This window comes from Lissotriton helveticus, chromosome 1_1, assembly GCF_964261635.1.
Source record: "Lissotriton helveticus chromosome 1_1, aLisHel1.1, whole genome shotgun sequence".
NCBI classification, from domain to species: domain Eukaryota; kingdom Metazoa; phylum Chordata; class Amphibia; order Caudata; family Salamandridae; genus Lissotriton; species Lissotriton helveticus.
Genome location: NC_136057.1, coordinates 1062134571 through 1062278749, shown reverse-complemented (window position 1 = coordinate 1062278749; position 144179 = coordinate 1062134571).

Here is a 144179-nt window from a genome sequence, read left to right as displayed (position 1 = left end):
AAATGGGTTATTTTAAAACTGCACATAGGCTGCCATGGCAGGCCTGAGACATGTTTTAAAGAGCTGCAGGCCCACTTGTAGCTTTACATTTACAGACCATGTTTACATGCATAAGTAAATGAATTATGCCAATTGGGTGGAAGCTAGTTTTACCATGTTTAAAGGAAAGAGCACACTCACTTTAGCACTGGTTAGCAGCAGTAAAGTGCGCAGAATCATAAAAGCTAACACAAATTGATCCAGAACCCAGGACTGGGGGGGGCTGGTAGTTTGAGGGTGACCCTGCAGAGAGGGCCATGTCCAACAGACTTCCTGGCCATTAGGGCATACTGCTATGGCATGGAGGTGGGTTTGGTATAATGGTGAGCATTATTGGAATATTACAGAGATCCTTGATTATGTGCGGAGTATCCATGGCCTATAATTGTAATACCTGGACATTTGAAGCATATGCTGACAATGTGAGGAATTTGTCTATGTGAGCACTTGAGAAAAATGAAAACTGATACCTTGGACGCAAAATTTAAAAAAAATCAAAAAAGGCTTTTCCTTTTTACAAAATTACGTTTGCTGGTTCAAAATGGAAAGTTGTACATGTGGATTTTTAGTAACTGATATGCTGATGAAGACAAAAGTTTGCAATTTCAAAACACACTTAAAAATGATTGTCGAATAATAATTCAAGCTGAGTTGGGGAGACCTTTTTGCTGTAGCTATGTCTTTTGTGCCAGAGGGCATGTGATTGCTGGACTGTTATTTCATTAGGCAGGTGAAAGCACATAATAATAATATGCTTTTTCATGATATTGATTGCTTCAGTGCTTTTTACCGATTCTCCTGCTTAGGGTGGTCCTAGTGTAATGTTAACATATGTAGTGACTATTTTAAAGAGGCTAAATTTGCTGGTAGCTACGAAGGACTTTTCCTTGAATAAAAGTTAGTTTCACTACAGAATATGTTGGATTTTCCTGCTCTAGGTTATGCAATCAATCCTGTAGTGTGTTTGCTCTTCTTTGTCTGCAAAGTACACAGTCCAGTGAGGATGAAATAAGTCAGCATGTTTACAAGTCAGAGGGACAAAGTAGCATTTTCCTGTTCCAAACCAAATTCAAGTAAAACATGCAGACAGTGAATAAACATTGAGTAAGGCAGAACAGTACACAATATCTCTACAAACATATTATGAAACTGATGTCTTTGGCACTGAACCACTCTTATGGCTCCATTGCCATGAGTGCTACATCAGTATTCCCTCGCCTGGAATTAACATTAAAACAGGCATTGGTAATTGTGGATGTGGGATTACTGCAGTATTTTAAGTGAGATCTTGTCAGTGCCCCTGAAAATGGCTAAGTGGAGTAACCATATGCAGTTCCAGTTGTAACGCATCATTTTTAGCTATTTCCCATCCAGAAATAGAAGCAGAATTGTTTGAGATAATAAACTCCAGAAGTAAGGAATTCCTACATCCCTTTTTACTCCTAAATTGGCTTCTCCTGCCATTTCCAGCCAAATTAGGAATGAATTCAAACTTAGAATGCCAGACATTGGTTCTTATTTACAGTTTGCAAATGAGATACTCCATCACAAATGTAGGGATGCCTCATCCACTGTATTACAAGTGAATTATAGCTAATGGCATTTGCAATACATCAAACGAGATATCAGCCGCATTTTGACAGAATAGCCTGTCTGTACCTTTATGACTGTACTACCATTTTTCTTTATTAAGACACAAATATGTGCCATACTTAGAAAAGGAAAACCTTCCCAAAACATCAATTTTTAAACATTTCACAGATGAGAAACGTGCAGATAGCTTTAAGTACTGAAATTGTTTATCACGTGCTAAATTTACAATGCACCATTTTACAGTAATTGTGCTCGATTCCCTGATACACATTTCTGGTAAGTATGAATGCTAATATCTTCAAAGAGGATGCCTGCTCCTTCTCTCATGGCTATGCCAACACAAGGGTGCGGTTTTATGGCAAAGATGCGTCTGCCTCAATATTTAATGAGGCTGTATTTGTAATGTCCATTTCCTGTCTTGGCAGAATGACCAGTATGATAGGTCTGGTATGTATAGTAGGTCTCTTTGCCATATGATAACTTTCTGCATCTTCAGGCCTTTTCCAGACCAGGAGATATGTCATGTTCATTTGTAAAGTGTCTGTGTTGCCCAGAGGGCACTTCAAAACATTTCTGCAGTGGAAATGGAACATAGAGCAGGGAAAGACGCATGAAGCTGATTTCCATATTACCATAGGAAAAGCAAAAAAAAGATAGTGTTCTCAAGTTGAAATGTATTTTTAGCTATTGAAGCCTTGATTAAGAGCTGTGCACTTCTATATTTTATATGTGTTAATGAAAATGATGAATGTAAATTATATATTTCCCAACAAGGTGATTTGAATACTGACTCACAGTCTGACTGGATGTTTAAGTGCCTGAGTGATATTCTACTTTGTAGTTATATATTTGCATGTGTACGTAACTTTGTTTGGAAATGAGTGCATTTCTTTGTGACATTTATGCTTCTCTAAATGTGTGTATAAGTGATTGCATGGATTGTCTCCTGTGTGTGTTAGTGAGTATTGGCGTTTTTATGTGTGTGTGCTACTGCCTCCAATAGCACTAAATACATATCAGTTCTACCTTTCTGTCTGAGTAAATGTTTAGATGCTTCGGTCACAGTCTCTATTGGTGTTTTAGTATCTGTGTGCTTGTCTAGTTAGGTATGTCAGATTGAAGTCTGGGTGGGATGCTGGATATATAATTGTGTACATTGTCCTGTAGGAGTGCATATAGATCAGTCAATCTACACATTGCATGTGTTACTTTATAACCTCTTAGTACCCTGCCCTTTGGCATAGTTGTAGCCTACATCAGTTGTCAGTTATATGTGGTAGAAGAGCACTTTATGCCTTGCCTAGGAGTTTAAAATGTGAACGTTAGCCTAGGAGTAAAACTGCATGCACTGACTTAAGTGTATTGAGCCCAGCACACGATAGAAGCAGTAGTTCTCTGCATGTCAGAATTTAAAGTGTGACTTATTTAGCGGACATTTCAATAAGTGTCATAGGGGCACATGCATTAAACCATTTTCAATCGCAAATACTGCAAATTGAAAATGCAGCCTTTCGTGATTGCAAAATGGGCTTTTGAGATGCATGCACCTTTTTTGCAATTCGCAATTAAGGAACTCAAATATTTTGCGATTCCCTTAGTTGCAAATGCAGTTATGGAATCGCAAATTGCGATTCCCTAAATCCGATTTATTAGGCAATCGCAAATTGCGTTTTTGCAATTTAGAACTTCAAGTTGATGGTGATTTGCAATTCCTTTGAAAAATGCAAAAAATTAATTTTTCAAAGTGCATTGTGGGGAATACACATGCCCTCAGGGCATGTGTGTGCACCACATGTACATACTTACCTTTTGTGGGGGTGCATCAGTGTGGCTTTTTGGCACCCTTGAAATTGCATGCACAATTTGTGAGTACCTATTTGGTACTCACAAATTGTGCATGCAATCCCATTCATTCCTATGGGCCTCTAGGCCAAAAGGAATGAATGGGAAGCCGCTCCTTAATAGCGAATCGCAAATTGCGATTCGCAATTAAGGAATATGTAGGAATAGAAAAAAAATGCGAAACCTACATGCATGTATGAAAGTTTGTTAAAAAATGAGTGCCTCTCTTTGTGATATGTAAAGTTCTCTAAATGTGTTTGTAAGGGGCTACATGCATTCCTTCCTGGGTGTGTTAGTATGTATTGGGTTACTCAACTGTGCTTTCAACTGTCTACATTAGCGCTATATACTCATCTGTTGTGCTTGTCTGAGTGAGTGTATCTTTAAGTGCTCTTCTTTCAGTGTTACTGCATGTTTCAGTGTCTGTCTGACTTTCTACTTATGTATGTCAGTGTGAAGTCTGGGTGGGAGGATTTATCTATAATTGCGCACATTGGCCCCTAAAACGGATTATAGCTCAATCAACCTTCAGAATTGATGTCCTATCTTTTCACCTGTTAGCACCCTGCTCTAAGGCCTGGCTGTAGTGTACCTCAGTAGTCAGTTGTATATGGTAGTAGAGGAGTTTATGCCATGTCTAGGAGTTTTACATGGAAACGTTGACCTAGCAGTAAACTGCATGTACAGGCTTGAGTGTAGTAGGTTTAAGACATAGGAAAAGGAGTTCCTGTCTGCATCTCAGAATTTAAGGTGTCCACTCTTTAGCAGAGATTTAAATATGTGTGTTAGTCCCTACCTTTGGCTGTGATTGCAAATGTAGGTACATTATTTATAACAAGTGGCTCTCTTTGTAACACGTATCGTGCTCTAAAGGTGTCTGTAAGGGGGTATATGCATTCTCCCCGAGTGTGCTAGTGAGTATTTGATCATTTAACTGTGTGTGCAACTATCTCCATTAGCACTACACATATATCAATTCTGCTTGTCTGTGCGAATGAATCTTTAGGTGCTCTTCTTACAGCCTAACTGGATGATTCAGAGCCTGTTCAATTTTTTTAGTTACGTATGTCAGACTGAAGTCGTGGTGGGAAGGTGGATGTAATATTGTGTACATAGGTCTCCAGGAGTGCATATCGCTTGGCGAATCTTCACAATATCTGTGTTAACCTTTAACCTCTTAGCACTCTGCTCTATGGCCTACCTGTAGCCTACTTAAGTTGTGAGTTATATGTGGAAGAAAAAAAGCTATTTCCCCTTGTCTAGGAGTTATAGATGTGATGATTCGTCTAGCAGTAAAAATGCATGGAGTGGTCAAGTATAATAGGACCAACACATGATGTAAGGAGTACGTCTCTGCATGTCAGAATTGAAAGGGATAGTTCTTTAGCACACATTTCGAAAAGTGTCTTATCCCTACCTTGGGCTGTGATTGCAAATATATATAAGTTTGTTGGAAAATGAGTACCTCTCTTTCTGATATGTATACTTCTTTATATGTGTCTGTAAGGGGCTGAAAGAATTCCTTCCTGTGTGTGTTAGTGAGTAATGGGTTATATAACTATGCATGCAACTGTCTGCATTACCGCTACATATATACCAGTTGTGATTGTCTTTGTGAGTGATTCTTTGGGGGCTTTACTTACAATGTCACTGCATGTTTCACTGTCTTTTGAATTTTTTTACTTATGTATGTCAGATTGAAGTCTGTGTGGTAGGAAGCATGTATAATTGTACACATGGGCCTCTACGAATGGATATAACTCAGCCAACCTTCAGTATACATGTGTTGCCTTTTAACCTGTTAGTACCCTGCTCTATGGTGAAGGTGTAGCCTACCTCAGTGGTCTGTTACATGTGGAATAAGAGCAGTTTATGCTGTGCTTAGAAGTTTTTCATGTGGTAATTGGCCTAGGAGTAAAACTGCATGCAGGCACTAAAAACACTAGTAGGTCCAACACATGATGGAAGGAGTACCTCTCTGCATGTCATGAATTGAAAGATCAGTTCTTTAGCAGACATTTGAAAACATGTCTTAGTCCCTTTATTGGCCTGTGATTGCAAATGGGTGAAAGTTTGTTTGAAAATGAGTGTCTCTCTTTGTAACATATACCATTCTCTAAATGTGTCTCTAAAGGGCTGCAAGCATTAGTTGATGGGTAGACTAGTCAGTATTGGGTTACTTAACTGTGCATGCAACTGCCTCAATTCACACTACATATATATCAGTTGTGACCGTCTGCTCACCTCAAATGCCTACTTTTCTATCAAAGTATTTAAACATAGGATTAGCACAGGGTATTATTTTGATATATATTTATATATATATATATATATATTCACTGAAAAAACCATAGGTTTCAGATCATATATAGTTAGGTATTAGCATTTGAAAAACCGTGCAAATTCACTGAAAAAACCATACGTTTCGGGTCAGTATATAGTTAGGAATTAGCATTTAAAAAACCATTGAAATTGCTCCTATATAGTTAGTTGTACTAACTATATTTCGTGCACCCGTAAACCACTGCTGATGATGTCACATATTACATCATTCATGACATGGTCAGTGAAATCATTGATGACATCACTGATGACATCTCAAATGACATCACTGATGACATCACTGATGACATCTCAATTGACATCACTGATCACATCACTGATGATATCATTCATGTGATAATACGATGCACTTCTTCACACTCTAATATAACCTTTGATACACCCAGTGTTAAACACAGACTACATTCTTGAAACCATTGACACACCAATACCAGTTACTACATAAGCACACACTGATTGCTAGGTCTATACACACATCCAATCATTTACCCATACAATCACTGATACATACAGTCACTCATCAATACAACACTATCATCTGCACTCAAACACCTATACAGACACTCACACTCTGCCACTCATCCATGGAGTTACTCACACATCTAGTCAGTCATGCAAAGAATCAATCACACTTTCATTTCCTCAACTATACAGTTATACACACAACATCTTACTTATTCAAACATATACTAACACATACTTACTTTGTAATACAATTACTGATACAAGTACACAATGATCCATACAGCCACTCGCACAATCAGTGGCTCTTATGTATAGTCATTTATATATGCCAGCCACCCACACACACAGTCTCCCATACAAATACTCGGGCAACCAATCAATAACACATATAGCCACTCATATAGCTACTGATCAACACATGCAGTTGCTTACACAACAACAAACATACTGATGCACACATTCTGATTCTATGTATATATACCTTCTCACACAGGTTGCCCAAATGAGGATGCCACATATACCGGGGTTACTGCCCTCGACGAAGCAGACAGCCGTGGATTGAGTGGGCTGCCTATACCTTTTCAATCGCCAAACGCGTTTTGGGCTCCCATGAGCACTTGGTCACTGGCAGAGAGGAAGCAGGAAGCGGAATGCTGGAAATTGCTTTATTTACTTCTCAAGTCCCGCCCATGTGGGCGCAAGGTATGCTTAATAAGATAGTCTGTTATAATACCCCTGGACTCACATTCCTTCAACCAAGTGGCTACCACTACTGCGCCTCTTTAAAATGTATATTCCTGGTCAGGTGAAAAAAGATTCTGGCAGCACCCCTTCCAACTGCTACAATGTCACTGTGGCTCAAGCCCCCGATATCCTGGCAGCACCTGTAATAACAAGTGCCTGGGATCCGCTACACGCGTCAGGGCATCCTCGCGACCGGACATGGCCTGCGGTTTGGTGTGTTTATACTGCGTGTGTGGCTTCTCTCAAGGCAACTTGTGTCTGGTGATTTGGAGCGGCTAGCCTGGCCGCGAGAAGCCCCGACGCCTTGTGCGGACCCTGAGTGTTAGGATGTGCCAGCGCTCGTACAGGACGCAGCGTGTCTCGACCGCAGAGAAATTGGCATGATCTAGCGGCATTTGTTACGCCTTCCATCTTATCATAGATTGTTATATACACATTTTGGTGGCAAAACTAGAGACCACTTGGTAAAAGAACCTGGGGAGACCTTCGATGGCAACACACAAGGGACTACAATAACCAGCATGCCATCAGACACGCCCATTGGGGCGGGACTCCGCTTTTCATCAAATAAAAGGGTGTTCTTTGCTACTCTGGTTTTTGCCTCTCATTGGCAGTGAACAAGGGCTCCAATAGCCCGAAGCGCGTATGGCTGTTGAAAGTGCGCTCCTCTGCCGCTTCCCTTTGCCATCTGCGGTTTGGTGTGTTTACACTGCGTGCGTGGCTTCTCTCAAGGCAACTTGTGTTTGGTGATACATATATATATATATATAAATATATTACCTACTGGCGTTCGCCAGTAGGAAGGTATAGTTAGGACCTATTTTCCATAGGAAATCCGCAACATTCTATCTGGAATACCTTTGGCGGCGGTTGACGAATGTTCACGACATTTTCTAAACTTACGGTCAGCTCCGGTCCGAGCGTGATGATCCCCTGGGCCATATATATATATATATATATATATATATACTGGCGGTCGCCAGTAGGAAGTTATAGTTAGGACCTATTTTCCATAGGAAGTCTGCAACATTCTATCTGGAATAACTTTGGCGCCGGTTGACACATCTTCATGAAATTTTCAAAACTTACGGTCAGCTCCGGTCCGCTCCATCCCTGGAAGTTTTGTGGTGATTCGTTAAGCGGGGGCTGAGAAAAAAGCGGGGTCCCAAAACATGTTTTTGGCATGTAGTTTCCCAAAGGATCTTTAGCCACAGCTACAGCCCGAACTGATGAACGGAATTACACCAAATTTGGCAAAGATGTAGTCCTTGGTTCAGACTTGTGCCTTCTTCTTAAATGGTGTCAAACTATTCAGTAGTTCCTGAGAAAATTACAGTTAAAAGCATTTATATATTTATGGGCGCAGTGGATCCGCGGACTATGAGCGCACCGTGAGTGTATCATAAGCGTACCCTTCCGATCATGCGCTGAATGCTAATTGGCTGTCAATTGGTTGTCAACATTCGAAACCAGGAACTGTTGGCAGCCATTTTGTGCCTCCGTAGAAGCAAGGCTGAAGAAGTCAGTGGAATATGTGGGCAAAACGTAGAAAGGGGGCAGGGTAAAAAATACTTTTACCCTCTAGACCTGCTTAGGGGGTCCCAGAAGGACCCCCAGGGTACACAAAATTTTATTTTATTTTAAAAAAGACCCAGCAGGTGCATGTAGGGTGTGCGGACTCTGGCGTAAAAAAAATAAAATAAAATAAAACTGAGCTTTTTTTATAATTAGCCCCCGGGGGGGCTAAATACCGGGGGCAAAATTATTACATTTTATATGGGGCCCAGAGGGGCACCCCGGGGATCGTCACCCCCCGGGGCCACCCCCCGGGGCTAAAAAAACTGGTGGGGGAAGGAGTCCAAGGTCCTCAAAGCCGCGGGTACCACCAGCCCCCGGGGCTTTATGTATTGTGGGAGGGGGACTGCGTGATCCCCCTCCTGGAACACTCGAGGGCCCATCACCCCTCGGGGCTACAAAAAAAATGGTTGGGGGGCAGCAAGGTCCCAAAGCCCCGGGGACCACCACTCTCTGGGGCTTTATGTATTGTGGGAGTGCCGGCTCCTGCAGTGTCCCGGGGTGTCCATCCCGCCGTCCCATAGCAAGGAAATCTGTTCTCTCTTTCAAAATCCTAATCAGATTGCTTTTTTACATGGGGAGCTGCATGTTAGTAGCTCCCCATGTGAAAAAGCAATGCCGGCTCCCAAACGCATAGAAGTTGTGCACCAAAGGCGCTCGAGTCGTGCACCCTACAGATTATGAGTCGTGCATCCAGCACGTGTACACCAGGGGGCTGCACTGAGCACTGCGCTGGGTGCCCGACTTCTAATTTTACCGTAAAAAATATACCCTATCAGTAATTTTTAATATCCCCGGGGACCCTATACCCTGGATCTTATAAAAAATGTTGGGGACCGTGGGGGGAGCCACAATGTCCCCACAGTCCCGCCAGCTCCCCGCATCCTTCAGGAGCCGGCATTGCTTTTCCACATGGGGAGATGCTAACTTGCTTGTGGAAAAGCAATCTGGTTTAGATTTTGAAAGTGAGAACAGATTTCACTGCTCTGTCTTTCAAAATCCAAACCAAGTTTGCTATGGGAAACAGCAGTGTCCCAAGGGTAGGCACACCGGGACATTGCAGGAGCCAGCCCTGGAGCGTGGTGATTCCCAGGGCCCTTGAGGGCTCCAGGCGGAGGGCCGCGCAGCCTGCCTCCCACAATACACGAATCCCCGGGGGTGGTGGTTCCCGGGGCTTGAGGGGGGTCGTTGAGGTCCACACACTTCTAATTTTGCAGGGGGGCTTGGACACGAAAGTGGCACAAGGGGATTGTAAATCTGATACACAGTGTTCCGTTTTACTTTGCTTTCCTTTCTGTCATGTAGAGGATCCTGGGTAAATATAACAGTTTCTGTACAGCCAGTACCTTTCAACCCTACCCCCAAACTCCTTACTGCCTGTTACCATAGTAAGAGTTCATGGAACACTTAAGTGTGTACAGAGGTTAGGAGTTCACCACACAATGTTGCTAATCGCAACAGTTACTGTGCTGGGTTTTAAAAAGTTTTCCATAGGAACCATTAGTCGTAGCTATAGACTGTGGTAAAGAGCTCGTAAAGAGTTAGCCTCAGTATTATACTTCTAGTTATAAATATCATTTCTATTTTTAAATGTTTTATAACTATATGATTATCACACTAAATAATAGTGAAATGTTGTCAGAAGAAGAAGACGTATATACTTTAAAAAAACTTTTACTAAAACAACAATAAATAACTGGAAACATAACTTAAAAATAACAATTTAATAAATAACTAGAAACATAACTTTAAAAAAATAATTAAACAAAATGTGATATGGACTCCAATAGAAGTAGGGTAGGTAATCTGCAAAACAAAAATGAAAATAAGTGTTCAAAATTAGATCGATGTGACTAAATGAGGACAGACATTACAAGTTAAGGTAATACTTGGCGATATTTTTTAATTTGCACGTGCCTGATACATTCCACCTCTCTTATAGGCACGCGTTCAAGAGGTGTCCGTAGGGAAGTGCTTACTGCGTCAGATTTACCGTATGGATCAACAGGTCTTTAAAATGATTAGGAGATGAGACAGAATTAGGTGAGAGATCAAGTCATTATGCAGGACAATATTCTTTGGGGCTTATTTACAAGTCCCTTGCGCCCATTTTGCGCCACTTTTCCCATGTTAAAAGTGACGCAAAAGTGGCGCAACGGGCTTGCAAATAAGCCCTTTTATTTCTAACAGATTAATTGGAGGCAATGTATATTTATGCCGCTCTGCTTACATTGTGTAAACACTGTGACCAACAGAGTTCACAACTTGAACTCAGCTTTGGTTGTACATGTCAGAGTGGACAGCAGTATCCATAACTTTGAAAGAGAAAGAGAGAAAAAACTACATTAAAACGTGAGAGGGAGAAAGTTATAGATGGAGCAGTTAATACTGGAGAAAATCTTCATAGCTCACCTTTTGCCTTCATTGTGTGTACAAGCACATGCTGGTTCATAGTGCACCCTGCAGTTTAGTGATCTAAAAGATAGTATATAGAGTTAGTAATAGCATACTACATACAACTGCACAAGTATATTTTTGGTTTATTTATTTGTACACTCAGGATAATGTATTTAATCAACTTCCACTGTAAGGAGGTGTCTGTGCACTGTTTTTCTTCCAAAGTACTATATCCCATGCACTCCCACTGCATAGCGGTGAGTCCACAATATTGCGTAACTAGACTGTTGCACCCCATTGACTCTCGGAGTCCGGAGGTAAGTGCTTTTTCTTGCGAACTCAGAGGCAGTTTTACAACCTTCTTGCGCCACTTTTCCCATGTTAAAAGTGACGCAAAAGTGGCACAAGGGGCTTGTAAATAAGCCCTTTTATTTCGAACACATTTAATCGGAGGCATTGTATATTTAGGCCGCTCTGCTTACATTGTGTAAACACTGTGACCAACAGAGTTCACAACTTCAACTCAGCTTTGGTTGTACACGGCAGAGTGGACAGCAGTGTCTGTAACTTTGAAAGAGAAAGAGAAACGATGTGAGGGAAAGAGAGAAAAAACGACATTGAAAGGTGAGAGAGAGAAAGTTATAGATGGAGCAGTTAATACTGGAGAAAATCTTCGTAGCTCACCTTTTGCCTTCGTTGTGTGTCCAAGCACATGCTGGTTCATAGTGCACCCTCCAGTTTAGTGATCTGAAAGTTAGTATACAGAGATAGTATTAGCATAGTGCATACAACTGCACAAGTATATTTTTGGTTTATTTATTTGTGCACTCAGGATAATGGATTTCATGAACTTCCACTGAAAGGATGTATCTGTGCACTGTTTTTCTTCCAAAGTACTATATCCCATGCACTCCCACTGCATAGCGGTGAGTTCTCAATATTGCGTACCTAGATTGTTGCACCCCATTGACTCGCAGAGTCCCGAAGTGAGAGTTTTATCTTGTAAACTCAGAGGCAGTTTTACAAGCTCCTTACGCCACTTTTCCCTTGTTAAAAGTGACACAAAAGTGGAGCAAGGGGCTTGTAAATCTGCCGCTCAGACTGTTGTAACCTATCTATTCTCACTGCTCGGAGTTAATTGTACATTCCTACGCAGTGAAGCTGCTGCACACTACCTACTCTCTTCTTTCACAGATGACTTGTCGTTATTTCGGAAACAAGTTTCTTTGCTCACCTTGTGCCATTGGCGTATTTCAAAGAGGGTGCACCACGTGTCGAAGCGGCTTTCTCAGACGTTGTTACGATGGCCATGCATTATCGCAGAATCCACAAACGTAGAGCTTTGGAGGTGTTTGGGGGGATGACGGCAATTTGTGAAAAAAACTGTAAGATAAAAAGGAAGATAAGATTGTGCTTCATTTGTTTATGAAAGGAGAGTGGGGGTGAGAGAGTGACTGAAAAGAATATTCGCAGCTCACCTTTCTGTCACCGGTGTGTTTTTCACCACGTGCCGGGACATAATGCACCCTGAAGCTCTACATCTAAAAGACAGTAAAAGAAAGATGTAATGATCGGTATTTGTTACTATCTTAATGTGGATCAGAATTACATCGCCCTTTCAAGCACCTTCCCTCCCACATTTAAAAACAACTATTTGTACAGTTTATATACTGGACATTTGATCGATTATAAAAAACGTTCCTGCTATTGGAAAAAAAATATATAAATGCAATAAGATACGGTATATAGGACTGGGTACACCTAAATCGCTGCGTCGCTAATTTGTATCCAGTCTGCTGCACACCATCAACTCCCTTCGATGTGCACCCAAGCCCCACTGCTCACCTTTTCGTGGACAGGACACCTTCTACATCATGCAGTCCCGCTCTGCCACCAAGAAATCTGATATATGGTGGTGAGTCTTGATATCGGTATGGCTAACGACATACTTGTGCTCCCATCATTATCGCAGGTTCCTCGCCCGCTCAGTCCTTCCGATACCACTAACTCAGTGACCAAAGAGGCCACGCACATAGTGGTGGGCCCTTGTACTCGGTGGTTCGGGTCTACATCAGGCGTCTGAACCACCAGGACTTGACCATCACAGCACTTGGGATGGGAGCAACTCTAAAATGGCGTAGAGCATGGGTGCTCCGTCTTTTTTATTGGTAGGGTCACATGTGTAGTGACGGATGTGCTGGGTGGGTGTGGTGTGGGTGTATACCAGCCATGAGGGAGTGTGTGTGTGCCGTTCTGACAACTAGACCTGGAAATAAGAAATCAGTACAATGGAAATCTGGGCAATGTTTCGTTTTTGTTTTTTCCTGGTAGTGTAAGTGGAGTGGGCTGGCCTGACGTATGCCAGTGCTGCGCAAGGATGTGAACCTTGATTCCTGAGCTATGGGCGTGATTCCGTCGTGAGCTATATGAGAAATCAAGTGATTCGGCTGTCCGTTTTGTAGTGCTGACGTTACCCGGGTCTTAAACGCAAATGTGTCATTATATGTGTAAAGTTCCACAACATGGCCAACATGGAAGGTACGGGGTATCACTGACTCTATATTCATTCATAGTTGCATACATAAAAGATGGTGGACATGACGCATTTCCGCGATTATGAATGTTTGTTGTATATTCAGTGGAGTGTTGTAGCTGTAGTAATACAGGGCTGTGAAAGGTTTACGTAGAAGTTTTTGGCACATTAAGGGCAGCTAATATATATATATACGTATGTGGTTATTCGGGTATAATGCCGAACGTGGTGCTGTAAATCAGTTCTCGAGCCTCGGAGTTGCGTACCCCTCCTGTTATTGTAGAGAAATGACGTAATCTACGCATGCCTGAAAATGGACTGTGAATACGGTGCTCATGTAAATTGCTGATATACTTTTGGGTTGATTTGCGCTATATAAATATACTTAATTTTTTTTGTTTTAAAGGAGGAATAGCCAACACTTACTGTCAGAGGTAAGATGGTTGTATAAGCTATTTATATCACAATTTTATGTAGTAGGGCACGGGAGCAGCATTTTACAAACATAATAAATACACAGACACAGATAGATAGTTGAAGTGTGTATGGGCACGTGTGCTCGATTCCATTTTATTACGTTGCCGTTGGTGTCAAGTGGAATAGTAATTATGATATCATACATAGATATTCAATCGTAAATGGTTTATGTTTTCTGCTGTACAAAGGTAAGAGCCCTACATGTAAAAAAAACCAGAAGATTCTATTGTAAAGTGTTCATGAGTTGTGGTGCACTGAGGTAGGGTCGGTTTGTGTGGAACCTGCGATGATGTGTGGTTCAGGCAGACTGCACTGCTAACAATGTCTTTTGCTACTGAATTTTGCCTTGATAAGGCAGCGTAGTGATTATTAATGGTGCACTGATTTAGTGGTACGTCTGGTAGTCAGCGTGTTGCCTACTGGAATGCATAATCTGTAATCACGATTGAAGTAAAAGATGAAACATGTATGGAATACATTGTCGCATTTTGTATGTTGCAGGGACATTATAGTTCAAGTTGTGACCTGTGCTGTCCACAGTGTAGACTGCCATTGACTGTGCCTTTCCAATTGCAGCGTGAATTTTATTTTTCAACTAAACCTAGAACTGATATAAAAGAAGTTTTTGAAAGAAGACTACTAAAGGGATATTGTATAGGGTTTGATAGACATTTAATTTAGGTTGGTACTGCACTCTGCAAATAATGAATAAAGAGTCAGTTGAATTCTGCCTGAATACGGCCACGTGGTGATGAATTATGGTGCACTGAGTTAGAAGTACCTTTGGGACTGAGCGTGTATGTAACCTGCGATGATGTGTGGTCCGGACAGGCCGCACTGGGTGTAATGTTTTTTAACTTCTGAATTTTGCCTTAATAAAGCCTCGGGCGATTATTTATGGTGTACTGAGTTAGTGGTACGTCTGGTGTTTAGCCTGTGCTCACCGTGCGATGATGCATGGTCTGAATGGGCTGCACTCAAAGCATTGAATGTTGCATATTAGATTGCATGTGCTTTGAGGGGGAAAAAAACTACCATCGATGGTTATCAATTGTTCTGCAAACTAGGTCTACTGATTGCTCCCCATAGCAAATGAGGCAATTGCACTTCATGCAGTGCATTCTAACTTTCTCGATATGGAGACGTATGTCTGGTGGCGATGTTGCAGTTTGGGAGCATTTGGTTTTCTTAACCAATTATAGTCAAGTTGTAAACCCTGCAGTTCGCAATGTAGTTGTTAGGGTGGACTGCCTCATCTGTAATCATGGATGAAGTGGAAGATAAAACATATAGAGAATACATTAATAAATATGAATATTTCCGGGACATTTAAAAGAGACAGTATGTCGCACTGAGATATAAAACCCTTCACTCTTCTTTGCGATAATTTATGGTGTGCTGAGTTATTATTATCTTTGGCGTTGAGCTTGTACGTATCCTCCGATAATGCGTAGTGCAGGGGGGCCGAACTGGGAGCAATGTTTTTTTGCCTAGTGAATTTTGCTTTAATAAGGCTATGGAGAGATGACTTGTGGCGCAGTGTTTTAGTGGTACTGAAAGAACTCCGTGCGTGCGTACTCTGCGATAATTCGTGGTTCGGGGGGTCACAGTGGTATAATATCTCTTGTCTACTGGAATGCGTCATGTACAATCGTCTTTCTACCTGAATGATGAGCCCTCACAATGTAGATTGAAGGCAGTAGTTATCACTAACATCAAGAATTTCTTTATGTTGTATCTTTTCACAAAATCTGAGGACATAAAGTACAATTAACTCTACCATAAAATAAACAAGGCTAAATGTCATGCTGTTCGTAGTATAGATTGAAAGCTGAATTCAAAATGTGAACCCTGCTGCCCATACTGTAGATCGAAGGCAGAAGTATTAACAAATGATTTTGTCACTTATTTTAACAAAATCAGAACACATACAGTACAACTGTTTCTGCATTAAATAAATCAAGGTTGAATTCCCTATTGTTGACTTCAAGTTGTGAACCCTGCTGTCCGCAGTGTAAATTTAAGGCAGTAGTTGACACAAACATTGAGGAATGCTTTTTTGTCACAGTTAACAAAATCTGAGGTCACAGTACAATAGTCTCTTCCTTAAATAATTTGAGAATTAATTTAATGTTGTCTGTAGTGCTTAAGCGCTTCTGGTATCCAGTAGTGAACTCTGTTGATCGCAGTGTACATTTTAAAACAGTACTCAGTACACTCATTGAGGAATGTTTTTTGTGGCATCCTTTAACAAAATTGTCTCTGCCTTACATAAATCAAGGATAACTTGAATGCTGTCCGTAGTGTAGATGAAAAGCTGAGTTCAAGTTGTGAACCCTGCTGTTCGCAATGTACATCTTAGGTTGCACTGCATTATCTGTAATGTACTCCATACATTGACTTTTGCATGCGGGACTCATGAACTGGTATCAAGTGGTCAACTCTGTTGATTGTATTGTACATTTGAAGGCAGTACTCACTGCAGTCATTGAGTAATGTTTTTTGTTGCATCGTTTAACAAAATTGTCTCTGCATTTTATATAAATCAAGGCTAACTTGAATGCTGTTGGTAGTGTAGATGGAAAGCTGAATTCAAGTTGTGAACCCTGTTGTACGCAGTGTGGATTGAAGGCAGTAGTTGACACAGACATCGAGGAATGCTTTTTGTCACTTATTTTAACAAATTCTGAAGACATATAGTCCAATTGTCTCTGCATTAAATAAATGAAGGCTGAATTTCCTACTGTTCATAGTTTAACAAAATATGAGGTTGAGACTGAATTCAATATTGTCTGTAGTGCTTCTGCACCACTGATATCAAATTGTAAACTCTACTTACCCCTCTGTAGATCATTTCCTCTCTTGCGAAGTTTCCCGGATGTTTTGTCTGAAGATGTCTCCTCATACTTGCTGTTCCACAAGACTATTTTTTTGTAGGGTCACCCCTGCACAGCACCGCCTTGCAGATTTTGCAAGTGACTTTGGTAGCATTAACCTTCTTCTGCCTCGGAGGAAAAGTTAAAAACTTCCAGGCAATTGATGTATACTTCTTCGGAGGGGGAGGTTGAGGCACAAGTTCTTCATTTCAAGAGTGTTCTGAATCAGAAGATGCTTCATTAGAAGCCTTTTCTCCAAGTTTGCCCTCACAATGTAGATTAAAGGCAGTTGTCAGCACAGATATCGACGAATGATTTTTGTGACTTGTGTAAAAAAATTTAAACACATACTGTAGAATTGTGTCTGTATTACATAAATCAAGGCTGAATTCCCTACTGTCCGTAGTGTAGGTGGAAAGCTAAATTGAAGTTGTGAACCCTGCTGTCCGCAATGTAGATTGAAGGCAGTTGTTGACACAGACATGGAGAAATGCTTTTTGTCACTTATTTAAACAAAATCTGAAGACATATAGTACAATTGTCTCTGCATTAGAAAAAATGAAGGTGGAAATTCCTACTGTTCATACTTTAACAAAATCTGAGGACATAGTACAATTGTCTCTGCTTTAAATAAATTGAGACTGAATTCAATGTTTTTCTTTAGTCCTGATGCGCATGGTATCAAGTTGTCAATTCTACTGACCGCAGTGTAGATTGAAAGCAGTACTCAGCACAGATACCAACGACAAATTTAGATCCAGAGCTTAATTCAAGTTGTGTACCCTGCTGCCCGCAGTATAGATCCCTAAAGACAGAAGTCATTACAGACTTAAGTCTGCGGTGCTGTGGTGCTGAGTTCTCAATGGGCCTGTATCGAGGAGGCACATGGTCATGGCGGCAGCCACGTGGCAGGGTGTGGACCTTCGCTGTGGCGCAGTCTCTTCTCTTTACAGAAGTGAACCACGCCCAAGGCGTAGCCTAATTATTTATAGTCTTATGTTGACATTGTGTACGTTGGACCAGCCCACTCTGCTTCTGTTTCAAAAGGGGGAGGACACAGCTACATGACGGAAAAATTCACCAGTGTCTGAGATAATATGGTTGCGTCCACTATGCAATACACTATATGTATCAATGGTATATCTACACATGGAAAAGTTTTTGGTTTGAATAGTGAATTGTGTACAGTATTTCACTGGTAGTGTTAGCGTTGTGTACATTATTGTTGAGGTTCGAGTTTTTTCCCTTATACATACTTGGTTGTCACATCTCTGTACATTTAGCTAGTGTGCTGTTGAGAGAACATATTATTTTGGAAAGGTCCTTTGTCCTGTTTTGCCCTGTCTCTGAGGTAGTGGGGGGAGGGGTACAAGGGGGGTGGTTGTGGTGGCGCTGGGTATTGTGATTTATTTGGGTGTTGGAAGTGTATAATTAGAACCTCTATCACATATTGCTCTTTAAATATGGGTGTGAGTTGGATGTAATTCACGCAGTACATATTCAACGTTCTTACACTAGTTAAATGTTGATGTTAATTTGTTAGTGGTAAGTGGAACTATTGCCTGATTTTTTAGGTAGCATTGCAGATTTGGTTTCTTGTTGAAAATATGGGGAAGTGGTGAACATTATAAGTAGGAATTTCATTTAAAAAACCTTTCAAATTCATTGAAAAAAACATAGGTTTCAGGCACGTTATAGTTAGAAATTATCATTGATGTAATATGTGACATCATCAGCAGTGGATTGCAGGCATGCAAATTATACTTAGTACAACTTAATATAATGGAGGAATTTCAATGGTTTTGTACGAGTGAAATGTCCAGCTAACTATAACACCCCTAAAAACTATGTTTTTTTCAGTGAATTTCTAAGGTTTTTTAAATGCTAACTCCTAACTATAACATGTCAGAAACCTATGTTTTTTTCCGTGAATTTCAAAGGTTTTTTAAATGCTAATTCCTAACTATAACATATCTGAAACCTATGTTTTTTTCAGTAAATTTCAAAGGTTTTGTAAATGACAATTTTTAAATGTATTAATTGTTATATTTATTTTCTTGATACTGATTTACTAATTTTTTTAAAACTAATTACAATATAATTACATTATACATTACATTAAAAAATATACTTTCTCAGAATGAATTACTTTAGTTTAAATACTTTGCAAATAGGCAATAGACTTTTAAGTACAGTAGTTACAGTTGTTGCAATGGGCAACTCAATTTCAAAGACAATGCAACATTGAGCTCAATGTGAATTTCTAGTTAAATGCAATTAGTTACTTTATGGATTACTTTTCTAACCACAGGACTGGATCCTAGATTCAGTTCTGGAACATCTCCTGTAAACAATTGAGTAAAAGCGTTTTGGTAATAGTAGTGATTTTTAAGGAATATTATTGTATTTTAAAAATTGACACAGAAAATTATTTTCACATATAGTCACCAATGTTATCCTATGGGATGATTCTTACTTAGCAGGTAAGTAGTGTTATCGTTACTTTTTCTTACCCAGTGGTGGATCCTGGATACAGCACTGGTGTATCTCCTGTAAACAGTTGAACGAATGCGTTTAAGTCATACAGGCGATTTTTATTGAGTGAAAATAGACACTTCAATACTTTTCTGGTGAAAACCAGACAATGGATACCTATGGAAAGAAATACAAGTTACTGGTAAGTACGGTTAGAACTACTTTTCAGGGTCAGTGCTGGGCTAAAAGATGCAGCACTGGGTTCTCTCCTGATAACAGGTGAGTAAATTGGAATTCATTGTTCGGATGAATTTAGGTGAATATTTTAAAGTTCCAAAACTCCACACTTTCCAAGTAAAACCAGTCAATGTTAGCCTATAGAAGGAAATTCAAGTTACTGGTAAGTATGGTTAGAATTACTTTTTAGGATCAGTACTGGGCTCAAAGATGCAGCACTAAGGTCTCTCCTGATAACAGGTGAGTAAATCGGAATTCATAGTACATCCAGTAAGTGCCACAGAGCTGCGTAGCAGAGAGATGTAAAAAGGGACACGGCCTGCACCACCTCTCTGCAACGCTGCGCAGTGGCGCTTCCTGGAAGCATCTGGTGGGCTACTTGGCCCCCATGGTCCCTCAGGTTTGAAGTGGAATTTGTTCCCCAACTTAAAACGCGTCACAGGGCGTGTTTGCACACATAACATCAGGCCCTGTCCCATCCCTTCACCACTGTGTAAACGTGCCCTGTCATCGTTCTAAGTTGAGAGATTAAGTCCCCTTCAATGCTAAGGGTCCCTAGGGTCAAACTAGCCCACTAGGTACCTTTAGTAAGCGCCACAGAGCTGCGTTGCAGAGAGGTGTAAAAAGGGCTGTGGCCTTTGAACACCTGTCGGCAACGCAGCTCCCTGGCGCATACTGGAGATACCTGTTAAGCTATTTGGCCCTCAGGTTCCCTCAGTATTGAAAGAGAATTATTTCCCCAACTTAAAACAGTTGTGAAGGAAAGGGCGTGGCCTGAGGTGATATGCCTGCAAACATGCCCTGTGGCGCATTTTAAGTTAGAGAAATAATTCCTCCTCAATCCTGTGGGTCCCTGGGGGACACCTAGCCCACCAGGTACCTCCAGTATGCGTTGCAGAGAGGTGTTCAGAGGCCATGCCCCTTTTTACAACACTCTGCAACGCAGCTCCGTGGCGCTTACTGGAGGTACCTTGTGGGCTAGTTGGCCCCCAGGGACCCTCAGTATTGACAAGGAATTAATTCCCCAACTTAAACCGTGCCACAGGGCGGGTTTGCTAACATGCTGCTCCCCATGTGGAAAAGGAATCTGCTTTGCTATTTGGAAGAGAGAGCAGGTTTCCTGCTCTCTCTTCCAAATAGCAAGGCAGTTTGCAATGACAGGGTGGGACCTGCAAGGCTCCCGCCCTGTCATTGAAAACGGCAGTGTCCCGGGGGTGGGCACCCCGGGACACTGCAGGAGCCGGCCCTGGGGGGTGGCGGTCCCCAGGGCCATTAAGGGCTCCAGGAGGGGGGCCGCACGGCAGTCTCCATTCGTAAAGAAAGCCCGGCGAGGTGGGGGTACTTGCAGCTTGAGGGGGCATGTGCCCCCAGGCGTGATAAATGAAGCCCTGGGGAGGTGGTGGTCCCTGGGGTTGCGGGGGCCCACGAGGCCCCCTCCCATTAACGATTTAAAAAATATAGGTTTGAACTGATTCATGCAACCAGCGCAAATTCGTCCGAAAACATTTTTTTTTAATTCCTTTTTTGGCTCTGAGGTCCTTGTGGGACCCCCTGAGCAGCTGTAGCCGTGTCTAAAGTACCTATGGAAATTAACATAGGGAAACGCATTTTGGGACCCCTCTTTTTTCTCTCCCCCTCCTTGATGAATCACCCCGAAACTTTCAAAATAGGAGCTGACCCAAGTGAACCATTAGTTTGGAAAATTTTGCGAAGATTCGTCAAATGGTACAAAAGATATTTTCATAAGAAAAACACTTTTTGAATAGAAACAAGGTCCTAATTATAACTACCTACTGGTGACTGCCATTAGGTAATATATATATATATACGTGTTATGTCATGTTATATGAATTTATTAGAGCAAGGCTACTCCTGAGGCTCCCGACGCAATACCAAAGGAAATAGAGCAGTGGACATCAGATGAATAGATGTTTTCTTTTTTTTCTTGAATACAACTGGGTCCTGGATAGTACACAGGACCAGAGGTAAAGCATTCCATGCAGCCACCACTTTCACTGCAAAAGAGCTGCCTCCTATCCTCTGAAGCTTGAAATGTTGGACCTGGGCATAGCATAAGGACGAAGAGCGCAGGGAGCGCACAAGGACATAAAAGGCTAGACGCCTCTGCAGGTATAGAGGGCCACATCCTTGGAGAGCAGGGTGGGCCAAAGTCAAATGTTTAAATTTCACTCTAAACGTAATTGGCAGCGAATGGAGAGAGTGCAACTGCTGATGCACACTGTCCCTTCACGAGAGACTGAATAGGAGTCTGGCTGCAGTGTTTTTAACCAGATGGAGCTTCTTCAGCAGGTTGCCCGGTATGCCAGCAAAGAGGGCATTGGCGTAATCCAGCCGAGACAAGTGAGGGATAAAAAGTTAGATTTCCCCTACACGGGGAGTATCAGACATATATATATATATATATTGTTAGCATGATGTATCCATATATCCTCTTATGTTTAATATTCACATTGCATAACCTCTATCTGTTTTAGCTAGTAGGAAAAGGTTTATTCTGTCCGTTTGTTCTATATTAATAGAATAGGCCGAGAATCATACAGACACCATCTTTTCTTTGCCTGTGTCAGACATGAGCTGTGATCACATGTTACTCTGCAGTACTTGTCCGGTACTAGTTCATTTGAGTTACTGAGAGCAGCTGAACGTAAACTGTTCTCCCTCTGTCCTGAGACTCAAGGTCGCATCTGGCTTTGGGTGCGATAAGCGCATTCCTGGAGGCGCCGTGCCTACTCTCCCAGGCACCAAGACGAAAGGGAGTCACCCCTCCTGACCTCCCCAGTAATAACTTAGCAAGGCTTTGAACTAATCATGTGTGCCATATAGGGTCCTTCCTCGGGTCCCAAGAGCCAAGTGGTGTTTTTTCCATTTACGGTGACTTCATGTGTTAAACTGAAAGCATATATGTGTAGTTTTGAATGTGAGCCAGCAGTCGTCTCCTCGCACCTGATGAGTGAAGGTTGGAGAGGCTGCTCTATAGAGTATTTTGCATAATAATCGATTGAACTTTCTTCACTGCCAACTGACTGGTTATTTGGTAATGGTATTGGGGCTATTGGTAGGTATAGCTCCTTATGTTATTTTTATGGTACGTCAGTTGGTGACTCTGGTGAGACTCCGCGATAGGGTCGTCCTCCTGTAACCGGGTAGAAAGGACAAAGAAAGGGGAGCTCTGGTCGAAAGGGTGGACTGACCGAAAATTCTGACTTACTCCGCTCTCGTGATCAGGGAGCCCCAGCTGCTAGTGACCCTTCCTCGGAGTCCTATGGGCGTAACCGGGGAGCTGACCTTGTTGGTCTTCAGGAGTTGGCAGTGGAGGATACGCAATTGTACCTGCGTGCAACAGGTGAGTGAATTGTTTTTCTGTGGAACGCGCTGTTGAGCAGTGCTTTTTGAAACAGTTAACTGCATTGGATTTGGTGGTCAGTGTACCACGGAGAACATTGGGGGTCTGATGGGGCAGCATTGTGGCTGCACGGTAGATGCTCCACGGACTTGTTTTGTGAACAATAGAGACATCAATTGGACGCCTTGGTGTGGCTTGTGTGGTGCGCACCCGGCAGGACTGGTCTCGGAAAGGCCCGCGGTAGAACCTGGGTAGCCTTTGGGACATATCTGAAGCAATGCTAAGGCAGCGGGCTTAGTCAGAATAGTCCTGAGGGTAAACCAGGAAGGCTTTGGGATGGTCTGTAGGACAGTCTGTGGTTAATACCTGTCCAACGGTCTCTTGGTAGTCGTTGGACTGCTTGATTTTGGTATCTATTGATCTGGAATCTGAATTGATTAGTTCTCCACGAACGGGAGCCGACAGGCTCCGTTCCTTTGTTTGGAAAAGACATGTCATTTTGAAAACTCTCTCTTGGTGTATCTATGTATGTATTGTTCCGCCCGCATTTGATTGGGAGAGTGAGTGAAAATGTTAAGAATGTATGAACTGCCGTCTCCTACTGTGTCCATGGTTGTTTTGTCTCCCCCAACTTTCGCTTGGGCTTCCCAGTCCTCGAGCACGACCCCAAATCTAGCTGACCCTACTCCCTCCCGTGATCTAGGGGATCTTGATGCACGAAGGTTATTTACTCGTTCAGCGGTAGGACTAGAAGAAAAACAGACGATTGCGCATCAGTCATCCCAGTGGATGCGCAATCCTATCTATACTTAGCTGATGTATGGAGTTCACTTCGAGATTATGAGCCCGTCATGCAGCAGCATGCCCTAGAGCACATGGCCATATGTCTTATTTCTCTATGGGAGCACTGTTTTCCGGGAGGGAAGGCCCCACAAGTGATGTATGATATACGAGACCGGGCTCATAAATCTGAATTAGGACTAGAGGAAGTGTACAGGAACGTCGAGGTTTTATTAAATTATCGAGGACGGATGCACTCGAAATGTCCAACCTGTAACTCCCTGCACCCTATGCGGGAAGTCCATCCTATCTTCCATCCTGAAATACCGGAATTAAGAAACGATCAGAATGTAGTAACTAGACCTCGTGTGGAGGCATGATTTCAAGAACAATGGGTTTCTACCCCTTGGAAAAGGAGCGAAGTCCTTTCCCTAAAATCACAACTGCCGGAACCCCAGAAAACCCCTACTGCTTACTACAAAGAGCTTACAGAAGCTTACAGAAGCGGCCTCCTCAGCTGTTATGACCCTAGCTGACATAGAGCTATTTTTTGGGTTACTAGTCCCTGTTGACGTGTGGCGTCAGGTGCATGACCAGGATCATGCCGCAGAGTTGGGCAGGACTTCAGATTAAAGATTGGGATAAGGATCAAAAGCCTGGTGATAAACCGAAACCAGAACTATTGGCTTAACCGGGTCGCATTATTACCTACATGCATTTCTTAATTCCACCCTGTAAGGTAGATTGGGACAAATTGACAGCATGTAAGCAGAAGAAGGACAAAAGTGTTTCGGATTTCTTCACTAGATTTGAGGGTGTATTCATTGACTTTAGTGGGCAAGATTTGTCAGTGGAGACTGGTATACGATTATTTGGTATTCGTTTCGTGACAAATCTGTTGCCAGAAGTCTCCGCGCGGCTACAAGCCGCTGAGAGTACTTGGACTACTTCTACACCTTCGGTCATACTGAGTATGGCTCAGTATTACGAACATAGGGAAAATGAGAGCAAGGATAAGACGGAAAAGAAAGCAAAGGATCTTAAGACATGAGTGTTGTTACAGCAAGTCATCAGGGGATGCGGAAGAGAGAGAGCCGGTAGAGGGTTCGTCCCGAGGGGGGCGGGGACTGGACGAGGCAGAGGACCAGCTGTGGCTTTGGGAATAAACCAATGCGCTTACTGTAAACAGGAAGGGCATTGGCGATCTCAGTGTCCACTATTGTTGGCTTAAAATGGAACAGTAAGAGGGAGAGGAAGAGGTCAAGGTGGTGTGGATCGAAGTGATATGCGGATAGAGGAGGCAACGCACGGCAAATCTGAGAAGAATTATTTTGATAATCCGAGAGGTAGGCAGTACTATAACGAAGACTGTGTGATTAATGGGACCGAAGGGTATGCTTACACATAGGACAGCCAAGGACAGAATGGGGGCCAGGTGTCTGTGCCCGTTGATCAGCAGGGCCCTTAAGTGCGAGGGCGATTGATGGGGACATCTGTACATTTTCTAGTTGATACGGGTGTGATGAATAGTTCTATTTCTCGTTCACTGGTCCCAGGGGCTGCTCTGTCTGGGCAGAATAATGTTTCAGTGGAATTTTCTTGGAATTCCGGTGGTGAGCCCCATTTCTAAACCTATGCCGTTTACAATTGGTCCAGTCACTGTGGACTCTCCATTTTTGTTGACTTCACATTGCGGGGAAAATCTATTAGGGTTGGATTTGTTAAAGAAGTTGCATGCAAAGGTTCATTGTTTCCCTGACGGTGTTTATCTTACTAAACAATCCCCTGGTAAACACACGTTGCAGTGTTTTTCTAAAAATGAACCCCTCCCTCCTGAGCTTGCTGCTATCCCAGCGACACTGTGGGCCTGCCTGCACATGCGCATTCCTCGCCAGGAATGCGCATGTTCCCGCACATGCGCAGTTTTAAAGAAGAAGCCGCGATGGGGAAGTTTGCAGGTAAATAAGGTACGTTTTTTAAAACTTTATTTGTAGCCTGTAAAACTAATTTAATAGGGCGGGCAGGAGATGGGTGGGAGGCGGGCGGGAGGTGGGCAGGAGGCGGGCAGGGGGCCAACTTCTGTTCCGCCCGAGAATGTGCGATAATTTGCCCCATTTTCTGCCTTCTTTGCGGAAGGCCTTAGGTGCAAATTATCGTACATTCTGTGGGCGGAACGGAAATGGCCACCCACCCTTAGCAAAATCAATGCAGCCCTCCCGCTGGCGTCCTTACACTCCCGGTTGGCCTCCACCACCTCAACCAACACCGTTTCAGTGCTGTGTGATGCCTGTAACCCAGACTGAGCTGGATGAAGGAGAGCCTCCATTTCCACAAAATCGTTGAGCTGTTTATTTACTGCCTTCTCGCACACCTTCGCCAATGCAGGAAGGAGGGAGATAGGCCGGTAATTCCCTGGACAGAGGGGGTCAAATTACTGCTTTTTCAGAAGAGGCAGGATCTTGGCCTCCTTCCACGCTAGTGGAACCACCGCTTTCTGGAGGGAAAGAATAATAATGGGTTTCACTACTACAGTGGTGACCTCAGCAACTGCTGCCAGTATCCTGGCCACATAGGGGACGGAAGGTGAACCAGACTTCAGACCTTTAACAATTTTGAGACATTCCAAGGGTTGACTGGTCTAAACTCTGACAGAACGTGGCCTGTGTCAACCGGATGCCACTCCTGAATTGTCTCTGTATTGATACTACAGGGGGTAAAAGCTGCTTGAATAGCCAGGATCTGATCCCTGAAGTAGCAGGAGAGAACGTTACACCAAGAAGGAGAAGATGATGACACACTAGCTTGGACTACAGGAGACATTAAATTCTGAACAATTGCAAAAATGTCCTTAGAGTTATTGTTGGCAGATTCGATGCTGGCTGAGTAGGATTGCCCTTTGGCCAGCTTGATAGCTGCATAATATGTCTTCTGCTTATCTCTGAGCTTTCTCTTATCTGCTAAGCAGTGGCCACCCCTCCTCCAGGCCCGCTCAAGGGTTTTACAAGCGTGCTTCAAAGCTTTAAGAGAAGGATTAAACCAAGGTTTGGACGGGGATTCTCTAGCCACCCTGGTGGAGCGAGGTTGGGCCACCCTAGCAACTGCGTTCGAGACCCAGCTAGCAAAGCCCACAACACATTTCTCAAGGTCTCCTGCCAGTCTAGGCTTTGTGGCTGCCAAGGCCATATTTAGTTCGCAGGGATCAATTGTGCCAAAAGCTGATTTGTAGCGTAGGTGTACTAAGGGCTCAGTATTGGGCACTTTCCATGAGAAGTGGGTTAAGAAATGGTCCAACGGGGGAGGAGCCTAACTCGCGACCGAGATGGCCGCGTTTTAGCTCGGCTCCGTTCAACCACCTGTTTTCTTCGATTATCCTGTATTTCTCCTGCCCCGGGAAGCCCTCCTTGCGGTGTTTCGGTACTGCGGGCACTTTGCGGACACTTACCCGTTGCTCCGGTGATCCTGGGTGCTGTCGATCCTGTGCGGTGGTCCCGCTCGGAGCCTTCGGGGCGGACTGGCCTGGACCTCCTTGCAGCGACGGGACGTGACGGAGCGCGATGGTCGGCCTTTGCTGGCGCTGTGGATCTGGTTGCGGAGGCTGATGTGCGAATAGGCCGGCTGTGCCCGTTGGCGGACCCGACTGACCTGGGCCTCGGGGTGCGGACGCTGCCTCCTGCGGGAGAGCCTCCTCATTTGTCCGGCTTGGTCCCCCCTTTGTTCCCCGGCCCGGCCATTTTGGATTTTCCGCCCGGGCTCGGAGAACGGGGCCGGCGGCACGAGGGGGCCGCCGAACATCCTTCTTCTGGTGGGTCTCCTTCCTGCCTTGGGGCGCCCCGCCGCAGTTCGGCTGACCTCCTTTTGCTTTGGTGTTGCTCCGGCCGGGGCCCCCGACGACCGAGGGCTTGCTGGGCTCCTAAGATGGCGGCCGACCCTGGGAGTCTCTGCCGGGCCTGGGCGAGCACTGGGGGCCCGCCACACGGCCCGGATGTCGGATCTTGTGAAGGGTTTCCTGCACTTCAAGTTGTCCTGGATGCACTATACTCCTGGCGGACTTCCGTGGCTGCGCCTGTTTCCCCTGTGGAGGCGGACCCACTTTACGATTTATGCGGGCCCCCATCGTTGGATTTTGCTTCCTTGTTGCAGGGTACGGCTGGTGTGCTCCTGGTCTCTGTGCCTCCGGCGGAGACCGCATCCTTGGATTGGAGACTCTCCGACGCCCCTCGTCGTCCTGCTTTGTTGCCTCGGCCGCTGGTCTGCGGTCCGTTTGTATCCTGTCCAGGCCTCGATGATCCTTTCTGTTTCTCATCGCGTCGGCTCCCCGGCCGGGGCGCCTGTGCCGACCCAGCTGGGCTTGCCTCGTTGGACTTGTCCATAGAACTGTGCCTGCGGTGCGAAGGTTGTACCGTAACTCTTTTGTATCCTCCGTACTTTCTTTCACGTTTCTCCTCAGGACTGCCGCTGGATTTCCTCCTGAACCCTGTGTCCCTCGTCGTTTGGACTTTGTTTGTTTGGATGATTACAACCTTGGACAAAAGCGGACAGGGCTGAAATGACTTATTATGTGCGGTAGTCTTGTTTTTTGATCTATGACCGACATGTGCTGTTGTGATGTTGCGTAACTTCGTGGGACTCCTGAAACTTATCCTGATATCGTTTAACTTCCCGTGGGCTCTGCCTCTCTCCCCTTTTCACAGGTGGTGGGATGGTCGCAGATAATACTGTTTTTTGCCCTCTCCCGTGTGTAATGTTCCTTCCTTTCCCTGGCCCTTCTTTATTGCCTTTGTTTCTACCTTGTTTCTTTCTCCTATATTTCGGGTTCTAATTAGGGCGACAGGCACGCTGCTGGGGGGTTGGCCGTAGCCTTCTGCAGGGGTGTAGGGTGGGCTTGTGGGGTGGGTGGGGGGGTCTGTTGCTGTTTTTGGGGGATCTTTTTCCTCCTTTCTTCTCCCTTTTTGGTTCTATGGCCCTTGTGTATCCCTTCTTTCGGGGCTCTGTCTCGTCGTCTGTCCCCCTGGTGTCTTTCTGGGGTATTTTTCCGGTATCACGATGATTCTGACTTGCTGGGTGTGTTTTCTGTATTTTTAAGGTCTATTTTGTACCGGGTTATTGTTTTCCTGTTTCGTCGCCCGGGGGCGGGTGTTTGGATAAGAGTCCCTTCCTTTCCTTCTTCCCAATTCCTTTCCCCCCCCCCCCTTATGCGGGGTTCTTTTCTTTTATTGGGGGTCTGTTTCGTATTGTTTTTGTATTTGGGTCCTTTTCTGTGCTGTTCGGTGGGACAGGTGGTAGCTGCGGTGGGCGGGCATTGGACGATGTGTGCGGTGGCCTTTCCTCATGTCTCTTGTTTTGACCGGTGCTTATTGGTATGCCTATTTCGTATTTGTTTCTCCTGTGTTTTTTACGATCATTGTATTGCTGCCCGCCGCGGCCCCACCCCTTTGGTTTGTCTCTCGGCCCGCCATACTCCTGTACTCCCTAACCCGTCCTTTAAAAAATACGAAAACTACCTTTCTAATTCTTATCTCCTGTGCTTGCTCTGAGATGCTTGTTATTTCTCCTGTTTCTTTGCCTTTGTATACTGTGATACTCTGTGCATTGCTCCTTACACTCGGCTCTGTGGTGGCCAGCCCGGTGGGTTGTAGGCCCGTATTTGTGAGCTCTTTCTGTACAATAAAGGTTTTCAAAAAAAAAAAAAAGAAATGGTCCAACCAGGTGACAAGGATCCATACTTGAACCCGGAAGTTGGTACAGATGGGATCAAGTAGGTGGCCAGCTTGATGTGTAGGAAGACTGACGTGCTGGTTGAGCTGTGCCAATTGTAGCACATCCAGCAGGTCTCGCGCATCCTTGCTATCGGCCTGATCCAAGTGAATATTAAGGTCACCCAGAACCATGTAGTGGGCAAATCTGACTGCCCTAGTGGGAACAACTTCCCCGCAAGCCTAGGGAAAAGGCCCCACTGGCCCGAAGGCCTATAGATCAATGAGCCGCCTAGTGTAAAATGAGCTGAGAGGTGAATACTGAAGTCTAAGGCTTCACAGCTCCCCCAAAAAGTAGCCTCTTCCCTACGGAGATCCTACTTATCTTTATAGATAATCGCAACCCCACCCCCTGGCCCCACTGGGCGATCCACTCTGGAAATGTTATAGCCCACTGGTGTTGCGAGTGAAACAATCGGGTCTGAAGAGGGATCTAACCAGGTTTCAGTTAAAAATAATAAATGCAGTGAGTTATCCTCCAACAGCTCAAATACATCAACATGGTGTTTTCTAATGGAGCACACATTGATGGAGGCAGCCCGAATAATGGGAGCGTTGGACGGTTGCCCAGATGAGTTGTCGGTGTTGTCTAAGGAGGCATGACCCAATGACATATATGTATATATATATATATATATATATATATATATATATATATATATATATATATATATATATATATATATATATATATATATATATATATGTATTACCTACTGGCGGTTGCCAGTAGGTAGTTATAGTCACAACCTAGTTTCCATAGGAAAAGCATTTTTTGATTTGCTAATAACTTTGGCATCGTTTGATGAATTTTTGCGAATTTACCCCCCAAAAAAGTCTATTCAGGTCAGCCCCTATCCCAAAAGTTTGTGGGTGATTCGTCAAGCAGGGGCTGAGAAAAAAGGGGGGCCCAAAATGCATTTTCTCCATGTTAATTTCTTTAGGAAATTTTGCGACGTGCAACAGCCCGAACTGCTTAATGGAATGAGCCCAAATTTGGCAGAAAGGTAGAACTTGGTTCAGAAAGCAACCTTTGTTTTAAATGGTGTAAATCCGTTCAGTAGTTTTTGAGAAATTCACAAAATAAGAGTCAAAAAATCAATTTCCCATAAGAAAATTTGTGCAAGGCTACAGCTGAAACTACTGAACGGAATTACCCCAAATTTGGCAAAAAGGTAATGCTTGGATCAGAAAACTACCTTTTTTAAATTCTGTAAGTCCGTTCAGTAGTTGTTGAGAAATTAGAAAAATAAAAGTTTTGATATCTGGGCGGAGCCTACGCCCCATGTACGAGCTTCACTGTGATTGGATGTCAACACTCCAAACCAGGAAGTGCTGGCAGCCATCTTGTGCCTCTCTAGAAGAGAGTCACCATAAAACAGAGAAACAAAAGTATAAAACAACAGAAGGGGGCAGGGTAGAAACACCCTGATCCCCTAGGCCTGCTCAGGGACCCAAAAAAGATTAATATTTTTTTTATTTCGGCACGTTTGCACAGTGGTACAGGGAGGGGGTGGGGCCTGACATAGCAAGTGTTTAAATGCACCTCCCGGTGCATTGTAAATTGGGGGATTAAGTTCCCTTCAATCCTGAGGATCTCTGGGGGTGAACTAGCCCATGAGGTACTTCCAGTATACGCCAGGGAGCTGCATTGTATAAAGGTGTTGAGAGGCCAGGCCCCTTTTTACACCTCTCTGCAACGCAGCTCTTTGGTGCTTACTGGAGGTAGCTGGTGGGCTAGTTGGCCCCCAGGGGCCCTCAGGACTCAAGGGAATTTAATCCCCCAATTTACAATGCTCCAGGGGGAGGTGGCGTGCAATGCTGGCGGAGAAACCAGCAATTCAGTCCACACTATGCAAGCAAGTATACACGCACTAAGAAAGCAGCCAGGCAGGTTCCGATACCATATACGATTTATTACATCATAAATACATTTGTGACACATTTTGCCAGTCCTGCTGCCTTGATCACAACAAATTAATGCAGAAAACTACTGTGTGATTTAAAGCATTACATGGAAATTAAGGTAGGACTATTGTCTAAGAACCTAGCAAACAATTTGTATGGCGGCCATTTTGACGCTGTAAATTATACATCAAAATTAGGACTGCACGACAGCAATTGAGTGACTCCAGATTTTACACTAAGAGTAGTTATAGTTAGGATCTATTTTCCATAGGAAAAGTGTTTTTTAATTTGCCAATATCTTTGGTGCCGTTTGAACATTCTTCACAAAACTAATGGGGCACTCCGGTCAGCTCCTACTTTAAAAGTTTGGGGGCGATTTGTCAAGCAGGGGCCGAGAAACAAGGGGGGTCCCAAAATGCGTTTTGTCCATGGTAATTTCCATAGGAATTTTGAAAAAGGCTACAGCTCGAACTGCAGAACGGAAATACACCAAATTTGGCAAAAAGGTAGGTCTTGGTCCAGAAAGCGTGCTTTTTTTAAAATGGTGTAAATCGTGAAATTCCAAAAATTTAAATTTATTTATTTAAGCACCGAGGAGGAGTTGCGACTCCTCCTGAGCACAAGCTGACTTCTGATTGGCTGCCAACACTCCAAACCAGGAAGTGTTGGCACCCATCTTGTGACTCGGTAACCGTGTTGAAATATAAGAAAAGGGGATGGGGTAGAAACACCCTGAACCCTTAGGCCTGTTTAGAGGGTCCCACAAGGACACCCAGGCAACAACAAAGCATATTTTTTTTACGGCCAAATTTGCGCTGGGTGCGCGAATCTGGCCAAGAAAAAAAAAAAAAAGAACAAAGCGTGGAAGCTATAAGCCCTCAGGTGGGCCAGGGCCTAGGGCGAATCACTAATTAATTGGTGGAGGCCTACGGGGGCTCCCGCAGCCCCGGGGACCAGTACTTCGCCGGGGCTTAGTTAATTGAATGCGCAGAGCATGCAGCCACCCACAGCCCCTCGGACTGCCACCTTCCTGGGACTTGATGGATAAATGTGTGGGGGGCCTCTATGGCACCACTGCAGACTTAGGGACCGCCACCTCCCCGGGGCTTGATGAATAAATGTGTGGGGGACCTCCCCTGGACTTATAATAATTATAAGCAGGGGCCTCTCCTGCAATGTCCTGGGGTGCCCACCCCGGGACATTGCTGTTTGCTATGGCAGGGTGAGAGCACGACTCCCCCCTGTCATAGCAAATGCTGCTTTGCGGACACGAGAGTAGGAAACCTGCTCTTGCTTCCAAAAAGCAAAGCAGATTGCTTTTAGGTAAGGGGAGTTGGTTGATAGCAGCTCCCCTTGCCCAAAATCAATGCTGGCTCCGGCAAAAAAAAAGTGGAAGGCCCGGCCCCAGGGATGGGGTCCCCGGGGCCAAAAGTGGCCCAGGGACGGGGGACTATGTGACCCCACTCCCCTATAACTTAACATTTTTAAAAGAAGGCCATCCCCCGATTATGGGGTCCCTGGGGCGAAATCGGACTCAGGAGAGGGGCCCGTTGCCCCCTTCCTGTTTTTTCTTTAATAAAAATAAATGTGGCAGGCCCTTGGGTATTGCAGGGATTCTGCACATACACAGAACTATGCACAGGAAACCAGGACCTCGGTGTGTAGTTGTGTACCAGAAAACCCACCTCAGTACCCAGAACCCAAATTCGACTAGCCATAGTGTCTCATTCGTTCTCTGTACTACAGCAAAGCTACAAATTATTAGACATCCTAGAACATGTCACTCCGTCCCTCTCAGGAATCGCGGGAAGAAGAACACTTTTTCGTTAAAACACTCATACTTGTCCACAACGTGAGTAAACAGAGACACGGTATAGTTTAAAATGTTTATTTTAACTAACATGCTCTATAATGCAGTACACTAGCCAACACTAGCAGCAAAATGCATAAGAATAATATAATCAGCATGGTTACAATTCCATAAAGCACAAAAGGGGAAATCATATTATAATGATTGTGGAAACAGGGCTACAACACCTTACCACCCTCCCTGTGCTATAATCTAGTTTATTATAAGTATAGAAGACCTCTAGGCTTTGTCAAAGGAGCCCATACCTCCAAGTCTAGATCCCAGCAATCACATCTCAGGACAAGCACAGCTCTTCTTCGGAGGAATGAATCTCTCCAAGTGCCTTTTCTTGCATGCAATGCCATATTAAAAGGATCCGCATTTCAGTAGTGCAGCTGTGTTCTATGTTGTGTCTATGGGCGCGGGACATACCAAAGTGAATCAACAGCATACATTGTTTTTAGGCCTTGAACACGCTGTGCAGACTAGGAGCACAGTGTACAGCTAAATTTGTGAAGGGTAGACACTTCTCATGCACAAATGCACCAGCAGTTTATCCACGAGAATAAAGCCATATAGTAACGTGTACAAAAGTGGCAAAATGATTGCCAAGTATATACGAACTAACACTAACTTAGCAATGTCTGCAGTTAATTCCATGACCTCGCGACACCCTCCCGTGGTCAGTCCATCGGACAGAGGTGTATGGAGAACACAGAGTTCAAGAAGTTTGAGCATGAAGTTAGAGCATTGATCATTCAGTGGTTTGAGAATGTGGCAGAAAAAGTCAATTTGGAATTCAGCCTGTCAATTTTGGGAAGGCAGAAAAATTATCTTTTGTCTTTTAAAATGGTTGACATATACAAAATGTCAATAAAAAAGGAAAGAGAGAAAAGAAACAACAAAAAGAATTCCCTCATATGATCGATGCCAGTCAGGTTAATCCATCAAAGTGTATGAGCAGTAAGTTGCAACAGCCTCCAAGAGCAAGTTATTGTTATCGCCAGAAAAAAAAGAAGCCATCAACTCAAGCAACCTGAAAGAACTAACATGTTCCTCAATAAGAGCGGACAACTTGCGTGATACTCTATGTAACTTTGTTGTAGGAAATCCTGTGCTGCTGCACGGATATCCCAATGTGTCAAAACTCCAAGCGCAGCTGCACAGGCCATAATCTCAATACCGGAACACTCTTGTTCATGGGACACTAAGGGACTCATCAGCAGATCAAAATCAGACCCCCCAGGATATTGCGCCATGGATTAGCAAATTTAGCGGCACAAATATGGAAATTCAGCGGCACAAATTTGGAAATTTAGCGGCATTTTTGCGGCACTTTATTTCACTCATAATCATCCATTTTCAGCCTGAAATCAATGGAAACTGTTTTAGCAGAGTATCGGACTTTGCAATAGGCATGTTTAAAGTATCTGCAGCCCTAAAAAAGCACAACTCCTTGTGGGAGGGAGCTGTATTTCTACCGGGGATGTTCTAGTGCCCATGTATGCACCACTACCTGGGCACTGCTGCCTCCCGGATCTGTGAGGCAGGACACCTCTTCCTCAAGCACCCTAGGGCGCCGGATTGTAGTGGCTGATCAAAATAAGTGAGAGAGACTGCATAGGGAAGTCACCTCCTGCTTACCTGGTCCAGTCCTCATAGGTTGAGTTGAGCATACACCTAACACCCTGGTACTGTTCCTTGTGCCTAATACACAGAGGTATCTTAAAACCCAAGAGGATGTTGTCAGTGTTAAGCAGAATACCAAATTGCAATCAATTATAGTGTCTTGACTGTGTAGAAAGAATTAAAATCTACCCATTTACTGCGCGAGATGCAGTGCAAGAAATTGGGACACAGGTCATATGGTCGGAGGTCCACAGGCACAGTTGTTTGAGCTGTTTCTGATTTATTTTGTTTCAGCAGCTTACATATTACACAGGAAACATGTACCCCTCTTTAGGATCCTAATACTGAAGGTAAGGTGGGTCCAGGTTTTCAAATTCCGAGCTTTGTCACCTCATGATCAGTCAAATGTTGTCAGTAGATTCACAGCCCACCTAAAAAAATGGGTGGTTATTTTTGGGCCATCACTTCCTAAGAACTGGATAGCAATGGGTATCAATTATTTTTAGCTCTTATGTTTCATTGCAACAGAGAAACGGCAATATGCAAATCTGTCTTGGCCATGTCCCAAAAAGGATCCTGTCACGAACATAAGTAATGTCCCCACAGCACGGGAACACAGGCAACCTTATAAATTCCTGCTGGATAAGAAGTGTATGCTAAAGCATTTCCATTCAATACTATTTCGATTTAATCCAGAGACAGAATCACTATTCCTGTCGGAATTGTGGGTTATTATAGGTGATCTGTTCTTTCCACAAATATTCCCATTAAAGTGTATATTATGTGGGTTTAATTAGTAAATGTAGCTGACTGAAATCTCCTTACTAGTAACCATGTTTACACAACTTCTATAGATTTGAAACCTCTTCCTCCATGCAAATTACTACAATAATATAGCGGTTTCTTTTTGCCCATAGTACTAAGACACCAACAAAGAGTCTGACTGCGGCCAAGAATGGCCTGGCCCACCGGTCTGCTCGTTTACTGTCTACACGTTGCAGACTGGACGTTTATGCTTTCCAGCGCCACCCATGTTAACCTGCCCATTGCAAGCACCAGTGACAACCACATGGGTCGAATAACAGTTTGAAGCAGCCTATGACACTCAGCGGAGCATCTTCTGGCGGAGGGAGCTCGGCTCAATGTGTTTGTACCATGCAATTGGCAGGGCACATGTAGCATACAACATTACACATGTTTATCTTTAGCGAGTCAGCTTTGTGAAATAATGGCTCACGCATAAAATGGGCTTTATTATATCAGACATTATTTAAATTTCATTACTGAAATGTAGGTGTGGATGGTTATTTTTTTAATCGGTACGGACTGTATTCCAGGAGCAAGTTGGAGGATTGTGCCTCACAGATGGGAAACCCCTTCAGAGAAATGCATCACAGGGAAAATACTGAACGCAAAACAACATACTTTGCTTGCCATTGATTTTGGGTGCAAGCTCTCGTAAATTCATCCAGGAGATAGAAATCAGTGATTGCTCTGCTGAAATCGCAAGCAGGGGAAAAAAAAAAGCGGCATGTGGTATGGAGGCAAGTACTAGGAGAAATCTCCCTCAAAATGATTAATTACAGCACTAAATAGGCAATTTCCCGTTTCGATGAAATAACATGCAAGGAGCACCAACGTTTTTGTATGTGAAATTATCACACAGAGACAGGCTGACTGGCCCTGCGTCTGGTGTGCTTGCTAATACACGCCTTGCCGAGTGCATGCTGCTCTCGATGCCTTTTCCTTACCTCCTTTTGTCTTCGAGTCTAACTTCAGCAGTTTTCTCTTTGCTCCTGGGACCTGTTCTCTCTCAGGCTAGTGAAAGTTCCTGTTGTGACTCTATCCTCTGTGGTTAGCAGGGAAAAAAAGATTGAATTTTCCGAATTTCGCGGGCAGTTCTGTAAAAATCGCGGCCTTTTAACAAAACTGCTGATTTCGCGATTTTTTTGCAAATCGCGAAATCCTGGAGGGTTGGCAAAATGCAGGGCAGGAGAGACTGTATTGGAGAGGCAAAGGTCCAATGGCCATTCAAATGAACATTCCAAGCAGGTGAAGACAGGTTGCACACAAGTGTAATATGAAAAACGAAAGGATAATCCATAAGCCACACTGAGTGTGGCAAGGGGTAGAGTACCATAGCAGTCAAGCATACGGCTATGAAGCATCTGCAGTTGGTCTTGGTTGTGTAGTGCCACAGGATAAGCAGCCATTGCGCAGAGGGCAAATTAATAGCAGTACTCCAGCAGCTAAGGCAAGTAATAGTGGCAACCCACAGAAGACGTTGGAAAAAAATAGAATGAATAAATGCCGGTATTACACCAAAAATAGTTTGGAAAAAAGACACAAGGCCAGAGCCCACAACTTTAAAAAAAATGGGCCAAGCCAGCAGTGTGAGAGGCATTGATAATGGTATAAATCAAAGCCCCGAAATGCAGAGGGAGATCAGTATTAATCGGATATTGGCCACATGAAGGAACAATGTCTCACGTGGAGATGTGAGAGAAACTTCTTTTTGGGATAACAATGCTCTAATTATGCTCAACTTATTGAAGTCTGCTCTCAAGTTCAGAATAGAAGGCCAGACCGAGTTATCGAGTCTCCCATGTGGGTGTAGAAACACTATATTTTTACAGCAAACCACACGTTGCGAGACTGTCACAATGTAAGGGATGCCAGCAAGCATACCAAAGCATTCCTCATTATTTAAAAGCAGATAACTACCGATTGCAAGCAGAGTGAAAGATGGTGTAATATTGGGCACTGGAATACCTTTCAGAATGGATGCGAGATTCGGGGCCGTTAGGTTATAGGCTCCATGCAACTGCATATTTTGTCAGACCAGTGAATGGCTTATGGTTGAAACGCATGATTCCCCAGTTAGGAAAACTTCTTTATCATCCCGCAAGCATCTGTAAGCGAATGACAATGACCACACGTCATGAAGGAATTAACTGCCTAAGGGTTGATAGCGGCCTAGGGGGTAATGCTTCATACAGGAGCTAAATTTACACAAGGAAAATGGTAAGGTTATTACCCGATGGATGAGCCAGACAGCAGCTTCAGTTTCGTCCACAGAAAAAGGCAAAGGTTCTGATTTTTCAATGTGTAAAAGTGTGTATGTAGCATCTTTCCTGGACATAAATCGTTGTTTGTCTGTTAAGTTAAACGGTATAAACAAAGATGTAGCGTTCAAATAATCCAAAGGAACTTTCCCATCTGAAGAGTTTGTAATGTCCATGCAAACTACATTACTGAACGCAATTGATTCTGTCCATGATACAAAAACGACACATCATCTTGCAAAATATCAACAACAGATGAAACAATACTGTCCAAGGTGTAAAAAAATGCTTGAAGAAAGTGTGTTAATACTAGTATCAACGACAGCAAGGACTTTTTCTAAATTAGCCTGGTCTATGACCCTTAACCTGGAAGCAGCCTCAATTTGAGACAGCCATATTTCATTATTAGTTGCATAAATAAATCATTTTGTTCTAGCACCAGCCGGGCCCTTTATAAAATCTGTCAAATCAATGTCACATGATAATAACGACAAAAGTTGTTTCACAGATGACAGTGTCCAGTGTTTTAACCAGTTTTGACATAATTTACTAATCGAGTAAGTGGTGACCGAATGGGAGTTAGAAAAACATGGATCAGGCCGGTATAGCCAGGGCCTTATCATGGAAACGGAGTTGGCAAGCTTCGGAGCTGGTCTGCCAAACCAACCAACATTGGGGGTCTAAAGCAGAAATATTAAAAGTAACATTCTGGAATAAGGACTGTAAGTCATCAATGGGATAATCAGTATGAATGGTTCAGTTCAGATATGCAGCCAGAGCAGGAATGGCAGGGGCATTCATTTGCTTTGAAGTAGCCAATCCAAAACACGTAGTCTGACAGACCGAATCATTCAAAAATAAAATTTGAGTCGGAATGAGGGATGAGCAATGTAAAGCTTCTGTGCCTCGCACCTGCCAGGGTCTGGAACCCCACACAGATTTAAGATCTATTGTGGCCTTCCACTGATCATAGCCACCCACTGACAAATCATTTAAAAAGGATTGGGAATACACTAATTTGGTGTGGGCGAGCATCACTTTAGGATTGGACGAAACATTCAATTTAAAATAAAAGGATTCCGGTTTGAATTTATCAAAGTCTGTAAAATATGCACATTTTTTCATAAACTTTTTGAGCTACCTTCCAATGGAGCTGGGCAAGGTTCCCACTGTGTATAATTAAAAACATTTCTAAATGTATTATCTTTATGCAGGTAATGATGGCCATAATGCTGGTAGCAAAACAAATCAGCATAATTTGCAGTATTCAAATACAAATCTTCAGCATCAAATGCAGCATAATACTTCCAATCTGAAAACAAAGATTATATGACATACATCCCAATCCTCAGACCGTTTATGGTGTTTCACTTTATCACCCATGGAAACACGAAGTACATTTGGTACGTTAATTATCTCTGTAGGGCCATGAATCTGGAAATCCACTGCATCCCAAACTATGCCATCCACAACTGGCCAGGCGGATATGTTGACAGAAGTCAGGTCCCTCTTCATGATGTGAGAAGACAAATGCGGGGCCAAAGTTTCATTGACCAGTTTTACAGGAGAGTGTTCAGGTATGTGGTGACCATTTATGAGAATGTCACAAATCCAACTGACAAGAAAAGAAAAATGGTAAAGAGGACCATCCAGATGTATGTATAAGGCGGAACCAAAAAAATCTTTTAAAACCAGGCCATAAAAAAGAAAATTTGGAAGGGGTCAATGATAATGTCGAGTTCGAGTCAAAAGAGAAACGTGACTGGCCTAGGGTATCAGGTTGCAAACCAAATGACTCGGTAGGGGATAAACATACTCTGTTTATTCAGTGAGACTCGAAGTAGGGAGGTTTAGTAAAGGGTGAATGACAGAGTCCATCTCTATTACAGTGTCAGGCTAAGTGGCGTCAGAGGCGGCCAACACTGGATTCCTGGAAATCATTTGACAAGAAGATGCTGGTGTTATACTATTCAGGATCGGACAGATGTTGTAACTTGAGATTGTCCATGGACATATTTCTGTTGTCTTTTCTACCAGTAAGTGGTGGTAAAATAACTGTGCGAGTTCCCTTAACCCTAAGCACTGGGACAGGTGCACAATAAGAGGAACCAAACTATTTTTTGTTCTCTACCTTCTCTCGACCAGGTCTCCAACTTTGAGTAGCCAGCTGACTACCAAAATCTGTAGTGCTGCATCAGTGGCTGAGGGCAAGTGTTCCTTTGCCAGATTGTCTATGGTCTCTTGTAGCTTCTGTAATACAGCAGAAAGGTTATCTACGTCAAAGGATGCGACTGTTGCCGCCATGTTTAGACCATCAAGGTCTGGCACAACCATTGTCATGCCAAAGAGCAATTTGTACGGGGTCTGCCCACCCAGAGATCTTCTGGGAGACTATTTAGTGCATGTTGTATGCTATACAAATGGGCTAACCAGTTCCTGCCAGTACCTAGGACCCTAGCTGTCAAGGATTGCTTTAGGTCACGGTTCATTTGCTCCACAACTGAAATACCCTCAGGCCTGTATGGAGCCAAACATTTTACCTGCACTCCCAAAGACCTCATGGCCTCCTTGTACGCCTTTGAGGCAAACGCTGGACCCTGTCCGAATGGAAAGTGTCACATGCAAAAATTCCCATTAAGACACGCAAATCCCTGATGACAGTTTGAGCGTCAGCACTGCGTAGTGGCCACACCCAAAGAAAACGTGTGCATGAATCAAATGCAACTGAGATGAATTTATAAGCAGTATCTGAAGAAAATGGACTGCAGTGATCCAAATAAACACATCCAAAAAGGTCTTTTAGATATACACAGTGGTGTTTGTGGAGGACATGTTACCGTAGATGGCATAATCAGTTGGCAAATGTCACACGAAAGCACATAATTATGTGTTTGTTTATATAAACCATGCCACCAGTAACGCTGGTGTAAGATAGAAACAGTCACAGACACTTCAGCATGGGCTGAAGCCAAGCCTTCGTGTGTGGCTGTAATCAGTGAAAGTCTGCGTCCACGTTGCGAATCAACCTGTCATCTACGTCGTTAATCCTCACATAAGGAACTTTATTGGGACTTAAGCGATAAGAGGATTTCGAAGGGAAACCCTGCGGGTAATTGCCACCCTTCTCTGTAGCTACAGCAAACAAATAATGGACGGAAAACATCTGGGTTAAATCCATCATTCTTTAGCCGATGGACTAAAATGATGGATTTAGTCCCAGATCTTTGTACTTGGGTGAATGTCTGACATTGTTCTGCATTCTGTCCATCAATTGTTCTTTTTACATTTGTCCTGGGTCCGTGCTCTCCATGCCACTGGAGTCAAACTATCCTGGCTGATGAGGGCTGAAAGCCCAAACTGGTCCTGGGATGCTTGTTTCCAGTCCAGGGAGGACCAGGCCAGGCAGTTCGGGCTGGATTGTTCCCCTTGGGGGCGGGGTCAAGAACGATTGGCATATGGCTGGGTCCAAACTGGAATGGCATGGTGAGCAAAAAAACAATGGATTTAGGCCCAGATATTTGTACTGGGGTGAATGTATGATATTGTTCTGCATTCTGTCCATCAATTGTTCTTTTTCCATTTGTCCCCCCAAGTGGATCGGGTATGCCAAGATGTGGGATCCGTGCTCTCCATGCCACTGGTGTCAAGCTATCAGGCTGAAAGCCCAAAACCGGTCCTAGGATGCTTGTTTCCAGTCCACGGAGGACCTGGCCTGGCAGTTCTGGCTGGACTGTTCCCATTGGGGGCAGGGTCAAGACTGATTTGCATATGGCTGGGTCGAAACTGGAATGGCATGGTGAGCAAAAAAATGGTGGATTTAGGTCCAGATCTTTGTACTGGGGTGAATGTATGACATTGTTCTGCATTCTGTCCATCAATTTTTCTTTTTGCCTTTGTCACCCCGAGTGGGACGGGTATACCAAGACTTCGGTCATGTGCTCTCCATGCCACTGGAGTCAAGCTATTGTGGCTGATGAGGGCTGAAAGCCCAAAACTGGTCCTGGGATGCTGGTTTCCAGTCCAGGGAGGACCTGGCCTGGCAGTTTGGGCTGGGCTGTTCCCCTTGGGGGCAGGGTCAAGACTGATTTGCATATGGCTGGGTCCAAACTGGAAAGGCATGGTGAGCAAAAAACAATGGATTTAGGCCCAGATATTTGTACTGGGGTGAATGTATGATATTGTTCTACATTCTGTCCCTCAATTGTTCTTTTTGCATTTGTCACCCCGAGTGGGACGGGCAAGCCCAGACGTGGGTCCCGTGCTCTCCATGCCACTGGAGTCAAGCTATCCTGGATTATGAGGATTGAAAGCTCGAAACCGGACCTAGGATGATTGTTTTCAGTCCAGGGAGGACCTGGCCTGCCAGTTCTGGCTGGACTGTTTCGATTGGGGGCAGGGTCAAGAATGATTTGCATATGGCTGGGTCCAAACTTGAATGGCAGTGTGAGGAGCAAAAAAACAATGGATCTAGGCCCAGATCTTTGTACTGGGGGAATGTATGACATTGTTCTGCATTCTGTCCATCAATTGTTTTTTTTCCATTTGTCCCCACAAATGGAACGGGAATGCCAAGACGTGGGTCCCGTGCTCTCCATGCCGCTGGAGTCAAGCTATCAGGCTGAAAGCCCAAAACCGGTCCTAGGATGCTTGTTTCCAGTCCAGGGAGGACCTGACCTGGCATTTCAGGCTGTACTGTTCCTATTGGGCTCAGGGTCAAGTCTGATTTGCATATGGCTGAGTCTAAACTGGAATGGCATGGTGAGCAAAAAAATTATGGATATAGGCCCACATCACCGTACTGTGGTGAATGTATGGCATTGTTCTGCATTCTGTCCATCAATTGTTCTTTTTGCATTTGTCATCCGGAGTGGGACGGTATGCCCAGACGTGGGTCCCATGCTCTCCATGCCACTGGAGTTAAGCTATCCTGGCTTATGAGGGCTGAAAGTTTGAAACTGGTCCTAGTATTCTTGTTTCCAGTCCAGGGAGGACCTGGACTGGCAGTTCGGGCTGGACCGTTCCCATTGGGTGCGGGGTCAAGATTGATTTGCATTTGGCTGGGTCCAAATTGGAATGTCATGGTGAGCAAAAAAAACATGGATTTAGGGCTAGATCACTGTACTGTGGTGAATGTATGACATTGTTCTGCATTCTTTCCATCAATTGTTCTTATTGCATTTGTCACCCTAGTGGGAGGGTTTGCCCAGACGTGGGTCAAGCTATCCTGGCTGATGAGGGCTGAAAGCCCAAAACCAGTCCTAGGATGCTTGTTTCCAGTCCAGGGAGGACCTGCCCATGCCACTTTCTGCATCGCTCTTGCCTCTTTGAACACCTCTTTTGCTTATTTCTGCACTTCTATTGCCTCTTTCCATACCTCTCTTGCTTCTATCTGCGCCTCACTTGCCTCTTTCAGCACCTCTGTTGTTTTGTATGTAGATCTCTTGCCTCTTTCTGTGCCTCATTTGTGTTTGTCAGCACATCTGTTGCTTTTTTCTGCCTATCTCTTGCCCCCTTCTGCACCCCTTTTTTCTCTTTCTGCACCTCTCTTGCCTGTTTCTGCACCTATGTTCCCTGTTTCTGCACCTTTCCTGCCTCTTTCTGCACTTCTCTTACTCTTTCTGCACCCTTTGTGCCTCTTTCAGCACTTCTGTTGTTTCTTTCTGCACTGCTTTTGCTTTTTTTCTGCACCTCACTTGCTTCTTTCTGCACTTCTCTTGCCTCTTTCCGCAAATCTCTTTTACTTCCTGTACCTCTCTTCCCTCTTTCTGCACGTCTGTTGCCACTTTCTCACCTCATTTGCTTCTTTCTGTACCTCTTTTGTGTCTTTCTGTACCCTTCTTCCCTCTATCTGCACATCTCTTGCCTTTTTCTGTACCACTCTTACATCTTTCGGCACCCTTTTTTTCTCTTTCTGTACCTCTATTACTTCTTTCTGCACTCTCTTCCTTCTTTCAGCACCTCTCTTGCTTCTTTCTGCACCTCACTTGCCTCTTTCACCACCTCTGTTGCTGTTTCTACAGGTCTCTTGCCTCTTTCTGCACCTCACTTGCCTCTTTCAGCAACTCTGTTGGTTCTTTCTGAACTGCTCTTGCTTCTTTCAGTACCTTACTTGCCTCTTTCTGTACTTCTCTTGCTTCTTTCTACACCTCTGTTGCTTCTTTATCACCTCTCTTCCCTCTTTCTGCACGTCTGTTCTTTCTGCACCCTTCTTCCCTCTATCTGCACCTCTCTTGCCTTTTTCTGTACCCCTCTTACATCTTTCGGCACCTTTTTGTCTCTTTCTGTAACTCTGTTACTTCTTTCTGCACTTCTCTTCCTTCTTTCTGCACCTATCTTGCTTCTTTCTGCACCTCACTTGCCTCTTTCAGCACCTCTGTTGCTGTTTCCGCAGATCTCTTGCCTCTTTCTGCACCTCACTTGTCTCTTTCAGCAACTCTGTGCAACTCCTGCCTATTTCTTCACCTCTCTTCCCTCTTTCTGCACCACTCTTGCCTCTTTCTGTACCTCTGTTGCGTCTTTCTCCACTTGTCATGCCTCTTTCTGCACCCTTTGCGCCTTTTTCAGCACCTCTGTTGCTTTTTCTGCACTTCTTTTGGAACTTTCTGCACTGTTCTTGCTTCTTTCTGTACCTCACTTGCACCTCTGTTTTTTTTTTCTGTAGACCTCTTGCCTCTTTCTGCACCTCACTTGAGTCTTTCAGCACGTCTGTTGATTTTATGCAGATCTCTTGCCCCTAACTGCACCCTGTTTTCTCTTTCTGCCCCTCTCTTGCCTTTTTCTACATCTTTGTTCCTGCGCCTTTCCTACCTGTTTCTGCACATTTTGTGCTTCTTTCTGTACCTCTGTTGCCTCTTTCTGTTCTTCTCTTGCTCTCTCTGCACACTTTACACCTCTTTCAGCACATCTGTTGGTTCTTTGAGCACTGCTCCTGTTTTTTTCTGTACCTCACTTGCCTCTTTCTGCACTTCTCTTGCTTCTTTCTACACCTCTGTTGCTTCTTTCAGTATCTCTCGTGCCTCTTTCTGCACTTCTCTTTCTTCTTTCTGTACCCTTCCTGCATCTTTCTGTACCTCTCTTGCCTCTTTGTGCACCTCTCCTACCTCTTTCTACACCCCTTTGGCCTCTTTTTGTACCTCTGTTGATTCTTTATGCACTGCTCTTGCTTCTTTCTGCACCTCACTTGCTTGTTTTTACACCTCTCTTGTGTCTTTCTGCACCTCTTTTAACTCTTTTGGCACCCGGTAATCCTTTCTGCTCCACTCCTGTCTATTTCTGCACCCCTCTTCCCTATTTTTCTACCACTCTTGCCTCTTTCTGTACCTCTGTTGCTTCTTTCTTCACTTCTCTTGCCCCTTTCTACACCCTTAGTGCCTCTTTCTGCACCTCTGTTGCTTCTTTCTGCACTTCTCTTCCTTTTTCTGCACCCCTTGTGCCTCTTTCAGTACCTCTGTTGTTTCTTTCTACACTCCTCTTCCTTCTTTCTGCACCCCTTGTGCATCCTTCTGCACTTTTGTTGCCTCTGTCAGCACCTCTGTTGGTTCTTTCGGCACTGCTCTTGCTTCTTTTGACACCTCACTAGCCTCTTTCTGCACTTCTCTTGCTTCTTTCTAAACTTCTGTTGCTTCTTTAGGCACTTCTTTTGCCTCCTTCTGCACTTCTCTTGCTTATTTCTGCATCTCCCTTGCATCTTCTGGTGCCTCTTTCTACACTTCAATTGCTTCTTTCTGCACCTCTCTTGACTCTTTCAGCACCTCCATTGCTTCTTTCTGCACCGCTCCTGCCTTTTTCTGCACCCCTATTCTCTATTTCCTATTTGCCAACTCTCTTGCCTCTTTCTACACCTCTCTTCTCTCTTTCTGCACTACTCTTGCCCATTTCTGTACCTCTGTTGCTTCTTTCTGCACTTCTTTTCCTTCTTTCTGCACCCCTCATGCCTCCTTCTGTATCTCTATTGCATCCCTCTGCACTTCTCTTGGTTCTTTCTGCACTTCTCTTGCCTCTTTCTGAACCCTTCGTGCCTTATTCAGCACCTCTGTTGCGTCTTTCTGCACTCCTCTTCCTTCTTTCTGCATGCCTTTTGTCTCATTCTGCACCTCAGTAGTTTCTTTTTGCACTTCTATTGTCTCTTTCTGCAACTCTTTTGCCTCTTTCAGCACCTCTGTTGGGGTTTCTGCAGAAGTATTGCCTCTTTCTGCACCCCTCTTTTCTCTTTCTGCACCTCTTTTGCCTCTTTCTGCATCCCTGTTCTCTGTTTCTGCACTTTCATGCCTGTTTCTGCACCTCTCTTGCCTCTTTCTGTATGCCTGTTGCCTCTTTCTGCACTTCTCTTGCTCTTTCTGCACCCTTCACACCTCTTTCAACACCTCTGTTGGTTCTTTCTGCGCTGCTCTTGCTTTTTTCTGCACCTCACTTGCCTCTTTCTGCACTTCTCTTCCCTCTTTCTACACAGCTGTTGCTTTTCTCATAAATTCTCTTGCCTCTGTTTGTACTTCTGTACATTCTTTCTGCACCCCTCCTGCCTCTTTCTGCACCTCTCCTAACTCTTTCTGTACTCCTCTTCTTCTTTTTTGCACCTCTGTTGGTTCATTCTGTACTCCTTTTGCTTCTTTTGTTGTAATTTGGCAGCGATTAGGTTAGCATTAGCAGAAGCCATCCTGTATTTAGAGACTATCTTGTCCGCTTTGTGGAATCCATTTTGTATTTTCTGTCAGCCATTTTGTTTGCCATGTGCTACCATGTGCTCGCATTGTGCTCTGTCCTACCTTTCTGTTAACTGCTCTTGAAATTTGCCTAGTGACAAGGTATATTTAGCCTCTTCTGCTTCGCACATGAACAGTTGAGCTTGCAGCTGTCCATGCAGCTGCTGTTAGTCTGTAACTGTTAGGATGTGTTCACCAGAATTAGCAACTGTTAGCTCCTCCCACTTGTTGACTGTTCATTTTCTGTATGACCCACCTTATATGTACCTAAAACCAGCATTTTGTACTTGTACCACCTTCTTTTGAGCCCCTGTGTGGGTATAAAAGACCAAGCTCCTTTCATTCAGGGTGCTACTTCATGCATTACCGAAGGGTGCTGTGTGAATGTAGTTCCACCTAATGAGGTTTAATAAATCTTCTATTTTCTATTCCAGTTTATGTGCCAATTTCTTCCTATTTGTCTGAGGACTCTGTGCAGAAAAGGGAGAACCCCTTGCACTGGTAGGCCTTGCTGAGGCTCACCACCACAGTTTCTGTACCCCTCTTTCTCTTTCTGCACCTCTCTTCCTCTTTCTGCACCCCTGTTCCCTCTTTATGCACCTTTCCTGCCTGTTTCTGCACCTCTCTCACATCTTTCTACACCTCTGATGCCTCTTTCTGCACTTCACTTGCTTCTTTCTGTACCTCTCTTGCCTCTTTCAGCACCTCTGTTGCTTCTTTCTGCATCCCTCCTGCCTCTTTCTGCACCCCTCTTCCCTATTTGTGCAACTCTCTTGCCTCTTTCTACACCTCTCTTCCTTTTTTCTGCACCACGGTTGCCTCTTTCTGTACCTCTGTTGCTTTTTCTGCAATTCTCTTGCCTCTTTCTGTACTCTTTGTGCCTCTTTCAGTTTCTCTGTTGCTTCTTTCAGCAATTCTCTCCCTTCTTTCTTCAACCCTTGTGCTTCCTTCTGCGCCTCTGTTGTTTCTTTGAGCACTGCTCTTGCCTCTTTCTACATCCCTCTTGCCTCTTTGAGCAACTCTTTGCTTCTTTATGCACTTCTCTCTCCTCTTTCTGCACCTCCTAGCCTCTTTCTGCACCTCTGTTCCTTCTTTCTATAATTTGATTGCCTCTTTCGAAACCTTTGTTGCTTCTTTCTGAACCTCAATTGCCTCTTTCAGTACCTCTGTTGGTTTTTTTCTGCAGATCTCCTACCTTTCTGCACCTCACTTGTGTCTTTCAGCACGTCTGTTGCTTTTTTCTGCAGATCTCTTGCCCCTTTCTGCACCCCTCTTTTCTCTTTCTGTACCCTTTTTCCGTGTTTCTGCACCTTTCCTGGCTGTTTCTGCACATCTCTTGTCTCTCTCTGTACCTCTGTTGCCTCTTTCGGCACTTTTCTTGCTCTTTCTGTGCCCTGCATGCCTCTTTCAGCACCTCTGTTGGTTCTTTCTGTACTGCTCTTGCTTTTTTCTGCAACTCACTTGCCTCTTTCTGCACTTCTCCTGCTTCTTTCTACACCTCTGTTGCTTCTTTCAGCAATTCTCTTGCTTCTTTCTGCACTTCTCCTCCTGCTTTCTGCACCCCTCTTGCCTCATTCTGTACCTCTGTTGGTTCATTCTGCACTGCTCTTGCTTCTTTCTGTACCTCACTTGCCTCTTTCTGCACTTCTCTTGCTTTGTCCTACACCTCTGTTGCTTCTTTCAGCAATTCTCTTGCCTCTTTCTGGACTCCTCTTCCTTCTTTCTGCACCTCTCTGGCCTCCTTATGTACCTCTCTTGCCTCTTTGTGCACCCCTCCTACATTTTGCTGAGCCCCTCTTGCTTTTATTTGCACCTCTGTTGGTTCCTTCTGAACTGTTCTTGCTTCTTTCTGCACCCCACTTGCCTTTTTCTAAACTTCTCTTGTTTCTTTCCACACCTCTGTTGCTTCCTTCAGTAATTCTCTTACCTCTTTCTGCACTTCTCTTGCTTGTTTCTGTACTTTGTGCAAATTTATGTAAACCTCTTGCCTCTTTCTGCACCCTATTCCCTATTTCTCCTCCTCTCTTGCTTCTTTCTGCAATTTTCTTGCTACCTTCTGCACTGCTCTTGCTTACTTCTGTACCTCTCTTGCAAATGTATGTATCCCTCCTGCCTCTTTCTGCACCCCTGTCCCCTCTTTCTGCACCTTTCTTGCCTGTTTCTGCACCTCTCATTCCTTTTTTGGCACCTCCGTTGCTTCTTTCTGCACTTCTCTTGCCCCTTTCTGCATCTCTGACTTAGAGGTAGTTTTAATCCCCCCTGCCCGATTATGTACTAGGGCCTTACAGGGGATCTCATGCCAATGTCACTGTACCCCAACCAAAAGTGTACCCTAGTGTATGTAGGTGTTTTCACTGTATTCTAAGTGTCTTCCAGGATAGCACTAGCTCTGGGCCGGGTTAGTCAGAGTCAGTTACCACCAGTACCAGTCAGCAAAAAGTTGGGGGCACAGGATGACTTTGCAACAAGGCCTCTTTCTGCACCTCTGTTGGTTCTTTCTGCGTATCTCTTGCTTCTTTCTGTACCTTTCTTCGTCTAGCTGGACTTCTGTTGCCTCTTTCTGCATTTGTCTTGCTTCTTTCTACATTTTCTTCCTCTTTCTTCACATGTCCTACCTCTGTAGGAATAGTTAGAAATTAGCATTTAAAAAACCTTTGAAATACACTGAAAAAAACAAATGTTTCAGGGATGTTATAGTTAGAAATAATCATTTTAGAAAACTATGAAATTCACTGAAAAAAACCCATAGGTTTCAGGGACGTTATAGTTAGAAATAAGCATTTAAAAGAAACCTAGAAAATCACTGAAAAAACCACCGGTTTCAGGGACGTTATAGTTAGTTGTACATTTTACTCGTATAAAACCAGAGAAATTCAGCCATTACAGTTAGTTTAGATAACTATAACTCGTCCCCCAGCAATGCACTGCTGATGACCGCACATATTACATCACTCCTGACATTGTCAGTGACATCACTGATGACATCTCAAATGACATCACTGATGACATCATCCATGTGATAACCTGATGCACCTCCTCACACCCTAATGTAACCTTTGATACAACCACTCCACAATTGAAACTATCATTTGCATAACCATAGACACACCAATACCAGTTACTACATACCCACTCACTGATTCCTAGGTCTACACGCACACATCCACTTAATCATCCAAACAGTAACTCATACATGCAGTCACTCCTCAATACAGCACTATCATATGCACTCATACGCCTAAACAGACAATCACACACCACCACTCATCCATAGAGTTGCTCACACACGTAGTCAGTCATGCACAAAATCAATTACACTCCCATTTACTCACCTATACAGTTATACACATACCACCTCACTTATTTATACAGTTATTAGCACATACTTACTCTCTTATGCAATCACTGATACAAGCACACACTCATCCATACAGCTACTCTCACAATCACTCACTCTCACAAATAGTCGTTTATATACTCCAGTACTCACATATACTGCCTTTCACAAATGCAGTTACTCACTCATGTACCACTGAGACATCCATTCACTCACCAACACACCCATATACACACTTACCCACCCATACAGCTCTTCACAGATACACTATTGAACCCATACACCCAGTAAATTCCCACACACATATCTATGCACAGAGTCAAACACCCCTCACCCATCCACACAGACACTCAGGCACCCATACAAACACTCAAAAAACCAATTGCCCATATAGACATTCATTTCACTACTCACCAACACATGCAGAAGCTTACACACCAACTAAGAGACTGATACAGGCATTCACACACATTAGTCACTAACCCATGCATTCAGTAAGACATGTTTAATCACTCACTTGTACAGTCATTGACGCACCTACTAAATCTTCAATTCAGACACTTATACATCCACTAATTCTTCAATACACCTTGGCATATATATATATATATATATATATATATATATATATATATATATATATATATATATATATATATATATATATATATATATATATATATATATATATATATATATATTACCTACTGGCGGTCGCCAGTAGGTATATATAGTTAGGATTTTTTCTCTATGGGATTTTTGAAAATTCTATGTCTAATAACTTTGGCGTTTGTGGACGGAATTGGCTGAAATTTTCAGGAAAATGGAACATTTTGTTTCTGAGTAGCCCCTGAAAATTTGGGGGGGTTTCGTCAAGGGGGGGCCGAGAAAAAAGGGGGGTCCCAAAACGTGTTTTTAACATTGAGTTTTCCATAGGGCGGTTGGCCTCACTTTTAGCCCGAACGGCTGAATAGATTTGCACGAAACTTGGCAAAATTGTAGGGACTGGTAGCCCGATGTGCCTTTGCTAGGTCTCAATATATGTGCTCCAGTGGATTTTGAGAAATTAACGTTCAAAAAAAGATATATATCTGTAACAGCGGACCGGGCAGCGCTCCAGTTCGCGTACTTTTCGGGTTATGGAGCTTTGTGAAGCGAAGCTGATTGGTTCTCCGGCGTCTGTAAACATTCCAAACAGTCCATAGCGGCCGCCATCTTGTCTCTCGGTAGGATCGAGAGACAAGAGGAGGCCAAAGCGAAGGGGAAAATGACCATAAGGGGGCATAGTAGATCCTCCCTGACCCCCTAGGTTTGATGTGGAGGTTTTAAAAGGGCCTCGCGGGGCAAAAAAAAAAAAAATAATAATAATCGAACGGCTGAATGGATTTGCACGAAACTTGGCAAAATTGTAGGGACTGGTAGCCCGATGTGCCTTTGCTAGGTCTCAATATATGTGCTCCAGTGGATTTTGAGAAATTAACGTTCAAAAAAAGATATATATCTGTAACAGCGGAACGGGCAGCGCTCCAGTTCGCGTACTTTTCGCGTTACGGAGCTTTGTGAAGCGAAGCTGATTGGTTCTCCGGCGTCTGTAAACATTCCAAACAGTCCGTAGCGGCCGCCATCTTGTCTCTCGGTAGGATCGAGAGACAAGAGGAGGCCAAAGCGAAGGGGCAAATGACCATAAGGGGGCATAGTAGATCCTCCCTGACCCCATAGGTTTGATGTGGAGGCTTTTTTTGGTGGGGTGCGCCCGGTTAGCGTAACGGGAAGCGGACTGGGGAGCGTACTACAAGGAATGACGAATGATTGACTTTTAACTTATATGTTTATAGACTTTTTTTAAACTTTTTTTTCTGCTGAGTGACGTCTCGGCCTATCTTCACGGGATGCAGTCCCTACCATCTCGGCGTTTAAGCCCAGGGGGACCGGTAGTGTGGGAGAGATAACGGGGCATATTATCAAGGGGGTTTATCTCCGCTTTTTTGGCTTTAAAAGCCAAGAAAGCGGAGATAAAATTATCTCCGTATTACCTAGCTGTCGCTAACACCAGTTAGCGACCGCTAGTAGGAGATAGCGACTATCTTGGGCCCCACTTTGCATGTCAGTGATATTTATCACTAATGACATGCAAAGTGGGCATGCCAAGATGTTAGCGACTGGAAACAGTCGCTAACATCGCTATCTCCTATTACCAACTATTACCAACTTTTGGAGATATTCGCGCTAAGCGCGAATATCTCCAAAAAGTAACACCTGCCCTGAGCAGTTCTTAGCCATGTTATCCAATGGGAGGTGGATAACATGGCTAAGAGTATTAGCTCGGTAATGCATGAATATCGCTGACTTTTCAGCGATATTAATACATTGCGGCCATTTTTTATCGCATTTGCGATAAACCTTGATAATAGCAAGGTTTATCTGCGATAATTTCTGACGATGCTTAGCGGTAAAAAATTTGTTGCTAAGCATCGTTAGGGTAAATATCGCTTAACTTTGGTAATATGCCGCAACGTCTGTTAACGTTCGATTCGAAGGAAATCAGGAAGTGTTGAAAAACATTGTCTGCGCCATCTTGCCTTTTTTCAAATGCCACACTTTTGTCGTGCACGGCAGCCATTTTAGATGACTTGACCAGACCCACTCTCTGCACGCTGTCGATCCTTAGCATGGCTCCCCACCCTCGCAAGCATCTCCCCCAGGCACTGGTCACCCCCGCTCTCTGTCTTATGCATGGGCAATAAACCTCCCCCCATCTGCGCTGCTCTTCCCTGAGAATCACACCCTGTGCCCGCCCGACACCTCCCTTTCGCCCTATTCACTACCGCACCCTCTGACACTCCTCTTCCTCTGTGTCCGATTGTCCAGGCCGGTCCCAGGCTATCAGCTAGCCCTGCAGATGTAGTTTATGGCCCCAGCTGTAAAGAATCACCCCTCTTCAAAGGAGTTATAGTAGATCAAGGCCCACACCCGATGAGATCCGTCACACCACACGCGTTCCTACTATCTGAAAACCATCCTGTATTGTGATTGGGGAGGGGACCGAGCCTGAAGCGGAAGATTCCAGGGATGACTCTTTGTACATCAAAGTTTTTACAATTATGTGTCACATTAAAAATATATAGCACTCCAACAAAGTAGTAGGATTATAAAACTTTAATAACTTATAAATATATACAACAAAACAAAAACAGTAAAAACATTTAAACATTTTTAGGGAAAAAGAAGGAAGTAGCGGTCGGTTGTGCGAATAGTCCCAAGGCAGCACAACGTCCAGATTTCTGGACGGCACCCAGGTGATGTTGCCTGGGTGCCGCACTGATTTCGGTATCCGGCGTGGGGCGTCGCGGGGGGTGGGTCATCAGTAGCGGTCTGTTGTGCGAATAGTTCCAAGGCAGCAGAACGATGGCACCAAGGTGATGTCCAGTAAGTTGCCGCCCTCCGAATACCGCCGTGGGGCGCCCCGGGGGGGGGGGGAGGCGGCGTGAACGGGCCTCCCCAGGTGGAGCCTCGTCTGCTGTAGTGGGGCGCCCCTTTACCGTTTCAGTTGCCATTCCGTCCGCTTTTGGTCCACTGTGTCAAAATCCGCAATTCAGCTGAGTTGCCGCCCTCCGAATAATGGCGTGGGGCGCCCCGGGGGGGGGGGGGAGGCGGTGTGAACGGGCCTCCCCAGGTGGAGCCTCGTCTGCTGTAGTGGGGCGCCCCTTTACCGTTTCAGTTGCCATTCCGTCCGCTTTTGGTCCACTGTGTCAAAATCCGCCATTCAGCTGAGTTGCGCCCACTCTTGCGGTGCAGCGATAGGCGGCTGTCACAGGACTCTCAAAATGGCGGCAGGCTCTTTCCTTTTTGGGCCTGGTCCACTGAAATGGCCCTGGGACACCTTGGAAATCGGACGCTTGTCTGCTAGGTCTTGGACCCCATTCTCGAAAGCGTCCCCTCCGCCTTGAGGATTCTACAAAAGTCGTGGGGGCCACCGACTCCTGTAGGCTTCCGGTGGGGAGCGGCTGCCATGATTGCTCGCGGAATGACCACGGTGGAGCCACGAGATGGTGGTGCTTTCATGCTGACGCCAGCTTCAGTCTGAAACATCCAGAAACAAGGTGGGGCTTTCATCGTTTGGGAAAAAAAATAGTTTTCATCCAATGAAAAGTGTTATTTTTAGGTCATATGATCAAGCCTTCCATCATTAGGAAACCAAAAGTAAAATGAACCAATGAAAAGTTTTATAAACAAGTCACATGACCTGTTATGCGGCATAGGGTTTAAAAACGTAGAAAATCCGTTGGCACGTGAGGCGGCGTCAGTAGAGGACCGATGTGCGAATAGGCCGAAGGCAGCACAACGCGCCAAGATCCGGATGGCACCGAGGTGGTGTCCAGCAAGTTGTCGCACTGGTGTGGCCATCCTACAATGCTGAAAGTCGGCGTGGGGCGCCCCGTGAGGCGGCGTCAGTAGCGGACCGATGTGCGAATAGGCCGAAGGCAGCACAACGCGCCAAGATCCGGATGGCACCGAGGTGGTGTCCAGCAAGTTGTCGCACTGGTGTGGCCATCCTACAATGCTGAAAGTCGGCGTGGGGCGCCCCGTTGGCCTGTGAGATGGCGGCAGTAGCGGACCGATGTGCGAATTGGGCCAAAGGCAGCGCAACAATATTTTCTGAATAGAAGACACCACAAGGCGGTGAGATGCCAAGATCCGGATGGCACCGAGGTGGTGTCCAGCAAGTTGTCGCACTGGTGTGGCCATCCTACAATGCTGAAAGTCGGCGTGGGGCGCCCCGTTGGCCTGTGAGATGGCGGCAGTAGCGGACCGATGTGCGAATGGGGCCAAAGGCAGCGCAACAATATTTTCTGAATAGAAGACACCACAAGGCGCTGAGATGCCAAGATCCGGATGGCACCGAGGTGGTGTCTAGTAAGGTGCACTGGTGTGGCCATCCTACAATGCTGAAAGTCGGCGTGGGGCGCCCCGTTGGCCTGTGAGATGGCGTCAGTAGCGGACCGATGTGCGAATGGGGCCAAAGGCAGCGCAACAATATTTTCTGAATAGAAGACACCACAAGGCGCTGAGATGCCAAGATCCGGATGGCACCGAGGTGGTGTCTAGTAAGTTGCACTGGTGTGGCCATCCTACAATGCTGAAAGTCGGCGTGGGGCGCCCCGTTGGCCTGTGAGATGGCGTCAGTAGCGGACCGATGTGCGAATGGGGCCAAAGGCAGCGCAACAATATTTTCTGAATAGAAGACACCACAAGGCGCTGAGATGCCAAGATCCGGATGGCACCGAGGTGGTGTCTAGTAAGTTGTCGCACTGGTGTGGCCATCCTACAATGCTGAAAGTCGGCGTGGGGCGCCCCGTTGGCCTGTGAGATGGCGTCAGTAGCGGACCGATGTGCGAATGGGGCCAAAGGCAGCGCAACAATATTTTTGGAATAGAAGACACCACAAGGCGCTGAGATTCGGTTAGCACCGAGGTGGTGTCTAGCAAGCTATGCAGCTGAGTTGCGTGCGCACTTGCGGCGAATAGGTCGAAGGCAGCACAACAATGTTTTCTGAATAGAAGACACCACAAGGCGCTGAGATTCGGTAGGCACCGAGGTGGTGTCTAGCAAGTTGCCGTACTGGTGTGGCCATCCTACAATCCTGCTCCGAATAACGGCGTGGGGTGCCCGAAGGGGGGGGGGAGGCGGCGTGAACGGGCCTTCCTAGGTGGAGGCTCGTCTGCTGTAGTGGGGCGCCCCTTTACCGTTTCAGTTGCCATTCAGCTGAGTTTCGGCCGCTCTTGATGCTACAGCGACAGGCGGCTGCAAGAGGACTCTCAAAATGGCGGCCTGTTCTTTGGATTTGGGCCTGGTCCACTAAAATGGCCCTGGGACACCTTAGAACTCGGACGCTCGAATTTTTTTTCCTTTCCTCTACATGCAAAAAAAGGTAAATGCCCGGTACGTTACACGCTTCATCTGCCACGATGTACTCTCCAGAGGAACCGAAAAAAAATATAGTTATGGTAACTATACCATGCATCGTCATATGGAGAGGTGGCACCGATTAATTATAGTGCTGCATAAAAGAGAGATTTGGAGGAGAACCCCCGACCTGCCAGTACATTCATCAAAGAAGTGGCACTGACAGCATCAGAGGCAAGGGAAACGGTCCCAAATATTTAGAAGAACTTTGGAAAGATTAAAATGACATGTTTAGATTGTGGCAAATTAATTTCATGTGGACAGATGAGTGTTACTCTAATAAATACAGCATATGAACATCATCATAGTCGATGGTTGGTAGACACATTTTGACTATATCCTGGACCTGCCCGTCCTCGCCCAAAATGGCGCCGGAATAAATGGGACTCGTAACTCCTTGTTGTGTACTGGTTGCACAACCTTGATATCACGAGATACGTATGCAGTTTTGAAGCACATGGCGGGCGGGGACGAGAATAGATTGAATATTTCGATATCCCTATTGATATTAAGTTCTGATGTGTTATTGATTACTGTACTACTGAAAGTTTGAATTAACGTCACCCATGGTACTTGCCCGCAAATGTATATCTAGATAATTTTATTGTAAGTGGCCCTGTCGTATTTTAATTATAAAATGTACGTCCACCGATTCCGCAACTGTTAGACACTTTAGTTCTTGCAACCTAATGGCCCGCCCGTTACGTTCCTCTACAGTGTAAATGTCTACTCATCATATACGATTACAGTTTGCTCCGTGGCCGGCCCACGTGGTTATAGGCCCGTATTTGTATAACGACATTTTCACAATAAAGGTTTTTAAAAGAAAACATGGTAGTAGTATATACATTGGTAAAGTTTTTAATAATAGTCACTGTTTTCGAATCAGTAAAAGGCAAGTGAAATAAAGCAGTCCAATTACATGAAGGGTAAAAGGTATAATACGCAGGAACGCAGTAAAGATAAATGGTCAAGGGCTGTTGTGTTTTCTACTCCTGCAACATAAAGTGATCGATAAGAATCTGATATTCAGGCGTATCGGCGACTAAGACAGCAGGCCGACCCTCTTTTGCTCAACGGCTCCGTCATGGGACGAAGAAACGCCCTTTTTCCCGAAAAAGGAATATATTTTACTTGCAGGACAGTTGTAAATTTTCCGGGAAAGTACATTAGCCTGGAACATTATAACATATATTTAAGAAAAAATAATGTTCGAAAGCATCATTAGAATAAGAAAAGTAAAATGAACCAATGAAAAGTTTTATTAACAAGTCATATGACCTGTTATGCTTACGTTATGCGCTGCGCGTCGCGCCCCGGATCACTTCCGGATGCGCTAACGCGGCGCGTCATATGACGCATTACGCGACAACGCAGGTCTAGAATATAGTCAAAATGTCTCCACCAACCAGCGGTCGGAACACAACCCTTTTCAGCAGGCTAAATAGTTCTGTTAAATGACAACAGAAGGGACAGGCAACAAGAACCATCAGTCAAAGAGGGGAGGGCTAGTTCTTCTCTACCGGGTCACGTTGGGGCGCTACCGGAACTGATCGAATTGGTAGTCTACAGTGTTTCTGGATGTTTCAGACTGAAGCTGGCGTTAGCATGAGAGCACCACCATTTCGTAGCTCCGTCGTGGCCATTCGACGAGCAATAATGCTAGCCGCTCTCCACCAGAAGCCTGCGGGAGTCGGGGGCCCCCAAGACTTTTGTAGAATCTTCAAGGCTGAGGGGACGCTTTCGAGAATGGAGCCCAATCTCTAGCAGACAAGCGTCCGAGTTCCAAGGTGTCGCAGGGCAATTTTAGTGGACCACGCCCAAATCTGAAGAGCCGGCCGCCATTTTGAGAGTACTGTGGCAGCCGGCTATCGCTGCACCGCAAGAGCGGGAGCAACTCAACTACATGGTGAGCGAGACGCTGTAGTCGAAAGAGCGGGTGGTAAACAGCTGAATAGCGGAAGAGGCACAGTGTAGCAAAAGCGGGCGGAATGGCAACTGAAATGGTAAAGGGGCGCCCCACTACAGCGTGTCTTTAGGTGAAACGGATTGTGGGACAAGGTCAAGAATGGAAGAGTTACCAAAAGGCAAAAAGTTCCGCTTGATCCCGGGAGCCGGCCACCTATGTCGGGGGCGATCTCAGGCTACACCAGGAGAACACGACTTGGGGAGGGAGCCGGAGCCAAGCGGCCCCTCCGAGTCCGCGCCATCACACCGTCCCTCGGGGGCCTCCGTCAAGCGGTTCAGGGTGGCACCGCATTACATTGTTCACAAATGCAGTCACGTCCTCAAACAGTCCCCACTTTACTTTGACAATAGTGAAGCTGAAGCAAGTGCAAATAGGCTTCAGACAGTGTTACAAGCACTCCTCAAAACTTTGAACCATCAGAGTGCATGAGTTTCATGCTCGATCGATTGAGCTAGCCGGATCGGGCAACAAAAAGTATAAAATAGTTATGTAAATAGTTGTTTAATAAAATGTTTTACCCTGTTACTTTGCTGGTGTGTTGTATATATTTGTAATATTTGCATAGAGTTTATCTTTTTTTTGGGCGGGGTGGGTGGCGGAGCCGAGGTGTATTGCAGCCATCATGGTGTGGAGTTCAGTTCATCTCAATAGTTTCGTGTTTGTCATGAGGGGTTGTTCCTAATGTTTCTATTTTAGCGAGGTCAAAAAGAGATCCCATTAGTGGCCTACTGATTTTGCTCGATTCCTTTTGTTTTTTTACACGATTTTTCGCTATCTGCAAAGACTAAACAGAGTATTGCGACTCTGTGCTTGTTTGTAAATAGAGAATGAACCAAAGAGAACCAATTCTAAAACAGTAAATGCTTGGATAACAATCAATCAAATGGAGAGAGAAGCAGGCACGACGGATTACAACGGGGGCAAAGGCCTGCGTTAACTACCCTTCACTATCTGCAAAGAGAGAGTACTCCTAATAGAAATGAGGGGGATGGGGGGGCAGCATTCAAAGCAGATCAGTGTGCATAAACACGAAAATGTTTTTACTTACCACGTACTTGACATTCGACAGCTTATGATATTAGCTATTAAAAAACCATTGAAATTCACTGAAAAAACCATAGGTTAGAGACCATATATAGTTAGGAATTAGCATTTAAAAAACCTTGAAAATTCACTGAAAAAACCATAGGTTATAGACCATATATAGTTAGGGCTTAGCATTTAAAAAACCTTATTTTACTCACACAAAACCATTGAAATTCCATATATAGTTAGTTGCACTAACTATATATCGCGCACCCGCAATCCACTGCTGATGATGTCACATATTACATCATTCATGACATGGTCAGTGACATCACTGATGACATCACTGATGACATCTCAAACGCTCCGGGCGCGCCACGCAACTTGCTTGTTGAATAATGGATTTTTCTTTGAAGAAAGGACTTGTAGACACTACCTGACAGTCTCTAATTTAAGTTTAATGGTTAATTAATCAATTTTTTCTAGAAGTGAATAGCAATCAACTGTTCCCACATAAGAACACTTTGTTGGTGACACAAAAGGTGGTTCACTAAATTTATATAATTCCAAATGTTAAGAGAATTGAAATATGAAGTTTATATTTAGATAAAATTTGTTGGGGACACCGCAATAATATCATTAACAAAGCCCACTGGAGGGCTATATTGGTAGTAGTTTTTTCTGCTCAAATTTATAATGACTATATATAAAAGAGATTAAAGCCTTAAAGTGTAAAAATTCAACAATAACTCCTCACAAAACTACATGTCCCAGAAATCCTGTGTGTAAACAGGAAGTGATGTAACTGCAACAAGTAATTTCCTTTCATCACGTTATTTAATGGTAAAAAAAATGTTGATTGTGTGAACCTGTGAGCAAGGTCTCTGTGGAGACCGAAACGCGTAAGGTGTTGCTGGTTTATGGAAAAATAAACAGAATATCGACTAAATACGAGTGTGGTATTATTGCTAATCACACGGGAGTGCACGAGGAAAAGCGTCTCTGTAAAGAGACAAACGGAATAATTTATACGCGACTGGTCCTGCCGCGCCTCGCGTGCACCGCCTCAGAGCACCCGGAAGCCCTGAACTTGGATCAAATTGAATTAATATATATATATATATATATATATATATATATATATATATATATATATATATATATATATATATATATATATATATATATATATATATATATATATATATATATGTATATATATATTCACTGAAAAAACCATAGGTTATAGACCATATATAGTTAGGAATTAGCATTTAAAAAACCTTATTTTACTCACACAAAACCATTGAAATTCCATATATAGTTAGTTGCACTAACTATATATTGCGCACCCGCAATCCACTGCTGATGATGTCACATATTACATCATTCATGACATGGTCAGTGACATCACTGATGACATCACTGATGACATCTCAAATGACATCACTGATGACATCACTGATGACAACATCCAGTGACTATGTTTCTGTAAAGTTAAAATATGTCTTACATATTGAAGAATGAGTGGATGTATAAGTGTCTGGACGAAGGATTTAGTAGGTGCATGACTGAATGTATGAGTGAGTGATTAAATGTGTCTCACTGAGTGCATGGGTTAGTGACTAAACTGTCTTAATTTGTGCATCATTATGTCTGTTGTTCTGTAAACTGCTGCATGTGTTGATCAGTAGCTATATGAGTAACTATATGGGTTATTGATTGATTGCCCAAGTATTTGCATGGGAGACTGAGTGTGTGTGTGGCTGGATGGGAGGTGTGTGACTCTGTACAGATCAATGTGTACTTGTATCAATGATTGTATAAGAGAGTAAGTATGTGTTAGTATATGGTTGAAAACGTAAGGTGCTCTATGTTTAACTGTATAGAGTAGAAAATGGAAGTGTGATTGATTCTTTACAGGACTGACTAGGTGTGTGAGTAACTCCATGGATGAGTGGCAGAGTGTGAGTGTCTGTATAGGTGTATGAGTGCATATGATTGTGTTGTAAACATGAGTGATTGTATGTATGAATGATTGTATGGGTGAATGAGTGAATGTGTGTGTAGACGTAGGAATCAGTGAGTACGTATGTAGTAACTAGTATTGGTGTGTCAATGGTTTCAAAAATTATACTCTGTTTTTAACACTGGGTGAAACAGAGGTTATATTAAAATGTGAGGAGATGCATTGTATTGTCACATGAATGATATCATCAGTGATGTGATCATTGATGTCAAGTGAGATGTCATCAGTGATGTCATTTGAGATGTCATCAGTGATGTCATCAGTGATGTCACTGACCATGTCATGAATGATGTAATATGTGACATCATCAGCAGTGGATTGCGGGTGCGCAATATATAGTTAGTGCAACTAACTATATATGGAATTTCAATGGTTTTGTGTGAGTAAAATAAGGTTTTTTAAATGCTAATTCCTAACTATATATGGTCTATAACCTATGGTTTTTTCAGTGAATTTTCAAGGTTTTGTAAATGCTAATTCCTAACTATATATGGTCTATAACCTATGGTTTTTTCAGTGAATTTCAATGGTTTTTTAATAGCAAATATCATAAGCTGTCGAATGTCAAGTACGTGGTAAGTAAAAACATTTTCGTGTTTATGCACACTGATCTGCTTTGATTGCTGCCCCCCACCCCTCATTTCTATTAGGAGTACTCTCTCTTTGCAGATAGTGAAGGGTAGTTAACGCAGCCCTTTCCCCCTTTGTAATCCGTCGTGCCTGCTTCTCTCTCCATTTGATTGATTGTTCTCTTTGGTTCATTCTCTATTTACAAACAAGCACAGAGTCGCAATACTCTGTTTAGTCTTTGCAGATAGCGAAAAATCGTGTAAAAAAACAAAAGGAATCGAGCAAAATCAGTAGGCCACTAATGGGATCTCTTTTGACCTCGCTAAAATAGAAACATTAGGAACAACCTGTTGAAAATAGCAATGCGTATGTATATAAGCGGCGTTCATTTGTGTTCACAGTACCCCTTGTTGATTGTTTCAATCGAGCATTGAATTGTTCGAAGTTAATTCTCTTAACGATCTTCTCTACCTGCAAACGAGGAAGAATAGGAATATTCTATCTCCCTTTGCAGATAGTGAAGGGTAGGTAACGCAAGCCTTTAACACGTCGTACCTATTTCATTCCTCATTGATTGATTGATTGTCCGAACATTGACTGTTTGGGAATTAGTTCTTTTTGGAGGTATTCCCTGTTTGCAAATAAACGTAGGAAAATCTTTGCAAGTAGTGAAAGGGTACGTAATGCGGACCGTTCTCCCCCGTTGTAATCTGTCATGCCTATCTACTCCCCACTGATTGATGCACCTTTTTCACCCGGACCATTTACTAGAGATACGTCATCTGGCCCGACCAGAGAGCACCCCTAGTGAAAAGGACATATGCAATAATAACGAAGTGATCACTGTATCCTGTTAACAGAAACTTTACCATGAAACAACCTGGAAAGAAAAAAATAGGAAAACGAAAATCAGTAGGCCACTGATGAACATGAACTTTTATTAAACAACGAACAAAGAAACGATAACATAACGTAATGATAAAACCTATTAATGTCCTAGAAACAAGAAAACGTTAAAATATGCCAGTGGTGAGAGACCAGAAAAACAGTAAGAGAAACCAAATCACCCCTCGCTGTCCCACCGCCTGCCACGCCAAAAAAATCGATAGACTAGGGAAAATGCAAGTCAGTAGAACATCCACCCCCACTCTGGAAACTTCCAAGGTGGGGCAGGGTTCCGGCTACGCCCAGCCGGGAGCAGCCCATATAAGGCAGGTCCTGCTGCCACGCCTCGGCCAGGAGATCCTAACGTAGGGTGTAGCCGGAGGAGAGGCCGAGACCAGCGGGACCTGGCCAGGGGATTGCCTTTACAACGCTGAACAGTTGCAGGGGGGGGGGAATGTCTCCTCGACCCTCCCCTCTCTCTCCCAGTCCGGCCGCGGTGGCCCTTGAGAGTTGCAGGTAGTCCCGCCACATGCTCTTCCGGTCCGACCACCAACGGTCGGGGGGCCGAGGCCGACGGGATCCGGCTGCAGCCGATAAACCAAGAAACCCGTTCATGGGGCCAGAGCCAGGGGCGTCCGGCCGACATCCACCGGAAGCCCGGCCCGAAGACGGACGGGACACTTCTTTCTTTTATAATGGCTGCGACAACACTGGAGGGGGATGTCTTGCACATGCCTCCGACCCCCCCCTCGTCCTCATCGCCTGGTCCGGCCATAACAAATCTCAAGCGAGACGCCGTGGGGTGCACTGGGAGGGAGAGACGGTGCGAACAGGCCTCTCCCGCCTCCCCAGGTGGAGGCTTCCCAGCTGCACCCTCAGCGCTCCAGGCGGTGGCATCCTAACAACTACAGTGCTGCACAGTTTCGGAACGACCTAGATAACGGTTCTTCCACTGTGGCCATGCTGCAACGTCTCGCCCGGCAGGGTGGAGCCCGTCCGCTCATGTGACCCCGCGATCGCCGGTAGCTGCCGAACTCTCAAAATGGCGGTCGACCTGGCAAGAGCGGGCCCAACATAAAGAAATGGCCCGGTCACTGGTTGACTCCACCACCGTAGTCCTCCACGACCTTGAAGATTCTAGAGGAGCCGCGGGAGTCTCCGACCCCCGATGGGGAATGACTGCCATGATCGCCCGTGGAGTGACGAAACTGTATCCGCGGGACGTCGGCGCTCCCATGCTGGCGCCAGCCTCACTTTGAATTACTACAATCCTGCAGACCTTACTTCCGGTGAAAGCACAGTGTGACCCGGTAGGAAAAATTATTGCACCCCCTCCCCTTTTTGACTGATAGTTCAAACCACCGATCCTTTCCTTTGCCCTTTTAACGGAACTTTGGACTGCCTCCCCCTCTTTTACATTTTCTAGAGAAAACAAAACATTAACCACTACATTAGCATAGCAGTTGACACCAGAACTGTTTTCAAATTGAAAACCAACAACATCTTCAACAGAATCCTTTTTGTTTCTGCTGTGACCCTGCTACAGCACAGGCATTGTCCCCAGCAGTAATTCTGCAATGCCGGTAAGAATAGCTGTGGTGCCTACTGGACTCACTCACCCCCGCGGCGCCCCACGCCGTTTTTTGCTGGGCGGCAACTTACTAGACATCACTTTCGTGCCATCTAGATTTCAGCGCGTTCTGCTGCCTTGGAACTATTCGCACAACAGACCGCTACTGACAAGAATATTTCATTATTGGTGCTGTCAATTTCAATAAATCTATTGGATAATTAAAAAGAAATTGCCACGGTCTCTTCGTTGTTTAAATGTTTTTACTGTTTTTGTTTTGTTGTATATATTTATATGTTATTAAAATTTTATATTCCTACTACTTTGTTGGAGTGCTATATATTTTTAATGTGACACATAATTGTAAAAACTTTGATGTACAAAGAGTCATTCCTGGAATCTTCCGCTTCAGGCTCGGTCCCCTCCCCAATCACAATACAGGATGGTTTTCAGATAGTAGGAACGCGTGTGCTGTGACGGATCACATCGGGTGTGGGCCTTGATCTACTATAACTCCTTTGAAGAGGGGTGATTCTTTACAGCTGGGGCCATAAACTACATCTGCAGGGCTAGCTGATAGCCTAGGACCGGCCTGGACATTCGGACACAGAGGAAGAGGAGTGTCAGAGGGTGCGGTAGTGAATAGGGCGAAAGGGAGGTGTCGGGCGGGCACAGAGTGTGATTCTCAGGGAAGAGCAGCGCAGATGGGGGAAGGTTTATTGCCCATGCATAAGACAGAGAGCGGTGGTGACCAGTGCCTGGGGGAGATGCTTACGAGGGTGAGGAGCCATGCTACGAATCGACAGCGTGCAGAGAGTGGGTCTGGTCAAGACATCTAAAATGGCTGCCGTGCACGACAAAAGTGTGGCATTTCAAAAAAGGCAAGATGGCGCAGACAATGTTTTTCAACACTTCCTCATTTCCTTCGAATCGAACGTTAACAGACGTTGGGGCATATTACCAAAGTTAAGCGATATTTATCGCTAACGATGCTTACCAACCAATTTTTTACCACTAAGCATCGTCAGAAATTATCGAAGATAAACCTTACTATTATCAAGGTTTATCGCAAATGCGATAATAAACGGCCGCAATGCATGAATATCGCTAAAAACTCAGCGATATTCATGCATTACCGAGCTAATACTCTTAGCCATGTTATCCACCTCCCATTGGATAACATGGCTAAGAACTGCTCAGGGCAGGTGTTACTTTTTGGAGATATTCGCGCTTAGCGCGAATATCTCCAAAAGTTGGTAATAGGAGATAGATATCTTGCATGTTGTAATGCAAGTTATTGTGGTATATGGAACTCATACCATAATCTCTCAGGAAAGCAGAAACTGATCCTTTTGGGACCGCCTAAAAAGGCCTAGGGGGTGAGGAGTACTCTACTTTGCCCCCTTTTCACGTTCCGAACTATTTTATTTTACTCTCTTCTGTAATTACACAAAATACCAGCGATAAGATGCATCGGAGACACACAGTGAGAGAAAGGAGGCCGGAGATGAAGAAGACATGTCAAATACACATTGGAGATAATATAGTGGCAGAAGGGAAGTAAATATGAGTAAACTTACCATGTAACATAAAAATGTTGCACTCTATACTATAAGTCTCATTTTATACTACAATCACTTCGCTACAACCTCATAAATTAAAAATAAAAATAAATAATGTCTCAAACAATTTTTGATTTCTAAATATAAATTTATTCTTCAGAATTTTCTAAATTTGAAACAACTAGTAACATGTCCTCATCAGTAATTTCCTCTTCAATCATCTCATCTGGAATCTCCTCATTAAAAGTCTGCAATGATGATTCTTGTAACTCTATGGTCTCCAAACACTCGATAAATTCGCCATCAAGAGATTGATAAAAAAAATCATTCAAGTCATCTCCTCCTTCTGACAATATTTCATTATTGGTGCTGTCCATTTCAATCAATGTAGTGGAATCATTCAAGTCATCTCCTCGTGACAATATTTCATTATTGGTGCTCTCAATTTCAATCAATGTAGTGGAATCATTCAAGTCATCTCCTCCTTGTGACAATATTTCATTATTGGTGCTGTCCATTTCAATCAATCTAATGGAATCATACAAGCCATCTCCTCCTTGTGACAATATTTCATTATTGGTGCTCTCAATTTCAATCAATGTAGTGGAATCATTCAAGTCATCTCCTTGTGACAATATTTCATTCTTGGTGCTGTCCATTTCAATCAATCTAATGGAATCATACAAGTCATGTCCTCCTTGTGACAATATTTCATTATTGGTGCTCTCAATTTCAATCAATGTAGTGGACAATTCAAAAGAAATTGCCACGGTCTCTTCATTGTGAGCCATTTTATTTTGAAATTGCTTGCTGTAAATTGCAGAAAAAAATAATCACTTTCATTTATCGTTTTTAGTAATACATAATATAAAACTAACTTCATCAAGTATTTAGTATAACAGAAGGACTGCAAATAAATAACAGAAAACATTTTTCAAATTATCTTCAAGTGTACAACATAGTTCCCCTTACAAATTAACAACTCACCTTTTTAAAAGTAGCAGAAGTGTTAGTACTGTGTAAATCAAACACCAGAAATTCACCACCAAAAATTCCTCACAAATGTACCTCAGACAGTAGTATCACAAAATGGCTGTGGTTTCCTCTCATTTGACATATATACATAACCAATTAACTTTCATCACACACAAATACAAAACCAAAGTAACATTTTAATTGGTTCTAAATTTCAACACTTTCAAATGTGTTTTCCCCATGCAATTTTCCATAGGACATTTACATACGTCTACAGCCTGAATGGCTGAACGGAATTACACCAAACTTGGCAAAATGGTACATCAAACCTAAGAGGTCAGGAAGGATCTACTATGCCCCCTTATGGTCATTTCCCCCTTCGCTTTGGCCTCCTCTTGTCTCTCAATCCTACCGAGGGACAAGATGGCGGCCGCTACGGACTGTTTGGAATGTTGACAGACGCCGGAGAACCAATCAGCTTCGCAAAGCTCCGTAACGCGAAAAGTACGCGAAGCGGAGCGCTGTTACAGATATATATCTTTTTTTCAACGTTAATTTCTCAAAATCCACTGGAGCACATATATTGAGACCTAGCAAAGGCACATCGGGCTACCAGTCCCTAATATTTTGCCAAGTTTCGTGCAAATCCATTCAGCCGTTCGATTATTATTATTTTGTTTTTTTTTTGCCCCGCGGGGCCCTTTTAAAACCTCCACATCAAACCTAGGGGGTCAGCGAGGATCTACTATGCCCCCTTATAGTTATTTCCCCCTTTGTTTTGACCTCCTCTTGTCTCTCGATCCTACCGAGAGACAAGATGGCGGCCGCTACGGACTGTTTGGAATGTTGACAGACGCCGGAGAACCAATCAGCTTCGCTTCACAAAGCTCCGTTGCGCGAAAAGTCCGCGAACCAGAGCGCTAACCGGTCCGCTGTTACAGATATATATCTTTTTTTAAACGTTAATTTCTCAAAATCCACTGGAGCACATATATTGAGACCTACAAAAGGCACATCGGGCTACCAGTCCCTACAATTTTGCCAAGTTTCGTGCAAATCCATTCAGCCGTTCGGGCTAAAAGTGAGGCCAACCGCCCTATGGAAAACTCAATGTTAAAAACACGTTTTGGGACCCCCCTTTTTTCTCGGCCCCCACTGGACGAACCCCCCCCAAATTTTCAAGGGCTGCTCAGAAACAAAATGTGCCATTTTCCTGAAAATTTCAGCCGATTCCGTCCACAAACGCCAAAGTTATTAGACATAGAATTTTCAAAAAACCCATAGAGAAAAAATCCTAACTATATATACCTACTGGCGACCGCCAGTAGGTAATATATATATGTATGTATATATATATATACGGTATGTGACGCCAACAGCTAATTTCTGTCAAAGACGAGACGAGACCCAATTCTTGGTGTTTCTTAGAAATTTATTTTGCCCAACACCAGTTTGCCACGACGCGTTTCGGCTCTCGTGGAGCCTTGATCACATGACGCAGTACAACGGCCGAATCACCATTTTTAAAGTGCACGAGTGCTTAATAGACATAGAAGACATACTTTATGCGTGAGTGCACAATCTGATATTAACACAATTCAAACATTTAGCAGCACTGTGACAAGAAAGTAAATAGAATAAATTCAATGCAATTCAGTACTCATGTTGTTAAAAAATAGTTCACTTTGCAATTACTGTATGAATACATAACATAAAGCACATTTCTTGGTATAGAGGAACCATTGGTGCAGTTACTGAACACTAAAAAACGACTAGTCTGCATGTAGGGGGTCACCATATACATAACCATGCTAATACCCCAGTTTTTGTTCATGCACCTATATCAATAGCCAACTTAAACTCATTTTGCATAGACGAGTATAACTTTTGCCAACTGTGGGCATACCTCATATTATTATCAACCGTTTGTTTAATAAAAACAACAATAAGATAATTATAAAACACGATAAAAATATATCTATATATATTCTCAATATGCCGTAAAAAAATAAGCTGGTTAAATGTTAAAAACACTATATAAATATATGGTTTTGGTTAATAATGCCCATGTGGGCAAGACCGTCCTCTGTGCAAAGTAGCTAATGGTTTCAGTGCAAATTGGTTGAATGTGCATCTTCACGCATTGAAGTGCAAGTAACATTAGTTAAACAAAAACAGTTGTGCTAAAGAAAAAGAAAGGTGATTAAAAATGTGATCATAATGATCTACCTGATGGAAAATGTGGAAGATAAGGGAATTAGGTTAATCTAATAGAAAAAAAGAGAGATGTTACAGATATATATCTTTTTTAAACGTTAATTTCTCAAAATCCACTGGAGCACATATATTGAGACCTACAAAAGGCACATCGGGCTACCAGTCCCTACAATTTTGCCAAGTTTCGTGCAAATCCATTCAGCCGTTCGGGCTAAAAGTGAGGCCAACCGCCCTATGGAAAACTCAATGTTAAAAACACGTTTTGGGACCCCCCTTTTTTCTCGGCCCCCACTGGACGAACCCCCCCCAAATTTTCAAGGGCTGCTCAGAAACAAAATGTGCCATTTTCCTGAAAATTTCAGCCGATTCCGTCCACAAACGCCAAAGTTATTAGACATAGAATTTTCAAAAAACCCATAGAGAAAAAATCCTAACTATATATACCTACTGGCGACCGCCAGTAGGTAATATATATATGTATGTATATATATATATATATATATATATATATATATATATATATATATATATATATATATATATATATATATATATATATATATATTACCTACTGGCGATAGCCAGTAGCAGTAGGCATATATAGTTAGGACCTAGCTACCATAGGATATCCGCAACATTCTATTGGGAATAACTTTGGCGCCGGTTGAGGAATTTGCGTGTAATTTTCCAAAATTTAGGCCAGCTCCGGTCCGCTTCTTCCCTGGAAGTTTCGGGGGGATTCGTCATGCGGGGGGTCGAGAAAAAAGGGGGTCCCAAAACGTGTTTTCCCCATGTTAATTTCCATAGGACGAATAGACAAGGCTACAGCCCGAACCGCTTAATGGAATTACACCAAACTTTGCAAAATTTTAGGGACTGGTACGCAGAAGTGCCTTTTCTATATTTGGTGAAAATTGCTCCAGTGGTTTTTATGAAAATGAACTTCAAAAACACATATATATCTATATAAGCTTACTGTAAGCTTACTGTACTCTGTACCTTCCCGAGTACGAGCTGCATTATGATTGGCTGCCAATGTCTGTCAACACTCCAAAACAGAAATTGTTGGCAGCCATCTTGTACCTCGGTAGACTGAGGCACAGGAAAGCTGAAAAACAAACGTGTAGAACTCAAAAAGGGGGCAGGGTAGAAGCACCCTGACCCCCTAGGCCTGCTCAGGGGATCCTGGACCCCCAAGGCAAAAAATTGTTTTCAAAATTCAAATTCTTCATCCAAGAAGTGTTGGCAGCCATCTTGTGACCAATATACATGATTGCACCTCATTAAAAAGCATTGCAGTTAATAGAAGGTTTTAGGACTCTAGTTACATTATAAATCGTTTGTTGATGGTACCATACTCATTTTAGGAATTGTGGTGTGTTCTAAGGTGATTTTACCATGTGAAAAAGCCTTTTGCTGGGATATCATGAATCATATTTGAAAGAAAACTATTATCTCATGCTTTTCCCACAGTGGTTTGGAAGGGGATCTATAAGCTAAACTGAAAGCATATTTCCTGTAAATTCACATTATCTTTCTCAGTCATGTGAGAATGAAGTCTGACATTCTCAGTAAAACATGTACATCCAACAAGGACAGAAACTGTCAGTTGCTTCCTTTGTGTTCTACTGCAGCTTCCCAGAGTGTTCTAAAGAACAACTAGAGCGCTAACAGTCTTACTTATGACAAAAATATGGCACACCTGAAGCCATCTTGATTGGAATTAAGTGGTAACTCTTAAAACATTTAATTTAAAAAGGAACAAAATGAGGGGGTATATTTTGCCATAGATAGTATGATTAGTGCTGCAGAAAGAAATATTAGGGCACATTTTGAGTGACTTCTCAAATCCTCTTCTATTTCCTAAAAAAATTCTGACATGCAGTCTCCCAAGATGGCCACCAGAGACAAAAGAGCCCAAATGTAGCCCAAATAGCACCCAGATGTAGCCCAAGTATAGCCCAATGACAGAATGTCCCAGAGTGTTCTAAAGAACAACTAGAACACTAACAGTCTTACTTATGACAAAAGTATGGCACACCAGAAGCCATCTTGATTGGAATGAAGTGGTAACTCTTAAAACATTAATTTAAAAAGGAACAAAATGAGGGGCTATATTTTGCCATAGAAAGTATGATTAGTGCTGCAGAAAGAAAAATTAGGGCACATTTTGAGTGACTTCTCAAGTCCTCTTTTATTTCATTAAAAAATTCTGACATGCAGTCTCCCAAGATTGCCACCAGAGACAAAAGAGCCCAAATGTAGCCCAAATATCACCCAGATGTAGCCCAAGTATAGCCCAATGACAGAATGTCCCGTAGTGTTCTAAAGAACAACTAGAGCGCTAACAGTCTTACTTATGACAAAAGTATGGCACACCAGAAGCCATCTTGATTGGAATGAAGTGGTAAGTCTGAAAACATTTAATTTAAAAAGGAACATAATGAGGGGGTTCATTTTGCCATAGAAAGTATGATTAGTGCTTCAGAAAGAAAAATTAGGGCACATTTTGAGTGACTTCTCAAATACTCTTCTATTTCATTAAAAAAATTCTGACATGCAGACTGAAACATGCCCTTTGAATACCAGCAGCAGACTTCCCTGGTGAGCAGTAGCTTTACTACAGTGATATAATGAGCAACTAGAGTGCTAACATTCAGAATTTATGGCAAATGTGTGACACATCTGAATGCCTTCTTGATGGAACCAAAGTAAACAAGCATTGAAAATGCAATAGATCTCGCCCATGTTTAAGTTAAAGCCATTCTGTTTGTAATGAGGTGGCTTTTTAGCTTTGCTTTTAATAGTGTTTTTCAAACTTTAATGTAAATAACATGCATATGTATGCATATATGTATATGTATGCATGCATTTATATTTGTATTTATATAGATATGCAGATCATATATGTTTATATATGTATGTATATATATATATACACATACATATATATAAATGCATATATATGCATATATATATGTGTGCGTGTAGATATACCGAGGCACAAGAAAGCAGAAAAACAAATGTGAAGAACACAAAAAGGGGGCAGGGTAGATACACCCTGACCCCCTAGGCCTGCCCAGGTGGTCCCACACGGACAAAAAAGGCCCACATTTAAAAAAAAAAGAATCTGTTTTTTTTTTTTTTAAATTACCCCCTGGGGGACCAAATCGCGGTGGCATAGTGATAAAAAAGTGTGGGGGGTCCACAATCCGCCCCACACTGCCCCGGGGACCGCCGCCCCCAGGGCAAAGCAACGCAGCCCCTTGGCGCAAACTGGAGGCTCCTGGTGGGCTACTTGGCCCCCAGGGACCCCCAGTATGCAAGGGGATTTAGTTCCTATTCTGCAAACACGCCAGGGGTTGCGCTGCAGAGAGGTGTAAAAAAGGGTGTGGCCTCATTACACCTCTATGCAATGCAGCCCCATGGCGCATACTGCAGGTTCAAGGTGGGCTAGTTGGCTCCCAGGGACCCGCATTATGCAAGGGGAATTAGTTCCCCCTCTACAAACACGCCTGGGGGCTGCATTGCAGAGAGGTGTAAAAAAGAGTGTGGCCTCATTACACCTCTCTGTAATGCAGCTCCCTGGCTTATACTGGAGGCTCCTGGTAGGCTAGTGGCCCCCCAGGGACCCCCAGTATGCAAGGGGAATTAGTTCCTCCTCTGCAAACGCGCCAGGGGTTGCGCTGCAGAACGTTGTAAAAAGGGGGCTTGCCCTCTGAACACCTGCCTGCAAAAATGTAGTAAATCAGTATATTTCTAAGAAAACAGACACAACCACACAGAAAAGTGAAAAGGATGCCAAAAGCACACCAACAACGCTGAAAAGCCTGTATGTTGCATTGGAAAGAGTTTATGAAAAAGAAATACATAAATGGTGGGAAGCCACCAGCCTACAAAAATATGTAGATGTAGGAAGAGTACCTCGAGGTCTCCGCATCTACACAGTTCCTTCCTATGAGACCCCAAACCCTGCATTATTTAAAGAATGGGCAGAATACACAACAGAAGTGACAAGTGTTATTCTCAAAATTTTTATTAAATATCCGTGGATCGACAGAGTGAAATTACGAAAAGAAATAAAAGAGATTGAGAAGAAAATTGGCGATGAAAAGGATGTGAAAAAAAGTGAAGAATTGTGGGAAGCGATGAAAAAGCGCTTATTAGAGTACGAAGCAACGATAAAAACAAGAAAACAAACAAAATTCTTACGGAATGAAAGAGACTATGCGAATGGACGCATCTTGACATTCGGTAAGCAGTATGATGTCCCAAGAAAAGAAATAAAAAAGATTCAACAAGGTAAACTTACCCCGCCAAGCACCTCAGAATCTGAGGTAGATGTCTCTGATTGTGAAATCGAAGACAGAGACACCATACAACCAACTACTACTTTTCTTTCAAGAATACAAACTAATGAGGGGTCTGAGACAACGACCAGCACCCCGTACACATCCACCGAAAGCAAGAGGAGGAAAACGAGGAGGGGAAAGAAAAACCGAAACATGACGGTGTACCCCAGTTGTAACGCGCAGCAAACGGGGGGACTATGGAAATAAATGAAAAAACACAAACAGTGATCAACTTGTCGGACCGAGCTCTAACTGAAACAGAATTAACGGTTTTAAAATTGGGCTTGACGTTCTGTCCAACCCCATCTTTCGATTATACGCAAATGCGAATTGATCTATATCTATTTATTCGCAAAGTCAAACTCATGAAATTACATATATTCCATCCTACAAAGGGTGCAATACAATCTAAGGAAGAAAAGGAACTATTTGATCATCTAGTAGGATCTGATTGAGAGACTATTCAACTACTAAATGAGATGAATGAGGAAGAAGATAACTTCAGAGAAAATGCAACTCAAATGTTGGAAGATACACGCATAAGTCATAAAAGCTGCAAGAGCAAGCTGAAAAGAAAGTCAAAGTAATACCCAGAACACCATATGATGCTATTGACACGTTCCAAGAGATTGTTATAGAAGATTTGAAAAGGCTCCAAACAAAAAAAATGTATGATAAAAGAAGAAATGTAACAAAAGATCAATGGGAAGCAATATAAAAACTCAAAGCAGATGACACAGTAATCATAAAACCCTCGGACAAGGGGGGACATGTGGTGGTCCTAAATAAAACACAATATGGGGATGAAGCACTGTCTCAGTTAAAGAAAAAAAGAGCACTACATCCCGATTAACAGGCAGAAATATCTACAGAGTGTCACAGAATTCAAGGAACTAATAACCAAATGGAGAGATGAAGAAACGCTGGATCAAGAGGACTGGTACTTCCTGAAATGTGATCATCCAGAAGTAGCCATGTTCTATCACCTGCCTAAGGTGCATAAAAGCAAGACATGGCCCCCTGGTAGGCCTATCGTATCATCAAAGAACAGCCTATTAGAAAATACCTCAATTTATATTGATCACTTCATTTCACCTATGGTAAAAGACTTAAATTCATATTTGAGAAACACTAAAGACTTTCTACACATTATTGATGGAACATGTTGGGAACCAGACATGCTCCTAATAACGCTAGACATTACTAGTCTTTATACGTCAATTGACCATGAAAAATGATTATATGCTATGAACTTCTTTTTAGATAAAATACCTTTGAAATTTCGGAAGCATAACCAAATGCTGATGGAACTTGCCAGGTTCTGTCTATTTAATAACATCTTCATCTTCTCAGGGCAGTTGTATTTGCAGAAACAAGGAACCGCGATGGGCACGTGCTTCGCCCCCAGTTATGTGAATCTTTTCGTTGGCTGGTGGGAGAACCACGTGGCCTGGGCGGGTTCCAACGAGAAATGGGTGGAAAATATCGCTCTTTGGACGCGATACATTGATGACTTTTTCATCTTGTGGCGTGATCCAAGGAGCGAGGCTGAAAACTTTATAAAAGCCCTTAATGCCAATGAACTGAACCTACAATTTACCAGCTGTATTAGTGCAAAGAAAGTCGTTTATCTAGATTTAAGAATATATATTCAAAACGACAAATTAGAAACTGCACTTCATCGAAAGGTAACGGCAGGAAATATGATCCTGCATGCGGAAAGTTGTCACCCCAAGAGAATAGTGAGCAATATCCCAGTAGGTGAATTCTTGAAAATGAAACGCAACTGCTTAACAAGCAAAGAATGTGACAGAGCCATATCTCAGGCTAAAACCAGATTCCTAAAGAGAGGGTATTGTAGAGGCTTTCTGGAGAAAGCGGAACAGAGATGTAATGACACAGAGAGAAGTCTACTACTAAGGGACAAAGTGAAGAGGGAAGATGAGACCGTAAGAGTAATCACCAACTTTACTGAAAAATCCTCAGAAATTTACCATATCCTTAGAAGAAATTGGAAGGTAATCAAATCAGACAATATAGTGGGGAAAATACTACCTGAGCAGCCCTTAGTAACATACAGGAGAGGTAATTCTTTAAGGGATCATTTGGTGAACAGCCATTATGAACCCAGAAAGAAGAAATCAATATCCATCACAGGATTTTCCCCCTGTATGAAATGCAAAGCGTGTAGATAGAGCCACAAGGTCAAGGAGTACACAGTACCAGGAAAATCGAAAAAGGTATCCATCAAAAAACTTCTTAATTGCAATTCGGACCATACAGTTTACTATCTGACATGTCCGTGCGACAAAAAATATGTGGGAAGTACGATTCACCCAACTAAAAAAAGAATCTTAGAACATCTAAGGGCAATTAATAATAAATATCATAATTACCCCTTTGCATGTCATTTTGAAAAATGACGTGACAGTAACAGTAGTCTTCTCACTTTCTTCTGCATAGACCAAATCACAAAGTCTGAAAGAGGAGGAGATATTGTAAAAAAACTACGCACCATAGAGTCCGAATACATCATAAAATTGCAAACAAAAATACCAAAAGGGCTTAACAATGAGGAAGAGATGTGGGTCCATGTTGGCTGATCTTTACACGCATTTCTAAACTGGTGAAAGAGTATGTCTCCTCGATACAATAGTGTTATCATCTTAGAGGTGTCCTTAACATACTGTACAATAGATCAGGAAGTATTATTTGTATAATTGTGTGTAAGGAGACGTTTATTAATACAGTTCTGCCTGCTTATGATTTTGGCCCATTCAGGGCATGGTTAAGACTATAGCGGCAAGAGCATGCTGGCAAGAATATGATGGCTGCTGCTAGTAGAAATGATTGATGAGTATACTTCTGCGGTATATACTTATGACATCATATTGCCAGTGAAATACATGAAATATGATTGAGTAATATACCAATTTGAGTGGCAAGCAAACGGTATAGTAATTATATACCGTTTTGTTTTAGTCCGATATATTGAATGTACATTGATTTTGTTTAATAATAGAAACATAATTGAATACCTAAAATAGGAGAATTTGAACAATGAATTGTAAATTGTGTCATGTTTCTTTAGGACGTATCTATGACCACTACAAGATGGCCGCCAAAATGCAGTCCATTGTTTATTTTTGTTACACATTCAGTAGACACTTTCTATGTTTACTTTGTACGAGCACAATGTTTATTTAAACACGATTAAGTAAAGTTATCGTTGACACTGACGAAGGCGGACCTGCTGAAACGGGTTTGTCAACATTTGCAGAAACGAGTTAATAAACGGATTTGAAGTAAAGCTTTGACCCTGGGTATGGCTTGAGAGTGCTCTCGATTATATTAGTTTCTGAAATCAAGAGACTGGAGTTGTGGCATCCCGCACGGCAAATGCAGCGGGGTTTGAAAATATATAAAGTGCTAAATTAATTGCTGGGCCATAATGGAAATTTCAGACGGAGAAAGGGACAAAGAGGCAGAAGACCTATTTGGGAATCTACCGGTTGTCGAAAAGAATCAGGGAGCACCACCAGGAAAAACTGATCAGCATCCTAATTTGAGAAATGTACTCAAACAACTAGAGAAACATCATAGGAGCGAAGTCACGAAGTATTGGGAAGCTAAATCCTTAGAAAAGTATCATGAGGCAGGCCGTATACCTCGTGGACTTCGCATTATGCTCGCGCCGAGCTTTGAGAAGCCTAATCCTATGCTGTTAAAAGAATGGGCAGAATCGGATTTAGAAGCGTCAATGCGTCTAGTCTGCCTATTAATCAAATACGCACGAATTGACAGAGAAACAGATCTCAATGAGATTAAAAGGCTGAAAGAGGAAATTGATGCTCTCACAGACACAAACAACAAGGACACCGTAGAAAAATTGATTAAAGAAATGCACGGAAGAAAGTCAAAGCTAGAAGACACAATTAAGAAAAGGAAAGTGAGGAAATTCAGCAGGGACAAAAATGATTACGACATGGGTCAAGTTTTCACATTCGCGAGAAAATATGATCAGGTAAAAAGACAAAAATTGAACAAAACAACCAGCGTAACATCAGGGAGGAATGATAATACAAATCTGGCCTCCACATCTACAGCGCCACCAGAAAGCTCAAGCTCTGAGGGAAACCTAATATCCAGCGATGAAGATTCAGACAGAGGAAGCACAGGACAAGCCACCGAATCACTGGGCCCTTTATCATACGCGGAGGAATTGGAATATATTCGAGAGCAGAGAATCCAATCCCTCAGGCCGCGATACCAACAGAAACAAAATGCTCAAACACCGAAAGGAACAGAAACCGCCGCCAACGTAGGCAAAGCAACAAGAGGGCGCGGAAACTGGCAGCAAAAGAGACGCAATTGGAACAAGTGAAAAATAATAGCAATACTGACCGGACAATCGTTAATCTAACCAACATTGAGCTCAATGAGGCGGAAAAGCAATTATTAGCCCTGGCCCTTAGCTATTGTCCCGAAAGTAACTTTGACTTTGTTAAAACGAGAGTAGATGTTTACAAATTCATTAGAAAGTTAAAATTAACCGAATACTTTGCCATCAAAAAGCCAGAAACAAAAGAACAACGGGAAGACATCACAATTAATTCAGGAAACGGTGGGCCTTGCAGTAAAAGAAATCCCCTTGTTAAGAACATTGCGCAATTTAAGAACTGATGAAACAAATGAAATTACCCTGAATACGCAAGAACTCTTACAAGAGGAAATATCTCTGGAGGAAAAGGAGGAAAAAGTCCTTTCAAAGCCCCGTCAACATTCGTCCCGGTAATGCCGAGAGACGCAGTAGATGTCTTTCACGATAGGGTGGTGGATGAATTAAAATCGCTCTTCAAAAAGACGTGCACTAGTAAATCAAAAACTGAGAACAAAGACAAACAATATTTTCAACTCATGGCCAAACTAAAGAACAATGACTCAGTAGTGATCAATCGGGCAGACAAAGGGGGCAATATTGTCCTGTGGGACAAACAAATGTATAGAGAAGAAGCAAGCAGGCACCTCAATGAAGCGGAATGTTATGAAATTTCCAATGGAGCAGCGGTTCATAAAGCAAATGAACTATATAAAAAATATCTTAATAAATGGACACGAGAAGGTTTAATTACTAAAGATGAAACCAAATTCTTATTGACCAATCAACCGAAGCTGCCCACGTTTTACCTCATCCCAAAAGTCCACAAGGGAATCAATCCGCTACAAGGAAGACCCATCATTTCCGCAGAGAACAGTACTTTTGAGAACACGTCTAAGTACGTGAACTTCTTTTTACAGGAATTTGTAAGGACATTGCCCTCCTTTATACAAGACTCTAGAGATTTTCTACCTAAACTGAACAAAGTAAAGTGGGAAGATGAGTATTTGTTAATAACTCTGGACATCAAATCCCTTTACACTTGTATCAAACACAATGATGGCTTGTCAGCAGTAGAGTATTATTTGAATCAACGTAATATTGAATATTATGGTCATAATAAAATGCTGTTAAGTATGATACACTGGTGCCTCCATAATAACAGGATCCTATATGATGGCACGATCTATAGGCAAAAACAAGGAGTGGCAATGGAGGCATGCTTCTCCCCCAGTTACGCATGCTTACATGTGGGCTGGTGGGAGGAGCATGTCCTCAGGGGGAAACATAAAGCCCTGTATGATCGTTATGTTGTACGTCTGTGGAGATTTATAGACAACATATTTATTATCTGGAAAGGTACGGAGGTGAATGCAATTGAATTTATGGAAATTATTAATAACAACTTATGTAATTTGGAATTCACACATCACATAAACGCAACCACCATTAGTTTCCTTGACATCCAGGTTAACATCAGGGCAGGGCAAATAGAGACAAGTTTGTTCCAGAAACCTACAGCAGGGAATACCCTGCTTCATGCGAGTAGCTTTCACCCCAGCCACACCATAACCAGCCTACCCTATGGCGAATTTCTCAGGGTAAAGAGAACATGTGGTACGGAACTTGCATGTGAGGAAGCTCTTATTTTAACCAAACATAGATTGTTAGAAAGGGGCTATAATGAGAAAAATCTGACAGCTACCCTGCGGAAAGTCGCTCAAATTAAGAGGGAAACCCTTCTACAACCTAGGGCAGACAATACCATTCAAGGAACTTTCCCTATAATGAACACAAATGAAGAGAAAGAAAGTTCCAATAAAACGTGTAGATTCATATCGACCTACAGCAGGCAATCTAAGATCATTAGAAAGATCGTGAATAAAGAATGGCCTATTGTGATGACTGATGGCATCCTAAAAGACATGTACGTGAATAAGCCCAACTTCACCTTTCGTAAGGCCCATTCTATGAAATCTAACTTGGTGAAAACCAGTCCAGAGATTTTCAATAAAGATAACTGGCTTTCCTCCCAAAATGGCTTTTTTAAATGCTTTTCTTGCCGAGCCTGTGAATTTGGCTCTAATACTACAACATACACCAACGCATTCTCAGACCGACCCATTAAGATCAAAGGGCATTATACTTGCAAAACTGAGTATGCGGTGTATATTTTACCTTGTGAATGTGGATTAAGATATGTCGGGAGCACCAAGCTTCCGGTACAGGCAAGAATTTTACAGCACCTAAGGGCCACGGTAAATTCAGACCCTACATACCCTGTTGCTAGGCACGTAAAAGCTGAACATGGAGGTAACCTCAATGTACTCAGCTATTTCGTAATAGATCATATCCCTAGTAATAAAAGGGGTGGAGATAGGGAAAAACAACTCCGCCGGTTAGAAACCAGTTACATAGTGGAACTAGAAACCAAGAGTCCACGAGGCCTTAACATTTGCGAAGACCTACACCACTTCCTAGGATAATTTTGAGATACTGTAGACATTTTATAACCACACAGGACCATTTGCACATGTTGATTTGTCATGAACAAAAATATAACATACAGCATTCGATTTCTAGTATTTTGAAATGTATAGAAAACCTCTGATATTTGTAGTAATAGGTTTTAAATCTATTAATCTATTGTTTATGCGATGAACCTACTTGATAGGATACCGTGTAGTCAATGAAAGGTATCAAACTACGTACTTAAATCTGAAACAATACATAGGAAATGATACTACCAACTTTAAAAGGTCACAAATGCCAACTTGGTTATAGGGATCACTAATAGATATAGGAAAAGGTGTGGTGTTGAAATGTAAATTCTAAATTAAGGTATGGGCAGAAACGTTAATGCAAAAATGTCATGATTGCGATTGATAATCCAGGAACCATCCGTTCTCTCAGTCAAATGAATTGGATATTGTATTTGTACAGTTATAATTTTTAACCATTAGACAATGGGTCGTCTGCCTTCTTTCCCTTGGCTCCCCCTCTGATGTTAAAAATCATATTGTCGAAGCTCACATACAAACTTTGTTATAACACTCCCGGCTGGGAGATGTAATTATTAAACTTCTGCTAGAAATGTTTTTAATTGTTGCACTATAGCACTTGTACAGGTGGATATCATGGACACATGAGTAGTTATACGATTAAGCATAGAAAATGCAGCAATGTATGTCAGTTTAAGCACAGATAATTCTACACATTTGGTAGAGTAGGGGAAAAGTAGACAACGTATTTCTACCTCTACAATGGTGTAAAAACAAAATAATTTTTGTTCTGTCTGCTTATAAGTTTACGCACAAAATAACAATGTTTATATGTGTATTAGAAAATGACCAGGCAGCATCACAATAGACTGGATCTGTTTTCTGACTTATCTTTGCTGAATCAACAAAAGCTTTCAGTATGTCGTTTATATCTACTGTGAAACCATGACCAATCACAAAGGTTTATGTTTTTTTTTTAAAAAGAGGAGGGTCTTAACACACAGAATACCAGCGAACAAGATGTCGGAGAACGCCGAAACCCGTTTGGTTTTTTGACCCAGCAATGCACAGAATATTTGATAAATAAAAAATACCAGCGGCTGCTGCACAAAGCAAGAGTCCGTCTCTCTCATTTCTGGTGAGCGCTGCAAGAAATGTAGCGTGGAGAGTGGAACCTGGATATATATATATATTTTCCAATGCGTGTGCTCAGCACTTGAGGGTGCACACGCGCAGACCGCAATCTATTTTTTCAGGCATCCGAAGTACACCAACCCTTGAGTGTTCTGCCTGACGCGTTTTGGTTAGTCCCTTAATCATAGGCTTACTCGTCGTTTGGCACATCAGCTGACACTTTATTAAACATTGCTCCAATCAGCTCATTACTTGTTAGCCCCAAAGCCTGCTGGGACTTGTAGTGTCAGCCTGTTGCCTCCTGCCCAAATGGGATGGGTAAGTAATTCAACCTTCAGCGCTGTATGCGCCGTGCTGTGCCTCTCTCTGCCCATCTTTCAAACAGTCTCGCCACTTCCAGCAACATCATGGAGTGAGCGCCGTGGCCCCCTTTGGCAATACTGGGGTGGTGCTTCCCTCCTACGCCTTGAGCGAGGCGCGACAAATTTTCCAATGCGTGTGCTCAGAACTTGAGGGTGCACACGCGCAGACCGCAATCTATTTTTTCAGGCATCCGAAGTACACCTACCCTTGAGTGTTCTGCCTGACGCGTTTCAGTTAGTCCCTTAATCATAGGCTCACTCGTCGTTTGGCACATCAGCTGACACTTTATTAAACATTGCTCCAATCAGCTCATTACTTGTTAGCCCCAAAGCCTGCTGGGACTTGTAGTGTCAGCCTGTTGCCTCCTGCCCAAATGGCATGGGTAAGTAATTCAACCTTCAGCGCTGTATGCGCCGTGATGTGCCTCTCTCTGCCCATCTTTCAAACAGTCTCACCACTTCCAGCAACATCATGGATTGAGCGCCGTGGCCCCCTTTGGCAATCCTGGGGTGGTGCTTCCCTCCTACGCCTTGCGCGAGGCGTGACAAATTTTCCAATGCGTGTGCTCAGCACTTGAGGTTGCACACCCGCAGAATGCAATCTATTTCTTCAGGCATCAGAAGTACACCAACCCTTGAGTGTTCAGCTTGACGCGTTTCGGTTAGTCCCTTAATCATAGGCTCACTCGTCGTTTGGCACATCAGCGGACACTTAATTAAACATTGCTCCAATCAGCTCATTACTTGTTAGCCCCAAAGCCTGCTGGGACTTGTAGTGTCAGCCTGTTGCCTCCTGCCCAAATGGGATGGGTAAGTAATTCAACCTTCAGCGCTGTATGCGCCGTGATGTGCCTCTCTCTGACCATCTTTCAAACAGTCTCGCCACTTCCAGCAACATCATGGATTGAGCGCCGTGGCCCCCTTTGGCAATCCTGGGGTGGTGCTTCCCTCCTACGCCTTGAGCGAGGCGCGACAAATTTTCCAATGCGTGTGCTCAGCACTTGAGGGTGCACACGTGCAGATCGCAATCTATTTTTTCAGGCATCCGGAGTACACCAACCCTTGAGTGTTCTGCCTGACGCGTTTCGGTTAGTCCCTTAATCATAGGCTCACTCGTCGTTTGGCACATCAGTTGACACTTTATTAAACATTGCTCCAATCAGCTCATTACTTGTTAGCCCCAAGGCCTGCTGGGACTTGTAGTGTCAGCCTGTTGCCTCCTGCCCAAATGGGATGGGTAAGTTATTCAACCTTCAGCGCTGTATGGGCCGTGATGTGCCTCTCTCTGCCCATCTTTCAAACAGTCTCGCCACTTCCAGCAACATCATGGATTGAGCGCCGTGGCCCCCTTTGGCAATCCTGGGGTGGTGCTTCCCTCCTACGCCTTGAGCGAGGCGCAACAAATTTTCCAATGCATGTGCTCAGCACTTGAGGGTGCACACGCGCAGACCGCAATCTATTTTTTCAGGCATCCGAAGTACACCAACCCTTGAGTGTTCTGCCTGACGGGTTTCGGTTAGTCCCTTAATCATAGGCTCACTCGTCGTTTGGCACATCAGCTGACACTTTATTAAACATTGCTCCAATCAGCTCATTACTTGTTAGCCCCAAAGCCTGCTGGGACTTGTAATGTCAGCCTGTTGCCTCCTGCCCAAATGGGATGGGTAAGTAATTCAACCTTCAGCGCTGTATGCGCCGTGATGTGCCTCTCTCTGCCCATCTTTCAAACAGTCTCGCCACTTCCAGCAACATCATGGATTAAGCGCCGTGGCCCCCTTTGGCAATCCTGGGGTGGTGCTTCCCTCCTACGCCTTGAGCGAGGCGCGACAAATTTTCCAATGCGTGTGCTCAGCACTTGAGGGTGCACACGCGCAGACCGCAATCTATTTTTTCAGGCATCCGAAGTACACCAACCCTTGAGTGTTCTGCCTGACGCATTTCGGTTAGTCCCTTAATCGATAGTTAGGACCTACTTTCCATAGGAAAGCCACAACATTCTATTTGGAATAACTTTGGCGCTGGTGAGCGAATCTTCGCGAATTTCTCTAAGAAAATGACCTGCTTCGCTCCTTCCAAGAAAGTTTGGGGTGATTCGTCAAGTGGGGCCCGAGAAAAAAAGGGGGTCCCAAAACGTGTTTTCCCCATGCAATTTTCCATAGGGACCTTTAGCCAGGGCTACAGCCCGAATGGCTGAACGGAATTACACCAAATTTGGCAGAGAGGTAGAGTTCGGTTCGCAGATTGTGCTTTTTGTTAAATGATGTAAATCCGTTCAGTAGTTCCTGAGAAAATCAAAAGTAAAATCATAGCGATATCTAGATACGAAGTACGGCACACGTACCGAAATCCGTACAAATACGAGCACGAGCTGTATGCTGATTGGATGTCAACTCTCTGTCAACACTCCAAACCAGGAAATGTTGGCAGCTATCTTGTGCCTCAGTAGCACCGAGTCACAAGAAAACAGTAAAACAAAGTTGAAAAATAAGGAAAGGGGGCAGGGTAGAAACATGTTGAACCTCTAGGCTTGCTCAGGGGGTCCCACATGGATCTTAAACATATATATATATATATTTAAAATAAAAAAAATGCGGGGTACGCGTATTGTACGCGTACGCGGTGGAAAAGGAAAAAAATACCTAGAAGTCCATTTTATTCTTAACTAGCTTCCGGGGGGGGGGGCAAATCCCGGGGGCAATTTTTTTCTATAATGGGGGGCTTGGAAGTGTCCAACAGGAACAAAAGAATGAAAAAATAAAACTAATGTCGAGGACAGCGATGCTCCTGCTTCCTGTGTTTCCCATACCACAAACGTTTATTGCAATAAATGCATAGAATTTTAACTTTAGAAAAATCAGGATCAATTTGTTGGTGTGGACGGCTTTCTGAAAATGCTGCTGCAGCAGTTGATGTGCTTGGTGCAGTAGTAGGTGGGTTGTCCTTCAACCTCTGTGTTGCAGCTCGAGCAAAGTTGTCGGTGTGTAAGTTCTTTACGTTTTGCTCCATATTTGCTGTGCCAAAGGTGTATTTTTTAAATGGATCACCCCTTGAAAGAGTTTGGAAAATTTTACAGGTTACTTTTGGAGCATTAACCTTTTTTTGCCCTTCTGGAAAAGTAAAAAACTGCCAAATTAGTGCTTCTTTCCTCTACTTTGGAGATTCTTCAGGAATGAAATATTCCTCTGAAGAATGGCTGGAAGATGAGTCCATTGCTGTTATTATGGTAAACGTCTTTCTATTTGACAAGATTCTCAGAAGAGATGCTTGTTCTTAGAAAGTCAAAGTAGAATTATTAAAATGGGACGGAAGTTTCAACAGTTGTAATAAGAAGTGTTATGAACCAATCAAATCTCTTCTTTTAAAGTCACATGGTGTTCCACAGTGATTTGTGTAATTGTAATATAGGATTATTGGAACTTAAAAGAAAATGTTTTCATAATTATCCTAGATAATGCCTTCTGTTACTATGTTCATTAAATACATAAATCTATGTTTTTAAACAATTAAAAACATTCGCGTCTTTGCGTACGGGGCGCCGTACATGACGTCACACGGAAGCTTTAATACGACGTGTAACGTGAAAGCGTATTCGTAGCGTATGCTGAGAATGATTAGCAGTACAAACTATGGTGCGATCACTCTCTCACTGTCAAATCAGAGCACAGGGCGCGCTATGAGAATGGTTAGAAGTGGTCACTCATTGGAGATCCGATTCAGCTGTGTAGCTTATCCACGGTATCATAACGTTACTTTTTAGCCTGTTTAAGTTTGATGTTTGCATGAAATATTTTGCTATAAGCAGATATGGATCTTTAGGCAGCGCTTATCTCCATAAAGCTTGGTTATTATCATTTACATATAGGTGCCTGAGGGAGGGAAAAGAAGTCTATATGAATGGCGAGGATTGCGGAATAGCACCAGATCACTCCTTAGTTTGTAGACACATATAATTGCATGGCTCTTGTCAGCCTCGGATTGGTAACGGGGGCACTCGGGCAATGACCGAGGGGCCGGTATCCAAATTCCAGCCGTGGTCTGCTTTTTTGGGCAGCATGGGGGGGCTGATTTGGGCAGTGTCTGTGTTGTTCATGCCGAAAGAGGCCCAGTGGGTGCCTGAGTGGCCTTTCTGGAGGTAGATGCTTTAATTACCTCCCTTTTATCAACAGGCAGTAAGTGGTGTCACTCCCTTTCTCTCGCTGGGCCGGCCCGTTAATATATGCATTCTGAGTGGAGGCAGAGGGCCTGGGAAAAATTGGCCACACTTGTTTTCATGTGTATTTCACTAGTGTAAACTGATCCGTGCATTTTTTTTAACACCCCCCTTTTTTAATACAATTTCGCCAAAACAGTGTTTTGCGGTAAGGCGATATGCAAATGTGGGCCACTTTTTTTTTTTGCGTGCCCGGGCCGATTTTTAATCCGAATCCAACCCTGGCTCTTGTAAACAAGATGCGCCTAATTTGGCCTGAGTTTTGAAAGGCACTCCGATACCTGCTATCATACCAACGTTCAGTTTACTGGAAACGTGAGTTATTTAATTTGAAATAATGCAGATTGTTGTTCAATGTTAGCAGGCATCGCTTACATGATTACGGTAACTGGGCATGTGGTTTGATATAAAAAAGTTGTGTTTACCCCTCTGCATAGGAAGCTGGATGTTTCCATCTCGCCGTCGATTCCGACTTTGAAAGAAGAGTCAACCAAATGAGCCGTATAAGAGCACCATTGTCTCAAATAGAGGTCGCTCTTACATCTGCTAGAGAAACATTTGTCCTTCATGTAGCAAACACCCGTACAGAAGTGCATGATTTATTAAATACAGACGTGCCCTTGCATTTTGGGGAGTTAATTCAGAGTATCTTTAATGCGTCCTTGACTACTTTTTAAAGTTAGAAGCAGTGTCCTTGTGACTTCTTTTCAAACTATATTTGGTGCTTTTTCTGCATTTTTCCATTCACATTTTTCCAGAATCTTTGGTGGATTCCCTTTAATACTTGCATTAGTTGCCGGTGTGCTTCTATTACTTTGTTTACTTAAATATGGATGCACATCCTGAGGCATACGAGAATATGTCCCGGCTGTTGCTGGTCCGCAACTGAATCCTTAGTTATTACGGAGCGCTGCCTCTTGCTACATTGAGTGCAGCTTATGGAGTATCGTTTCGATTCTCCTTTTTCACATGCATTCAACCTGTCTTCCATTGCCTGATCTGCGATTTCGACTGGGCCCTGGATTTGTGTCTCTGCTGTACGGTGTCTCCCAACGCGGATTATGACCAGCTGATGAGCCCCTTAGTGGTTCATGACTTGCTCTGTTCTAGCGGCGGGATTATGGCCTTAGTAGCGATACATGTCATGAGTGATGTCACTGACCATGTCATGAGTGATGTAATATGTGACGTCATCAGCAATGCATTGCACGCGCAAGTTATAGTGAGTCCAACTAACTATAACGTGGGAATTTCATTGGTTTTATGCGAGTAAAATTTCCAGCTAACTATAACTGGTGTGAAACCTATGGTTTTTTCAGTGAATTTAATAGGTTTTTTAAATGCTAATTCCTAACTATAACTGATGTGAAACCTTTGGTTTTTTCAGTGAATTTCATAGGTTTTTTAATAGCAAATCTCTATAGGTATGAAATGTAATATTTTTTATAATGAAGTTATACTATTTTTTTTTAAGTTTATTTTTTTGCCCCGGAGCCTTCCCGGGGCGCGTACCGATGAGCAACTGTTAGCGCTATTTTCGCGAACGAAAACAACATCGTGACGTATCGCGTAGCCGTGTGATGCGTCATATGACGCACAGCGTAAGGGCACCCGGAAGCACGCGAGCGCATACGATCGCGCAACACCCTAACGCGCTTACGCAACGCGCCCCCGGGCGCACCCCGGGGCGCGTAACGTAAGTGCGTCGGGTCATGTGATCTGAAAATAACACTTTTCATTGGTGCAGATCAGTTTTGGTTTCCAAATGATGAAAGCCCGGATCATGTGACTTGAAAATAACACTTTTCATTGGTCCAGAACAGTTTTGTTTTCTAAATGATGAAAGCCCCCACCTTTTTTCCTTATTCTGACTTTGTCCTTTGACTGGGGAAAACCTGTTTGGAGATCTGTCCCTAATCTTTTGTACTTGAAAATGGCTACAGTAGCAGCAGCAGCTGGAGCATCTGCACCACCACCACCACCACCACCACCACCAAGAGGACCACCACAACATTACATTGGTGGTCAAGAAGAAGAAGACGAGGAGGAGGAGGAGGAGGGAAGAAGGACATTCCTGCCAGAAGACAATACCCCATATAGGCCGAAGGAGCACATTGTATGGGAGTTTTTTGCCATCCCAGAGGGCAAGAAGAAAGTGAATGCGCCCAAGGTGACTTGCCGAATCTGTGACTCGGAACTTTCAAGGGGGAACCCTAATAAAAAATATTCGTTTGGTAATTACACCATGAATCGGCATATGCAGCCTATTCTGCTGCAGAGATCAGAGAACTGGCCAGTAACCCTCCCCAATCTTCACCCAGCACCTCCAAAAGAAAGCAAACCACTCCAGAGACAAGAGAGTTGATGCCAATTATACAACCACGGTTTGGTGAATTCAGGGTCACTTGTATTTTTTGTGGTAAGACCATCAGCTATGGTGAGCAGAGCGTAAAGCTCATTGTCCTTGCTGGTGACAGCCACAATTGCCCCAAAAACCCTAATTTTTTCCTGATTTTTCTTTGCTCCAGTTGAGCCGTTTACAATTCCCTGTTTTTTGTTTCTCCCCATAAAAATACAAAAAAAATATAAAACTGTTCAGAAAACCCCATAAAAGTAAAAAATGGTCAAAAAAACTATTAAAAAAATATAAAACAACAAAAAGAATTTAAAAAACAGTTCTTTTTAAAACTACCTCCAATTTATAAAAAAATGCTACATTTTTTAAAAACTCTGTCATTCTTTTTTCCTTAGGGTACGCGCACCGGGGCGCGCACCCAAAAAAATAGAAAAACAAATAATGAAAGAGTGAGCATGAGGAAAGGAGACAGAGAGAGTGATGTTAAGAGAAAGAGAGCTAGAGGGAGCAACACAGAGGGACTGTGTATTACATAATAAGACAGAGAGAAGGTGTAATAGGGTGTAAGTGAGAAAAGGAAAATGAATAAGGGAGCGGAAGAAGTAAAGAGAGAGGAAGAAAACTAAAGCAGAGGTACCGGGAGAATGTGAGTGGGTGTTGAAAGTAAAGAGAAGGACAGTAAAGGATGGGGAATGAGGGGTAGTGACGGAACCGGAGTAAAGGAACAACGGTGATGGAGGGTTAGAAAAGAGCAGTGAGTGTAAGTAAAGAGGGGTGAAAGAGTGTGGATAAAAGTGAATAAGGGTAAGACATGGGGAGTGACAGAGAGAAAAGAGAGAGAGAGTAAGGGAAGGAGTGACTAAAAGGTAGTGAGTGAAGCAGCAAAGAAAGGTAAGTGAGAGAGTGTGGGTGAGTTGTAGGGAGTGAGCATGACGAGAGAGTATTGACAGAATGAGGGGACAGAGACAGCGACAATAAGAGAGACAGAGTGAGGGAACAGAAGTGAGGAACTGTGAAAACAGACGGACTGAGAGAAGGAGTGACAGGAGTAAAGTAAATGATTAAGGGAAAGGGAATGAGTGAGGGAGCAAAGGAAGGGAACAGAGGGTAAGGGAAGTAAAGCAGGGGGACTGAAAGAAGTTGAATGTGCGAGGGGAGTTAGTAAACATGGAGGATAAGAATAAGTGAAGGAAGCAGAGTAAAGAAACAGGAGTGAGGTAGGGTGAGAGAATAATAGTGAGGTTAAAGGAAAGGGTGATGACAAACTACATTTTTTAAGTCATACTTTCCATATAATTAATGTAACTTTAATTACATTTTTTTACTACACTTTGTATCCGTGAAAGAGAGAAGAAAAAATAAGTTATAATTAGTAAAATATGTATTTTAAAATAAAAGATACAAATGAAGAGGTTAAAAATCATAACAGTGTATTAAGAAATAAAGTAAGAGTGAAGGACACAGAAAGGGAAATAAAGTACGGTAGAAGGACAAAAAGAGGGAAAAAGAAATAGAAGGAGAGCAAATTACTAAGAGTAAGGCATATAGATTCACTGACAGAGAGGAACAGAAGAAGAGAGAAATGAACTGAAGGTAAGAAAGATACTAAAAGAATGTGAGTTAGCAAAACTAAATCCGGAAACAGGAGTAAGTAAAAAGATAATGACTGAGAGGCAAAGGAGTATAATTAAGATGCATTTAGAAGAATGAGGAATGGAAGATAACTGAGAGTAAGTGAAGCAGAGGGAGAGTGGGTTAGTTATAGTGATAAAGTGCAACAATACTGGTGAGTGTGTAAAGAGTAATTACTAAAAGAGCAAAGGTTGAAAAGACGGAAAAGGGAAGTAAAACAGAGAGACTGAAAGCTGAAAAGTGATGCAAGGCAGAGAGGGGATGCAGACAGTTGAAATGAGAATGAGGGGTTGTGAAAGAAGTGGAGTAAAGGAACGGGGGTGAAAGAGAGTAAGAGACAGACATTATAAGTGAGTAAAAAGAGCTGAAAGAGGGTGGAAAAAGGAAAGTGAGTGTGAGACAATGGAAAGACAATTTAAATTACACAATACAAACTATAGAATAACTTGTACAACATGTTACATAGTTTATTTTTGCTGTTCTCAGAATATATTGAATTTCACTTAAAACAGTGAGTTCAAATTACTCATCATAAGACAGCGGGAAAAAAAAACACAATCTAAAAGATTGTGTTTTTAAAAAACTTAAAAATCACAAATGTACACTAATCTTTGATTCACTTACTTTTCCTTTAGGCCAAATAGTATATCATGAAGGTCCTTTTCGTTGGAAAGTACTCTGCTGTTCACTAAAAAATCAATTTCATCGACTTTCTAGACGAAAAGCTCCAAGAACATCTGAAATATGTTTCAATGTTTTTATATACTCCTTCTGTTCAGTCATGACTCTTTCCTCATTCCTTCACCTTTCCTTAAGGCCAAATAGTGTCAGATGTATCAGTATATTTTCAAATTATTTTAAACAAACTCTAAAATTACAGTTTTCCCGACGTTCTGAAAGAAAGGCTCAAACAACATTTTCACAATATTTAAATATTCATAATTCTATCTCTGGCTCGCTCATGTTGAACATTTCCTATAATACTGATATCACTTACTATGCGATCCACTTACCATACCTTTATGAGAACTATAATTTTTATATTATCTTCATCACTGTTACTCACAATATAATTTTAAACAGCAAACTAACTTTTATTAACTGCTCCCGTCTTCATAGGGCAATTACCTTTACTTAAATTTTGGTTCTAAAAACACTAGGTATGAATTTTTTAAGTCAAAAGGCAAACGTTGTTTGAAAGTCAAATGAGTGTCATTACAATGGGTCCAACCTTTACGACATTTTAAATAGCATGTGTAATGCCCTGATGTTGTTGAAGGACCGTTATGATAAATAATAGCTACAGTTGCAAAAGTTCTTCCTGAAATTGATAACTGAGAAGCCACAACATTTTTAATAGAAGTTGTCAATTTACTTCCATCAGGTCTACATAGTTGGAACATTAAAATGACATACTGACCATAATTTTGTATAAATAATGTGGACAGCATTGCAGACTTACATTGGCTACACACCATATTGTGATCAGCTGCTTTAACTAGATTATTAAAAGACACTGATTTGCAGTCTGGTAAAGTCAAATATATAAATCTTTCAGTGTCTATTGTAGTACTACTTGATAAACTACAGTTGTCGCAGTCATGCTGCAATTGATAAGAAAGCCTAAAAAGATTTTTTATATCTACACCTTCATCTTCCAATACATCAAACATATACATTAAAAATTCCTGACAATCCTGCTGTATATTCTGTGAAAATTGATTTTGACCAGAACATATGTCTAGAAGATTTCGAATTTCTGAAACACTTTCTATGTTTGCTCTATCACTGCTACATTTCTCAAACACAGAATTCAATAAACAGCAGAATGTTTCATCCCGATATTCAACAATCTGTTCTTGTAAATTTTGAAGAAAAAAAACAACATTAACCACTACATTAGCATAGCAGTTGACACCAGAACTGTTTTCAAACTGAAATCCAACAACATCTTCAACAGAATCCTTTTTCTTTCTGCTTACAATTACAGTTTCATCTACTTTTTGTCTTTTTGCTACTACCTCACTGCAATTATTCTCATTTCTTCTTTTTCAGCCTACCAAACGTTTTTCAAACATAGGATATTGAGGCAAATGTAGAGCATACTCTCTTCTTAACCTATTGTATTCTTTAACACAATCTAGATCTGGACAAATCTTTGTTTCATCACACTCAATCAAGTACAATCCTGATAAAGTTCTGACTCGTGATAATGCCACATATGCCATACCCTCTTTAAACACAGAACTTCCAATGTTCACCAAAGCGCTATCTACACTTAAACCTTGAGATTTATGAATTGTCACCGCATATGCCAAACAAACAGGAAACTGTTTTCGACGAACATATAAGTCTTTTACAAGCAAAAATCTAGCTGAACAACGACAAATTTGTTCTATTTCGTCAATGCCATCAAATTTAATTTTTAAAATTTCAATTCCATTTTTATTTTTGTAATTTACAAAATCAACAACATGACCCATTGCTCCATTTACCAGACCTCTTTCAACATTTAAATTCCTTCTCAAAATGATAAGACAATTTAAACACACATTCAGAGTCTTTTCAAAACCAGCAGTTTTAGATATAGTCTTCTCTAATGAATCCAATTTTGATTTCAAATTTTCTGACAAAATAATTGTTGCTCCCATATACTCTATTGTATCTATAGCTTCCAGTTTCACAATCTCTTCATTTTCTAACTTTAACATTTTGTTGTTGAAGATGGAACATTCTTTCAGAGTTGGCATCAAACATATCCCAGATTTCTTCTCGTTAATTTTCCTAAAAATATTCTCAGGAAGAATGTTTTCATTTGGGTACAAATTTGAAATTAATCGTGCATGTAAAGCTTCTTTCCCATGCTGACTTACTTTTCCGATTCTTACATCTTGTAGAATATTTTTATAATCTTCATCCTTTGCCTGTCGCATATTTTGAAGCAGTTCTGCATATTTGAAGTTTAACCATATATTAACGTTTCCAATGCTTCCTAGGCACTTCCTGGTATCTTCATGCGTGACCATTTTGAACACTGGTTGTCCTTTCACTGGAGTCAATTGCAGTAGATCTCCAAAAACAATAATGTGTTTTCCTCCAAATAACACATCATACTCTGTTCTAAGAATTTCTTGCATTCTCAAATGCACAAAAGCAAGCATTAGATTTGAGACCATGCTTACTTCATCAATGATAAGAAGTTTCATTTTCTTCAGGACTCTGGAAACTTCGGAACACGCATCTCCAGATAGCTTGTGGTATTGCAATTTGTTATCATGCTCGACTGGTAGCATCAGTAAACGATGTAAAGTAATCCCTTTAATATTATGTGCTGCCAGCCCAGTTGGAGCAGTAAGAACACAAGATAGCGGTGAATCAGTCCTTTTCTGCAGATAAGTTGCAATTGCTTTAATCAGAAAACTTTTTCCAGTTCCCGCTTCTCCACTCACGTACAGTTGAACAGGCTTAAATGATGTACATGAGCACTCTTTTTTCTCATGACTGAATCCATGTTCAATCTGTTCTGTGACTTCGTCATATATCTGTTTCTGCTCAAGGTTTAGTTGTTTCACCAAATCTTCTAAGTTAACTACATCATCTTGAGCTTGTTCCATAGCTCTTTCCACCTCATCCATGGCAGTGGCAGCTTCATTTTGAATAATTGGTCCTCCAAGTGGATCCTGACTCAATGAAGCAGAACTCTGACTGTCTTGAGAACTGTCTTTAGCAATCTCTACAGCAATTGTGGCTTCTTGCTCTATTTCTTCGTTCAATATTTGCAGATAATTTGGAAAAACAGGACATTTTATGGTATCCTTGGTTGCATTAAAAAAATCTTCGTAACAGAGAAAATCTCCAAGTAGTTCCTCTTCTGTACGCCATGGCTTAAAGAGTTGCAAAAGAGCTAAATAGTAAAAATCCCTTTTCTCTGGATTTTCGGAACTCATTTTTCGATGATTAATCAAATGGCCTTTTCTCTGCTTCACTAGACATCCTTCACACCCAATGACAGCATATATTCCATTATTGATATCTTCTCTGATGTTCCTCTTATAAATATATCTTTGCAGAACTTCATAGAGACAAGCGTTCTCAAGGTAAGGACTTCTATTTGGATAGTATGTATCCAACATGTTTGTCTTCAAAATATCTGTACTTTCTGGTTCTTTCTCCGCCAAATACTCTATTTCTTGTACAGATTTCAAAACTCGGTTTCGTGTTGCAGCAAGACCTAGATGGTTCTAGATTTGGGATAAAGACTTGCTGATGACAATCGATCAGAACATTCATATGCTCCAATTTCTCGATGTGACAACATCTTCAGACTGTAGCTGTATAATTTCTTGCTTAGACTCTTTTCATGTGAAATATCCTCCCACATTTCCTTCAGTTCTGTCTTTTCTTTTTTTGTGATGTAAGACGTCACATATCGAGCCACAGCAATAGAGTTGTCAGCAACGAACTGAATATCCATGTTAGCATTCCACATGGACAACATCACTGAGTTGTAGTCGTTGATGTACTTGGACTCTTCGTTTCTTTTTAAATTGTATGTATTTTTTTGTGATTTCCTCGTCACAGTATGTCGCAGAGAAGACATCAAATTATTTATTCTTCCTTTAGAAATCACTGGTCGTGGAAACCCGAAACGACATTTTGTGTAGAACTTGTCCTTGTTTCTGAATTTTTGACGACAGTACTTTCCACAACGATGGGATTGAAAGCGTAAAACTTGTTTCCTTAAACTGTTTTCTTCTGTAGTTTTCCGAACAGCACATGTTGAATACTCTTCAATGAACCTCATCACTGTCTCATCCGAATCTGTTCCAAATTTGGGTGCATCTTTAATCCACAACAACATATGTATGTGAGGAGCACCTCTCGCTTGATACTCCTTTCTCCAAAAGAAATCCAAAACCTCTCCAAGGGGAGGATTTTTTTTGTTGGTAATAAAAGATATCATAGCTTCAAATCTATGATTGAAATATCTGCATACATTCACTGGATCCAAAGAACACAGTTCTCCAGCAGTTTTGAATTCTATATTTTGTATATTTGCATTTGTCTCTCGTAGAAATTGAAGTAAGTCGTCCCATGCATACTCGGCACAGCTAAGAGTGAGGAACCATGTAGGAGTTCCTAAGTTTCTTAGCATACATTTCAATTCCCCATGACGACGGTACCAATGCTCATTTGTACCACGCTGACATGCCATGAGATTGATTAGATGAGATTCCAAAATATTATCTTGCAGATTCACTTTCTCCATAAAGTCCCTCGCCGAAACATTTTGCAGATGTGCTTCACTTTTCAGTATATGGTTTACTGCATAAGAAAGCCCAGACAAGTCACTTTCATACAGTAGATAAAACAAATAGGGAATGCTTTGACAAAACCTTGGATCTTCAGCATATAATCTTACAGTTCGATATTCAGATGCAGGAATTTGAAGTGGTCGATCGTCATATCGTCCACCTCGACCTGTTGGAAATAAATGTGGAAAACAACGAGCTTCCAAATTTTCTTCCCATACACTAATGGGACTTCCTTTTGCTGCTTTCATTTGAAACAAGTCAATTGCATTCCCATCACTTCTTTGGAATGCAAAGGATGAACAGTATAATGTTCATATATTTCTTCACTTCTAGACACATCAACTTTTTCAATTTGGCCAGCTGAACAATCACTGTCTTCATCTGCAGCTGTTTCCTCTGCTTCAACACTTACATGTTTGTAGTACTCATTGTTTTTGACCAAATACAACGTTGCCTTTTTGACTTTCCTAACATCCACTAAATCTTGCCAGATTTTCTTACTCTTTGTCGGAACCCCATTAACTAGAATAACCAGAGGTTCCTCTTCCACTTTCTCTACACCAATGGTATCAATATTTTCTTGAAATCTAGAGGCAAATAAACAACTATTCCCTTTAATCCTCTCTGTAAATCTGAAGGAGGCAATTTCCCTGTCTTAGGCTCCATGCGAACAATAGCCTGAAAAGGATGGACACATTGAATCAAAATAGACTCATATGTATTTAAATCCATCAATTCAGGAGGGATGTCTACCAACTCCAGATTATTATGAACAGCTCTAGCAGGCCTTCTGTTTTGATTTAATTTATCATAACAATATTTACAAATACGCTGATCAGAACTCAAATCAAAACAATTCTCCATCCACAAATAAGTTGCAAAATCCTTCCACTCATAATTATTTATCTTTTCACTTTTTACGTATAAATCAACTAATCTAGTTTGATGCTTATAATGAGTTCGTCGACAACACACACAAGTAAAATTTGGCCTTTCACTTGATTTCACCTTAAACCTGGTAATTTCCTGGTCAAACTTTTCTGTACTTGAAATCTGTACATTGTCTTCCACATTACCTTGAATTTCTGTGTCAATTTCTACACTGTCCTCTTTTTCACCAAAATAACAAATCTCAATTTCTTCACAAATCTTATTCACATCTAATTCAGTTCCATGCAAAAGAGCACTGTTTAATTGTTTAAGCTTAAGTGCTGGACTTTTTGCATAATACAACATTCTCACTAATTTCCTCATTTTGTTATGATGCACTGCTAACATCCTAAAATGATGAAAAACACGCTGACAGACTTTTCTAGAAAGACAAGCCAGTGAATGCCCTTGCAAACCTGTGTTTTCTCTCACTCTGCAAGGATCTAAGTCTTGCAACATCTTCATTTTCTGTTTTAGACTTTTCTTACTATATGTACGTAAGAAATTACAAAACAAATCAATTGATTCCTGTCGCACACTACAAATACTACTACACTTCCAAGTGTACACTGGACCCTTAGCACGTCTCCCTAAAACTTCATCAGTTAACACCTCTTCTGGTTCTCTAGGCACAAGTTTCTCTTTTTCAATCGGACAACCGTCTTTCACCTCATATGCCCGACCACTGGTGTCAACTGCATGCACTAAATCATTCTCCTGGAAGTAACTCTCCTCATTAAAAAATGGCTCACAACTTGAACTGTGCATCCATTCTCCTGAAAAAACTTTACAAAAAGATTATTAAAATAAATCATTTTTTCTTAACTTCAATAGCCTGATCAACAATCTTCTCTACTCTTTTCTTTTTCTTATAAAAAGCAGCTCTCTTTTTACCTTTCCTAATGTTTTTTAACAAATTTAAAACCACCCTATTGCGAAACATTCGTTTACGAATGTCTCTAAACTGACTCTGCCTTCTATTCCTATACATATTATTCTCTCCTGCTCCAGTAGTAACATTTTTTGAGGGCCTCTCCTTCCTTTTCAAATTTGCTCTCTCCTTCTCTTTTTCTACATTCTGTCCAACATTTTTTTTTATCTACATATGTTCCGTAAGAAAGACTTAGTTGTCTTACCAGGAGCTTTTTTCCTGTTTTTTGAAGTATTTGTTGTAGAGGAGTACTGTAATTCCGTTGCTGTTTTTGAATTTTTCCACTTATCATCTTTCCTTCTCCTCTGCCTTGAGGGCATATTTCCTTACTCTTGAAATCTTAATTTAAATCTGTGGTAAAGAAAAAAATAGCACATTATAGACAACTATTACCAAACAACAAAGCAATGACAAAAAGCAAACGGTCTATTCAGGGTTACAGATCAGGTGAGGATTGCCCAGGGGTGCAGAAGAGGTGAGGCCTGTATTGAAGAGTGTAGTGGAAGAGAGGTCTGTCCACGGGTACAAAGAAGGTGAGACCTGTGTCTAAGAGTGCAGTGGGGGATAGGCTTCATGAAGTCTAGTCCACTGCACTCTTACACACAGGCTTCACCACCTATGCTTCCCAGGAAAGGCCTCTCTCCCACTACAGTCTTGAACATAGGCCTCACCTCCTCTGTACCTCTGGACATGCCTCACCTCATATGCACAATCTACTTCCTAATCTGACATAACACAGGTGACATCATTGTGAAAAGTTGAAAAATATTTATTTAATCATGCAGACACTATTTATTCCTTCTCAAAAATCTAAAAGTCATTGATTTGCCCCAAAATCGTTTTTTAAATAACATTTTAGACACACAGTGCAGGTCGTATGTACAAGCATTCAGTGTCCATGAGTACAGTGGAGAGGACTGACCTCCTCTGACCCTTGGACAAGCCTTACCTCATCTGTGTCCTCTGGACAGGCCTCAATGTATTGAGTATAATTGATGGTAACTGGGTGCAGATGAGGTGACGCATGTCCAAGGGTGTAAATAAGCTGAGGCCTGTCTAAGGATGCAGATTAGTTGAAGTCTATTCAGGGTTGCAGATGAGGTGAGGATTGTCTAGGGGTGCAGAGAAGGTGAGGCCTGTATTGAAGAGTGTAGTGGAAGAGAGGTCTGTCCAGGGGTATAAAGAAGGTGAGGCCTGTGTCTAAGAGTGCAGTGGGGAATAGGCTTCATGAAGCCTACTCCATTGCACTCTTAGACACAGGCCTCACCACCTATGCTCCCCAGGAAAGGCCTCTCTCCCACTACAGTCTTGAACACAGGCCTCACCTCCTCTGTCCCTCTGAACATGCCTCACCTCATCTGCACAATCTACTTCCTAATCTGAGGAAACACAGGTGACATTATTGTGAAAGGTTGAAATATATTTATTTAATCATGCAGACACTATTTATTCCTTCTCAAAAATCTAAAAGTCATTGATTTGCACCAAAATCGTTTTTTAAATAACATTTTAGACACAAAGCGCAGGTCCTATGAACAAGCATTCAGTCTCCATGAGCACAGTGGAGAGGACTGACCTCCTCTGACCCTTGGACAAGCCTTACCTCATCTGTGTCCTCTGGACAGGCCTCAATGTATTGAGTATAATTGATGGTAACTGGGTGCAGATGAGGTGACGCATGTCCAAGGGTGTAAATAAGCTGAGGCCTGTCTAAGGATGTAGATTAGTTGAAGTCTATTCAGGGTTGCAGATGAGGTGAGGATTGTCTAGGGGTGCAGAGGAGGTGAGGCCTGTATTGAAGAGTGTAGTGGAAAAGAGGTCTGTCCAGGGGTACAAAGAAGGTGAGGCCTGTGTCTAAGAGTGCAGTGGGAGATAGGCTTCATGAAGCCTACTCCACTGCACTCTTAGACACAGGCCTCACCACCTATGCTCCCCAGGAAAGGCCTCTCTCCCACTACAGTCTTGAACACAGGCCTCACCTCCTCTGTCCCTCTGGACATGCCTCACCTCATCTGCACAATCTACTTCCTAATCTGAGGTAACACAGGTGACATTATTGTGAAAGGTTGAAATATATTTATTTAATCATGCAGACACTATTTATTCCTTCTCAAAAATCTAAAAGTCATTGATTTGCACCAAAATCGTTTTTTAAATAACATTTTAGACACAAAGCGCAGGTTCTATGAACAAGCATTCAGTCTCCATGAGTACAGTGGAGAGGACTGACCTCCTCTGACCCTTGGACAAGCCTTACCTCATCTGTGTCCTCTGCACAGGCCTCAATGTATTGGGTATAATTGATGGTAACTGGGTGCAGATGAGGTCACGCATGTCCAGGAGTGTAAATAAGCTGAGGCCTGTCTAAGGATGCAGATCAGTTGAGGTCTATTCACGGTTGCAGATGAGGTGAGAATTGTCCAGGGGTGCAGAGGAGGTGAGGCCTGTGTCTAAGAGTGCAGTGGGGGATAGGCCTCATGAAGCCTAGTCCACTGCACTCTTAGACACAGGCCTCACCACCAGGAAAGGCCTCTCTCCCACTACAGTCTTGAACAAAGGCCTCACCTCCTCTGTACCTCTGGACATGCCTCACCTCATCTGCACAATCTACTTCCTAATCTGAGGTAACACAGGTGACATCATTGTGAAAGTTTCAAATTTATTTCTTTAATCATGCAGACACTATTTATTCCTTCTAAAAAATGTAAAAGCCATTAATTTTCCCCAAAATCGTTTTTCACGTCACATTTAAGAAACACAGCACAGGTCCTATGTACAAGCATTCCATGTCACTACTGAAACTTCACAATTTCACAAAATACAAATCCCCTATCATGCAAATGTTCATACCAAGCATTATCAAAAAACATGACACAAACCAACAGCAATGAAACTCAATGTGCTTCCTACTCTGAGTTAACACAGGTAACATCATTGTGAAAGGGTCAAATTTATTTCTTTAAGCATGCAGACACTATTTATTCCTTCTCAAAAATGTAAAAGCCATTCATTTTCCCCAAAATCGTTTTTGACATCACATTTAAGAAACACAACACAGGTCCTATGTACAAGCATTCAATTTCACTACTGTAACCTCACTATTTTACAAAATACTATTCCTCTATGCAAAGAAACTCAATGTGCTTCCTACACTGAGTTAACACAGGTAACATCATTGTGAAAGGGTCAAATTTATTTCTTTAAGCATGCAGACACTATTTATTCCTTCTCAAAAATGTAAAAGCCATTCATTTTCCCCCAAATCGTTTTTGACATCACATTTAAGAAACACAGCACAGGTCCTATGTACAAGCATTCCATGTCACTACTGAAACTTCACAATTTTACAAAATACAATTCCTCTATGCAAAGAAACTCAATGTGCTTCCTACACTGAGTTAACACAGGTAACATCATTGTGAAAGGGTCAAAATTATTTCTTTAAGCATGCAGACACTATTTATTCCTTCTCAAAAATGTAAAAGCCATTCATTTTCCCCAAAATCATTTTTGACATCACATTTAAGAAACACAGCACAGGTCCTATGTACAAGCATTCCATGTCACTACTGAAACTTTACAATTTTACAAAATACAATTCCTCTATGCAAAGAAACTCAATGTGCTTCCTACACTGAGTTAACACAGGTAACATCATTGTGAAAGAGTCAAATGTATTTCTTTAAGCATGCACACATTATTTATTCATTCTAAAAAATGTAAAAGCCATTCATTTTCCCCAAAATCGTTTTTGACATCACATTTAAGAAACAGAGCACAGGTCCTATGTACAAGCACTCCATGTCACTACTGAAACTTCACAATTTTACAAAATACAATTCCTCTATGCAGTAAAAACTTTTTACCAAGCATTATCAAAAAGCATGACACAAAGCAACATTAAAAAACCACAATATGCTTCCAAATCTTCTCCATAGAGTATACAACTCTCTATCTATATTAAATGAATCATTACTCACCTTTACAAATGCTTTAGGAGATTGAGAACAGTGTCAGACAGACACACCAATATTTCTTTAGCAGGGCAAAAGGTATGTACTCCAGCCACTGCAACCATGAATGGCACAGAGAACCTCTAATTCTACACACATATTCCTCATGGTAACCAATCAAAACTCTTCCCTCTTTATTTTCAAATCAACACCCTTCCCCCCCTCAGCCCGTTCTACCTGTTACCATAGCAACTCCCTCCTCACCGAGCTCTCAGGTTTAAAAGTTTATTCTACAATGTTGCAATTCAACTCAGCAAGGATGTTTGACCTATTAATACCCCAGCTTATCCAGTGCAATGTTTCTTTAAATGACTTTTTCTTAATCATTCAAATTGCTTCTTTCACAAAACAGAACCATGCACCCTAACTTTCAGTTTTCAACTATCTGAATCCACCAATCATTGCTTCATTCAAGAGCACTGAAACTCCACAGTTTTTTTTTTGTTGCAAAATCCTACTGTTCCAACTGCCATTTCATTCCCACACTTCATCTGACTGCACCAGAACCTCCTCTTACCATGTATTCTGTCTGGATTATTGGACATAGCTACATCCACTGGGCTCAAAGGTATGCAGCTACCAGAAATTTTCACAACCTTGATTTACCAAATGTGAACATTAAATGGATTGGCCAGAGAGGATTGAGATGTCATCAATTGATACCATTGGTGAAAACCTTTTTGCATCTGCCACACCCTCACCTCATAATTCTGCACTGTGATGGAAATGACTTAGGCACTTTGACTGGGGTAGGTCTGGAAATGCTTTAAAAGGACACCTTTGAGCAATTGATGGCACTTTTTCCTCAAACTGCCTTGGTATATTCCAATATATGCCAAAGACAGAAATGGAAGTGGTCCAAACAATTTTGTCCACAATTTGAGAAAGCACGGAAACATGTGAATAAATCTGTTTCTGCTTACATGAGAGACTATGGAATGGGTTCAATATACAACAATAACTTGCGTTACAACATGCAAGATATCTACAGAGGAGATGGTGTGCACTTCTCAGATGAGGGGAATAGAATATTCCTCCTGAATTTAAGACTGTGCATTGGAACCTACTTGTAGGTACCTAAATCAGCCACAGAATACCAAAAGCTCTTTTCAGGGCTACCCTACCACTGATCACTGAAAATGATTATTTTACTCTAACTTTTTTCACTGTTTTTCACCAAAGTACGCTCCCCGGTACGCTCCCCGGTACGCCTACCGGGCGCTCCCCCCGCGAAAAATTTATTTTTGTTGTTGTTTTTTTTGGCCTATATGGGCCCCCTAAGCCCCCCTCGGAAAACCTAGGGGGTCAGGAGGTGTCTGCCATGTCCCCTTTTACCCATTCCCAACGTTGTTTGTCCTCTATCTTGTGTCTCAAATCTACCGAAACACTAGATGGCGGACTCCCGTAGCGCTGCCGGGGCGCGCACTGGTAAGCGCTCCAAATTTTTTTTCAAAGTTAATTTACATAAAAACCTCTGTAGAGATGTTCACCAAATATAGAATAGGCCATACTACATACCAGTCCCTACCATTTTCCCAAATTTGGTGGAATTACATTGAGCCATTTGCCCTGTAGCCCTGTCTAAATATCCTGAGGTAAATTACCTGACAAAAACACATATGAAGAGTTAGGATTTACAACCAATTAAAATGTTACTTTCATTTTCTACTTTTTTTTCCTGACATTTGATTGGTTATGTACATGAATATAAATTAAAAATGAGAGGGAAACACAGCCATTTTGACTAGTACTAACTGAGGTACATTTATAAAAGATTTCCTCTGAAAACATCAACTCCTTTCTGAAAGGTAAGTTGTTCATTTGTAAGGGCAACTATGTTCTGCACTTTAACTTAAATTGGAAAAACGTTTTCTGATAGTTTTTTTACTGTCCCTCTGTTATAGTTATAGATTGAGATAGGCTTCTCTGTTATAGTTATGGATTGAGTTAGGCTTCTCTGGTATAAATATGAATTTACTTAGGCTTCATCACATGCACTTTTTTATATTTCTACTTCCTGTCTGATACAATACACTGCCCAAAGATAACTTCACTGTTAAAAACTCAGAAGTACCTGTCTGAAGTTAAACCCAACAGTGCCCTAACTCTACTGATATAGTTATTTTTTATGCAATTTACAGCAAAAATGGAAGGTAAAGAGGAGAGCAATACAATTTCTTTTGAAATTATGGATAAAGATATTCTTAACTAAGACTTGGATTTCATGGATGAGTCTGAGGATCAACAACTAATTGACTGTCTTGAATCATTTGAATCATGTAATGAAAATTTGGAGGACATTCTGGATGATGTAATGATAGAAGTGTTATTAAATTCTGAACAATCTCAACAATAAATCTTTATTTAATAATTAAAAATAATCCGAGACATTATTCATTTTTATATGTAATTCATTAAATACTACCAAAATGGCTATAATATAAACTGAGACTTACAGTATACTGTGCAACTTTTTTGTGTTACATAGTAAGTTTGCTCATAGTTACTTCCTTTCTCCCACTATATTATCTCCAATGTGTATTTAACATCTCTTTTTCATCTCCTGCCTCCTTTCTCTCACTCTCTGTCTCTAATGCACCATATCACCGCCGATTTTGTGTAGATTCAGAAGAGAGTAAAATGTAATACTTGAAAACATCATAAGGGAGCAGGGTAGACTACCCATGATCCCCTGGGCCTTCTCAGGGAGTCCTTAAAGGATCTGTTTCTGCTTTCCTGACAGACTATAGTATGGATTCCATTTACCACAATAACTTCTGTAACAACATGCAAATTATCTACAGAGGAGACAGTGTACATTGAATTTAAGACTCTGTATTGGTAACTACATGCTGGTACTTAAATCACCCACACAACACAACAACTCTATTCAGAGCTACCCTACCTCTAAGCACTTTAAATTATTATTTTACTGTTTCACTGGGTTTTCCCCATGTGTGTGGGGGGGGGTGTGTGTGGGGGATGTGTGGGGTGTGTCTGTGAGGTGTGTGTGTGTGTGGGGGGGTGAGGTGTGTGTGTGGGTGTGAGTGTGTGGGGTGTGTGGGTGTGGGTGGGAGTGTGGGTGTGTAAGGTGTGTGTGTGGGTGTGTGGGGTGTTTGGGTGTGGGTGGAGGTGTGGGTGTGTGAGGTGTGTGTGAATGTGTGTGTGGGGTATGTGCGTGTGGATGTGTGTGGGATGTACTTGTAGGTACCTAAATCAGCCACAGAACCCAAAAGCTCTGTTCTCAGCTACCCTACCTCTGATCACTCAAAATGATTATTTTACACTAACTTTTTCCACTATTTTTCACCAAAGTACGCTCCCTGGTACGCTCCCCGGTGCGCGTACCAGGCGCTCCCCCCGCGACCTTTTATGGCCCCCACATCAAACCTACGGGGTCAGGAGGGGTCTACCCTGCCCCCTTATGGTCATTTCCCCCTTTGTTTTTGCCACCTCTTGTGTCTCGATCCTATCGAGACACAAGATGGCGGCCGCTCCGGACTGTTTGGAATGTTGACAGACACCCGAGAGCCAATCAGCTTTCCGCGCGCGAACTCGCGTAGCGCGCCCGGTGCGCTCCCCGGTGCGCGTACCGGGGCGCGCTTATAGATATATATTTTTTTTTTAACCTAAATTACTCAAAATCCACTGGAGCACATATCTTGAGACATAGCAAAGGCACATCGGGCTACCAGTCCCTACAATTTTGCCAAGTTTGGTGGAAATCCATTCAGCCATTCGGGCTAAAAGTGAGTCCAACCGCCCTATGGAAATTAACATGGGGAAAACATGTTTTGGGACCCCCCTTTTTTCTCGGCCCCCCCTTGACGAAACCCCCCCAAACTTTAAGGGATTTACATTATAATCAATTAGGTACTAGTTTATGAATTACATATAAAAATGACAAAGTCTCGAACAATTTTTGATTATTAAATATACATTTATTTTTGTGATTCTTTTTCCAAATTTAACAGAACATTTAACAACAAATCAACCCTGACAAGACTGAGGTACTAGTGATTCCATCTACTGCCTCACCTTGGGGTGATCTCTATTGGCCTACAGAGTTGGGCCCGGCTCCAAAACCAAGCTCGTCTGTAAAGAGCTTGGGGATCAAACTGGATGACGATCTGTCAATGGCCCCTCAGATCTCTGTGGTTGTGGGAAGTTGCACGAACATCATTAGGCAACTGCGGAAGTTAATCCCTGTCCTCTCACAAACCATGATGCGATCAATAGTAACGGCCACCATCATCTCCAGAATTGATTACGGGAATGCCCTGTACCTTGGCTTACCGAAAACTCTGACCAGTAGACTCCAGGTCATAATGAATGACGCTGCCCGGTTGATTTTCAGATTACCGAGGAGATCTAAAGCTACTCCCCTACTACAAAGCTTGCACTGGCTCCCCATCAAAGAAAGAGTGGAATTTAAGAACTTATGCACGGCCCATAGGGCAATCTATGGGAAAGCCCCAACTTACATCAAAGATCGTCTGCAACTTTATTGCCCCACGAGAACACTTCGATCCTCAGACTCCCAACTACTGGTCTGCCCCCGCTACAGGCTAGTGACCAAGGGAGGGAGAGCCTTCTCAGTGCTAGTCCCTCAGTTATGGAACAGGCTGCCGGAGGCACTGCGTCGGGAAGGGAACTTACTACGATTCAGGAAGAACCTAAAAACACTCTTGTTCAGAAAAAGCATGAGCACAGTATAATCCCGCTCCCATCTTGCTAAGTTATTGTTACTACCATCTTTCCTGGCGCTTAGAGGCCTGTAGGTGATTAGGCGCGCTATAAAATCCCATTAACAATAACAATAACAATAACAAATTGTCGGAAATGTCCTCATTTTCAATCAGCGAATCTACTGCATCTACACATTGAACTAATTCATGGTCCCGTGATTCATCCATGAAATCTGAGTCATCATTGTCCTCAATAACTTTTTCTGTGTTGTTCTCCAGAACAATTTTGAAGGAAATAATCTGCTCTCCTTCCATTTTCTTGCTCTAATTTGCATAAAAAATAAATATATCAGTAGAGATAGGGCACTGTTGGGTTTAAGTTCAGACAGGTACTTGTGAGTTTATAACAGAGAAGTTATCTATGGGCACTGTATGGTTTCAGGCGTGAAGTAGTACTATTAAAAAGTGCCTGTGAAGAAGTCTAAGTAAATTCATAATTATAGCACAGATACCTAAATTAATCCATAATTATAATAAACAAGCCTTTCTCAATGTCTAACTCTTACAGAGGGACAGTATATAACTATCTGAAAATGTTTTCCCAAATTAATTTAAAGTGCATAACATAGTTCTCCTTTCAAATTTATAAAATAACATCTTACCTTTTAAAAACAAGTTTAAGTTGTCAGTGAAAATGCACTTGCAATGTACTTCAGGAAGTAGTAGTCAAAATGGCTGTGTTTCTCTCTCTTTCTTTATATATATTCAGGTACATAACCAATCAAATGTCAGGTAAAAAAATGTAGAAAATGAAAGTAACATTTTAATTGGTTGTCAATTCCAACACTTCAGATGTGTTTTGTGAAGTAATTTACCTCAGGGTATTTAGAGAGGTCTACAGGCTAAATGGCTAAATGGAATTCCAATCAAATTTGTGAAAATGGTAGGGATTGGTATGTAGTATGAGCTAATCTATATTTGGTGAAAGTGTCTCCAGTGGTTTTTCTGTGAATTACTTTCCCACCTTTTTTAAGCGAGCGCTTCCCGGTGCGTGCCCCGGCACGCGAACCGGCAGCGTTACGGGAGTCCTCCATTTTGTGTTTCGGTAGAATTGAGATACAAGATGGAGGGCAAATAATGTTCAGAATGGGTAGAAGGGGGCATGGTAGACGTATCCTGACCCCCTAGGTTTTCTGAGGATGGCTGAGGAGGCCCATATGTGCGAAAAAAAAACACATTTTTTTTCAAATTTTCGCGCGGTTAGCGTCCGGTGCGCGTACCGGGTAGCGCTCCGGAAAGCGTAAATCGTGAAAATTAGTAAAAAAAAAAGTTACATTTAAAATTTGTTTATAGTGATCATATTTAGGGTAGCTCTGAGAAGAGCTTTTGGGTCTGTGGTAGATTTAGGTACTTATAAGTAGGTACCAATACATAGTCTTAAATTCAGGATGAAAACTCTGTTCCCCTCATCTGAGAAGTGAACTCCATCTTCTCTGTAGATATCTTGCATGTAGTAACGCAAGTTATTGTTGTAGATGGAACCCATTCCATGGTCTCTCATGTAAGCTGAAACAGACTTATTTACATGCTTCCTCGATTTCTCAATTTGTGGACAAAATTCGTTTGACCACCTCCATTTCTGTCTTTGGCATATATTTGAATATACCAAGGCAGTTTGAGGAAAAAGTGCCATCAATTGCTCAAAGGTGTCCTTTAAAAGCATTTCCAGACCTACCCCAGTCAAAGTGCCCAAGTCATTTCCTCCACAGTGCACAATTAACAGGTCAGGTTTTGGCAAATGCAAAAAGGTTTTCACCAATGGTATCAATTGGTGGCATCTTAATCCTCTGTGGCCAATCCATTTGATTTCCACATTTTGAAAATTGAGGTTGGGTAAATTTCTGTTATCAGCATACCTTTGAGCCCAGTAGATGTAACTATGTCCAACAATCCAGACAGAAAACATGGTGAGAGAAGGTTCTGCTGCAGTCAGATGAAGTGTGGTAATGAAATAGCAGTTGAAACAGTAGGAGTATGTAATGAAAAAAACTGTGGAGTTTCTGTGCTAATGAATCAGTAGCAGTGATTGGTGGATTTTGATTGCTGAAAACAGAAAGTTAGGGTGCATGGATGAGTTCTTTGAAAGATGTAATTTGAATGGTCAAGAAAAAATCATTTTATGAAAGATTGCACTGGATACGCAGGTGTACTGAGAGTTCAGAGTTCAATTAAAACATTGTTGTGTGAACTTGCAAACATCAGAGGTCTTTCAGGAGGTGGTTGCTATGGAAAAAAGGCAGAAAGGGCAGAAGGGGGAAGGGTGTTGATTTGAAAAAAGTGAGGGAAGAGTTTTGATTGGGTGACATGAGAGATATGTGTGATGAATTACAGCATTTCTGTGCCTTTGTTGGTTGCAGCCTCTGGAGTGCATACCCTTTGCTCTGCTAAAGACAAATTGGTGTGTGTCTGAGACTGTTTTAAAACTCAAAAAGTATTTGCTAAGGTGAGAAAAGATTCATTTAATTTAAATAGAGAATAGTATGCTTTAAGGAGAACATTATGAAGAAAGGTGTGTATTTAAAATGTTGCTTTGTGTCAAGTGTTTTACAAATAGATTTGGTTTCTTTGAGTTACATAGCCATGTTAAAAGTGACGCAAAAGTGGTGGAAGGGCCTTAAAAATATGCTTTCATGTGTGTTAGGGCATTTTAAGTCACTTCCCCATGAATGTGGGTAAATAAGTGATTTACTTGATGTGTTTAAAAACATTTTTTGAAATCAATTAGGTTTCTTGATATGTACTGCTAGAGTTTCATAGGCTGCTTGAGGCATATTTACAAGGACTTTGAGTCACTTTGAGGTTATTTTCCCCATTTTAATTTAAGACATTTCCCCGTGGTGCAAAGTCCTTGTAAATACGCCCCCATTTGTGCTTGGCAAATTTAGACTTTGTTTCTTTGAGTTACATAGCCATGTTAAAAGTGACGCAAAAATGGTGCAAGGGCCTTAAAAATACGCTTTCATGTGTGTTAGGGCATTTTAAGTCACTTCCTCATGAATGTGGGAAAATAATTGGTTTATTTGATGTGTTTAAAAACGTTTTTTGAAGTCAATTAGGTTTCTTGATATGTACTGCTAGAGTTTCATGGGCTGCCTGGGGCATATTTAGAAGGACGTTGAGTCACTTTGATGTTATTTTTCCCATTTTAATTTAAGACATTTCCCCGTGGTGCAAGGTCCTTGTAAATACACCCCCATGTGTCCTTGGCAAATTTAGATTTTGTTTCTTTGAGTTACATAGACATGTTAAAAGTGACGCAAAAATGGTGCAAGGCCCTTAAAAATACGCTTTCATGTGTGTTAGGGCATTTTAAGTCACTTCCCCATGAATGTGGGTGAATAATTAGTTTACTTCATGTGTTTAAAAACGTTTCTTGAAGTCAATTAGGTTTCTTGAAATGTACTGCTAGAGTTTCATAGGCTGCTTGGGGCATATTTACAAGGCCTTTGAGTCACTTTGACGTTATTTTGCCCATTTTAATTTAAGTCATTTCCCCGTGGTGCAAGGTCCTTGTAAATACGCCCCCATGTGTGCTTGGCAAATTTAGATTTTGTTTCTTTGAGTTACATAGCCATGTTAAAAGTGACGCAAAAATGGTGCAAGGGCCTTAAAAATACGCTTTCATGTGTGTTAGGGCATTTTAAGTCACTTCCCCATGAATGTGGGTGAATAATTAGTTTACTTCATGTGTTTAAAAATGTTTCTTGAAGTCTATTAGGTTTATTGAAATGTACTGCTAGAGTTTCATAGGCTGCTTGGGGCATATTTACAAGGCCTTTGAGTCACCTTGACGTTATTTTCCCCATTTTAATTTAAGTCATTTTCCTGTGGTGCAAGGTCCTTGTAAATACACCCCCATGTGTCCTTGGCAAATTTAGATTTTGTTTCTTTGAGTTACATAGCCATGTTAAAAGTGACGCAAAAATGGTGCAAGGCCCTTAAAAATACGCTTTCATGTGTGTTAGGGCATTTTAAGTCACTTCCCCGTGAATGTGGGTGAATAATTTGTTTACTTCATGTGTTTAAAAACGTTTCTTGAAGTCAATTAGGTTTCTTGAAATGTACTGCTAGAGTTTCATAGGCTGCTTGGGGCATATTTACAAGGCCTTTGAGTCACTTTGACGTTATTTTGCCCATTTTAATTTAAGTAATTTCCCCGTGGTGCAAGGTCCTTGTAAATACGCCCCCATGTGTGCTTGGCAAATTTAGATTTTGTTTCTTTGAGTTACATAGCCATGTTAAAAGTGACGCAAAAATGGTGCAAGGGCCTTAAAAATATGCTTTCATGTGTATTAGGGCATTTTAAGTCACTTCCCCATGAATGTGGTTGAATAAATATATTTATTTATTTCTAAATTTCATCTGCAACCCTGAGTAGGACTCACCTCAAACAAACCTCTGGATAGGCCACACCTTATCGGCATCCTGAATCATTCATTTAAAATGTTGGGGGCAGATTTATGATGGCCGTGTGCCTCTTTTGCGCCGCTGTTGCGTCACTTTTGTGACGCAGCAGTGGTGGAAAAGATGCACCATGTTGCAAGATAGGCCTCACTTCATCTGCAACAAGATACCGTCAGTTTAAACGGTATACATTTAGGACAGTGTAGGGGGCATGGAGAAGCTGAGGTTTCTGTAAGTGTCAAAGTTGTTGCATACAGTGCTCACCTTCTACGTACTCTTTCATATGCTAGACTACATCTGCACAATGAGATACCTAAGCAAAGGAAACACAGGTGATGTGATTGTGAAATGAGCAAAAGAAATTGCACGTTTTTCAATTACATCACCTGTGTTTCCTAATATTACGAATCACATTGTGCAGATGAGGTTTAGGCCTGTCCAGGGACACAGAGGAGGTCTGGCCTTTATTCAAGAGTGCAGTGCACATGACTCACTTAATTGGTAGGCCTGCACATGTACTATCTCCTCTGTACTCTACAACAAGCCTAAATTTCATCTGTAACCCTGAGTAGGCCTCACCTCAAACAAACCTCTGGATAGGCCACACCTTATCGGCAATCTGAATCAATCATTTAAAATGTTAGGGGCAGATTTATGATGGCCGTGCGCCTCTTTTGCGCCGCTGTGCGTCACTTTTTTGACGCACAGCGGCGCAAAAGATGCGCTATGTTGCGACATATTTACAACTTGATGCATCTAGGCAGATGTGTCATGCTGTAAAGTCCTGTGCCACATGAAACCTGCGTCAGGTTTCATGTGGGCGTTTTGTTGCAGGGTGGGCATTCACTTGCATGAAAGCCCTGTAAAACTAACACAGTGAAATTTACAAGATTTCACTGAGTCAGCTTTATGGCATTGCTGAATCAAATCCTTACGCCTGTTTGAAACAGGCATAAGGAGTGACGCACCATGCAATGTGTGGCTTGCCCCTGTGCATTGCAGTAGACATGTCGCGCTTACGATGTGATTCCTGCAATGCGCCGCTTTTGTGGCACAGATGCGTGACGCATCTGTGCTGTTTTTGCTCAATGGTGCACCGCATTGTAAATGCGGCACATCATGGGTGGCAGAGCAGCGGCGCACGTTAACTGGTGCATCCCTGGGGATGCGCCAGTTAACATAAATCTGCCCCTTTACATTTAAGTATGAGCAGGGGACACAGAGTCGGTGAGGCTTATCCAAGGTCAAGAAGAGATGAGTCCTGCTCACTGAAAACTTGGACATAGGCCTCACCTCCTCAGCATCGCTGGACATGGTTAAATAATATCTGCAAAATGTTACTCTTGTTAAACAATTTTACTATTATAGTCTCTGAGATTTGTCTCTTAGTCTGCAACATTTCATTGTTGTTCTCTTTCTTTAAAGATAACGACAACATCAAGCATGAGTGATAATGAGCAATCTGTTGATCTCGATCTTATCATTGAACTTGTCATTGAAACGTCAGTGGAAGTAGATCCCTTGGATGATTTATATCCTGTGGATGATGAAGAATATGATGAGGATGCCGATTTGTCAGAATTGTATGACATAGGGTGGGAAGCTGACCTGCTCGAGCCTATGGAACTATAAAGACTTATTTTTAAAAGTTACTGGAAATGAAAAGTAACCTTGTAAACCGTTTCATTTAAAATTAAATACAACTTCAAAAACAGCTTGTGTGAAGTGTCTTTAATAAAATAGTGAAATATGCTAATAAAATTAGTTCAGATTCACATATAAAAGAGCACAGGTCAAATGTAGAAGCATTCCATTTCTTTGCTACTATTTGTGAGTTTTAAATTTGCCAATGCACTAAAAATTATTGTATGTAGAATTGACAACTAGTATGTTAATTTTTTGACGACTGTTATTGATTTACTGTTTGGTAATAGTGGTTAATAACATTTTTTATTATATTTTACCACAGATTCAACTGCAGATCATTTCAAAACTACACTATGCCATCGAAGCAAAGAAGCCGAAAGGCTACAAAACGTCAAAGACAGCAGCTTACTACATGCTTGCAGCAGTCCTCTACAATAAAAACTCGTCAAGTCACCAAGAAAGCTCCGGGTAAGACAACGAAATCATTCCTAAGAAACATTTGCAGAAAAAAAGTATCACTACAGAACATGTTTTAGTCCAGAAAAAGAGAGCCAATTTAAACGGAAAGGAAAGGCCAATCAAAAATGTTACTGCTAGAGCAGGAGATAACTCTGTACATGGTAGTAGAAGGAAAAATCAGTTTAGGGACATTCGTAGACGAATGTTCCGCAACAGGATAATTGGCAATTTGTTAAAAAATATTGAGAAAGGTCAACAGAAAGTGGCTTTTTATGAAAGAAAGAAAAATATTGAGAAAATTATTGATCAGGCATTCGAAATTAAGCGAAAGTTATTTATTTTGATAATCAATAGAATTAGGAAACTAAACAAGGCAATTTATGATTTCAAATCAAATAGTAGATGGAAAAGAACAGTTAATCGTAGTAATTTTTGTGAAGTTTTTTCAGGAGAATGGATGGATAGTTCAAGTTGTGAGGCATTTTTTAACGAGGAGAGTTATTTCCAGGATAATGATTTGGTGCATGCAGTTGACACCAGTGGTCGAGCTTATGAGGTGAAAGATGGTTGTCCGGTTGAAAAAGAAAAACTTGTGACAACAGAGGCAGAAGAGGTGTTAGGTAATGAGGTTTTAGGAAAACATCCTAAGGGACCAGTGTATACCTGGAAGTGTAGTAGTATTTGCAGTGTGCGACAGGATTCCATCAATTTGCTTTGTGATTTTCTACGGACATTTAATAAGAAAAGTTTGAAACAGAAAATGAAGTTGTTGCAAGAATTAGATCCATGCAGAGTGAGAGAAGTGACAGGTTTGCATGATCATTCATTGGCTTGTCTTTCCAGGAGAGTATGCCAGAGTGTTTTTCATCATTTCATGATGCTAGCAGTGTATCATAATAAAGTGAGGAAATTAGTTAGAATGTTGTATTATGCTAAGAGTCCAGCAATTATGCTTAAACAATTATGCACTGCTCGTTTGCATGGTTCAGAAGTAGATGTGAAGAATATTTGTGCAGAAATTGAGTTTTGTTACTTTGCAAGTAAAGAGGAGAATGTTGAAATTGACACAGAAGAAGAAGGTAATGTGGAAGACAGTGTACAGATTTCCAGTACAGATAATTTTCAGAAGGAAATTGCCACGTTTCAGGTGAAATCAAGTGAGAGGCCTAATTTCACTTGTGTGTGTTGTCGACACACTTATTATAAGAATCAGACTAAGTTAGTGGATTTATATGCAAAAAGTGAAAGGGAAAATAATAGTGAATGGAAGGATTTCGCAACATACTTGATGGTAGAAAATTGTTTTGATTTGGGATCGGATCTACGTGTGTGTACTTATTGTTGTTGCAAATTAAATCAAAACCGGATGCCTGCTAGAGCGGTTCATAATAATCTGGAATTGGTTGACATTCCTTCTGAATTGAAGGATTTAAAAATGTATGAATCTATTTTGATTCAAAGTGTCCATCCTTTTCAGGCTATTGTACGAATGGAGCCAAAGACTGGGAAATTGCCTCCATCAGATTTACAGAGAGGATTAAAGGGAAGAGTTGTTTATTTGCCTCTAGATTTGAAGAAAAACATTAATACAATTGGAGTAGAGAAAGTGGAAGAGGAACCTCTGGTTATCTTAGTTAACGGGGTTCCGACAAAGAGTAAACAAATCTGGCAAGATTTAGTGGATGTTAGGAAAGTCAAAAAGGCAACATTGTATTTGATGAAAAACAATCAGCACTACAAGAATGTATGTGTTGCAGAAGAGGAAGTAAGTGAAGAAGAGGACATCGATTTGTGTGCTGGAGAAATTGAGCAAGTAGAAGCCTCTAAAAATGAAGAAATATATGAACATTATAGTGTTCATCCTTTGCATTCCAAGGAAGTCATGGGGAATGCTATTGAGTTGTTTCAAATTAAACAAGCCAAAGGGAGTCCCATTAGTGTTTGGGAGGAAAGTTTGGAAGCTCGGTGTTTCCCACAGCTATTTCCAACAGGTCAAGGAGGAAGATATGATGAGCGACCTCATCAAATTCCTGCTTCTGAATACCGGACTTTACGATTGTATGCAGAAGATCCTAGGTTTCGTCAATGCATTCCCTATTTGTTTCATCTACTGTTTGAAAGTGATCGGTCTGGACTGTCATATGCAGTGAACCACATTTTGGAAAGTGGTGTACAGATGCAAAATATCTCGGCAAGGGACTTTATGGATAAAGTCAATGTGCAAGACAGTATTTTGGATTCTCACCTGATTAATCTCATGGCGTGTCAGCGTGGTACTAATGAGTACTGGTACCGTCGTCATGGTGATTTAAAATGCATGCTGAGGAACTTAGGAACTCCCACATGGTTCCTCACTCTCAGCTGTGCCGAGTATGGCTGGGAAGACTTACTTGAATTTCTACGAGAGGCAAATGGAAACATTGAAAATATCGAATTCAAGACACCCGGAGAACTGTGCTCTTTGGATCCAGTGAATGTATGCAGATACTTCAATCATAGATTTGAAGCTATGATGTCTTTCATCATGAACAAGAAGAATCCACCTCTTGGAGAGCTGTTGGATTTCTTCTGGAGAAAGGAGTACCAAGCAAGAGGTGCTCCTCATATACATATGCTGCTATGGATCAAAGATGCACCCAAATTTGGAACAGATCCGGATGACTTAGTGATGAGTTTCATAGAACAGTATTCTACATGTGCTGTTCCAAACACAAAGGAAGACAAAAGCCTAAGAGAACAAGTTTTACGCTTCCAAAGCCATCGTTGTGGAAAGTACTGTCGTCGTAAATTCAGAAACAAGGACAAGTTCTACACAAAATGTCGTTTCGCCTTTCCACGACCGGTGATTTCTAAAGGAAGAGTGAACAGTTTGATGTCTTCGCTGTGACATAATGTGACGAGGAAATCACCCAAAAATACATACAATTTGAAAAGGAACGAAGAGTCCAAGTACATCAACGACTACAACCCAGTGATTTTGTCCATGTGGAATGCTAACATGGATATACAGTTTGTGGCTGATAACTGTATGGCTGTGGCTCGGTATGTGACATCTTACATCACCAAAAAAGAAAAGACAGAATTGAAGGATATGTGGGAGGACATTTCCCATGAAAAGAGCCTCAGTAAGAAGTTGTACAGTTTCAGTCTGAAGATGTTGTCGCATCGAGAAATTGGAGCTTACGAATGTTCTGACCGGTTGTCTTCAGCAAGTCTCTATGCCAAATCTAGGAGTATCATTTGGGCGAGTCTTGGTCTTGCTGCAATGCGTAATCGAGTTCTGAAACCTGTGCGGGAAATTGAGTATTTGGCGGAAAAGGAGCCAAACAGTACCGATATTTTGAAGACCAACATGTTGGATACATATTATCCAAATAGAAGCAGTCACCTCGAGAATGTTTGTCTGTATGAGGTTCTACAAAATTACATATTCAAGAGGAACATCAAAGAAGATATTGATAAAGGAGTGTATGCTGTAATTGGAAGTGAGGGATGTCTGGTCAAGCAAAGAAAATGCCAATTGATAAACCATCGAAAATTGAGTGGCGAATCACCTGAAAGAAAAGAGTTTTTCTATTTAGCTCTTTTGCAACTTTTCAAGCCTTGGCGTGCAGAAGAGGAACTGCTTGGAGATTTCCTCTGTTACGAAGACTCTTTCAATGCCGCCAAGGAGACCATAGAATGTCCTGTTTTTCCCAAATATCTAGAAATGTTGAATGCGGAAATCGAGCAGGAAGCAACGATTGCAGCCGAGATTGCTAGAGACAGTTCTCAGGACAGTCAGAGTTCTGTTTCATTGAGTCAGGATCCACTAGGAGGACCAGTTATTGAAAATGAAGCTGCCACTGCCATGATTGAAGTGGAAAGAGCCATGGCACATGCTCAGGAGGATGCAGTTAACTTAGAAGACTTGGAAAGACAACTCAACGTTGAGCAGAGGAAAATATATGATGAAGTTACCAACCAAATTGATCATGGATTAAGTCATGAGAAGAAAGAGTGCTCATGTACGTCGTTGAAGCCTGTCCGACTGTACGTGAGTGGAGAAGCGGGAACTGGAAAAAGTTTCCTCATTAAAGCAATTTCATGTTATTTGCATAAAAGGACTGAGTCATCGCTGTCTTGTGTTGTCACCGCTCCAACTGGACTGGCAGCACATAACATTAAAGGTATTACTTTGCATCGTCTACTGATGCTGCCAGTGGAGCATGATAACAAATTACAATACCACAAGTTATCTGGAGATGCTTGTTGTGAAGTTTCCAGAGTCTTGAGGAAAATGAAACTTCTTATCATTGACGAAGTAAGCATGGTTTCCAATGTCATGCTTGCCTTTGTGCATTTGAGAATGCAAGAAGTTCTCAAAACAGAGTATGATGTGTTATTTGGTGGCAAACACATCATTGTTTTCGGTGATCTTCTGCAGCTGACACCAGTGAAAGGACAACCAGTGTTTAAACTGCTCACGCATGAAGATACCAGGAAGTGCCTAGGGAGCATTGGCAACGTTAACATATGGTTAAACTTCACATATGCAGAACTGCTTCAAAATATGCGACAGGCAAAGGATGAAGATTATAAAAATATTCTACAAGATGTAAGAATCGGAAAAGTAAGTCAGCATGGGAAAGAAGCTTTACATGCACGATTAATTTCAAATTTGTACCCAAATGAAAACATTCTTCCAGAGAATATTTTTAAGAAAATTAACGAGAAGAAATCTGGGATATGTTTGATGCCAACTCTGAAAGAATGTTCCATCTTCAACAACAAAATGTTAAAGTTAGAAAATGAAGAGATTGTGAAACTGGAAGCTATAGATAAAATAGAGTATATGGGAGCAACAATTATTTTGTCAGAAAATTTGAAATCAAAATTGGATTCATTAGAGAAGACTATATCTAAAACTGCTGGTTTTGAAAAGACTCTGAATGTGTGTTTAAATTGTCGTATCATTTTGAGAAGGAATTTAAATGTTGAAAGAGGTCTGGTAAATGGAGCAATGGGTCATGTTGTTGATTTTGTAAATTACAAAAATAAAAATGGAATTGAAATTTTAAAAATTAAATTTGATGGCATTGACGAAATAGAACAAATTTGTCGTTGTTCAGCTAGATTTTTGCTTGTAAAAGACTTATATGTTCGCCGAAAACAGTTTCATGTTTGTTTGGCATATGCGGTGACAATTCATAAATCTCAAGGTTTAAGTGTAGATAGCGCTTTGGTGAACATTGGAAGTTCTGTGTTTAAAGAGGGTATGGCATATGTGGCATTATCACGAGTCAGAACTTTATCAGGATTGTACTTGATTGAGTGTGATGAAACAAAGATTTGTGCAGATCTAGATTGTGTTAAAGAATACAATAGGTTAAGAAGAGAGTATGCGTCACATTTGCCTTAATATCCTTTGTTTGAGAAACGTGTGGTAGGCCGGAAATGAAGAAATGTGACCAATAGTAGGGAGGTTGTAGCAAAAAGACGAAAAGTCGATGAACCCAAAATTATAAGCAGAAAAAAAATGGATTCTGTTGAAGATGTTGTTGGTTTTCAATTTGAAAATAGTTCTGGTGTCAACTGCTATGCTAATGTAGTGGTTAATGTTGTCTTTTCTCTAGAAACTTTAAAAGAAGAGATTGTGGTTAATTCGGATCAAAGATTTTGCAGTTTGTTGAATTCTGTGTTAGAGAAATGTAGCACTGATAGAACAAAAATAGAAAGTGTGTCTGAAATTGGAAATCTGTTAGACAAATGTTCAGGTCAAACGCAATTCTCTCAAAATATTCAGCAAGATTGTCAGGAGTTTTTAATGTATATGCTTGATGTATTGCAAGATGAAGGTGTAGATGTAGATCATCTGTTTGGCCTTTCTTATCAATGGCAAGTGCCTGGGATCGAATTTGGAACATGGACTATTTATTATTTCATAGCAGCCATCAAGTTTTGTTTCTTCAATTCACAAAACACATGTATTAATTCATACAATTCCTTATATTTTGTTTGCATTCATAAATCAATTGTGCGTCACAGGTTTCAACACACCTCTACTAAGAAGACAACTGTCTCAACAAACATTGCAGCAATTTTCAACGACAAATCAGAAAAACAAATTAATGAAAAACACATTGTTTAAAAACCAATTTGAGAAATGGTACACCAGAATATGATATCTATGTGGTCCTGGTTGTTAGTTTGTCACAATGGGCTCGTTTTGTTTGTCTCAATATTTAGTCCTGACTTGTAACTGGTTGCTTAGAGGTTAAAGTCAGACTTGACAGGCCCTAGTGTGTGTGTGGTATAATTCATTTCCAAAGCCAGCCAAGGTATGTTTTCCTTGGATCAGCCGACGAGTTTCTGAACCCTTGACTGTGTTGTCCGGGTTCGTCTTCAGGGCTGGACTGGGTACCTGAAGGGCAAAATTGGGAATATTTTAGGCTCTGCTCCTTTTGTCTTTAATAAAACCTTGCATGGTTCGAACTTAGGTTGTATGGCAAGAGGGGTTACCTTGGTCTGTAGGCTTGACACCCTCTTAAGTTTTTTCTTGCGCGTTGTGTCTTTGTCTTTCTTTCATTAGGAGTGCCTGAATGAAATGTGAGAGAAGACAGGTATTCTTATCGTGTTTGTCATATTGACTACGGTCTACTTATGGGAATCATTAGTCTATTACATACACTTACGTGTAATTTTTCTGTTGCTCCTTATCTGGATTCTGTGGCGCGCTTTATTCTTGTTTAGGGAATGTCTGTTAATTTAAAAGGAAACGTGTCATTCTTTTAATCTGCGCGGTGCTTGTTACCTCATACATTTGACCTGGGGCATGCTTACTTGGAGTCTCGGCGGAGAGGTCTCACACGGTACGAGTGCGTCTTTTATTTACTTCATGACGGGACGCTGGTGCCTGTTAAGTTAAACACAGTGGCATGAAGATTTTGGTCCTAGTATTGGACATGGGTGGAATGAGGGACAGGGGGAAGGCTTGGGGGATCGTTCCTCACCTTGTTTTATTTGTGAATGCTCTGTCGGTATCTCCCTCGCCAAGCCGGACTGGCGGCTTCCTAGTACTCGCGGTTTCTCTGTCGGGTCCCGCCGTGACCCGGAAGTGAGCTCTTGTTGGCCCGGGGTGATGAGGGCTGATGGGATTTGTAGTATGAATGAATATGGGAGCTGGATTCACACGTTTAAGCATATATCGTGAATGGATATGGGAGCTATATTTGTGGGATCAGGCTTTAGAGTAATGTTTTATAAGACATTTGAATAATGTTGTATAGGCGCTCTTGATTATTACGTTTCGTGGTGGTGCGCACAGTGGACTCAACGACTTGCTCTCTGGAATTCTGATATTTCATTTAACCCGTCTGTCACACAGTTGAACTTGAGAATTAAATACGCCTCTTTTTTTAACAGCCTGGCATCAGTGTTTCCTCCACGGGGAGGGGGTATGACAACGGACAAACCTGTCCATTTAAAGTCTTTTTCAGTGTGTTTGCATTCTACAAAGTGCTGTACCATTGGAGCGGTAAGCACTTTGTGTCTTATCCGAGAGCGGTGTTGCGCCACCCTTTGGTTGATTTTTTGGGTGGTCTTCCCAATATACAGCTTGGGGCATGGGCATGTTATGGCATACACTACATTGCCAGTTTTGCAATTGGTATGTTCTTTATGGGACCATTTCAGATTGTTAAATTCAAAGGTATCCCCTTCTATCCACAACGTGCGGAGGTCTGATCTGGCTTTGCTGATTGCAATGTCCGCACGGATTATGTGCTGGCCTATGCTTTTGTTCTTTTTGAGTGCGAACAGAGGTTTAGGCATTGGCACTTCAAGTTTTGAAATCAAATGCCAATTTTTCAAAATGATACTTTTGAATTTGTTTGTGTATGGGCCAAATGTTGTGACACATATCGGTCTGTCCAAGGGCTTTTTTTCTTTTTTCACTAGTAGTTCCTCTCGCGGTGTGTACCATGCACGTTTGACAGAGTGTTTTAGTAGCTTGCTTGGATAACCTCTCAACTGGAGTTGGTCACTTAATATTTGTGAGTGTGCCATAAAATCCTCTTTCCTCGAACAATTTCTTCTGATTCGCAGCATTTGGCTGTATGGAAGATTTGCTTTGAGGCTTTTGGGGTGGTAGCTATTAAAGTGGAGGATTGTGTTTTTGTCAGTGCTCTTGCGGTGTAGAGTAGTAGTTAATTGGCCTTGTTGTGGGAAGACCACGACATCTAGAAACGTGAGGCTTGTTGTGCTGTGTGTCATTGTGAATTTGATATCAGGATGTCTGGTATTAAGCCATTGATGGAATTGGACAAGAGTTGCTTCCGAACCATTCCATTGGCACCAGATGTCATCAATGTAGCGATGCCATGTTGTTATATGTTGTCGGTACGGATTATTTCGGTAAACGTAGCGCTCCTCATACAGGGCCATGAAAAGGACCGCCATTTCTGGGGCATAAGGACACCTCATGGCGGTCCCCTTCACCTGTACGTAGAACGCATCCATAAACCTGAAATAGTTCCTTTTTAAGGCTATCTTGGCTAAGTCAAGGATGAAATCAGTGGGGACTCTTTGTGGTCTGGGTCGAGTTTCCAGGAAATATTCCATAGCCTCTAATCCTTCTTCTTGTGGGATTTGAGTATATAGTGACGTGACGTCAAAAGATACCAAAATATTTTGACTCGAGTCAAATGGGACCCCCTCGATTTTATTGATGAAGTCCGTGGTGTCTTTTACGATGTCACTTGTGTCATGAACGGCTTCAAAAAGACGTCCACATATTGAGCTAGTGGTTCCAATAAAGAGTCACACACTGAGACAATCGGTCTCCCCGTTGGCTCTGTTAAGTTCTTGTGTATTTTTGGCAAGAAATAGATCACTGGAATTCTCGGTCTTTCCTTTAATAAATATTGGTGCTCTTTTGGGCCCAATATTCCATTGTCAAGTCCTTCTTTTAGTTTGGTCTGGATTTCTTTTTGAATATGAGGGGTGGGATCTTCCTTTAGTTCTCTGTACCATTCATTGTTCTTTATTTGACTGTTGGCTTCTATGATATATTTTTCTTTTGCCCATACCACTAGGGCGCCCCCCTTGTCTGCCGGTTTAACGACGATCATGTCGTCTTTGCTGAGATCATTAAGTGCTTTTTGTTGTTCTCTAGTGATGTTTCTTTTTATGAAAACTTTTTGTTTGCTCAACTGTGTGATAGAAGAGAGAACCATCTGTTCATAGGCTATTATTTCTTTTGGTATTGTGAAATTTGGAGGGATGAAAGTCGATTTGTTGGAGAGACTCGAAGGTTCCATTACTCTGTTGTCTTCTTTGTTATGGAAAAACGCCTTCAACCTGAGTTTTCGGCAAAATTCCAAGGCTTCAATCTTTAAATTTGTCAAGTCGGTATTTATTGTTGGCACATACTTCAAGCCAAGTTCTAAAACTGATTTCTCATGTAGAGATAATTCTTTACTAGAAAGATTTACAATTGATGAAGCGATTAAGTCTTGTACTGGGTTCTTCGTGTTCTCATTTCCCATGGTTGTGGTTGGGGTTTGAATCTTACTCTGCCTCTGCCCTCGCCTTTCTCTAAAAAAGAATTACTGCGTTTTGATGGGCCCTCTCTGGGATCCGAATCACTTGTTGATTCTGACGAAGAACTCTCTGAAAAAGTTAAGAACTTGTTTCTAGACCGCCCCTGATATTGTGATAGAGCTCGTCTTGATTCAATTTGTGTGTAATAATCTTCTTTTAGATAGGGATACACTGACTCAATTTTAAACGACTTGACGTCTTTTTCAAACTTGTTTGATCTGTAGTTGATAGTGTTATCTCCAAAGGTGCCTGTTTCTTTTTCGATTTTTTCTATGAGCGCTTTTTCTTCTATCACTGTGTGATTATCTTCTATGGCCTTTACAAGGGCCTCGATCTCTTCCAACTCTTTCTGACAAAGTCTTTTAGCTGTTTCCACTGTGTGGACCATGAGGTCCCTACTACACTTAGTAGCAATGTAGCTAAAACCTTTTTTATACACTGGGTCCTCTGTGAACACCACCGGTACGTTTTTAATCTGTAGGCCCCAAGGTATGGTGCCTGCTTTCAAATGTTCAAATAAAAAACCGCGAGTACTAGGAAGCCGCCAGTCCGGCTTGGCGAGGGAGATACCGACAGAGCATTCACAAATAAAACAAGGTGAGGAACGATCCCCCAAGCCTTCCCCCTGTCCCTCATTCCACCCATGTCCAATACTAGGACCAAAATCTTCATGCCACTGTGTTTAACTTAACAGGCACCAGCGTCCTGTCATGAAGTAAATAAAAGACGCACTCGTACCGTGTGAGACCTCTCTGTCGAGACTCCAAGTAAGCATGCCCCAGGTCAAATGTATGAGGTAACAAGCACCGCGCAGATTAAAAGAATGACACGTTTCCTTTTAAATTAACAGACATTCCCTAAACAAGAATAAAGCGCGCCACAGAATCCAGATAAGGAGCAACAGAAAAATTACATGTAAGTGTATGTAATAGACTAATGATTCCCATAAATAGACCGTAGTCAATATGACAAACATGATAAGAATAGCTGTCTTCTCTCACATTTCATTCAGGCACTCCTAATGAAAGAAAGACAAAGACACAACGCGCAAGAAAAAACTTAAGAGGGTGTCAAGCCTACAGACCAAGGTAACCCCTCTTGCCATACAACCTAAGTTCGAACCATGCAAGGTTTTATTAAAGACAAAAGGAGCAGAGCCTAAAATATTCCCAATTTTGCCCTTCAGGTACCCAGTCCAGCCCTGAAGACGAACCCGGACAACACAGTCAAGGGTTCAGAAACGCGTCGGCTGATCCAAGGAAAACATACCTTGGCTGGCTTTGGAAATGAATTATACCACACACACTAGTGCCTGTCAAGTCTGACTTTAACCTCTAAGCAACCAGTTACAAGTCAGGACTAAATATTGAGACAAACAAAACGAGCCCATTGTGACAAACTAACAACCAGGACCACATAGATATCATATTCTGGTGTACCATTTCTCAAATTGGTTTTTAAACAATGTGTTTTTCATTAATTTGTTTTTCTGATTTGTCGTTGAAAATTGCTGCAATGTTTGTTGAGACAGTTGTCTTCTTAGTAGAGGTGTGTTGAAACCTGTGACGCACAATTGATTTATGAATGCAAACAAAATATAAGGAATTGTATGAATTAATACATGTGTTTTGTGAATTGAAGAAACAAAACTTGATGGCTGCTATGAAATAATAAATAGTCCATGTTCCAAATTCGATCCCAGGCACTTGTTACTTTTTACAATAATTGATTGTCCAGCCTGGGCACGTAGGACAAAACCCCTCCAGTGTAAAAAAAAATAATTAAAAAAAAAAAGTTCTTATCAATGGCAGCATGACTGCGAGAACTGTAGGGTATCAAGTACTACTAGTGTAGACTCAGAAAGATTTATATATTTAACTTTGCCAGACAGTAAATCAGTGTCCTTTAATAAGCTAGTAAAGGCAGCTGATCACAACATGGAGTGTAGCCAATGTAAGTCTGCAATGTTGTCCACATTATTTATACGAACATATGGCCAGTATGTAATTTTAATGTTCCAACGATGTAGGCCTGATGGAACAAAATTGACAACTTTAATAAAAAATTTTGTGGCTTCGCAGTTGTCAATATCAGGAAGGACTTTTGTAACTGCAGCAATTATATATCATGACGGTCCTTCAACAACATCAGGACATTACACAGCTTATTTGAAGTCTAGAAACGGCTGGTCATTCTGCAATGATTCTGTTTTAACTTTCAAAAAAAAATTGCCTTTTGATCTTAAAAATTCTTACCTGGTGTTTTTACAACTAAAATTTTAGAGAAAGAATCTCGGGATTTGCTCTGAGGAATTTCAAGAGGTTCTAATGGCTCTTACACGATTTGGTCTTGAGGAGAAGTGCGGTAGAGAGCGAGAAGTCATTTATTGTATGTAACATATTTGTCAAAACGATGGAGCTTTTCTTTCAGAAAGTGGCGGGCTGAAAATAATAACAGCAAAACAGAGTATAAGCTGTTCATAGGACATCCTTCGACGTCATGGAAAGTAAGTTACTTTTAAGGAGTTCTGATTTCTGATTGGTTATGTTATATGGGTTTTTTAAACACAATCATTTTGATTGTGTTTTTTTTCCCCGCTCTTATATGATGAATACCTTCAAGTCACTGTTTTTAGTGAAATTTGATATATTCTGAGAACAGCAAAAATAAACCATTTAACATGTATAATTAATTCTGTACTTTTTGTATTTATGATATACATTTAGAACTGTGTAGGAGGCATGGAGAAACTGAGGCTTCTGTAAGTGTCAAGGGAGGTGAGTAATGTACATTGCTCTGTTGCATACAGTCCTCACCTTCTGAGTACTCTTGGATATGCTAGACTACATCTGTACAATGAGATACCTAAGCTGAGGAAATACAGGTGATGTAATTGTTAAACGAGCAAAAATATTTGCACGTTTTTCAATTATATCACCTGTGTTTCCTAACATTACGAATCACATTGTGCAGATGAGGTTTAGGCCTGTCCAGGGAGACAGAGGAGGTCTGGCCTTTGTTCAAGAGTGCAGTGGACATGACTCACTTCGTTGGTAGGCCTGCACATGTATTATCTCCTCTGTACTCTTCAACAAGCCTAAATTTAATCTATAACTCTGAGTAGGCCTCACCTCAAACAAATCTCTGGATAGGCCACACCTTATCGGCATCCTGAAACAATCATTTAAAATGTAAGGGGCAGTTTTATGATGGCCGTGCGCCTCTTTTGCGCCGCCGTTGCGTCACTTTTGTGACGCAGCAGCAGTGCAAAAGATGCACCATGTTGCAAGATAGGCTTCACTTCATCTGCAACAAGATACCGTCAGTTTAAAATGTATATATTTAGGACTGTGTAGGGGGCATGGAGAAGCTGAGGCTTCTGTAAGTGTCAAAGTTGTTGCATACAGTGCTCACCTTCTGCGTAGTCTTTCATATGCTAGACTACATCTGCACAATGAGATACCTAAGCAAAGGAAACACAAGTGATGTGATTGTGGAATGAGCAAAAAAAATTGAACGTTTTTCAATTACATTACCTGTGTTTCCTAACATTATGAATCACATTGTGTAGATGCCTCACTCAGTCTGTATCTGACACTCTTTCCTTCACTTCCTCTGTCTCCTCTCTCCCTCACTCTCTTTTCCTTATTCACCCTTTCCTTATATAATTTACCTTACTCACTTTCTTTTAGTAGCTTACACAACTTCAATTTAGTTTTCTCTTCTATACTTCTTTTCTGTCACTGAAAGTATCTTCCTTTTTTTTCTCTTAGTAATTTACTCTATTACAATTTCTTTTTGTCTCTGACTGTCTATCACCGTTTCTTTCTCTTTTTTTTCTGCATGTTTATCTCTAACTTTATTTTTTTGTAAAATTGGATGATATTCAATCTTTTCCCTTGTCTTTTCTAATTTTTAAATACATGTTTTAATATTTTTTTAAATTTTTGTTGTTTCTTTCACAGATTGAAAGTATAAAAATAACAAGTGACTAAGTTATCGACAATTGTAAGGTAAGTGTTTTGTACTCTTTTCGTTACATTTCTATCACATTTAACTTCTATTAGTTCCACTGCTTCATTTCTTTAACACTCAGTTTCCTGCCTTTGCTACTTCCCTCATTCCTTTTTCTATTACTTACTTACTCTACTCCTTCCACTCCTTTTCTCAGTCCCTCTGTTCTCATAGTTCCTCACTCCTGTTCACTCACTCCGTCTCTATTACTCTCACTATCTCTGACTCATCACTCTTTCACTACTTGTTCATTATGCTTTCTCCCTGTAGTTCAAACACACTAAGGGGCATATTATCAACACAGGCGATAAAATTATCGCTGCTTTTATCGGCAGAAAACTGCCGCAAAAGCGGCTTTAGCGGCAGTTTTCTGCCGCAAAAGCGGCTTTAGCGGCAGTTTTCTGCCGATAAAAGCAGCGATAATTTTATCGCCTGTGTTGATAATATGCCCCTATGTTATTTACATTTCTTTGCTGTTTCAATCATTCCTTTTCTGTCACTTCTTCTTTTGTGCTTTCTGTTTTTTCTCTCTGTTATTCCACATGTTTTAACCTTAGTCACTATCATACATCTTGTTTTATTCCTATTTACTTTCGCTCACTGTTTTCTTAACACTTTCCCTCAGGATTGTTCTTTTAGTCCGGTTCTATCCCTACCTCTCATTCCACATCCTTTACTGTTTTTCTTCTTAATTTGAACATTCACTTACATTCTCTAAGAAACTCTTGTTTATTATTCTTCTACTCTCCTTTTTTTATTTCACTTCCTTATCTATTTTGTTTTTCACAATTATACCCTGTTCCATCTTTTCTTCGGTAAATAGATCTATTAAATAGTATCTCTGTGTTACTCCCTCTAGCTGTCTTTCTTTTAACATTACTCTCTGTTTCCTTCCCTTATACTTACTCTTCTTTTTTAAAAATTTTTTTTTTATTTTGGTTCGCTTCCGGTTCGCGTACCGGAGCACGAACCGGGAAGCGAATCAAAAGAAATAGAGGTTGCCAGAGTGCTAAACATTCTAGCAATTTTTTATAAAGGGGAGGTAGTTCTGAAAAGAACTTTTTTTAATTATTTTTGTTGTTTTATATTTTTTTAATTATTTTGTATTTTTTGAACGGTTTTATATATTTTTTTTTTGGGGGGGGAAACGAAAATGATTCATTATAAAGCGCTCAACAGGAGCAACAAAAAAAAAGATAATTTATTTTCTGGGGCGATTTGGACAATTATGATTGTCGATAGCTCTGTTGATTAAAGTGATGCTACTCTCCCTGTAGCAAATCAATTGGCCGCAAAAAATGCACACATGCTTCACAATCCCAAACTTCAGCTGGATATTTGGGACCATCTCCCTCGCCTCTGGTCCCGTCACTGCCTCTTGATTTGATGTACTGGCCACAGGACGGGGGTTATCCTGCAGGTCACGTACCTGCGCAGCACTATAATTATTAGGGTGCCACCTCTCCATATGGCGATGCATGGTGTAATTGCCATAGCTATATTTCTTATCTGTCCCTCTGGACAGATCTTTTTTGCAGATAAGGCAAGTAACATAGCGGGCATTTACTTTTTTTTGGCCCTGGGGATATTTGAAAAATTGCCAGATGAAACTTTCCTTGACATGGGACCTCCTAGGCTCTTCAGGCAAAAACTGCCTCTCCTGCTCCTCTTCCTCTTCTTCCTCTTCTTCCTCCTCTTGCTGAATGATAACCTGAGGAGGTGGTCCTCTCTTCCTAGGAGGTGGTGGTGGTGGTGGGGGTGCACCAGCTGCAGCTACAAGACTTGCCATTTCTAAGTAATCAAAAAAGGTCTTCCTCTCACAAAGTTGAAAGTCAGAGTGAGGAAACAAGGAGGAGTTTTCATCATTTGGGAAAAAAAATTGTTCTAAACCAATGAAAAGTGTTATTTTTAGGTCACATGACCTAGCCTTACATCATTAGGAAACCAAAAGTGAAATGAACCAATGAAACGTTTTATTAACAAGTCACATGACCTGATATGCTTACGTTACGCGCTCCGCGCCGCGCCCCGGATCACTTCCGGGAAGCTGCGCTACGCGCCTCGCTTCGCGCACCGGAGCTCTTCCGGGTGCGCTAACGCGGCGCGTCATATGACGCATTATGCGACAACGCGATACGTCGCGGTTACGCGATGCGTCACGATGTTGTTTTCTAACGCGGCAGTTGCGCAAATGGAACGTTTACCGGTTCGCGGACTGGGTCGCGGCAGCAAATTGAGCTAACGGGAAGCTACCCGGTTCGCGGACCGGGAGCGAAACAAACATTTTTTTTTTTTTTTAAATACATAAAAAAATTGTATTAAAAACATATAAGATATATTTTTCGATTTAAAGAAGAATACATTTTAAAGCTTTTGATATTTGCTATTAAAAAACCATTGAAATTCACTGAAAAAAACATAGGTTATAGACCATATATAGTTAGGAATTAGCATTTACAAAACCTTGAAAATTCACTGAAAAAACCATAGGTTATACACCATATATAGTTAGGAATTAGCATTTACAAAACCTTATTTTACTCACACAAAACCATTGAAATTCCATATATAGTTAGTTGCACTAACTATATATCGCGCACCCGCAATCCACTGCTGATGATGTCACATATTACATCATTCATGACATGGTCAGTGACATCACTGATGACATCACTGATGACATCTCAAATGACATCACTGATGACATCACTGATGACATCTCATTTGACATCAATGATCACATCACTGATGATATCATTCATGTGACAATACAATGCATCTCCTCACACTCTAATATAACCTCTGTTACACCCAGTGTTAAATACAGAGTATAATTTTTGAAACCATTGACACACCATTACTAGTTACTACATACGCACTCACTGATTCCTACGTCTACACACACATTCACTCATTCACCCATACAATCATTCATACATACAATCACTCATCTTTACAACACTATCATATGCACTCATACACCTATACAGACACTCACACTCTGCCACTCATCCATGGAGTTACTCAAACACCTAGTCAGTCCTGTAAAGAATTAATCACACTTCCATTTTCTCATCTATACAGTTAAACATAGAGCACCTTACATTTTCAAACATATACTAACACATACTTACTCTCTTATACAATCACTGATACAAGTACACATTGATCTGCACAGAGTCACACACCTCCCAGCCAGCCACACACACACTCAGTCTCCCATACAAATACTTGGGCAACCAATCAATAACCCATATAGCCACTCATATAGCTACTGATCAACACATGCAGCAGCTTGCACAACAACAGACATACTGATGCACACTTTCAGACAGTTTAGTCTCTAACCCATGCATTCAGTAAGACGCATTTAATCACTCACTCATACAGTCAATCACGCACCTACTAAAACCTTCCTTCAGACACTTATACATCCACTCATTCTTCAATATGTAAAACATATTTAAACTTTACAGAAACACACAGTCACTGGATGATGTCATCAGTGATGTCATCAGTGATGTCATTTGAGATGTCATCAGTGATGTCATCAGTGATGTCACTGACCACGTCATGAATGATGTAATATGTGACATCATCAGCAGTGGATTGCGGGTGCGCGATATATAGTTAGTGCAACTAACTATATATGGAATTTCAATGGTTTTGTGTGAGTAAAATAAGGTTTTGTAAATGCTAATTCCTAACTATATATGGTGTATAACCTATGGTTTTTTCAGTGAATATATATATATATAGATATATATATATATATATATATACATATATATATATATATATATATATATATATATATATATATATATATATTACCTACTGGCGGTCGCCAGTAGGTATATATAGTTAGGATTTTTTCTCTATGGGTTTTTTGAAAATTCTATGTCTAATAACTTTGGCGTTTGTGGACGGAATCGGCTGAAATTTTCAGGAAAATGGCACATTTTGTTTCTGAGCAGCCCTTGAAAATTTGGGGGGGGTTCGTCCAGTGGGGGCCGAGAAAAAAGGGGGGTCCCAAAACGTGTTTTTAACATTGAGTTTTCCATAGGGCGGTTGGCCTCACTTTTAGCCCGAACGGCTGAATGGATTTGCACGAAACTTGGCAAAATTGTAGGGACTGGTAGCCCGATGTGCCTTTTGTAGGTCTCAATATATGTGCTCCAGTGGATTTTGAGAAATTAACGTTTAAAAAAAGATATATATCTGTAACAGCGGACCGGTTAGCGCTCTGGTTCGCGGACTTTTCGCGCAACGGAGCTTTGTGAAGCGAAGCTGATTGGTTCTCCGGCGTCTGTCAACATTCCAAACAGTCCGTAGCGGCCGCCATCTTGTCTCTCGGTAGGATCGAGAGACAAGAGGAGGTCAAAACAAAGGGGGAAATAACTATAAGGGGGCATAGTAGATCCTCGCTGACCCCCTAGGTTTGATGTGGAGGTTTTAAAAGGGCCCCGCGGGGCAAAAAAAAAACAAAATAATAATAATCGAACGGCTGAATGGATTTGCACGAAACTTGGCAAAATATTAGGGACTGGTAGCCCGATGTGCCTTTGCTAGGTCTCAATATATGTGCTCCAGTGGATTTTGAGAAATTAACGTTGAAAAAAAGATATATATCTGTAACAGCGCTCCGCTTCGCGTACTTTTCGCGTTACGGAGCTTTGCGAAGCTGATTGGTTCTCCGGCGTCTGTCAACATTCCAAACAGTCCGTAGCGGCCGCCATCTTGTCCCTCGGTAGGATTGAGAGACAAGAGGAGGCCAAAGCGAAGGGGGAAATGACCATAAGGGGGCATAGTAGATCCTTCCTGACCTCTTAGGTTTGATGTACCATTTTGCCAAGTTTGGTGTAATTCCGTTCAGCCATTCAGGCTGTAGACGTATGTAAATGTCCTATGGAAAATTGCATGGGGAAAACACATTTGAAAGTGTTGAAATTTAGAACCAATTAAAATGTTACTTTGGTTTTGTATTTGTGTGTGATGAAAGTTAATTGGTTATGTATATATGTCAAATGAGAGGAAACCACAGCCATTTTGTGATACTACTGTCTGAGGTACATTTGTGAGGATTTTTTGGTGGTGAATTTCTGGTGTTTGATTTACACAGTACTAACACTTCTGCTACTTTTAAAAAGATGAGTTGTTAATTTGTAAGGGGAACTATGTTGTACACTTGAAGATAATTTGAAAAATGTTTTCTGTTATTTATTTGCAGTCCTTCTGTTATACTAAATACTTGATGAAGTTAGTTTTATATTATGTATTACTAAAAACGATAAATGAAAGTGATTATTTTTTTCTGCAATTTACAGCAAGCAATTTCAAAATAAAATGGCTCACAATGAAGAGACCCTGGCAATTTCTTTTGAATTGTCCACTACATTGATTGAAATTGAGAGCACCAATAATGAAATATTGTCACAAGGAGGACATGACTTGTATGATTCCATTAGATTGATTGAAATGGACAGCACCAAGAATGAAATATTGTCACAAGGAGATGACTTGAATGATTCCACTACATTGATTGAAATTGAGAGCACCAATAATGAAATATTGTCACAAGGAGGAGATGGCTTGTATGATTCCATTAGATTGATTGAAATGGACAGCACCAATAATGAAATATTGTCACAAGGAGGAGATGACTTGAATGATTCCACTACATTGATTGAAATTGAGAGCACCAATAATGAAATATTGTCACGAGGAGATGACTTGAATGATTCCACTACATTGATTGAAATGGACAGCACCAATAATGAAATATTGTCAGAAGGAGGAGTTGACTTGAATGATTTTTTTGATCAATCTCTTGATGGCGAATTTATCGAGTGTTTGGAGACCATAGAGTTACAAGAATCATCATTGCAGACTTTTAATGAGGAGATTCCAGATGAGATGATTGAAGAGGAAATTACTGATGAGGACATGTTACTAGTTGTTTCAAATTTAGAAAATTCTGAAGAATAAATTTATATTTAGAAATCAAAAATTGTTTGAGACATTATTTATTTTTATTTTTAATTTATGAGGTTGTAGCGAAGTGATTGTAGTATAAAATGAGACTTATAGTATAGAGTGCAACATTTTTATGTTACATGGTAAGTTTACTAATATTTACTTCCCTTCTGCCACTATATTATCTCCAATGTGTATTTGACATGTCTTCTTCATCTCCGGCCTCCTTTCTCTCACTGTGTGTCTCCGATGCATCTTATCGCTGGTATTTTGTGTAATTACAGAAGAGAGTAAAATAAAATAGTTCGGAACGTGAAAAGGGGGCAAAGTAGAGTACTCCTCACCCCCTAGGCCTTTTTAGGCGGTCCCAAAAGGATCAGTTTCTGCTTTCCTGAGAGATTATGGTATGAGTTCCATATACCACAATAACTTGCATTACAACATGCAAGATATCTATCTCCTATTACCAACTTTTGGAGATATTCGCGCTAAGCGCGAATATCTCCAAAAAGTAACACCTGCCCTGAGCAGTTCTTAGCCATGTTATCCAATGGGAGGTGGATAACATGGCTAAGAGTATTAGCTCGGTAATGCATGAATATCGCTGAGTTTTTAGCGATATTCATGCATTGCGGCCGTTTATTATCGCATTTGCGATAAACCTTGATAATAGTAAGGTTTATCTTCGATAATTTCTGACGATGCTTAGTGGTAAAAAATTGGTTGGTAAGCATCGTTAGCGATAAATATCGCTTAACTTTGGTAATATGCCCCAACGTCTGTTAACGTTCGATTCGAAGGAAATGAGGAAGTGTTGAAAAACATTGTCTGCGCCATCTTGCCTTTTTTGAAATGCCACACTTTTGTCGTGCACGGCAGCCATTTTAGATGTCTTGACCAGACCCACTCTCTGCACGCTGTCGATTCGTAGCATGGCTCCTCACCCTCGTAAGCATCTCCCCCAGGCACTGGTCACCACCGCTCTCTGTCTTATGCATGGGCAATAAACCTTCCCCCATCTGCGCTGCTCTTCCCTGAGAATCACACTCTGTGCCCGCCCGACACCTCCCTTTCGCCCTATTCACTACCGCACCCTCTGACACTCCTCTTCCTCTGTGTCCGAATGTCCAGGCCGGTCCTAGGCTATCAGCTAGCCCTGCAGATGTAGTTTATGGCCCCAGCTGTAAAGAATCACCCCTCTTCAAAGGAGTTATAGTAGATCAAGGCCCACACCCGATGTGATCCGTCACAGCACACGCGTTCCTACTATCTGAAAACCATCCTGTATTGTGATTGGGGAGGGGACCGAGCCTGAAGCGGAAGATTCCAGGAATGACTCTTTGTACATCAAAGTTTTTACAATTATGTGCCACATTAAAAATATATAGCACTCCAACAAAGTAGTAGGAATATAAAACTTTAATAACATATAAATATATACAACAAAACAAAAACAGTAAAAACATTTAAACAACGAAGAGACCGTGGCAATTTCTTTTTAATTATCCAATAGATTTATTGAAATTGACAGCACCAATAATGAAATATTCTTGTCAGTAGCGGTCTGTTGTGCGAATAGTTCCAAGGCAGCAGAACGCGCTGAAATCTAGATGGCACGAAAGTGATGTCTAGTAAGTTGCCGCCCAGCAAAAAACGGCGTGGGGCGCCGCGGGGGTGAGTGAGTCCAGTAGGCACCACAGCTATTCTTACCGGCATTGCAGAATTACTGCTGGGGACAATGCCTGTGCTGTAGCAGGGTCACAGCAGAAACAAAAAGGATTCTGTTGAAGATGTTGTTGGTTTTCAATTTGAAAACAGTTCTGGTGTCAACTGCTATGCTAATGTAGTGGTTAATGTTTTGTTTTCTCTAGAAAATGTAAAAGAGGGGGAGGCAGTCCAAAGTTCCGTTAAAAGGGCAAAGGAAAGGATCGGTGGTTTGAACTATCAGTCAAAAAGGGGAGGGGGTGCAATAATTTTTCCTACCGGGTCACACTGTGCTTTCACCGGAAGTAAGGTCTGCAGGATTGTAGTAATTCAAAGTGAGGCTGGCGCCAGCATGGGAGCGCCGACGTCCCGCGGATACAGTTTCGTCACTCCACGGGCGATCATGGCAGTCATTCCCCATCGGGGGTCGGAGACTCCCGCGGCTCCTCTAGAATCTTCAAGGTCGTGGAGGACTACGGTGGTGGAGTCAACCAGTGACCGGGCCATTTCTTTATGTTGGGCCCGCTCTTGCCAGGTCGACCGCCATTTTGAGAGTTCGGCAGCTACTGGCGATCGCGGGGTCACATGAGCGGACGGGCTCCACCCTGCCGGGCGAGACGTTGCAGCATGGCCACAGTGGAAGAACCGTTATCTAGGTCGTTCCGAAACTGTGCAGCACTGTAGTTGTTAGGATGCCACCGCCTGGAGCGCTGAGGGTGCAGCTGGGAAGCCTCCACCTGGGGAGGCGGGAGAGGCCTGTTCGCACCGTCTCTCCCTCCCAGTGCACCCCACGGCGTCTCGCTTGAGATTTGTTATGGCCGGACCAGGCGATGAGGACGAGGGGGGGGTCGGAGGCATGTGCAAGACATCCCCCTCCAGTGTTGTCGCAGCCATTATAAAAGAAAGAAGTGTCCCGTCCGTCTTCGGGCCGGGCTTCCGGTGGATGTCGGCCGGACGCCCCTGGCTCTGGCCCCATGAACGGGTTTCTTGGTTTATCGGCTGCAGCCGGATCCCGTCGGCCTCGGCCCCCCGACCGTTGGTGGTCGGACCGGAAGAGCATGTGGCGGGACTACCTGCAACTCTCAAGGGCCACCGCGGCCGGACTGGGAGAGAGAGGGGAGGGTCGAGGAGACATTCCCCCCCCCCTGCAACTGTTCAGCGTTGTAAAGGCAATCCCCTGGCCGGGTCCCGCTGGTCTCGGCCTCTCCTCCGGCTACACCCTACGTTAGGATCTCCTGGCCGAGGCGTGGCAGCAGGACCTGCCTTATATGGGCTGCTCCCGGCTGGGCGTAGCCGGAACCCTGCCCCACCTTGGAAGTTTCCAGAGTGGGGGTGGATGTTCTACTGACTTGCATTTTCCCTAGTCTATTGATTTTTTTGGCGTGGCAGGCGGTGGGACAGCGAGGGGTGATTTGGTTTCTCTTACTGTTTTTCTGGTCTCTCACCACTGGCATATTTTAACGTTTTCTTGTTTCTAGGACATTAATAGGTTTTATCATTACGTTATGTTATCGTTTCTTTGTTCGTTGTTTAATAAAAGTTCATGTTCATCAGTGGCCTACTGATTTTCGTTTTCCTATTTTTTTCTTTCCAGGTTGTTTCATGGTAAAGTTTCTGTTAACAGGATACAGTGATCACTTCGTTATTATTGCATATGTCCTTTTCACTAGGGGTGCTCTCTGGTCGGGCCAGATGACGTATCTCTAGTAAATGGTCCGGGTGAAAAAGGTGCATCAATCAGTGGGGAGTAGATAGGCATGACAGATTACAACGGGGGAGAACGGTCCGCATTACGTACCCTTTCACTACTTGCAAAGATTTTCCTACGTTTATTTGCAAACAGGGAATACCTCCAAAAAGAACTAATTCCCAAACAGTCAATGTTCGGACAATCAATCAATCAATGAGGAATGAAATAGGTACGACGTGTTAAAGGCTTGCGTTACCTACCCTTCACTATCTGCAAAGGGAGATAGAATATTCCTATTCTTCCTCGTTTGCAGGTAGAGAAGATCGTTAAGAGAATTAACTTCGAACAATTCAATGCTCGATTGAAACAATCAACAAGGGGTACTGTGAACACAAATGAACGCCGCTTATATACATACGCATTGCTATTTTCAACAGGTTGTTCCTAATGTTTCTATTTTAGCGAGGTCAAAAGAGATCCCATTAGTGGCCTACTGATTTTGCTCGATTCCTTTTGTTTTTTTACACGATTTTTCGCTATCTGCAAAGACTAAACAGAGTATTGCGACTCTGTGCTTGTTTGTAAATAGAGAATGAACCAAAGAGAACAATCAATCAAATGGAGAGAGAAGCAGGCACGACGGATTACAAAGGGGGAAAGGGCTGCGTTAACTACCCTTCACTATCTGCAAAGAGAGAGTACTCCTAATAGAAATGAGGGGTGGGGGGCAGCAATCAAAGCAGATCAGTGTGCATAAACACGAAAAAAAAAATTCTTACCACGTACTTGACATTCGACAGCTTATGATATTTGCTATTAAAAAACCATTGAAATTCACTGAAAAAACCATAGGTTATAGACCATATATAGTTAGGAATTAGCATTTACAAAACCTTGAAAATTCACTGAAAAAACCATAGGTTATAGACCATATATAGTTAGGAATTAGCATTTAAAAAACCTTATTTTACTCACACAAAACCATTGAAATTCCATATATAGTTAGTTGCACTAACTATATATTGCGCACCCGCAATCCACTGCTGATGATGTCACATATTACATCATTCATGACATGGTCAGTGACATCACTGATGACATCACTGATGACATCTCAAATGACATCACTGATGACATCTCACTTGACATCAATGATCACATCACTGATGATATCATTCATGTGACAATACAATGCATCTCCTCACATTTTAATATAACCTCTGTTTCACCCAGTGTTAAAAACAGAGTATAATTTTTGAAACCATTGACACACCAATACTAGTTACTACATACGTACTCACTGATTCCTACGTCTACACACACATTCACTCATTCACCCATACAATCATTCATACATACAATCACTCATGTTTACAACACAATCATATGCACTCATACACCTATACAGACACTCACACTCTGCCACTCATCCATGGAGTTACTCACACACCTAGTCAGTCCTGTAAAGAATCAATCACACTTCCATTTTCTACTCTATACAGTTAAACATAGAGCACCTTACGTTTTCAACCATATACTAACACATACTTACTCTCTTATACAATCATTGATACAAGTACACATTGATCTGTACAGAGTCACACACCTCCCATCCAGCCACACACACACTCAGTCTCCCATGCAAATACTTGGGCAATCAATCAATAACCCATATAGTTACTCATATAGCTACTGATCAACACATGCAGCAGTTTACAGAACAACAGACATAATGATGCACAAATTAAGACAGTTTAGTCACTAACCCATGCACTCAGTGAGACACATTTAATCACTCACTCATACATTCAGTCATGCACCTACTAAATCCTTCGTCCAGACACTTATACATCCACTCATTCTTCAATATGTAAGACATATTTTAACTTTACAGAAACATAGTCACTGGATGTTGTCATCAGTGATGTCATCAGTGATGTCATTTGAGATGTCATCAGTGATGTCATCAGTGATGTCACTGACCATGTCATGAATGATGTAATATGTGACATCATCAGCAGTGGATTGCGGGTGCGCAATATATAGTTAGTGCAACTAACTATATATGGAATTTCAATGGTTTTGTGTGAGTAAAATAAGGTTTTTTAAATGCTAATTCCTAACTATATATGGTCTATAACCTATGGTTTTTTCAGTGAATTTTCAAGGTTTTGTAAATGCTAATTCCTAACTATATATGGTCTATAACCTATGGTTTTTTCAGTGAATATATATATATATATATATATATATATATATATATATTACCTACTGGCGGTCGCCAGTAGGTAGTTATAGTTAGGATTGTTTTCCATAGGGAAATCGCAACATTCTATTGGAAATAACTTTGGCGCCGGTTGAGGAATCTGCCTGAAATGTTCCTCAAATTTGCCTCGCGGCGCTCCGGTCCTTCCCTGAAAGTGTGGGGGGGATTCGTCAAGCGGGGGCCGAGATAAAAGGGGGGTCCCAAAACGTGTTTTCCCCATGTTAATTTCCATAGGGCGGTTGGACTCACTTTTAGCCCGAATGGCTGAATGGATTTCCACCAAACTTGGCAAAATTGTAGGGACTGGTAGCCCGATGTGCCTTTGCTATGTCTCAAGATATGTGCTCCAGTGGATTTTGAGTAATTTAGGTTCAAAAAAATATATATATCTATAGCAGCTTACCCGTGAGTTCACCCGTACGCTTATGGTACGCTTACCGTACGCGTACCGTATGCGCACGTACACGTACCGTACGCGTACCTCTAGTGCGCGAGCTGCATTCTGATTGCCTGCCAATGTCTGTCAACACTCCAAAACAGAAACTGTTGGCAGCCATCTTGTGCCTCGGTAGACTGAGGCACAGGAAAGCAGAAAAACAAACATGTAGAACTCAAAAAGGGGGCAGGGTAGAAGCATCCCAACCCCCTAGGCCTGCTCAGGGGGTCCCACAAGAACCCCCAAGGCCCAAAAAAAAAAAAAATTCGGAAAGTCGCGGGGTACGCTTATGGTGCGCGTACGGTACGCGTACGGTGCGCGTACCTCATTTTTTTAAAAGACAAAAAAAAGATTTGGGGGCCTTGTAGAAACACCCTGACCCCCCTAGGGCTGTTCAGGTGGTCCCATACGGATATTAACATATATAAACGTTATCCGCTAATAGAATTAGCATTTAAAAAACCTTGCGAGTTCACTGAAAAAAACAAAGGTTTCAGGCCTTATATAGTTAGGAATTAGCATTTAAAAAACCTTTGAAATTCACTGAAAAAACCATAGGTTTCACACAAGTTATAGTTAGGAATTAGCATTTAAAAAACCTATGAAATTCACTGAAAAAACCATAGGTTTCACACCAGTTATAGTTAGCTGAACATTTTACTCATACACACACACACACACTCCACACACATACCCCCACACCCCCCCCACACACACCCCACACACATACCTCACACACCCCACACATCCCCCACACACACCTCAGCCCCCCCACACACACACACCTCTGACACCCCCCCCCACACACACACACACACACACACACACACACCACACACACACCTCACACACACACACCCACACGCACACTCCTCACCCCCACACACCCCCACACACCCCCACACACACCCACACACATACCCCACACACACACCCACACATCTTACACACACACGCCCCACACACATACCCCCCACACACCCCCCACACCCACCCCCCCACACACACACACCACACACACACTCATTATTTTTTTTTTCTTTTTTTGAGGGGGTGCGCGCCCCGGTACACGTATCGGTACACGTACCGGTACGCGCACCCTGGAGAAAAAAAGAAAGACAGAGTTTTTTAAAAATTTAGCATTTTTATATAAATTGGAGGTAGTTCTGAAAAGAACTGTTTTTTATTCTTATTGTTGTTTTATATTTTGTTATTGTTTTTTTGAACTTTTTAACTTTGTTTGGCTTTTCTGAACAATTTTATATTTTTTGTAGGTTTCCTGGGGTCAAACAAAACACAGGGAATTGCAAACAGCTCAACTGAAACAAAAAAAATAGAAAAAAATTAAAGTTGCTTGCTGCAGTGATGGTTGTCTGCAGCTCAATTGAGTAAAGTGATGCTTTGCTCACCATATGAAATTGTTTTGTTGCAATATATGCAAACAAATTTAAAATTTGCAAACCTGGTTTGTACATTAGAGACCATCTCCCTAGCCTCTGCACCCGATGGAGTGGGTTGATTGGAGGCGCTTGAAGAAAAAGGATGGGGAGGGTTCTTGGTCAGTTCCCTGACCTCTGCTGCCGAATAATTGTTCGGGTGCTTCCTCTGCATATGTCGAATCATAGTGTGGTTCCCAAAAGAATACTTCTTCTTTGGGTTCCCTCTTGACAGTTGTTGGCCACAGATGAGGCAAGTCACCTTAGCTGCATTCACCTTTTTTGCACTCCTTGGCATCTTGTAAAAGTTCCAAATAAAATGTTCCTTGGGTTTGTATGGGGGATTGTCCACAGGCAGAAAGTCCCTCTCCTCCTCCTCCTGTTCGTCCTCCTCCTCTTCTTGACCACCAATGTGGTCTTGTGGTGGTCCTTGTGGTGGTGGTGGAGGTGGTGGTGGTGCAGATGCACCTGCAGCTGCTACTAGTGAAGCCATTTCTCACTGAATGAATGCAGGTCTTCTTCACTCAAACAACAAAGTGAAAATGAGGAAAAAAGGTTGGGTCTTTCATCATTTGGAAAACAAAACTGTTGTGAACTAATCAAAAGTGTTATTTTCAGGTCTCATGACCTGGGCTTCTCATCATTTGGAAACCAAAAGTGTTCTGAACCAATCAAAAGTGTTATTTTCAGGTCACATGACCCGACGCGCTTACGCTACGTGCCCCGGTGCATGCCCGTAGTCGCGCCCGGCGGCGCTTACGTTGCGCAATCGTATGCGCTCGCGTGCTTCCGGGTGCGCTTACGTAGTGCGTCATATGACGCATCATGCGGCTACGCGATACGTCACGATGTTGTTTTCGTTCGCGGGAATAGTGCTAACGGGACGCTCACCGGTACGCGCCTCGGGGCGCGCCGAAGCACTGCGCTTACCTGTGAGCGCATCGGTACGCGCCCTGGGAGCGCTCCGGGGCAAAAAAATAAAAAAAAATACTATTATATAATTATACAATATAAAATTCGTTATAAAAAACTTTACTTTTCATACCTATAGAGATTTGCTATTAAAAAACCATTGAAATTCACTGGAAAAACCATAGGTTTCAAACCAGTCATAGTTAGGAATTAGCATTTAAAAAACCTTTTAAATTCACTGAAACAACCATAGGTTTCACACCAGTTATAGTTAGCTGGAAATTTTACTCGCATAAAACCATTGAAATTCCAACGTTATAGTTAGTTGGACTCACTATAACTTGCGCGTGCAATGCACTGCTGATGACGTCACATATTACATCACTCATGACATGGTCAGTGACATCACTCATGACATCACTGATGACATCATCCTTGTGACACAGTGACAGACCTCCTTTCACTGTAATGTAACCCTTGAAACACATATTCAAAAATAGAAACTAAAATTTTCAAAAAAATGGAGATACCCATATCAGTTACAACAACCAATTCAGTAATTCCACCATCTATATACACATCCACTTATTCACAAACAGTTCTACATAGTCACTCATACATATACTCACTCATCATATGTAGTGATACACCTATACATCCTGTTACACACCGACAGTCATCCAAAAGTTACTCACACACATACTCACACATGCAAATAAACGATTGAACATCCATTTATTTGCATATACAGCTACACACACACAACCACCTTACTTCTAAGGAAACTTACACATACTTACTCTCTTAAACAATCACTTATAGAACCACATACTTATTTAAACAGGAACTCTTACAATCTCATACTCTCACATATACTCACTTACATACATCAATATTCACATATACTAGATTAAAACATATGTAGTTACTGATAAAGACACTAGTGAGACAGTCATTCACTCACTAACACACACATATACACACTCATCCACCCATACAGTCCTGCACATATGCTGTCTTCAAAACACATACAGAGAGTCAGTTATTCATTCATCTATGTGCTAAGTAATACCCCCACCAAACCATACAAACACTCATACTGATTCTAAAACAAACATCTAATAACCCATATACCCACATGTAGCTACTCACCAACCCATGCAGCCACTTATACAGAAAGTGAAACACTAATCTTTATATTTAAATATTTAAACATTACTCACTAATATATATATTGCCTAAGATACACTTAATAAGCCAGTTAACCAATCAATTTATTTTTTTTATTTTTTTTAACATCTATACACTTATTTAAACATTTATTCTTCCATCAACTTTTACATATACATATATAACACATATTTATTTCTCGGAAAGACACATTCACTGGATGGTGTCATCAGTGATGTCATGAGTGATGTCACTGACCATGTCATGAGTGATGTAATATGTGACGCCATCAGCAGTGCATTGCACGCGCAAGTTATAGTGAGTCCAACTAACTATAACGTGGGAATTTCAATGGTTTTATGCGAGTAATGAGGAGTATGCTGATAACGAGCTGTGGAATAAATGAAAATTTAAACGACTAAAATTGTGGTGTAGTCGTACTTGAAACCGGGAGTGCGGGAGAACCTCTGCCTTTGCAGAAACCGATGGAATTACTGGCAGCGGGGCCCTGCTGCAATTTCCCTCGCACCGCCAAGAGAGCGCTCGGAAGCCCTTGCCCGGGCCAGTCTAGTTGGATATACATATATATATATATATTACCAATATATAGTTAGGATTTTTTCCCTATGGGATTTTTGAAAATTCTATGTCTAATAACTTTGGCGTTTGTGGACGGAATTGGCTGAAATTTTCTGGAAAATGGAACATTTTGTTTCTGAGCAGCCCCTGGAAATTTGGGGGGGGTTCGTCCAGGGGGGGTCGAGAAAAAAGGGGGGTCCCAAAACGTGTTTTTAACATTGAGTTTTCCATAGGTCGGTTGGCCTCACTTTTAGCCCGAACGGCTGAATGGATTTGCATGAAACTTGGCAAAATTGTAGGGACTGGTAGCCCGATGTGCCTTTTGTAGGTCTCAATATATGTGCTCCAGTGGATTTTGAGAAATTAACATTTAAAAAAAGATATATATCTGTAAGCGCGCTCTGGGCAGCGCTCCGGTACGCGGACCTTAAGCGTACCGGAACTTCGCGTAGCTAAGCTGATTGGCTCTCCGGTGTCTGTCAACATTCTAAACAGTCCGGAGCGGCCGCCATCTTGTCTCTCGGTAGGATTGAGAGACAAGAGGAGGCCAAAACAAAGGGGGAAATAACCATAAGGGGGCATACTAGATCCTCCCTGACCCCCTAGGTTTAATGTGGAGGTTTTAAAATTTTTTTGTTTTTTTTGCGTGGGGAGCGCCCGGTCCGCGAACCGGGAAGCGTTCTGGGCAGCGTACTGCAATGAAAAATGAATGATAGACTTTTCAAATGCTGTATGTTAATTGATTGTTGGTTTTGTTGATTATTTTTTATTTTCTTTATTTTTTAAGCATTTTTTTTTATTGTGATTGTGTTTCATAATTTATTAAACTTTCTAACATTTCATTGTCAGAAATTTCATAATTATCATTGAATATACATTGTAGTCTCTGAGGGTGTAAAATGTCCTCATTTTCAAGGAGGTTATCTACTGCTTGTACACATTGCAGTAGTTCTTTGTCTAAAGTTTCATCGAAAAATTCAATATCATTTTCATCATTGATTTCTTGGCTGCTCTCTTGCAGGACAATTTGAAATTCAACTTTCTGTTCGCCTTCCATTTTGCCTGAAATTTAGATTAAAAAAATATATATTAGTAGAGATAGGGCACTGTTGGGATTAATTTTGGGCAGTGTATAGTATCAGAGTGGAAGTAGGAATATAAAAAAGTGTATGTGATTTAACGTAAGTAAATTCATAATTATACAAGAGAAGCCTAACTCCATCCATAACTATAACAGAGAAGTCTATCTAAATCTATAACTACTACAGAAGGATAGTATATAACTATCAGAAAAAGTTTACCATATTAACTTATAGTGCACAATATACTTCAGTTTTAAAAATAAAAACTTACCTTTAGAAAGAAGTTGAAGGAATTAGTGAAAATCCTATTGAAATGTACACCAAGAAGTAGTAGTCAAAATGGCTGTGTTTTCTTCTCTTCCTTTATATATATTCAGGTATATAACCAATCAAATGTCAGGTAAAAAAAGTAGAAAATGAAAGTAACATTTTAATTGGTTGTCAATTCCAACACTTCAGATGTGTTTTGTGAAGTAATTTACCTCACGGTATTTAGAGAGGTCTACAGGCTAAATGGCTAAATGGAATTCCAATCAAATTTGTGAAAATGGTAGGGATTGGTATGTAGTATGAGCTAGTCTATATTTGGTGAAATTGTCTCCAGTGGCTTTTCTGTGAACTACTTTCCCACCTTTTTTGATGGTGCGCTTCCCAGGGAGCGACCCGGTACGCGAACCGTTGAGCGCCCCGGTTCGCGAACCTTAAGCGTAACGGGAGTCCACCATTTTGTGTTTCGGTCGAATTAAGATACAAGATGGAGGGCAAATAATGTTCAGAATGGGTAGAAGGGGGCACGGTAGACTTATCTTGACCCCCTAGGTTTTGTGAGGGTGGCTGAGGAGGCCCATATGTGCGAAAAAAAAACATTTTTTTAAAAAATTTCGCGAGGTTAGCTCCCGGTTCGCGTACCGGGTAGCGCCCCAGGGAGCGTACTTTGTTGAAAATTAGTGAAAAATGTTAGAGTAAAATAATAATTGTGAGTGATCAGATGTAGGGTAGCTCTGAGAAGAGCTTTTGGGTTTATGGTACATTTAGGTACTTATAAGTAGGTACCAATGCACATTCTTAAATTCAGAGTGAAAATTCTGTTGCCCTCATCTGAGAAGTGAACTCCATCTCCTCTGTAGATATCTTGCATGTAGTAACGCAAGTTATTGTTGTACAGGGAGCCCATTCCATGGTCTCTCATGTAAGCTGAAACAGATTTGTTTAC